Source organism: Crassostrea angulata, chromosome 1 (genome assembly GCF_025612915.1).
Source record: "Crassostrea angulata isolate pt1a10 chromosome 1, ASM2561291v2, whole genome shotgun sequence".
Taxonomy (NCBI): domain Eukaryota; kingdom Metazoa; phylum Mollusca; class Bivalvia; order Ostreida; family Ostreidae; genus Magallana; species Magallana angulata.
This window is the reverse complement of record NC_069111.1, coordinates 42,716,589-42,824,643: the sequence shown is the minus strand read 5'-3', so window position 1 is coordinate 42,824,643 and position 108,055 is coordinate 42,716,589. Positions and strand designations below refer to the sequence as shown.

The 108,055-nt window shown below is 33.9% G+C and overlaps 7 protein-coding genes across 14 annotated transcripts; 5 read left to right on the top strand and 2 right to left on the bottom strand.

Annotated features, from left to right (window-relative positions):
- Positions 1-3,352: 3,352 nt before the first annotated feature.
- LOC128183057 (potassium channel subfamily T member 2-like) lies at positions 3,353-40,353 on the top strand. Of its 4 annotated transcripts, XM_052851904.1 has the most exons (31): positions 3,353-3,809; positions 4,673-4,799; positions 5,028-5,198; positions 6,596-6,678; positions 7,505-7,601; positions 13,863-13,952; positions 17,761-17,869; positions 19,480-19,554; positions 20,669-20,755; positions 22,052-22,155; positions 23,184-23,370; positions 23,545-23,709; positions 24,059-24,195; positions 24,434-24,497; positions 24,725-24,833; positions 25,698-25,806; positions 26,397-26,546; positions 27,109-27,326; positions 29,649-29,919; positions 30,300-30,405; positions 30,577-30,749; positions 30,971-31,042; positions 31,249-31,383; positions 31,807-31,921; positions 32,209-32,313; positions 32,445-32,533; positions 32,821-32,956; positions 33,204-33,387; positions 34,147-34,173; positions 36,058-36,142; positions 38,274-40,353. In XM_052851904.1, the coding sequence occupies exons 3-31, from the start codon at positions 5,110-5,112 to the stop codon at positions 39,175-39,177; spliced, it is 4,275 nt and encodes a 1,424-aa protein (XP_052707864.1). In that variant the 5' UTR covers positions 3,353-3,809; positions 4,673-4,799; positions 5,028-5,109; the 3' UTR covers positions 39,178-40,353. The 4 variants fall into 4 exon arrangements, with proteins under 4 accessions (XP_052707864.1, XP_052707845.1, XP_052707853.1 ...); XM_052851885.1 differs by lacking the exon at positions 4,673-4,799; XM_052851893.1 differs by lacking the exon at positions 4,673-4,799 and having other exon boundaries at positions 3,353-3,813.
- A 2,168-nt stretch (positions 40,354-42,521) lies between these two features.
- Positions 42,522-44,301, top strand: LOC128190103 (beta-1,3-galactosyltransferase brn-like). Its single transcript, XM_052862014.1, has one exon. The coding sequence runs from the start codon at positions 42,697-42,699 to the stop codon at positions 43,714-43,716; it is 1,020 nt and encodes a 339-aa protein (XP_052717974.1). The 5' UTR covers positions 42,522-42,696; the 3' UTR covers positions 43,717-44,301.
- A 1,252-nt stretch (positions 44,302-45,553) lies between these two features.
- On the top strand, positions 45,554-49,405 carry LOC128190113 (centromere protein O-like). Its single transcript, XM_052862026.1, has 6 exons — positions 45,554-45,611; positions 45,723-45,865; positions 46,022-46,151; positions 47,487-47,755; positions 48,028-48,178; positions 48,659-49,405. The coding sequence occupies exons 1-6, from the start codon at positions 45,605-45,607 to the stop codon at positions 48,763-48,765; spliced, it is 807 nt and encodes a 268-aa protein (XP_052717986.1). The 5' UTR covers positions 45,554-45,604; the 3' UTR covers positions 48,766-49,405.
- Positions 49,406-49,478: 73 nt separating this feature from the next.
- LOC128190092 (sialin-like) lies at positions 49,479-55,769 on the top strand. Its single transcript, XM_052862006.1, has 11 exons — positions 49,479-49,788; positions 50,079-50,263; positions 50,702-50,932; positions 51,282-51,369; positions 52,214-52,309; positions 52,527-52,648; positions 53,016-53,165; positions 53,472-53,604; positions 53,885-54,040; positions 54,402-54,487; positions 55,026-55,769. The coding sequence occupies exons 1-11, from the start codon at positions 49,686-49,688 to the stop codon at positions 55,239-55,241; spliced, it is 1,566 nt and encodes a 521-aa protein (XP_052717966.1). The 5' UTR covers positions 49,479-49,685; the 3' UTR covers positions 55,242-55,769.
- Positions 55,770-57,109: 1,340 nt separating this feature from the next.
- On the bottom strand, positions 57,110-66,238 carry LOC128190640 (uncharacterized). Its single transcript, XM_052862760.1, has 4 exons — positions 66,013-66,238; positions 60,640-61,278; positions 60,350-60,559; positions 57,110-59,773 (listed from the first exon to the last, which is right to left on the bottom strand). The coding sequence occupies exons 1-4, from the start codon at positions 66,073-66,075 to the stop codon at positions 59,162-59,164; spliced, it is 1,524 nt and encodes a 507-aa protein (XP_052718720.1). The 5' UTR covers positions 66,076-66,238; the 3' UTR covers positions 57,110-59,161.
- A 2,706-nt stretch (positions 66,239-68,944) lies between these two features.
- Positions 68,945-81,466, top strand: LOC128191580 (uncharacterized). The gene is made up of 23 exons (XM_052863714.1): positions 68,945-69,045; positions 69,258-69,303; positions 70,606-70,698; positions 71,309-71,358; positions 71,839-71,926; positions 72,795-72,941; positions 73,446-73,593; positions 73,848-73,974; positions 74,193-74,445; positions 74,631-74,773; positions 75,048-75,217; positions 75,528-75,659; positions 75,928-76,077; positions 76,232-76,343; positions 76,712-76,900; positions 77,147-77,286; positions 77,577-77,795; positions 78,237-78,489; positions 78,718-78,881; positions 79,043-79,238; positions 79,626-79,787; positions 79,923-80,033; positions 80,151-81,466. Exons 2-23 carry the CDS (start codon positions 69,270-69,272, stop codon positions 80,265-80,267), a joined length of 3,198 nt encoding a protein of 1,065 aa, XP_052719674.1. The 5' UTR covers positions 68,945-69,045; positions 69,258-69,269; the 3' UTR covers positions 80,268-81,466.
- Positions 81,467-91,469: 10,003 nt separating this feature from the next.
- Positions 91,470-101,927, bottom strand: LOC128158699 (substance-K receptor-like). 5 transcript variants are annotated; one of them, XM_052821642.1, is made up of 3 exons: positions 101,745-101,927; positions 96,652-96,876; positions 91,470-93,530 (listed from the first exon to the last, which is right to left on the bottom strand). In XM_052821642.1, the coding sequence occupies exon 3, from the start codon at positions 93,527-93,529 to the stop codon at positions 92,480-92,482; it is 1,050 nt and encodes a 349-aa protein (XP_052677602.1). In that variant the 5' UTR covers position 93,530; positions 96,652-96,876; positions 101,745-101,927; the 3' UTR covers positions 91,470-92,479. The 5 variants fall into 5 exon arrangements, with proteins under 5 accessions (XP_052677602.1, XP_052677610.1, XP_052677630.1 ...); XM_052821650.1 differs by lacking the exon at positions 101,745-101,927 and adding an exon at positions 97,982-98,115; XM_052821670.1 differs by lacking the exons at positions 96,652-96,876; positions 101,745-101,927 and adding an exon at positions 96,364-96,558.
- Between the last annotated feature and the right edge of the window lie 6,128 nt (positions 101,928-108,055).

The window sequence follows — 108,055 nt, the reverse complement described above, 5'->3', positions numbered from 1 at the left end:
TGATGGATTTTGACAATGTCGTATATGAACTAGAAGGCTACGTTTAAGATCGTAGCAGCCAGTCTAGCCGCTAGGTCGTAGATAACTAGGTCCATTAAACGGACCGCTAGTTTAGCAGCTAGGTCTCTGATTTGAAGTTGAATATATCCAACGAAATAATAATTACATCAACATAATTTGTTAATTTCAAGCGGAAATATATACTTGTTAAAATTCATAATAACCGATAGAATGAGCAAAATATTGATAGATAAGAAAAATTTCATGTATGTTACGAATTGGTAACTAAGTTTGCCATCTTTGATGCTTAGCATTTAAAATATAAGCTACGAATATCAACGTAGCGGTTGGGATAGCTTACCGTTCAATAGTGTACCTGCTATTTGCATGTACTTATGGGTGTGTAGAATCAGGGACATGCATTACTATAAATGATGCTAGTTTCAAAAATGGAGCCTCATGTTTTTTTTTTATCAACGATTCTAAACACCCCCTCCCAAAATCCCCAAAATAAGAAATAAAAAAGAAATACATTGAAAAATACACAATCCCCAAACTTGAATGGCTGATGTTCCGTGAATTTATAGATGTGGCTTGCAAAATTTACTGTAATGAGCGAAAAATTCCACAACATATCAGGTACGTGCTTGTGATGCAATACAAATCATATCATAAATGTCCTAATAAAATGTAAAATGGTACTGTAACATTTTTTTACCATTTCATATTCATGTTATAAGCTAGAATTAAAAGGCAATATGATTATTGTATATATTTATTTATGATTTCAAATTGTACAAATTCATTAGAAAGAATATTTGCTTGTTTTTTTGTTGTTCAGTTTTAGTGTTTATTGTGAATATTGTTTATTTACATGGTTGTACAATCATCCCGTTGCCCCATGAGGCCCCTTAACTGGTCAATAGATTGATTGGAATTGTTGTTTAGGCGAGCCATGTGACCCACGAGCCTCTTGTTTTGTCTTAAGGATGCATGAATTTTCTCAAAAGACACGCCACCAGGTATGCAGGTATTTTACAAGACACCATGTTACTGGCTGCCACCGATATTTTTTTTTCTTAACTAACTGCGTCAGCATTAGCGCAAGAAATATACAATGTATGTACACTGCTGTTTGGAGGACGTCATTGTCGTATTTAGATCTGAATTGAATGAAATAATCTGGATCAATCTGGCGTACGTTTACGTAGGGTGGTCAATGTCTTAACGTCAAAAATGAAAATTACAACACATATTTTAAAATTAATCACATTACAATGACCCTGGTGAAATGGCGAATGGACGTGCAAATGACGTACTGAATCTGCTAGTGAAAAGGGGGGGGGGGATATCCATAACCTGCCGACGCTTTTTATTTTTTTTCTGCAATGATCACTGCCTTCATAGCCTAATGAACCAAAGAAAGCATTTCATTGTTTATAAGATGTCGGTATAAAAATAATTGTATAACACGTTTGCCAATTTTTACATTTTGATCTTCGCTGCAATCCTTATCAAACAACTAAGATGGCATTTTGTTGTTCTTTGAGAGAGCGAAAGATTCTGTTCTTTGTGTTTTGTCACTCAATCTTATAAAGCATATAATGTGAACTAGTCATTGGCTCTTCGGTTGATGTAATATGATTGGGTCCACATTTTTATTTATAGATGTACACTGGGTCGGGGTGGGTGGTTTGACCGGTGTCCTCACCAACCGCGTTCTCATCTAATTTTACCCCAAACGTATACTGTATTTACTGCCATTTATCGATAAGTATTTGGGTTGATTTCTGAGTTGATTTTCACAAATTCTAATGAAGGCGAGGTCAGAAATATACATGTATTGATATTAAGGTCAAAATTATTTTCAAGACAGTAACGGAACTTGTCATCCGTTTCTTATTCACGTATCTCACGTGCCCATTTCTGTAACGTGATGCTTACATAGAGTACGTGATGACTGATAAGTATGCTCAATCTGTTGCAGGAGGGAAGATTAAGTGCACGGTAATCTGTGAGAAACATGCATTGCATGTAATGTATAAACACGCGTTTCTCCTCCACCCCCGCTTGACAGGGGGTTAGGGTCATTAATATTATATATGAAAAAGTTGATATACTGCCAGAACTCAAACTAAATGGCGGTGCATCTATTTTTTACGAACGTGTACATATCATATGGTTCTAGATACTGTATATATATGAGATACTGTATGTGTATATATCTACATGAATATGACAGAGGGAGGAGGAGTTTGTGTTAAACTGATGATAAAAGGACTATGCATGACCATAAAGAAAATAATTTCTACGACTTCCTCCCAGCAAGGAAGGGGCAAAAATGAACCTCCACCCCCGCTGCAGAATGCCATAGTCCAGTTCGAGAGACTCTGTCTGTGATGGGAATTCTTGAACCCCCGATGACTTGGAATGGAAAAAGACTTTCTTTAAGTATGGATTATATGTATCATTGTGGTACCACGCGTCATATCTTGTGTCTATGCCAAGTTTGGTTGGTACTTGAGAAGGGGGGGGGGGTATATGTACGCGTGAATTATTAGTGGACAAGTTCAACTAAGGCCATGGATCTGACAAGCTATACACATGATTACACGTAAACCGCAAAAATAGATTAATTTCTAGTGTTGTCACGTAATCAAAACATTTTTTATCCTTTGTTTTTAATGAGCTGACAATAGTTAGTCCATTGTTCACATGTTATGATGTGATTTAATTATAAATAAAATACGCAGTACCATATGGCGTGTTGTCTTGTGTTGAAATCAGGTAAACGAACGCATCCCAACTATCTGTTAATTATCGATGTAACACATTTGACGTATACAGAAATGCTTCCATTCACTATAGTCTGTGTGGTTTTATCCATACATGTATTTAGGGTATGACTTCTGGTAGTAGTTGTAATTTTAAGAGCAATATATTACTAACATTTCCTTTCAATCTTAGGTAATGTATATCTATTTACACAATCTGTATTTTATACATTTAATTATTAATTAATAATGTGAGGTATAACATGTGAATGTGTTCAGATTATTAATTACCATTTTCATTCACCTTTTATTATTATACAAATTTAAAATCTATACATGAAATATCAAGACACATTTTAAAAATACACGTGGTAGCCGATTCATGTTTACATCCTGGTATTGAACATATTATATTATTAAAATGTTTAAATTTATCTAAGTTATCATTGTGTTTAGCATTGTGGGTTTTTTTTTTATCCAATATTCATCATCTACCGCTCAAATTAGCAACTTGCATGCCTAATACTGAGAGTTGATTTATAAGAATGAATTTAAAAACAACTCCTTCTTTGCACTCTGCTGTCATTGGTGAGTGCGCAGCGTTACAAAGCGGACGTATTCGCCATGTGTTAGCATCCTGCTGTGTCAAGCGAATGTGAAACGGGCTTTAGTTTTGTCAATAGCAGGTCCCAAGTCTGAGATATACACACAAAAGCCCGGTGCATTAGATCAACAGAAGCACGTGTGATTTAAAGGGAAAATTGGGGAAAAAATAAATCAAGGAAACCAAGTGACATAGGGTCCACGTTAAGCGATAGTTTTGTGCGATTTTTATCGAATTTTAGTTTCTGTTCGCTCCAATGACCAGAGGATAAAATAGCAGGCTGTCCGCAGGATTATTTGGTTATTATTTTAACGAGTTAAAACTGAAATCATCTGGTCGAATGGATTAGATTCATTTGAACTTATACACCAGAAGGCGGGATATATGTGTGTGTGGCTGTGGCCAGTTGTGATCGGATAAATCTGTGCATAGTAGGTATATATTTGTATATTCTAATACTTTATGCGCAGTCATGTATTGGTAATGGGTCGAGATGCAGAAGTCGTGGCTCGGAGATCAACGCCTATAGACTAAGTGTTAGACAGCGAACAAAGGACACCCGCTCCAATTGAAATGGTCCTTTGTATTCAATAGCTTCTTTAACTAAGCAGAACAGAAAGAGCTGTTTTATTGTTTACATTTGCTCAAAATCGTTTAAAAGCTGGCAAAAATTCAGTTAAAAAAAAAACAAAAAAAACTTAGAAAACATAAATTTTGATACGAATTTTTTTGGGTGTCAGCTGTTCAAAATAATTCAAATCCCAATTGTTACTTATGTAATTTTTAGAACCTTGACTTACGTAAATTAACCTGTCAAACTAACACACTTCCTGTATTTACATAGATGTATGTAATAGCGACACTCAGGGAATTAACATTTCATATACATATCTATATTGCGGCGGCCGCACGTGTAATTAAGTTAAAAATAGAATGACATGGGACTAACCCCAGTGTGTCAACATACAGCATGTGCATCAGAATAAATGTCTGATAATTATTTCATTTTTACATCAGAATTGTATTGTTTAAGTATTCTGGTTTGCAAATCATGACGAGTAAAACTGGATTTACTTTTGTTTTAAAAAAATATATTTATATATTTGTAGGCTTCATAACTGCCTTATCTTTCTCTTCTGAATGTTATCCTGCGTATTTTATACACCTGTATGAGTCTAATTTCAAGGTAAACACGATTACGCGGTTTTAATTATTTTTTTTCCCTTCTGCCCCGTCAAAACCTTCGCACACATTACATAACAATACCTCACATCTTGGAATGAAAACATTTCAGGTGAGTTTGGACCGTGGTGATTTATTTAAGAGACATTCATTAGAACAACAGCCAGACGTTCACCTGTCCCCACGGGCTCCGCAAAAGGTCGATGAGACAAATGACCAAAGATCGCCTCGACTGCCCAGTGATCATTGCAGTGCACATATTGTATCAATTCTTTTACACAATACTTGATTATGCATCGGACGATTTGCATACGGTGTACGTCGCTATATAGCAAGGTGTCCTCTCCTCTTAGGTGAAATAAATAAAATCGCGGCGAAGTTTTTTTTGGTCGTACCATGTGATATGTATTAATTTTCCAGGGAGCACAAGACATTTTTTATATAGTCAGCCGTTAATTTCGTTACAGTAAAGCATTTTAAGGCGTTTAGAAGGAGTTCGAACCATATTCCAGCGTTTGTGTATGCCCCCGGTATGAGAGAGGTGTCGACATGGTGTACGAACACACCGTGTGTGATGGGATAGATCTCAACTTCATCATCGAGGACAGCGATGAGGAAAATGAGGAAGAATGGCTGAGGTAAGGAGTAAATCTACGACATGTTATATTGTAATAACAAAAACCACAAGTATTAAATATACATATATGCATGAAATTCTGATGAAATGTATAACATTTTTTCAACTGGAATATGTTTATTTTGTTAATATTTAAAAAAAAAACCAACCACAATCGTAATCGTCTCTAACTTAAGACCATATAAAATTTTGAATAAAACAGTTTGTAGATTTTAGTGTCTCTTTATGTAAGATTAATCATTATAAAAACGCTAAAAGATAATGCACAATTATTCAGATCGACAATTAATTCATATCCGATAAAAAGCAAATGATATGTGCATTTTATATCTGAACAGCATATTTTGCGAAGAATACATAATTTCTGATTTGTAGTACTTAGTGTTTATTTTGTTATTCATCGTTTCAATAATTGCTGACATGTACCTTCATTAGCATAAGCCGAGCAATGTATTCACATAAATTCGCTGTCACTTTTTATTTCCTCCATCGCAAGGATTTATATTGCCCAATTATCAGAGATACTTATATAACTTTTTCTCGAAATAAATAGCATAATTCATTGTGATATAGTGTCTTAATTTCGTAATTCACAAATATGATTATACATTCTAGTTTTGCTTAATCAGCAAAGCATGATAAACCGATGAGTTTCCGCGAGCAATGTCCTGTCACATCCCAGGGGATCGACACGAAGTTTTTTTTAATAACTTTTTATATCTACCACCTCTATACAATAAAATACATTTTGTATTTTATAAAGGTGGTAGATATAAAAAGTTGAAAAACTTCGTGACTAGCCCCTGTGGTCGCAATCGAACACACCCTTAACTCTTCAGTCATAGGAGGTACGAATTGATACGCAAACACACAGTCACAATGACAATATGAATAATAACTTCTAGTCCTATTTTTGGGTGTCCAAATAGTAATCGTAGTTATAGAAGGTAGGGATTTCTGCGCGAAACAGAAGCTGCCCGTAGTTTTATGTTTTGGGCGTCAGAATTATGATTATTTATGTTCGCCTTTTTGAGTCATTTGACGATTCCAGTGTGTCCTGTGTTCAAGCAATGAATGTATAATTAAAACTGTACATACTAATTTTTTAACTGTTTACTTATATACTGCATTTTAAAAAACTTTTATATTTATTGTTTAACCTTTGGTTTGTTAGATTAGTTAGAGAGTGTCATGTACAGTAATAAGGTGTGTTCTTTATTTTCATTAGAATTAAGACTCATAACGTTAGAATGTATGTGTTGAAGAAGAGAGTGGACTACCTAGTGGGAATATAAAAATCACCATTGCAATTTGTTTAAGATTCTTTTCACAAAATGTACACATTGTTATTGCAGACTTCATTATTTAATAAATTTTTATTTTGCTAACTATTTTTAGGTCATCACCCATCAAATATTTTACAACAGAGTTGTCACTGAAAGGACGTCTAAAAAGGTTGCTGTTAAGAAAGCCTTCAACAAGTACGTCTTTGTTTCTATCAATAAAAACACGATTAATTGACTGGTTTTATTTCTGTCATTTCTTTATCATGTGTTCAAATACTTCGACATTAATTTACTTCATTTTTCTATGGAGGACTGACACTCTCTGAGATATAACACTATGTCTCATTTTTGTTTATCTTATTATTATTTTTTGATGAATAAAGCTTCTATTGATATTCTCCACCTGCATTAATTTAATGAAACATTGATTCATCATTGAAATATTATTTGTAATATAACATTCATTTTTTGTCAACATTATTATCATATATGTATCGATGCAGCAAAGTCAGGTTATATTTTATTTTTGTCTGTGTTTTTTATTCCTTTGGACTTATTATAATCTTTTGAATATATAAATTGATTAGAGAAATTTAGGACAGAGTATAGATTGAGGGTATAGAGTAGGTTTCACTCTGTTTAATTTTTTTTCAAACAAAAGTTGACTACATTTAAAAAAAAAATGGTGGTGTAAAGAAAAGTTCAAAGTTATAACCTGCAGTTCATAATTAAGTTGACACTTCAATGAAATGGACTGTGCTGTAACACCACAAATTGTGTATGATTGAAGATAAATCTTCCCTCTCCTTTTTTTCTTTGCTTAGCAAGATTTAAGTACATCACACAGTTCTCTAAGAAACTAATAGTTATTGTTTTTGTTAGCAAAATAAGCAAATTAAAAATAATTAAAAATTGTTGTTTAGACAGCAGTTTCAATTAGTTTTAAATGAAATTGTTGTTGGCTTCAAGTTTGGTAATGTCGTATATGAAGAAATGCGTTCAAATATGTTTTTGTTTGAAGGAATTCGACTAAGAATCTTTGACCTGATATGCAAGCTGTTATTATGCATCCTGTACATAGTTCGAGTCTCACTGGATCAACCCGCCAACTACCAATGGTATGTATTGAAGTTTGTCTGAGCTAGTGCTTACGAATAAAGTGTATATTTGTAAAGCAAGCAACGAAAAAAAGAATTTGGGTTACTTTTGCTAACTTTATTGACTTTTCAATCATCTGAAAATAGTTGCTAAAGCAGTGCATTGGGTTTTCATGATTTTAATGATAGAAGAAGTAAATATTGCAATTTTCCAAAGGTATGCATATATGTTTATATACTGATGAAAATCTAAGACTATAAGGCATATTAAACTGAATGATGAATCATTTTTTCAATCTAAATATGATGGAAGCATTGACTTTAACTTCAAATTTTTCCTTGTTTTTTATTTATTATAGCTGGGTTCTTTGGTCCTCTTTTCGTTTACTATTAACCTCACTCTGTAAATGCAGATATCATTTTACCCCATGTGAAACATTTCCCGTCTTTGAAGATATTCATACCTAGTACCATAAAGTTGCCATGATGTTTAATTTCTTGTTTGCGATTCATCTTTAAGACCTGCTGAATTGGATTTCAAAAGTTTTTTGCATAATTGTATTGCCCAATTTGATCATAAAATCTTCACTTTTTAAAATATCCAAGTTTCCTTGCCAAATCAAATGTTGGCAGAGTAAACAAATGTACATATATAGTTGCCCTTTTAAAGGGTTATTGTATGAGACTAAGAAGAAAATGTTGCAGGAGTAGAGTAGAAGTTATATGGTTATTGTTTTAAATTTAGATACCAAATGCATGTAATAAGAAATTGTCCTTGGCTTACTTAGACCCAACGCTCCTTCATATTGGTGTCAAGGTTGTCATCCTTTGTCTATTTCTCAGAAGTTTTTTCCTTTATCCTCTTTCCTATTTTCTATCTGCAAAGTCACTAAGTGGTTATTCTTTGTTTTCAGTCTCTCACTAGTTGATGGTCTTTACAGCGACAGGTGGTCTTATTATTCAGTGGTTTTCCCCTCTCCTTTGTCACTCAATTGTTCCCCTCCTCAAGAAATTCAGTTAGTGTCCTCTCTTTTAATACCAAGCAGTTGTCCTCTCTTCTGTCAGCAAGTGGTTTTCCTCTTACCTGTATCATCAAATGGTTGTCCTCACTCCTCTATCACCGAACGATTGTCCTCTCTCCTCTTTCACCAAATGGTTGTCCTCCTTTATCTCCAAGTAGTTATTCTTTGTCCTCTATTACCGAATTGTTGTCCTCTCTCTTCCACTACATGTACCAAATGGTTGTCCTCTCTCCTCTACCAACAAATGGTTTTCCTCTCTCCTCTATCACCAAATGGTTGCCCTCCTTTATCTCCAAGTGGTTATCCTCTCTCTTCTATCACCAGGTGGTTGTCCTCTCTCCTTTTTCACCAAATGGCTGTCCTCCTTCAGGTTGTCATCTCTTCTCTATCACCAAATGGTTGTCTTTTCTATCACCAGGTGGTTGTTCTCTCTCCTCTATCACCAAATGGTTGTCCTTACATCCAAGTAGTTATCCTATCTCCTTGATCACCAAATGGTTGTCCTACTTGTGGTTGTCCTCTCTTTTCTATCACAAAATGGTTTTCCTTTCTATCACCAAATGGTTGTCCTCTCTATCATTAAATGGTCGTCCTCTCTATCACCAGATGGTTGTCCTCTCTATCACCAGATGGTTGTCCTCTCTATCACCAGATGGTTGTCCTCTCTATCACCAAATGGTTGCCCTCTCTATCACCAGATGGTTGTCCTCTCTATCACCAGATGGTTGTCCTCTCTATCACCAGATGGTTGTCCTCTCTATCACCAGATGGTTGTCCTCTCTATCACCAGATGGTCGTCCTCTCTATCACCAGATGGTTGTCCTCTCTATCACCAGATGGTTGTCCTCTCTATCACCAGATGGTTGTCCTCTCTATCACCAGATGGTCGTCCTCTCTATCACCAGATGGTTGTCCTCTCTATCACCAGATGGTTGTCCTCTCTATCACCAGATGGTTGTCCTCTCTATCACCAGATGGTTGTCCTCTCTATCACCAGATGGTTGTCCTCTCTATCACCAGATGGTTGTCCTCTCTATCACCAGATGGTTGTCCTCTCTATCACCAGATGGTTGTCCTCTCTATCACCAAATGGTTGTCCTCTCTATCACCAGATGGTTGTCCTCTCTATCACCAGATGGTTGTCCTCTCTATCACCAGATGGTTGTCCTCTCTATCACCAGATGGTTGTCCTCTCTATCACCAAATGGTTGTCCTCTCTCCTCTGTCACTAAGTTGTTATCCTCTCTCCTTTATCACAAAGTGGTTGTCCTCTCTCCTTTATCACAAAGTGGTTGTCCTCTCTCCTTAATCACTCAATGATTTTTTATCCCCTGAAGTATTCAGTGGTTATCATCTAACCTCTATAATGCAGTGGTTTTATCTCCTTTGCTTGTAGTATTAATACTCTCCCCTCAGATGTTCAATTGATGTCCTTTCTCCACAGATGTCCAGTGGTTGTCATCTTTCCTCAGTTTGTCAGTGGTCCCCCCTCTCCTCCATCATTCAATGGCAATACTCTGTCCTCAGCTAGTCGGTGGTTGTCCTTTCTCCTCAGTTACTTATTTTTGTTTTTTTCTGCTCATTGATATACTGCCTATACTTTTCTGCAGTTTTTTTGTGAAAATATCAGTGCTTTGTCTTTTAAAGAAGTTTGCTGTTTCTAAATTACATGTATATTTTGAATATATCTTAGCTTATTAAGGAGGGGCTTAAACCTGTTAAGAGATTGTTTTCTTATTTGTCTTTGTTGGTCCTTGTTACAAGACATGTCCAACTTTCTTATTTTATTTAAAAAAGAATGAAATGTCAGAGGTTTTTATAGAATTCTCAAAAACCTGATTGCATGAGTAATGAGCTCATTGAAATCATGGTATGAGATTTTGAATATCATTTATTACATGCAACTGCCCAACTATTTAAAAATAGTTTTTGCATGGAGAATGGAAATCTGAGATCATATTTTGATTTGTATTGACTTTTCTTTTCCTGCAACAGTGTTGCATGCATACACAGTTCAATCTTTGGTCCATGCAGTATTTTTTATAAGCAAATCCATAAAGAGAGAGACATAATATTGGATATCAATGTACAGTAAATAATAATGCACTAAAGACAAGATATTGTGAAGAGAAGTATATTATGAACAGTTATGATAAATTTTGGATGATATTGAGACAATTGCAGAAGGAAGCAAAGCTACAATGTTTATAATTGTCATTGTGTCAGAATGTTCCAAATTCAAGTATTCATGGTCTGTTTCATTCTGTTATATTTTGAAGGGAATTAAAATCATCGGTATTTCTATAATTAATGTGCAACTGTTCAGTGTATATCTGTGCATTTCCTTTGGAAAAGCTCCAAAGCAATTAAAATATAAATCTGTAAGGAATTTTCTAGCTTGTTTTAATCAATATAATTTTAATTTTAATCTTTGTTGATATTTATATCATCTAAATAATGAAGTCAGAGATCTAGTTTTAATGGTCTTTAATGATATACACTCTTTCTAGAACCAAGATTTATTATGCAAAAACCCAAAATATTTTGAAAAACTTAAACATGGTTGTTTTTGTTTTCTATCATTTCAAATCCAACACATGCAGAAGAAAATTAAATATGATTTTAAGAAATTATTTCTTCATTTGATGTTTAGATCTGCTATTCTGCATAACAGTTCTTTGGTGCATCCATGCAGTGTTGCACCCCTGTTAGAGATTACAAAGTACATTAATATGCATGATTATAAATACATTAGAGGATATTGTGGTTATATTTGCACTTAAATCAAGTAATTTTCACTTCAAATTGCTAGGATTTTTTAAAGCATGCATAAAATGCCGTCTTATACATAAATCAATCCAAGATAATTATTGTTTTAAGGTTGAAGAATTCCTTGACCTGTATTGTTCTGATTTAATTGTTTTTATAACCAGAAATGCATGCAGACATATCTTGGCTAGCTGAGAAGATTTTTGCACAAAAACATTCAATTTGTATCATATATGACAAAATGTCAACTGTGCCAGCCAGAGAGCGTTATAAGAGACATGCAAATGAAAGTTTTACATAACACTTAATTGCATTTTTCTGAAGAAAAAAATTACCTTTTTTAGTGTACAAATCTTCTATTTTTTACATATATCATATACTTCTTAAGTCAACCATTTGTTGTTTTTGTTTCTTGAAATTTAAATTTTTCTGTACAATCAAACAAATATAAATACCCAACACTGAAAAATAAAATTACATCCTGCATGAATTTAACAATATTACCATTTAATATAAATTGTTCGAAAAAATTGTGATTTAACCATAAAAATATGATGTGAATATTACTGAATTATATTGTCTTGCATTTGCGTGTCTTCTGGCAGGTATGAACTAATTCATCATGTGCTCTGTTTAAATTATACAATTAGACTTGCTGCATTATTTACGCCTACATGGTTGAAATAAAAAAAGCCATAAATTAGAATCTTGCATAATTCACTTATTTGATACAAAGGAGTCATACCAGGTGCAATATATCACATGCAAGAAATCAACCATGTATAAACAAATTTAAACACAAGCGCTCAGCTTTAGATCAACTGAAATTATTTAAGAGCAAATCAGATTAAATGATCAGTAAAACTTTCTCTTTTTTCAGTTTCTTTCTCTCTTCTTCCTATCATTTCATTTTTTTTAGATCCCATATAATTCTCTCTCTTTCTCTCTCCCTCTCTCTCTCTCTCTCTCTCTAAAATATATATTAAATCAATAGTCTTATCAATATTGTGAAAAAGTAATGATAATCTGTTCTGTAATCATGCACACCAACTTAGAAATTGATGAAGTATTACCCAGACCACTGTGATCTACAAGTTTCACTTTTACACCAAGAATTAATAATGTGTTGGTATTATTAAAAACTAAAAAAGTGAAACTGAAATTAAAGAAATATCGTTTGAGTTTTATGGCCCTGGACCCAATGTATTAGTGTATTTAGATTAAAGAATTGACAAACTGCATGACGTCATTTGAGTCTCTATATACCAGTTTAAGTTACAATTTGCAATATTACAAATAAACATCATGATGCAGGCTTTAACAGCTAGGTGGCCTACTTGAATCCCTAATTCCATATTGTCATTGAATGGAAAGAGACTTGTAACATATGATGTATACAACTTTTTTTATTCTATCACCTATAAATCAAATGACGTGATTATCTTTAAGTGCACTTTTATCAATTGAAGCAGGAAATTGAAAATTGATGATAGACCATAAGCTTGTGTGGAAATGCTGAAATGGAATGCATTTTATCAAAATTAATCTCTGTACTTTGACAATTGACACAGGTAAAAGGAAAATGAAAATAAATTGAAAGCCTTTCGAAAGGGAAAACATCTGGTTCTGATTAAGAGTAAACGTAGGTAGTAAGATATGGTTTCTTGCCTTAATGTTTGTTCACTTCTCTCTAAACAGTAAAGTTTGTGTGTTTACAAACAGGAGTTGCTGATTTACGAGGAGAAAATATTCACTTTTGTCCTTTTAATCTTTTGTTCTGGTCACTTTATTTTTAATGTACAGGGAAATTACCATGCAGCGACATAAGTGGAAGAAATTATAGTCTGTATCAGTTTAGTTCTGTATGAAAGACGAGAAGGATTAGTATACAATGGCACTTGTGTTTCAATGGGCAGAGAGATATTTCATCCTAGGGCACTTTCTGTGGTGGTTATAATTGCATGCTATCCACTTTAGTTGGAAAATGCTAGATTTCTGTAAATTTGAAACATTTTGGTAATTGTCAAATTTCTTAATTATCATGTTTCTGTCATTTCCCATGCATATTGATTAATTGATGATCGATTGACATTTGATATTTCTTCACATCAAATTTATAAAACTTTTACACAGTATATTTGACTGATTTTTGTCCGAGCTTGGTTTATTCATTTTTCATTTACCAAGGGCATCTCAATAAAACTGATGCAGTTTTGAGCTTTTGAATTAGGAAAATGAAATAATAAAGAACAAATTTTAGCACTGCTAGTTATTATCTTGAAATTGTACCTGTAAAATAGTGTATGGGTAAAAAATTATTAGTATATGATTTATGTTGTGGATTTCCATCAAATTATTTTAGTTGTTATTGATATGTTTAAAGTACATTTTATCTACCTTTTGAATATTGCCATTAATTAAGCACCATGATATTTTCCTGATTTCATTGGCTTGAACTCAGCTGATGCAAGATTATTTTATCTTTACATAGCAATGGCCAACACTGCAGTACTGTCAACGAGAGTGCGATCCTCCCCAAAGACGATGGCAGTATGAAGTTCTCCTCCACTGCCATCAACTGGTTTGTACTGCACAGTTATTCAATGTCCTATTATATATAAGGAAAATAACTACCGGTACTAGTTTGTGCTGCAGTTATTCAATGTCCTATTATATATAAGGAAAATAACTACCAGTACTGGTTTGTACTGCAGTTATTCAATGTTCTATTATATATAAGAAAAATTACGACTGGTTTGTACTGTATTCTCTTTTGAGAAGTGGACAGGCATAGCCTATGCCTGTCCACTTCTCAAAAGAGAATAGTTTGTACTGCAGTTATTCAATGTCCTATTATATATTAGGAAAATAACTGCAGGTCAATTTTTTTGTACATATCTCTAAAAAAGAAGAGTAGGTCCTGTAATTTTAATTAAAAAAAAAAACCAGTCAAACCTTTTGAACCAACTGTACATTGCACAGGTATGATCTGGATAACTGTCAAAACATAAATACCGGTATATGAAAAGAAGGTCTGTACTATAATAGAGTCATGCGAAAAAACATTTCAGTTTATATTAATGGTTTCTTTTTCTTTTGTGATCAAAAATGTGATAGTTACATTTCTGATTAATGTTTATAGAAAGTACACAGATGAAGACTGATAAAAAGGAAACGAAATAAAAAGAAAACCCACTTACACACACAAAATAGGGCAAATTTTGACCTTGATGAAGGTTGAAATGTAATCTTCATATGATACCTTTTAAACGTACAATCATGAATAACACAACTTTACAAGTAATACTAGTTCAACTTCTGCTTCAAAGTTTTAAATGTAACTTGATTAATTGTTACTACTGGTAAATGTGAAACAATTTCAATCAAATTGAATGTTATTCTCTATTAATCAACACAGTGTCCTCTGTTAAAACATAACCATTTTGATAATACAATGTACTCTCCCTCCCTCCCTTTTAAATCATAGAAAAGTTTAATTGATAATCCAATGTCATCATTGCAAAGTGAAAGAAAATTTATGAAATTAACAAAAAATATGCAGAACAGATGTGCGTGGATTTACGTTTTAGCTATAATGTGTCTTCTGATCACAATGTTCTGTATTTTATAAATACTTTTCAAAACCTGTGTATGCATTTGTATGACAGAATATATGTCTCTATTTACTGTCGTGTCAAATTATCTTGACTGTATCATATTCTGTTCATATTTTACAAGACTCTATTAAACATAATGGGCTTACACTGTAAAAAAGATAGTTTATTGAAATGAAGAGGACACAGAAATTAAATTCTTCCCAACTAGGTTAAATGTAAACATCAAACATGAATGTAGAGCAAACATTACAGAGCCTTCTCTTAAAACGAGAGCAATTCATGTCTAGTCATTGTAATGAATGTTGTCCATTTGAATGGGAGAAGGTAAATGAAGGGACTGTCTGTAATGATTATGTGTAGTAAATCATATGTTTATCATGTGCATGGTCAGGCTTTAAAAATATAAATTTCAAGTGACAGCAATATAATTTTCCTTATGACTGTCAATGAAACATATATTCAAGGACCAGTGTAGAGTTTGACTCCCATTGTAGGCTTTTGTGAATTTGTAAGTGACTTGACTTGTAATTCTTATGTGAAATAGTTTTAACTTATAGTTACTTATAAACACATCTTTAGTTCCTCTGACATAAAATACAGCAGAATTCTCAAATAAACACATATCATTTTTGCTTATCGATAAAAACATAGAGACATGAGCTGATTAATCTGGTACAAGTATAATGCTCTAATCTCATTTGAAAACTTTATTTGAAATCTTGGGTACCATATTTGTCAAATCAAATACTGGGTACCATATCTGTCAAAATTCAATGTATTATCGGCATGATTTATGATTATAGTTAAAAAAAGTTGGTTTCTTCAATAGTTTCAGTAGAAATACCTGGTATGCATATCAGAACTGGTACCCATTTAATATATAACAAGTTTTATCAGATCAGAGTTCATGGAACAGGACCAGGAAAATGTTAGTAGGAATTATTCAAATTAAAGTGATTTTCAGAAGAATTCTTTACCATGCATGCTAAGCACTGGTGGTTATAGATATCAGTCTGACATTCCTGTCCCTTTGAAACTGTGATGACCCTTAGAACCTAAGGTTCTATTGATCCAGTTTTTAGCTCACCTGAACCCTGAACCGAAGGTTCAAGTGAGCTTTTCTAATCACTTACTGTCCATTGTTTGTCCATCTGTCTGTCCATCCATCTGGCTGTAAACTGGGCCAAATTTAACCAAACTTGATTCAAAGGATGGGAAGGGGATTCTAAAATGTCAAAATAAAGGGCAAGACCTTTTTTTAAAAGGGAGATACCCTTATTTGTGAAACTGTGAAAATATAGTGTTGTCTTAATAAAATCTTCGTTAGAACCACTTCCTCAGAAATGTTAATATTTTCACCTATTGGTAAGCTTCTATATATATTTATTGAAGATTCTAAATTGTTAAAATCATGACCCTTAGACTAATATTGGGGCCCCAACAGGGGTTCATATTTAACATATAGATATATAGAAAAATTGTTTGAAAATCATCCTACGCAGGGGTGTTAAGGAAGCATATGGGCAATATGCGGTCTTATTTTGACTGTTGTTAATACAGTATTCAAAATCGTAAAATTAAATAATTATTTTGAATAAGATCAAAAACTTAGTATCATCCTTTAAAATAGATGTCAGTGCAATAAAATTGGGTAGTACATCACTGCCACATTGGTGCATTATCACGTGACAACTATAAATAGCTTACGTATATTCCTTAACATATAATGAGAAAGAACAACACTACCCCGCGGTTTCCAAAATAAAATAAACATACCAAGTGAAGGCAAAACATCTCAGTTTAATCAAAACCGCTGTTAGAATCCTATGTTTATCCTTATTAAAAAGTTATTCATCCGGTTCTCGTAAAACCTTCCCAACTTTTATAAAGTTTGCACGGAAAACGGCACATTGCATTTAAACAACACACACCATGGGATTCTAGCAGCACTTTTCAATTTAAGCATTGATCAAACTAACGATACGTGTAAAATTTCAAGTTCAACATACACGGGGTAGTGTTGTTCTAGTTGGATTTTTATATCGTAAACAACGACAGAGGAAAGCCTGGCCGAGAAATAAAAGCATATTTACATACCTTTTAGCGAATGATGGATAAAACTAACATCTCCCCCAGTATTCTTATGTCCAATTCTCAATAAATCACACCACAATACTTTATTAGTGTTCTTAGATTAGCTATATTTTGAAAATGTTTACAATGCTTTCCGATCAAATTCACACGACATTCAACTTTTAGTCATGACGTCATCAATGTGTAAATCTACGTAATACAAACTAATTTCTGGCAAAAATTGTCTTTGTAGTATTTTTTATTTGTTTTTGGTCTACGTTTCGTTGCTTATATATTTGAATATGTACATAATAACTAAGATTTGTGATTTCACGGAATTACATGTAACTCAGATTCCATATGTTTCCTTAACACCCCCGCGTATCAAGAACTACACTGCTACGATTTGTGAGATTACTTTGCAAGCATTGTAAGATTTTGATAGTGTAGTTTCTAAATTGTCAAATTTGTGACCCCTGGATCAATACTGGAACCCTAAGAGGGGTTAAAATTTAACATAAAATTACCATATATAGGGAAATGTTGAAAAATCTACTTCTCAAGAACTACAATGCTACAATTTGTGAGATCACTGTTGCAAGGTCTTAATATATACATGACCTGTCAAAAGCAAATTTAAAAAACAAAAACCAAATTGTTCTATCATTTAAATATTATGATTGCTTTTTTCTTTACCAGGTATGTGATACTGTGGGTGGACCGCCCTATGCCTATGTGGATTTTGCAGTGCCTTCTATCTGTGATAACTCTCACCAAGGCTTGCCTTGACCTTCTCATTGTCTCCAAGGTTGGTACAAAACCATCTTAATCCTTTACATTTTTCATGGAGAAACCTTACATAAGCAATGCCTGCTTTCTAATCCACTTATATTCTGTAAATTCCCTATATTACGCGAGTACTTAACTCCGCGATCTGGCTATTTTGTATCAAATTGGCGAGAATATAAAATTGCAATGCGGAACATTTATCAATATTTCTTATAGTTCCCAACTCTCAGAAAATAAAGGCGAGATTTTAAAATCCGTGGTGGTAGCTTCTAGCAATTTTTACGCAAATATAATTACTCGCATCTAATTAGGAATTTACAGTATATATATTTACTTATGAAATATGTTCAAATCATAACCTTTATGATATTTGTATTACTTCATAGTAAGGCAACATTTCAATTCAGTCCCAGTTTTCACTTCTTTGACCTGTGCCACTGTATGTAATACACAGCTAGATTATACAATTTCCTTATTTGGTACCAGGTCCTGTGGATGACCTACAGTGATCAATCTGTCTGACACCTGGAGCATATTTTCTCTCCCCTTTGCCCAGTATGGCGCTTACTTTACCTGCAGAATGTTTCAGGCAAAGGATAGGCATTGACCTTTAACATATATTCTAGGTCATATTAGACTGACCCCCCTGAGAAAAGCTGTATATACAGGTTTATGATTGTGCCATCTAGTGAGTGTACTCCCTTTTGAACCATTGTTACCTCTTGTTCTGACAAATTTAGGAAACATTTCTTTGACACCAGCTAACATTGATCAATGCACTGTTAACATAATTCTTGAAACAATGTTTCTTATTGGATCATGCAAACTTTTATGACACCAACCAGCATGCATGGTTTCTAACCGTCAAACTCTGCCTATCTGGTCAAGGGTTTCTGTAGAGCAGAATGGATCAAAAACTCTTGCCTTGGGAAGATGGAAAGGGATTTGCTGTGACCTGGCCCCGGGGCCATAAAACTTAGACGAGCTCACTTTTGATCTTAGTCTCACTTTTCCACTGTAGGTTCTTTTTGTAAAAGTGAGACTTAGATCAAAAGTAAGCTCGTCTAAGTTGTATGGCCCTGGGGCCTGGAATCAAGTATCTTTGTCAATTGTGATAGTCATAGCAGGCTTCTGCATGAATCCCTTGTCTGAACCATTTTTTTTTCCCCTTGGCCCTTTCAGTCTATTACCACACACATGGAGTGCTTGCTAAAAAGGATGTGCAATGATTTTGAACTATATTTTTAGTTCTGACTCAGAGGTTATGTTCAAAGTAAAGTCAAAAAAGCATTTTTTCGTAATTTTCTGCTGTGATATTTAAATCTGTCTGACACCTGGAGCTTATTTCTCTCCCCTTTGCCCAAATTAATGGAGCCCTTTGAGGTTTTCACAATCTCAATGATGTCTAGTTTAGCCTAAGGTCAAAATATCTTTAGTTTCATATTCATTAAGCTATGAATATGTACATGCAAGTTTTTCAATAATTATGATTAATGTAATCCATTCTGTAGAACAGCATGCAACACATAAGATTGGTAATTTTATTACATAGTTAACAAAAATTTATGAAGGGAAGTTTTTTTGACGAAATATTATTTATATTCATTATTCTATTTGGTATGTTTATAGGGAACCCTCCTTGAGAAAGCCACACAAGACTGCTTTGTTCTAGAACTGATAGTGACCATTCCCTTTCTAGTCACGGTGAGTTGCCCCTCACTTATAATAACGTTGCATACAGTCCTTTTTTGAGATGTTTCCTTACAACGAAAGATCTTGTTCACCAGAACAGTAGAACTTGATTTTGTAAAGTTTTCTTATCAAAATTTATCACTAACACACAAAGAGTTTCAAAACGAAATATTGCACTGCACCATAAATAACTACTAAGTATAGTATTTTGTGAATGTAGGATATATTATTTAGTTATTACATAATTTGTTTAGAATCTTTATGGTTATAAATAATGCAGTTTAATTCCTATAAACAAAAATCCATTGGTTGACCTTTAGTCATGAATGAATGATGTAACATTTAAAGGATGTACCGTACATTTCTAAGAATTCCAATATCACTTAGCTTTTTCAACAAATTTATTTCGTTTCAGGGGGTAGCATATTGATTTTTGAATTGAATGTGCAAGTCATTTGTTTAATTTTGGGTGTGTTACTCAAGGTAAAATGTGAAGAGACAGGTAAACAATTTCGGTCACATGTACTGTAAGGCATATGAATGGTAAATATGTAGAGATCTTCTTCCAGTCACAAAATGGGATGCAAAAGGGCAGTGTAGTATGTATTATGAATTATAATTATTCATAACTCTCTCTCAAATTAAATAAAAATAAGATTTTTTTAATTTAGTGAGTCAGATCTTTAATAAGGTAAATGAAATAGATGTACCAGTGTTCAAAATGTGAATTAGTTATAACATTAATTTGATTATAAATATATACCTGTAAATATGTAAAAGCAAGCATTTCATGGTATGATCTAAGAGACATGAAGGAAGTATTATGAACTTTCCAGTCATTTTACTATTAAAGATAATTTATAAAGGTTCAAGAACGTGTCCAACTCAATTTTAGATTTGATTTAGGAGAACGACAAGTTTCATAAATAAAGAGGAAGTTTTCTTCACAAGTACATGTCACAGAGTTAACGAGATTTTGAAGATGTTCTCACATCTCTTGTAACTTCATTGAATGAAGTGTAACCTGTTGTCAGCCTAAAGGACCTTGAAAATTAATGCCATGCCTTGTATGACCTTTACAATGTATAGCAGGGTGTAATGGAGGTGTTTGCATGAACTCTTTCAGCTGTTCTACCCCCCTCTCCTGATGAACCTGTACGTGCCTGGCTTCCTCAATATCTGGCTGGTGAAGAAGTCTCTGGAGAAATTGTTTGTAAGTTTTGACAGGGCGGTGGGCCAAATTGGGTGAGGATGACAGCTGATGGGGGGATGACACCAGCGGAGGGGTGAGGATGGGGGTAAACTATATCATACATGACAGGCATAACAAAAACAGTGCCTATCATTTATCAGTGCACAGCTTTATTCTTGTCAGCAGGGGGTAGAAGTGCAAATTGGTGTTTGTAATGTAATATAAGGTCAATCATTATGGATTTATTTTTTTACTGGGGAAAGACCAGAGTAAGGATAATATAGTTTACCACCTATCTTTGGACAAAATTGTACAATTGTAATGTAGTCTGTTTAAGAGTACATGTATCAAATATAAAAGCTGAGAGCTGAGAAATCCTGTAATTTGGAATATTACACAAATTTTCACAGTGGGTGAATCCACTTGACATATCATTACGCTGGAACAAGCTGATTTATTCAGAATTTCTGTTGTTCTTTCTGATTCACACAGAAGCCTTTAATTGGATTAGAGATTTAGAGAGAGACAGGAAATCTGTCAGCTTTTGTTATTGAAGTACACAATGTCAGACAGACGTCCAGGGATTATAGACCTATCAAACTTTATCCTCTCATTTCACTAGCCGCTGTACAAATATCACCATATTGTACATAACTAGCTGTCATCAGCATTTATCCTATAGATGACTTGACATCTACATGAAAATTGAATTCATAAAATTGGTGTCAGTTCATTTCCCATTTTACAATGTCAGAGGATCTTTTTGTTGGTCAAATGTCAAGCCTGATCAACACATGTACATTAGGTACTATGTTAATACTACAGAGGTTGGGGAGATTCAATGTTCATATGTATAGACAAGTCTATTTTCTAATAAAAAAAATGAGGTGAATTGTATGTTATATTTATTTATTTAAATTTCATTGATGCTTGTGTACAGCATTTGCACTAAAGAGTTCATTGGATAAAATATATGATATCTACAGATAATGTATTCCATAACTGTGAGTCCATGCATATCAATTACAAAATGACAACAGATCAGGTTTATTTGTTTAAGGATATCAGCTACAGGATGACAGATTTATACCTATCTAGTAGTGCAAGCCTGGCATCAAAAAGGCTTCCTTCTTGATATGAAATGGTTTAAGATTACCTTCTGTACAAACACTTTTGTTATGAATATTCATCATTTTTGATACTGTTTATGTTTCGTGGAAAGATTATGTAAGATTTTATGGTATATAGCTAATTCAATGTCATGTCAATTATTGTATTGCAATTCTGATTTGATATTTCTATGATTTGCTATTTCAGAATGATTTGCATCTGACCAAGCAGAGATTCCAGACAATCTCCGTCACACTGTCACAGCAGTTATTTCTGCTGGTGGTTTCCATGGGCTGTCTCATATTTACTACGTAAGCGCGCTCTCTCTCTCTCTCTCTCTCTCTCTCTCCCTCTGATTGTCTTCATTAAATAGATAATAGATACTTTAGTATGTTTATGTTTGATATGAGACATTGTCATTCTCTCATGTTTTAAGAGTCATTCACATATTTAGTACTTCACAAAGAGTGGCACTACTTTACCACAGTAAACGATGACAAAGACCCCCCCCCCCCCCCCCCCCCCCCCAAATTCTCTACCCTGCTCTTAGGAAATCTCAGAAATGTTCATGCAGATATTGAATATCATTAGCATGGTTTTCTGAACAAAAAACATACAACTGAGTGACCTAAGGAGCTTTGAATGACCCTTATGAACATTGATTTATTATACAAGATATTGTTTAAATTATCCAAGACTTATGATCAGAAACATTTGCTTCTTTTGTGTCTTTTTCTGTCCTTTTTAATAATTTTTCTTCTTCAACTTACGAATTAAATGCTGTGAAGATTTCAAAATATATTGCCATGAAGGTCAAGGTCATAAATAAATAACTTAAAAGGTATTAGAATGACTGTTGTCAAATTCAAAAAAAATTCATGTAGGTCCTTAGATCACAACTCTGCAATATTGCCATTTTTGATGCACAATTTTGCAATGTTTGTCAACCATGCAGATTTTGTTTGACATTTTCTGACATGTTTTATCAGGTAAGATGATCTCTTAATGAGGGCCTTACCATCAATCCCTTAATCAATTTTCTAAGTGCCCATTGTCAATAAAATAGGAAGATAACCATTTGTAAGACAATTTACAGATCTTCAGGGATTTAAGAGAAATGTTATTGTCTGTGTGATGCTACATATAGTAGCTTCTGTAGCAATTAGTATCTGTATTGAATTTGATTTTGAAATGCACATTGAAATGCTTCTGTTATTAATTTTTTGCAAACTTTTGTAATCCTTCTTTATCATCAGCTGGTAACAGAAAGATTACATGTTCTTGCTACTATGCCCTCAAAGATCGTGTTTTTGAATTGTTTTGTATAATATTTTGACAGAATCTGTGGAATCCAGCACATCCAGAGAAGTAGTGCTACCGATCAGCTGACCATGTTTGAGTCGTTTTACTTTGTGATCGTCACATTCTCCACAGTTGGTTACGGCGACATCTCCCCTGACAACTGGCTTGGTCAGCTGTTTATGCTCACCATGATCTGTTTGGCCTTTGCCTTCATTCCCAGGCAGGTCAGTCATAAAATAAAAAAAACAAAAAACAGTGGGTTTTTTTAATCTCAAGCATGATACCCTTAGACTATGCAGGGTTTCAATTGATCAGGTGCAACTCTAGACTCCTTGAATTATTCAAGTTTTATGTTTGAGCTGCTTTATACAGCTGCAAGTGTTTTGCGTTGGTTTCAGGTGGAAGGAATTCATTCCACATGGAAGGAGAGGAAGAAGACAGGTGGTGAGTACAGCTCGCGCCACGCGGCGGGACACCGCCATGTGGTGGTTTGTACCAGCAATCTCAGCGCCGAGTACACCATGGACTTCCTCATCGAGTTCTACGCAAATAGGAAATTAGAGGTATTGGCTGCTAGAAAGCATTTTTGCTGTTATTTATTTTGTACTTAGTTCATATTAAACTTGATCTGCTTAATTTGCAAGCCATCTTGAAAAAGAAACTTTAAAATATTTTCGAAAGAAAATTTATTCAAGGATTTGTTATTAGAGTTACATATGTATAAAGTTTGTCAAAAAAAAATCTATATTTCTTGAAAATCTTGATGCTTAGCAAGATTAAAAATTTTTCCCCTCAAAATAAAACGTGATTGTCTTAATTATCTGAATAGCATCATAGTTATTCTACTAAATGAATGAGTTTATAAGTGACCCCCCCCCCTTCACTTCATTCTGTCTGGTTTTGTGTTGACAGGATCACATTGTGGTGCTGTTGAGTTCTGATGAGAAGGACACCAGTCTACAGATCATCCTGAAGGACCCAAAGTGGGCCCACCGTGTGATATACATGAGGGGCTCAGCGCTCAAGGACACCGACCTTCAGCGGTGCAGGTAATGTCAAGGTCATCAGAGCAAAGACAGATAAGATTCAGGGTTGTATGTAAAAGACCCTATGAAGTATAAGTATTGAAGAATTCTTCTCTTGTTAATTTACTGTCTTTTGTTTATGTACTTTGAAATGAGGTCTTCATATACAGTGTTTTTGAATGAATAGTGAAAGAGGGAATTTACAGTCCCTTTGAAAAAAATTATGAAAAGTTGAGTTTGTTTAACTGTACTTTTATTGTAGGTTGCAGGAAGCTGATGCTTGTTTTATTTTGGCTCCCAGTAAATGTCACAACAGGGATGAAGCTGTGAGTTGATTACATACATAGGCATTTATCATAAAATGGCATATCATTCATCACTATAATGTGAATTAGTTCATCAATATTTTCATCATCAAACATTTTTAACAATATATATGAAATGCAAAATATATGCTTCTATCATTCTGTATATGAACACTTTCATCTTCAACTTTTACATTTTGATCCACCCTCATACATGGTATGTTGTATACAAATGCTCTGTTTTTCAGGACCAACACACTATCCTGCGTTCCTGGGCTGTGAAGGACTTTGCTCCACAGTGTAGACAATACATTCAACTCTTTAAAACAGAGCACAAGCTTCATGTCAAGTTTGCTGGTTTGTGTTTTATCTCAATTTCTAGTTAGCTCACCAAGACAAAGTCCAGGGGTGTTTGGGAGGGGGAACTTATGCTATACCCTCTGTGTATTTTGGAAAAAAATTAAGACTATTATTAATATTTCTCAAGCAATTTATTACTGATATCATCACTTTACCTGCTTCAGACATGAACTGATCTTGGAAAATGAAGTAAGTTAAATTCATGCGCTGTTTGAGTTACCATTTTTACATGTAAACAAACTGTACCCCTTCACTTTACAGGGCTGGTGATGGTGTTTAAAAAAAATCCTCAGAGGCAAGCTAAATGATGATATCTGTAGTAAAACGAAGGAGAATTTTTTTTAGAATCAAATACCTGCATTTGAAAATCCTATTAATCAGTCTTAGAAAAATAAGGCAATTTTTTTAACCCCGTAAATTGAAACTTTTTAACACAAATGACATACAGAAATGAGCTCCCAGGTCGTCCATCTGAATATTTTCAGACCTGCAGCTACAGACTTGCATCTTATGATAAAGGTGGTCTCATTTAGATGATGCCCAATGTCTTGGTGAGCTCTGTAATCTTTGATTACCTATCTTTTTGAAGATATTACAACAAAAACTCTTTATGTTTTGTGATGTATGTTTGATAAATATTACAGTAACACTTTATAACAACTAATAAAGCTTAATTGCCTTTAGAAATTCAAGTAGCTGCTTTTATTTTTATTTTTGATAAAATACATTTCTTGATTTATTTGATTTATATCATTTCACCATTCTTTTCTTTTTATGATTTTACTGTCGGATTCCTTTGAGTTTATACTCACTGTGCATGTGTTGACAGCAGTTCTGTAGCAGTAGATTTGTGGTTTTCAGAGCATGTGGTTTGTGAGGATGAGTTTAAGTACGCCCTGTTAGCCAACAACTGTCTGTACCCTGGTCTTTCCACCTTGGTCACCCTACTCCTTCACACGACCAACAGGGAGTAAGTATCTCAGCTCTCACCCCGGCCTTGTGTCACATCCCAGGCTGTCTATTTGTTGTCAGTCCTTATTTATTTGTTGATGGAACTGAACAGTTTGTCAATCTTCGTTTACTTGTTGATGAAGCTGAACAGTATTTAGTACCTAAAAAAAATTTGGACCCCATGTGTATTTAGAAGCATTGATTTATAGTTTTATGTTGTATGGCCATGTCAAAATAAATGTATCAATTGCTGTTCAAAGTTTGTGCTGACAGTATCTCTGATTTTCAGAAGGCTTTAATCAACATTTTCAATATTTCTTGCTTATTTTTGTTCTTTTTTCTTTAAGCTTAACAGCACACATTTTCATGTATTTTGATTTTAAAAAAAGGAGACGTCTTAATTTTGTTTTGATTATATTACATTAAGCACCTTTTCATTTTTTAATTGTAGCACTTGTAATTTGTTAAGTTTAATTTAAGTGTTTTTTTTCTTCATAATTTTAACGAAATTTACTGATTGTTTGAACTAAAATATAACTTAGTGATATTTTATTGGCTGTACAGAATGATTTCTAGACTTGGTTATTTCAGTCTTTATTTTGTGTGTAGATTAGGTGAGGTGGGACTGGAGACCTGGCAGCATGTCTATGGCCGACACTCGGGGAATGAAGTGTACCACATACAGCTCTGTAAGAGTGTGTTCTTCCAGAAGTATGAGGGACAGAGTTTTACTAATGCATCAGCTGATGCCCATAAGCGGTTAGTATTACATTGGTATTCTGCTGTAGTAAAAATAATCATATTTAGTGTAGTATATGTTTATAGTAAGAATACATTATGAAGTGCTTACCTAAAAGAACTGTGCTGACCAATCAAAAATTTTACTTATAAGTGTACATATTTTTTTTAAAAGTTGCAGGATTTAATGATGACATAAGTAAATAATCTAAATTCTAAAGTATTTGGGTGTCAGAGATAAAAAAAATTTAATTAGCTTGCATTGTTTCTAAGTGAACGTAATGCACTACATTCCAAAACATGGTGATATTAATCACAAATCTGATAGGCTTAACATAAATTTCATTTACCATCTACTCTTGAAATATTGCATTTTTTTTGGGGGGGGGGGGGGGGGGGGGGGGGCAAATTACTAGGACGACCCCTGTTATATGGTTGCCAAATTATATTGATACTATGCTTAATTATGTAATTTAAGATACCGTACATACTTTAGAAAATAGTAATGTGTCAATGAAAAAATATAACTTAATTAAAAAACTTAATTGTAATATTTGTGCTGAAAATTTTCTTTAATAATTAGATTTGGAGTGTGTTTGATTGGTGTTCTTGATGTGACCAATGAGGAGCCTCGTCTTCAGTTGAACCCGGGGTCATCCTACAAACTGAAGACTTCCGATTATTGCTTCTACATTGGAGAATTCAAGGAAGAATTCTCTAAAGTGAAATATAACAATGTGATTCATGAAGAAACAATGTCTGTTGACAAAAGTTCAGCAGGCAATAATAGCCGGAGTCTAGGTAGGATTTCACTTTGTAAAATTTTTGTTAATTTTGTTCAGAAAACCTTAACCGACAGTAACTGTAGATTTCTTATTGTATACAGGTACTCAATCCTATGGTATACAAATACTCAATCCTATGTTATACAAGTACTCAATCCTATGGTATACAAGTCCGGTACTCAATCCTATGGTATACAAGTACTCAATCCTATGGTACACAAGTACTCAATCCTATGGTATACAAGTACTCAATCCTATGGTATACAAATACTCAATCCTATGGTATACAAGTACCGGTACTCAATCCTACTGTATACAAGTACTCAATCCTATGGTACACAAGTACTCAATCCTATGGTATACAAGTCAGAGTTGGGGTCAATTACTTTGAAAAGTAATTAATTACTTTCAAATACATTGACAATTTTATCAATTACTTGCAATTACAATTACATTGATTTTTTAAAATGTAATTAATTACTCTCAATTACTTTGATAAATGTAATTAATTACATTTCAAATATTTTATTAGTTTTATTTTTTTTAAATCTTGAGAACATATACATATATTAACAGCATTAAGATATACAGAGCTTTATGTACGGTTATGTTTTTAAAGGTTGTATAGTTAAGTTCAAATCAGATTTCTTGAAAATTTCTAGAAATTTTTTTTTTAACATTAAATTCATTAAGTACCATTGAGTTCATTTTTGGTTCTGAATAATATTTTCTCTATAGTGAATTAATTATTATTCACATATTAAAACTATGTTTATTCAGAAAGTACAACTTTTTGCACTAAAGCATATAATAATAATTGCTATAATTCACAAGAATGAGATATGTTGACTTAAGTCACTTAAGTCTAAAATCAATGGGGGTTCTTGGGTATTAGAGGAGTTCACACCTCCACAAAATTAGATCTTTACCTATTGCCCTGGGCAGTGTGTAATGCTGTAAAAACATATAAAACATTATGGGACAAATTACTTTCAATTACTTTGAAAAATGTAATTAATTACACTCAATTACAAATACTTTTTTCAATTACCCCATCCCTGATACAAGTACTCAATCCTATGGTATACAAGTACCGGTACTCAATCCTATGGTATACAAGTACTCAAGCCTATCGTACACAAGTACTCAATCCTATTGTATACAAGTACTCAATCCAATTGTATACAAGTACTCAATCCTATGGTATACAAGTACTCAATCCTATGGTATACAAGTACTCAATCCTATGGTACACAAGTACTCAATCCTATGGTATACAAGTACTCAATCCTATGGTATACAAGTACTCAACCCTACGGTATACAAGTACTCAATCCTATGGTATACAAGTACTCAATCCTGTGGTATACAAGTACTCAATCCTATTGTATACAAGTACTCAATCCTATTGTATACAAGTACTCAATCCTATGGTACACAAGTACTCAATCCTATTGTATACAAGTACTCAATCCTATGGTACACAAGTACTCAATCCTATGGTATACAAGTACTCAATCCTATGGTATACAAGTACTCAACCCTACGGTATACAAGTACTCAATCCTGTGGTATACAAGTACTCAATCCTATGGTACACAAGTACTCAATCCTATGGTATACAAGTACTCAATCCTGTGGTATACAAGTACTCAATCCTATTGTATACAAGCACTCAATCCTATGGTATACAAGTACTCAATCCTATGGTATACAAGTACTCAATCCTATGGTATACAAGTACTCAATCCTATGGTATACAGGTACTCAATCTTTGAGTACACAAGTACTCAATCCCATTGTATACAAGTACTCCATTCTGCAAAACCTCAATTTAATTTAGATTTGTATCAAATCACATGAAAATAAAATGGGAGACTTTATTATGATTTCATATAGTTATTGGTTCCTTCCTAACTGTTAAAAAAAACAGTCGAAAGATTTTGATATTCATAAAGAATGGTTTCTTTGATTTGATGTGGATACGTTGATATTTATCACATTTAATAAGAAATTTATTGTGTTACATGTATTGTGTGATTTGAAAGAGATACTCCGTTTAACACTGCCAGTTGCATCTATTAAGCTATTTTAGATTTAGAAATATCTAACAACACTCTAATGTTTTTCACATTTGTTTAAAACTAGGTTTTCCTTACTTATTTTTGAAGATGCTTGTACAGTAAAATAAGCTTATAATGAAGCGCTAGGGACGGGCGATTTTACCTTGTTAAATGAGTAATTCGTAATATTTGTCAATTTTAAAACGTGTAATTAAGTCACAGGAAATGAAAATCAGTTTGCTATATGTGTATATAAACATGTATATCTGTTGCAGAGCAAGTCTCCGAGGTCTTGGAGAAATGGATTAAACAAGAACTGGAATCAGACAACTATGGTGAAGAGAGCGTCTTCAATTCGACCATTACCAGCGAGTGGGGACAGGAAATCGCTCGACGAGTTCGTAGAAGGAGCGAAGGGGAAACTCGGAAACCGGAAGCATTAGCACAGGAGTCGACAGTGATAGAGGCCCAGGTCAACGCTAATGTAGGGAAGGAGAAGAAGGTGCCTAAAGTTCTACAGGTCCATCAGGACATGGGACAGGAGGAGTGAGTGCTTTATCAAGTTCAGTCAATGTAAAACAACTCTGTTAACAGGACATAATTCAGTTTGATTTCTATGGATGCACAGAAATCATACCGTTATTTATTTTGCCATAACCACAGTCAGGTTTAATTTTGAAAGAGTATTTTCTCTTTATGTTTTTTTTTTTTTAACTTTAAACAATTGTTATAGCTGAGCATCTTACAAGTACATGTTTATTGATAAAAGTATGGTGATTTTTTATTTTTTTCAGTGAGTTATTTTTTCTGTGTTTTTATTTATAAATAAATGTTTAATCGATTACTTGAAACAGGTGATAGTTGCCTGCAGAACTTTTTTCTAAATCTGTTTATATATTTCTACATTGTACTGGTTTTGCTTGTAGGATGATCACTGGGCCTCCTCCAGCTACCCTGTACTCTGGCAACAGAAGGACCCTATGTCATCTGATGGGGATCCCCCGACCCGCATGCTGCCTAAAATGGGGAGAGGTATGCTTCATGTGTCAAATACCACATGTAAAGCCTCAATATCAGGATGATTTGAGTTTTTGGAGAAAAATTGTATAAATTAGGCTTCATCAGCAAAACATACTTAAAAGAATATTATTTTGTATTGAACCTGCTATCAGAACTTGTGTAATTGTATGCATCCTCCTATAGAATTGCGAGCACTGTACATACAAGAATGCAAATGATGACCGCTGGCAGGGTCAGCTGATCATCCTCGCAGTGGAGCACGCTTGCTCTGGCATCCACAACTTCATTGTGCCCCTGAGGTCCCACTTCATCAGTAGGAACTCCCTCAGTCCTATCATCCTGCTCCTGGAGAACAGGTACAGAGGACCTTATGATTCCTTTCATTATGTTAAGGAATATTTGCAAAGGAAATATAAAACACATAAGGAATATCTGGAATAGATTCCTTTAATAAACTTTAAAACACATCTCACTCTTTTCTAGCGTTGGAGGTAATTTAGGTAGATGGTTTTTCCTATATTTCGTTTTAACTGATGATGAAATGATGTTGTATAACACTTGGTTTTCCCTTTGACAGCCCAGATGATATATTTCTCAGCTCCATCGGACACTTTCCTCTGGTTTACTGGATGATTGGAAAGATTTCAAGGTAAATTCATGATGGCCTGGTTTCTTATATAGTTACTACTACTGCATTTATTTTTTAATTAAATACATCAGTAGGAAAATTGTTTACGTGTACATTTTTCACCAATGCTGATTCATGTCCATTTTCTCTAAGCTAGCACTGCTTCATGTCCTGCTTAGTTTAACATTCATTGTTCGGGAAGATTTTAAGGATTTTCTTTCTTGCAGCATCGATGACCTACTTCTGGCGGGCATTAACAAGGTCAGTCACTTAGTGGTGGTGAATCACGACACAATGAGGGACAATATGGAGGAGACGATGGTCGATTCGGAGACTATTGTGGCCGTTCAGACTATAATCAAGTAAGTACTTTATGTATCGTACTACAAGTATTGTTATATCAGTATATGGATAGTTTAAATACAGTATACAGAGTATTATATTTGTGACAGTTTAAGTGAATCATCCTTAAAGTTTCAAAAACTTCATTAAAAGATACAAGTGTGGGGAGGTTATTTGATTTAGATTATGTTGTATGGTACGGAAAAATCTGTAAGGCTTTATTTTTGATTGTCTGTAATTGTATTTAGTATGTGTAAGTAATATGACAATTCGATTAGCTCAGATGAGTGGAATAACCCTTTAGCTTGATGGATGAATTGCTGTATATTTATGCTGGAAGATCCAAGTTCAAATCCCATCAGTGACAGTATCTGTCTGATACACAGATAATAGTTAATATCATACTTTCAACTACTGGTACATGTTTAATTCTATAAATGTAGGTTGTTTCCAAACACAAACATCATCACAGAGTTAAGCCAGGCCACCAGTATACGCTTCATGCAGTTCTGTGTTAACAGCTCTCACTATGCAAAGCAGGATTCAAAGTTACAAAAGGTAAGCATTCTAACTAAAGTCAAGCCCCTGTCTACACCATGCACTGATAGCATGAATAGACGTCTAACACTAGTCAGGTTGAAAAAGTCACTTGGCTATGATTGGACTCAGAAATTGTTTTTTGTCCATGTGATTTTGAAGTACTTTATAGTATTGAATATGCAAGAGAGATATATATTTACTTTGATTGAAGTATACTTACCTGGATGCAACTGAAAAAATTGATATATTTACATGTTTATTAGGTGTATACCTATTAATCTATTGTATGAATTTTATTGAATTAGGTTGTGAATGGGAAGATGAGTTCGGCTCTCTCCCACATTTTCCGCCAGCCATTTGCAGCGGGACAGGTTTTTAGTGCTAGCATGCTCAACAGTCTCCTCTATCAGGTGAGAGAATTGATGTTGAACTTGGTTTCAATCACAGCAGCTTCCGTGATTTCTGTGTTACCTTGGATGACCTAACAATTCAAAGTATATACATGTACTGCAACTATAAAACATGTTCTTGATTGTTACAGACATTTGTGAAGGGATACCTGATTACCCTTGTCAGGCTGCTGCTGGGCATTGATGCTGAGGAGAACTCAGGCCATCTCTCAAGTGTAAGGTTTTTAACATAGTCAGATGAAGTATTTAGGTGAACAGCTGAGATAAAAAAAATATAGCGTTTGACAATGATTTTTGTTCTTTTGTTGTGAATTTTATGATTTGTCAGTAAAATGTCTTCAAGATATATATTATTTTATCATGCTATAGATGTTGGGATTTGGTTGTATGAAATCATGACATATTTGATGTTATTTTAATATTGTGTTTTCTAGGATACTGCATTCTTTTTAGATATTTTGTTAAACTGCAAGCACTTTGAATAATATTCATTTATTTGTAGGTAAGAGTTCAACGTATGACCTACGCAAGATATAGCACATACGGAGAACTTTATACTGCCATGGCAACAACAACTGGGGAAATCCCAATTGCTATTTATAGAACAGAGGAGAATGCTGATTCTGTAACAGCTGCCCAGAATGTGAGTACTAGTATGCAATGCATATTCATTAATATTTCATGTGACCATAAGTTATAGAAACTAAATCTACATTCAGTAGATATGAAATTGAAAAAGGGCTATTAAAAGAGTCAATTTATTTTTATCTGTTGAAAATCTAAGTACATATTTTTGTTTACATGTGTATATAAAGATTATTTGCATCCTACCTCCCTTCTAAAGGTAAACTGTAATAATTTAAAAGACATCAGTGATTTATTTTGAGCAGAATGACACCAAGAACAATAATAACCATCAACCAGAAATAGACAACAGGAAGTTCTCCACCAAGATGAGTGGAGGGGGTCTCTTCTCCAAGGCGTCGAACTCAAAGCCTGAAAAAGAAACCGCTGATCTGGCTGCCCTAGTCAAAAATCGTCTCACCAATCTTGGCATGAAGGCGTCTGACTACGGTAAGGAGAGGGGCACTTGGTGGTTTGTATCTGACTTTGTAGTGATATATGTGTTGGTAGGTGATCAATGGTGCTTTGTTTGTGTTAATTCTAATGCTTTATTTTATTTTTGCATTAGGGAGGCTGGATGGTCAACAGATTAACCATAAGCTCTGCCTAAAATTTTAATATATGATTTGTTTATAGCTATAAACTATTATTTAGCAATGAAAAAAATCCATAAACCGGTAGTTTATAATTTGAATTTTGGTATTTTCCTATATTTTAGTGTAGAGCTCTTCTTATAAATTAAGGAGATTAATACAGTCTAAAAATGGTCACGACCATCGAGCCTTTTTAACCTCTTTTCCAGATAGATGAAACATGGAAAGATTGAGATTCCTCCTACCCCCCCCCCCTTTTTTTTTTTAATAAATTAATGTTTGCAAACATTAATTGATAAAAGAGGGATAACATTATGAAGATTCTTGAATGAGGGTTTAGACTCTAAAATAAAGCTTAAAATGTAAACATAAGACTCCATGATTTAGGTCTATGTATTAGATATGTACTCAGGCAACCATCAAGGCATGTAGGCCTCTTGTTTCATTTTGATAAATCATGTGCTTTAAATACAAAATTAACTTGATTATACTTGTATGACAATTGTAATACACAATGCTTTAATTAAGAAGACTAGGATTGAATTTGTGTTCCATTGATTGCTGTAAACAGAAACTCATTTTGATAATCATTATTGGCCATTTACATGTATTATAGATTTACTGAACTTCAAAGATACAGAAGGTAATGAGCTAGTTATAATTTTTTCCATTAACATGACTGCTTAAAGGTGTTTTATAGGCCATTGCACTGGGAAACAAAAGGAAATTCTCAAAATACCCCTGTGAAAAGAATGGTACAAAAAATGAAAATACATTGAAAGTTTTGATAAATGTAGCCTGTATATATGTACAGTGTATACATGTAGGTACTTTGATATAGCAGCCAAGTATTGAGTTCTTGCTGGTCTTTTGACCGTTAGCTCTGTCTAAAGCTTCTTCCTGCTTCACATATTTAACTGTTTGAATATGTCACATACTCAGATAATTAAACAGTTACAGATTAACAGAATTTCACACAGCAGTTTTCAAGATTATCATGATCTAAGATCCACTGTGTGGTGAATTTAATGATATTTTACCTAAAATGTATAAGATATATTTATGTGACTGTATGCACCAGGGTGTACATTTAAACTGAAGTTTGGATGGCTCATCGAAACATAATTGATGAATGCATGGTCATAATTTCTTGGGACTCTGAAATAGGACTTAGGATATTATTTGATATTCTTGCTGCAAACCATCTTGTGCAAATATTAAAAATTCATTCAAATTCCATGCTTTTGATTGAAAACTGCTTCTTTTATTATATTTCAGAGCACATTCACATGTATTTATTTATACTTTAGCTTAGAATCAGAATGGCTTGCTGGTACAGTGTACTATAACCCCCATCCTTCAAGGCTTTGTGTCATTTGTACCATCGGTGTCACATATCAATCATTTGATTGCAATTTTTTTGCAACTTAAGATATGCTGGATAGTGACACCAAATTAACCATCAGACCTGCTTTAAACTTCAATAAGTAACATGTTAATTTTGTCCATAAACTGTTTAGTAATAAACAAAAGAAGCTGACTAATCCTTTAATTTTATTCAGAGCTCTTCATCTTAAGGAGGTAGAAATAATCTAAAAATGTCTACAACCTTCACAACCTCCAGCCATCTGAAATGATTTTTTTTAGAATTGTGTGCAGTTAAATTGTTATTTGCAAATTTGTTGATGTATGGATTGCAAATTAATGTAGATGTGGACGTTGTAATAATTTTTTGGGAGTTGATTTTAATCAACTCTCCTATGCAGTTACTCAGACAAACCGAAAGTGAAACAGTGTTTGGACCTCGGCACAAATCATTGCTGCTGACAAGACTAAGTTCTTGAAAATAATCGATAAATTCAATGTAATGTATGCTAAAGCATTGTTTTTCAAGGAAACTTATTTATAAATACCTTGAAAATAGTCAGATTTTAAATGGTACGAACAATTTAAATATTTTTTGTAGTCGTATGTATTCCTACGCCAGAGTTCAATATAGTCTCGTTCAACTCGACGCTTGGCTGGCTTCGTAAATCCTTGTCGGAGATTTACGGTGTCAGCCGATGAGACTAGAGTTCATTGTTGCTTGGATCCATACAATTTTCGAGAAATATTTCTATTACTGATACATAGTTTGATTGAATTAATTTTATCTTTAAATATTATTTAACATAATTCATATGGGGGTTTCTCGACATTCTTGTCGAAAAAGTCAAAAAATCCATATTATAAAAATGTGCGTAATTCAAATTAGAAACTACATGTACTTGTCATGTAAAATAACATAAAATATCATTGATTTTAAAATAAATAAACATCGACAAAATCAACTCCCTTCAGTTCTTCAGTACTTTGATTTATTAATGATGACAATGAAAGAAGCACAAATGAATATTATTTGCACAAAAAAGTTTTATATGCATGTCGTAATTATAATTTAATTTTTTTTTGTAAAGCAATTAGCAAAGTTTGAGAATAATCAGAGACAAGCAGTCTTCTCTAATTTGATATGAATTTTTTTTTTCAGCGGATGCCGATTCATCAGCTGACACCATATCCTATGTTATCCTAAACCCAACTCCAATGAGAAAGCTTAGAGTGGGTGATATTGTGTAAGTTACAGTTGCTATTGATTTCTACTTATAGTTTAATGTTGATTAATCAATGCAATTGCTTTGAATTTACTAATTTCTTTGTTTTCTATTTATGAATTGTTTGATAAAAAGCTTGTATTGAAGAAAATTTTGTTCAGTCAAATACAGGTATTCAAAGTTGCATGGTCCCATTTTTTGGCTATTTCAGTATCAAATAATTTTCCATACAAACCAATTATCTTAAAAAGTTATAAACTTTTGCCTTATTACAGTAGCATGATTGGTCTCCTTTCAAAGTTAAAAATACTTTAAGTAAATAAGAATAATTTCTTTATGGGCATACCAAAAAAACCCAAACCAAAATACATCATGGGAATGTTTAGGAAAGGGAACTGTTTGGTTTTGTCCCCCGAATGTTTGGGTTTATTCAACATGTTATGCATATGTTGTAAACAAAACAAACATTAGAAATAATAGTGAACAAAATGTTAACAGCTTTATTTTTGATTTGCTGGAACATTACTCATATTAAGACGGTTAAAAGCTATGTTAAAGTTGTAATACAGTCATCCCTGCCCCGACATCAAGTTTCAAAGTGAGGCAAAATAACGCGATACGTAACATTTTTATGTCTTTTGTTGTGTAAAGTTAATTTGCAAGTCCTTTTTAGCTCACCTGGGCTGAAAGCTCAAGTGAGCTTTTCTGATCACATTTTGTCTGTGTCCGTCTGTAAACTTTTCACATTTTCAACATCTTCTCAAAAACCACTGGGCCAATTTGAACCAAACTTGGCACAAAGCATCCTTAGCCTAAGAGAATTCAAAATTGTGAAAATTAGGGACCAAACCCTTTTACAAGGGGAGATAATTAGAAATTAAGGAACATTTTTGAGAAATTTTCAAAAATCTTCTCAAGAACCATTTGGCCAGGAAAGCTGAAACTTGTGTGGAAGCATCCTCAGGTAGTGTAGATTCATAGTTGTGAAAATCATGACCCTTGGGGGGGGGGGGGGGGGGGTAGGGTGGGGCCACAATGGAAGGTCGATTTTTAACATAGGAATATATAGAGTAAATCTTTGAAAATCTTCTTCTCAAGAACCATTTGGCCAGTGAAAGCCAAAACTTATGTTAAGGCATCCACAGGTAGTGTAGATTCAAAGTTGTGAAAATCATGACTCCTGAGGGTAGGGCTGGGCCACAATGGGTGGGTCAATTTTTACATAGGAATATATAGAGTAAATCTTCAAAAATCTTCTCCCGAGAAACTAATAAGCCAGGGAAGCTGAAAGTTGTGTGGAAGTATTTTCAGGTAGTGTTTATTTAAGTTGTGAAAATCATTACCCCCAGGGGTAGAGTGGGGCCACAATTGGGGATCAAATTTCTACATAGGAATATATAGAGTACTGGTAAATCTTTAATAATCGTCTTCTCAGAAACTAATCAGCTAGGAAAGCTGAAACTTGTTTGGAAGCATCCTCAGGTAGTGTAGATTCAAAGTTGTAAAATTATGATTCCTGGGGGTAGAGTGGGGCCACAATGGGGGTGGAATTTTTACATAGGAATATTAAGAGTAGATCTTTAAAAATCCTCTTCTCAGAAACTAATCAGCCTGGTGATTATTTAACTTTTTTTAGACTTTGGCTTCTGGATTGGGTCTCACAAGGGGTTCAGTTTGATGTAGGTTTATATTCCATATATTAACAATTGTTTAGGATCTTTTTGAGAGCTGCAATGCTCAACATGTGATATTACTATAAAATCATCCTGTTAGAAAAAGGACTATTGATAATAAACATAAGAATATCCAGTGGAAAAAATGGATTTTTATTTATACAGGATCTACATGTATTATACTACATTGTCCAGATAGTTTGTATTATGACTCCATTAAGCTGATTTTATCATACCTATTGTTCCTCAGGTGAGCGATGTGGCCCATGGGCCTCTTGTTTCATTATTATATGGCTTAATTGACCAGGATTACTATAATGTCTATTATTATACACATACTTAGGATACCGGTAACCATTGATTAAAATTATACACAAAATTTGATATAGAATTGGACCAATCAGCTTTAAAATGTTGTAGAATTTAAAAACAGTTTCTCTGTTGACTTGAATAATAAAAAAACTCCAATTATATTACAGGTATGTTATTCAACCGAGCAGCATGGCTGCCATTCCAAGCAGTAAAACAAGATGGAATGTGGTGAGAAATGCATTTGCTGCAAAGGGTGCTGTTTTCAGGTCAATGAGTAACCCAGCCAGCTCTGGCCTAAACAATGGAAGCGCGTTAAATCGCCGGTCCAGTGGTTCTGGTGAACTCTTTGCCAGAGGAAGGGAGTCTGTCACTAACCCGAGAAGGAAACTCAGTAGCCATGCCAGATTATCAACTGTCAAAGACACGGAGAGACAGGACCCTCTGCCAACAGACGCAAACTCACGGAAGGAAAGCGAGTATGTGTTCCCAGTGAAGAGACTGAGTAGATCTTCTAGATTATCGACTACGAAAGAACCAGAGAAACAGGACTTACTCCAGACGGATATCTTTAACCCAGAGAAAGCCTCACCCCAAGACTCGGGCAAATATGAGTTTCCAGTAAGAAAACTTAGTAGTTCTGCTAGATTATCAACGGTAAAAGACACAGAGAAGGAGGGACTGCTGCAGACAGAAATTTTACCCCCAGAGCAAGGTTTATCTTCAAATTCTGGGAAAGAAAGTGAGTCTTATGTGTTCCCAGTAAAGAAATTGAGTAAATCTACTAGATTATCAGCTGTAAAAGACCCAGAGAAGCAGGACTTGCTGCAAACAGAAATTTTACCCCATGGGCAAAGCTTATCACAAGATTCTGGGAAAGGAAGTGAGTCTACATATGTATTTCCAGTAAAGAAACTGAGTAAATCTACGAAATTATCAGCTGTGAAGGACACAGAAAAACAAGAACTGTTGCAGACAGAAATTTTACCCCCTGAGCACGGTGTACTCCCTGACACTGATCCATTCGGGAGAAAAGTTTCTAGATTTACAGTACATAGTGCTTCTGATGCATGAACTTATTTGCTATGAATTAACTAGCATTTTGATTACTGTTTTATTAATTGTTTTGAATAAGAAAGGGGGGTAAGGTGTTAAAATTGGGGGGAAATGGAATGCATTCATTTGATTAAGATGGGTTTCAGAACATTCCTATTTAGAAGTTATGTATGTATAGTTACATACATCATATTGTTTACCCTTGGACGGTTTATTTGGTCTCATAGATGGTGAGGCAAAGTTAAGCGGTCTTTCAGACTGATCAACCCGATATATTTCTGTATTCAGTCAGTAACAAACTTAAAAAGTAATAGTACCTATCCTTGAATTCTGGAAGACTACGAGGTAGACTGATAAATGGACCAATCTATATAATGATCCCTATTATAAAGCATTCCCATATATATTCATGCATTGCTGCTCTAAGATGACATATATAAATTTTGATTGATATTTAGTATTCAGATAGCATATGCAGACTAAATTTATACCATATATTTGAAATGCTTCATTTGTTTTGTGTTTAATCAAGCATTAACTATAAGAATACACAAATGTAAACTTATGAACAAAGTGTATTATATTTTCATTTTTACCATACAGTTATTCAGACAAGCCACTTTGTTAATTTAATGTTTTTAATGTTTATATAGTTATGTTGTAATAGCCAAAACAAAGTTTTCTGCTCTGTTTTCTTTGTCCTATGTTCCCCAATGGTTTTTACTACATTCCCTTACTCTGCTCTATTCCCTTGGTATTCCTTACCTCACAGATGTTTCCTTCAATGTGATTTACTTTGTCAAATACCACCTATTTTTTGATATTTTTGAAGTTATTTTAATCATGAAGATATGGCACATGTACTCATTTCGACTGTATTGTCAGAATAAGCTTTTTTTAATACCAGATCTCTTCTTTTGTGCATGTATATTGACTGCGTATTTACTTACAGCAAAACTCAGTCATAGCAAAGAATTGGAACTATGAAAAGTTCCTTACAAAAGACCTAATTTATTTTTTTTTATCCATTTCTTGGTATGTTTTTTGTTGGCTTTTTTCTATAAACTTGTAATTGAACATTGTTGACATATCTTCGATGAAGAATGATTATTTATAGCATGTCTCTGCAGACCCCATTAATATTCACATCTTTATTACTGTTTATCAGTTTTACTGTTGAGGGTTTATTGAGCTGCTGAACCAATCAAGACCCCGTTCCATTAGAACTTGATCTGTGACTCAGGTTTTTATTTGTATTGACTCTACAGTGTGCCAAAGATTCACTGCATCTGAGATTATTCAAGGGCCATTTATTATAAAAACAGATTTACAGAAACTCTCGTGCATCTATAATTTTTTTTTACTTTTGAATGTTGTTGCCATAATTCAAGATAAGTATGCCCATTATTGTCTCATCAATATTTGATATATTATTTTTACCCGTATAGTGTTTAATCAGAGATTGTCATATTCATTATTATGAGAGGGTTTTTGTACACTCATTAGTACATTTGTATTAGTCTTTCATTTGGTCTTCCTAAATGTAAATATAAACATGTTGATTATAACAAGTATACAGCGAAAAAATGAAGACTTAAGTTTCTTCATTGACTACGAAAGTGCATTTTTGATTATTTTGTAGAATATTTAGACATTCATTGTTTTGCACATGAAATTTGACTTGAAACTTCAGTGTTATTTTGACTTGAACATTATGTCTACTACTCTTGACTGTGATGCTGACTTGAACATTATGTCTACTTCTCTTGAGTGTTATTCTGACTTGAACATTATTTCTTCTGCTCTTGAGTGTTATTCTGACTTGAAAATTATGTCTACTACTCTTGAGTGTTACTCTGACTTGAACATTATTTCTTCTGCTCTTGAGTGTTATTCTGACTTGAACATTTTGTCTACTGCTCTTGAGTGTTATTCTGACTTGAACATTACTATTAACTATGTGAATTCAATATGCAAGTTAACGTTTCACCAGTTTAATCTTTTAATATTGACATGTAACTGAAATTCTGACCTGTAGCTAAATGTTGTAAAGACTCTTAACTTGCAGAAGTTCTTTTCAGCTAATATGTTCAAGAAAATTATGTAGATAAATCTGTTAGCTGATTCATTAGTATTTCACATGCACTTTTTTTTTTTTTTTTTTTGTTCTTTTAATTAGTTTATGGGTTTTGTAGATGTAGACTGCAAAAATTTAGGAGGATGTGGTATTTATTGGTAAAGGACTAAGTCTTATATGTTGGTGCACTTTTGGTTTCTGTTATGTAGTACATGTACACTAGTATAAGTACATGTAGAGTAGGGTTATAGGTTGTAGCATTAAGTCATTCTCCACATTCACATCAAGAATCTCACTGATATCATCTCCCAAAAACATTCCAACTTTATGGTGTTCAGAATATTAACTTGCCATATCGCTGTTATTTTTTCAGGCTGATGTCTTAGATATCTAGATACTTATTTCGTTAAAGTGTTAAAGTAATTGTTTCTCAGAATTTATTTCTTTTGGGTCATTGCCTTTTTTCCTATTGTCTATGTGTTACATCTTTGTGCTTAAACATCTGCATTGCAGAGTTAATGCATATAATGTCTACTATCCATTTGTATTGTTTGTCAAGGGGCTGATCGGGGATTACCATGTTTGTGCTAGAATAAAATGGTGCTTAGCTTAGGAATTTTTGTGTAGATTAAATCAACAATATTTTATTATAAAATGATGTTCTCTGTTTTGTTTTTGCTATGGAATTTACCAAAACAATGTATACTATGTATTCATTTACATGTTGAGGGCAGATTCTGCTGTATGATTTATACTACAGTTGTTAAACTATTAAAATGAGTCTGCAATCTCGGTATTTGTTGTTGTCTTTTGTATGTGTATATGCAACACATTTACATTGCCTTTAGAGATGGTAGTAGGTTAGTAAAAAATGCTTCAACTGTTTTGAAATCTGTTATCACTTTTCCTAGAAATCTAGCAAACAATTCTAGTGCGTTGGGTACTATGGGTTGTCAGGGTGAGCAAGAAAGCCTCCACTAAGATTGTCTCCAACCCGTAGAAATCGATTTTAAACATTTCTATTGGGGCAACATACCGGTAACTAACTGGATACAAAAGTATTGTAAATACTAAAAAGCTATTCCATTGATCCTTCAGAAGGGGTGCATTGTACTCAGGTGACCATTAAGGTCCATGTGCATCATGCTTGAGACCCTTGCATGCGACTAGTTGAACCAGTGAAGAGAAATAACAACAGAAGAAGCAATATATACGTAATGCTAGAGGTGACTGTATTGTTTCGTTAAATGATTTTAAGTCTTTTAAATGACACTATTTAAGCTTGCTGGGGTGTTAATGATTCTAAATACAGATATCTTTATCAGTTTTTAATCAACGATAATAAATCGGGACGATGATGCGTAATCTGAATTTAAACCGATGATCAAATATGCTTAAAGGTTTTGGTTTCTTGTTTTAGAAGTAAAATTTAATATTCAGTTTTTCAGTGGAACTGTGATATGAGACGGGTGTTAAGGTGTGTTTATCCTCTGTGTGTGTTTCTGGTAGCTTTCCTAACCACCTATATATACCTACACCTTTCAACAAATGGATTACAAAGACCTAAGCCAAGGTACATGGTTCCTACCAAGGATCCAGTCGAGCTGGATTTGGCTATGGACGCTGAAGTCGATATCGAGGAAATAGATATCCCCTCATATGATATGGATATAACCTTGATGAAAGCTGTCGATAAACTCGTTAGACGAGAATCGACGGATCTCAAACCAGTCAACTTGAAGAAATTCCGTTACATGTTGACACCTGGTCATAAGTGCGATTTCCACGAAAGAACGACTAACTTTTCCCGCGTTTTAGTGTTGGTGAAGTCTGCTCCGGATCACCAGCGTCTGAGGCGTTGGCTGCGGCTGCTGATAAATGATACCATCGGAATCCTCTCAAACAACGTAAAAATGTTCTTTCTGTTGGGATATTCTCGAGAGTTGAACAATGATATTCGTTCCGAGAGCGAGAAATACGATGACATCATTCAGAAGAATTTCATAGACTCTTACAGAAATCTCACGTACAAAACCCAGATGGCTTACGAGTGGGCTTCAATGTATTGCTCTTCTGCAGATTTCGTGCTCTTTCAAGATGACGATTTTTTTGCCAACATAAAGAATGTGGTTGAATTTCTCTCCGAACAGCTTACACCAGAAGAACTATTCACGGGACACGTTGTGGAAGCTGGGTCCACCGTTATAAGGGATAGGGCCAGCAAATGGTTCGTGTCCAACATTGCTTTTTCCAATAACATGTTCCCGGCCTATTTTCCTGGAGGGAGTTATATTGCTAGTTCGCAGATAGTAGAGAGACTGTCCTTCGCCTTTCTCTTTGTGCCGGTTATTCCAGTGGATGACGTCTACGTAGGACTAGTGTCGTCAAAGTTAGGCATCACGATGAAACATTCGCATCGGTTTTATTTTTCGGACTGTCAAAACTGGAGTCATTGTTTGGCATGCAAGGCGTTTTTGTGAGCGACAAAAGTCATAATGCTATAAGACGACGTTTTCAAATATAAGTTTTACAAACATTGATTGATACATGATTCAGAGATTTCCTGTCAAAAAATCAATTTTGATATATGAAATATGTGTCGTTGTTAGGGAATAAAAGTAAAAAAAAACCGGGTTCTTTGATAGAGGATTACAACTTTTGCTTCTTAATCTTGGGGGGGGGGGGGGGGGTAGGATAACTCTTGTCATGAACTTCTTCTGCCGTCCTCGACGAACATGTTCTTTACATTAAAAAAAACTCACGCCAAGCGTAATATAATACAGTTTCCAGCCAAGTTTTTCAACTGTAAAACTGTCTAGATGTGTCTTGGTAGTTTATCATCCTTTGGTATGGTATGAGGTCATCTATACATTTAAAGTTGTATCCTATTCTGACATCATATCATCTTTTTGTCATCGATTCCAGCTTGCAGTCGGTCGTCTTCCAGATAGGATAACATTAGAAATAATTTGTGAGAGATCTCCTTACGGCAATGTAGACTTTTCTTGAATATGACTGATATTTTCATCTTTATATTTTAGAAATAAATCTATTTATGCATAATTTTTAATGTATCATATTCAATTTGTTTCGTACTGAGAGGTCTGGAGCATGTACTAAGGTATCTTTTAACGACTTTATATTATTTCTGATACCGTCTGTGCCCACATGGACCAAGCCCGTTTTAACATTTATTTCAATGTAACCATAAATAAAGAAATGTGGTTACATTGAAATAAATGTTAAAACGGGCTTGGCCCCTGTGTCTGTGCCCAAATGGAATTACAAGTATTATTGGCTTGTCAAATCAAGAAACTGATGTTTAAGTTATGAGCCATTCCAATGTACTAATTGTTGAAAATCATGAATTAAATTAGTTTAAAAACATTAAAGGTGTGATAAATTAGTTCATACAAAATCTCCTCTAATCGAAACCCTGCCTGTTATAGTTTAAAACTATCTTGAAATGTAGTGTATATTTCACCGACAAATTAAGCGACTTGAAAATGAAACACGTGGCATTAATGATATTATCTTTTAACAATTTTCAATTCTCTTTTACCAGTGAACAATTGGCAATAGACAATTGTTCACTTATACAAATAAAAATTGTTAATCAATAAAGGGTAATACCAACAATGGAATATGCGCTAACAAAAAGATATGCGTTGAGGTTGAATTTATTTTTCTCAATTAATGGATTTACAAAACGACACGGCAGTGAAAAATGCAAACATACCCATGTACACCCCCATTCACTTATTTATTCATATGAATATACATGTGAATTTTTATGCGCTTTATAATTACAACTGGTACGAAAATTTTGATGTAAAATTATCATATAAATACTTGTGAATAAGAATCAGAGAAAATTAGAAACAAAAGTATTCAGCATAACAGAGAAAAGAATTAAGGCATAATTGTTTGTTTTGAAATAAAAACTATCCAAATATTTAATACATGTAGGTGACATTTTACAGATGTTATAACATTGTTGTTTATTTTTCTTGTTCTATGGCGGTTTGAGACACCTGGGCGAAAACGTATCAAAAATAAAATATGTAAATCATTAAATTTTCAACTGATACAATATTTGACCATAAAAGCAATTTTTTATGACTAATTCAGTTGAAACATTTATTTTCAAATCACTAAAACTCGCACATTACGCTTTCTATAATTGACATAAAATGATTTTTTGAAAAATCCCATTATAGCCTATTTTATCGAATTTTTTGTTAATTGGAGTAGTGCAAAATTATGAAGGTGTCTGTGACACGAACGCTCTAACATTACGAATGTGTTAATGTACAAGTTAATATTACGAAAAGGCGCGAAACACAAATCATCTAATACAAGATCAAGATGACAGGTTTGACGTTTCATTACAAAATAATGATTATTTATTCATCGAGTAAAATGATATTGTGTTCAATTTCAAATATGTGCACATTAACTGTTGTCAATGAAATTAATGTTTCAGATTGCTTTGAATTTCTCGAGAAACTTGCAGTTGAAAAGGAGAATCGCGAGGGAAACAGAAACGACCTGTTTCAAAAATGGATTCAACTGAAGTCGGTCAGAGATAAACTCTTGACAAAACTTGATCACCTAGACAGAACAGAGGTAGAATTTTAATATAATTAGAGTGATGCCTTCTGTTAATTTTGTGAATTGTTATTTTGGCATTGTCATATTGTAATATATGAAATAAATTTATCTTGCATCATGTATAAAATGCATATAGATTCCTTAGAATGTGTTTCTGTCGTAAAAATACAGAATGACTTGGACAAAGAGATAGAAACAGAGCTAAAGGATCAGGGAATTGAATCCCAAGGTGTGCATAATCAAGAGATTCGGGAGAGACATCAGTATTTACAAGACCTTCTCAGTGTATACAGAATCACTGGTAAGAATCATCTTACTATATGGTGTTCCGATGGGGTCTTTTCGATGTTCGCACTTTGCCTTTAGGGCAAAGATGTGAGAGTGCGCAAGAGCAAAAGTGCAAAGATGCGATGCCTATGGCGAAGTTGTTAAAGTGAAGGAGTGATACTACTTACCGTCTTTCGCCGTTTTTGGAGCTCTCTATCATTTAAAGATAATTTTAGCTGTATAAAATGACATATGAGACAGAAGATGAACTTTTGGGAATTTATTTTCAACAGCCTGTACAGATCCAGAATTTTTTCTGGGGGGGGGGGGGGGGGGGTCTGAGAGATTGTCGTATTTGCCTTGGTTGGGAAGGTTGAATGTTTGAACCACAGTATTGATTTAAGGTAAACGGACAGCTGGTAAGTGACAGGAGTCTGGAAGTGCATGAATGTGCATGAAACGTATATAATGATAAGGGGCATAGCCAGCACTGGTAAACATATATGTCACATATAACAGTAAAATATTAATAAACATTCACAGTTTAGCATGATGGTCTATAGTTCATATGTATCAATAACATAAAAAAAATTATTCGGTAAACCTCAAGGGAGTACGGTGCCAGCATCAGGTTCTATGAAATCAATTGATACTTGCTGAACGCAATCATCTTCACTGTTGCATCTTTGCACTTTCGCGCCTTCTCAACTTTGCACTATTTCATCTTAAATGGCTTAGGTGCGAAGGTCTTAGTGGCCCCATCAGAACACCATATCTTACAGAGAACATATACATCTGATCTGCACTACTCAAAACCCTTTAAAATATTGTTACTCTAATTCCTCTTGCAAATATATTGACATCAGTTGCTAGCAAAAATGTTGGCATACCATCTTTTATCTGATTACCGTAGTTCAAGAAAGAGAGCATGTTGATTTCTTGTTAAATGTATGGAAGAGAAAAATGAAATTATGCTTGGATGCTAATCATTTCATCTGTGGTAAATATATCATTGAATTAGATATGTATGATATTCAAAGAAGTTAGACATGCATAGCAACTTGCTATTAGCAAGATACATGTGGTTTCCATACTTATGTAGACAATATTGAATTGTGCAAGTATATGTATTACAATCAAAATGAATGTGCATGTTTATCAGTAGTCCTACAACAATAGTTCATCCCCATTCTCCCCATGTCCTCCATATTTCATTCATGCATAAAAAACAAGTTTGCACAAGTGCCATTTTTGAATACATGTTGTTGAAATTCGAATATGAAATTGTAATTTTTTTTCTATAATTACCGGTATGTATTTCTTACAATGAACTACAAATCTACACAGTATTGTGGCACTCTTCTTTCAGGTACACATGTATGTCATGAGGATAAACATCAGTTCACAGTGTGTTTGGATGCTGCATACTATGATACTGTTGTGGACTCTTATCTGATAGAGTTCAAAGCCAGAGAGAATAGTTACATCATAAACCGACACTCTCTACCAGAATTTATTCCTACACTTCAGCTGGAAAAAGAACACCTACCCCATGGAGATTTATCTACATTTCTGTCTGTCATAAAAAACTACTTACAGGATTTTGTTTTCAAAAAAGAGGAGGTAGAGAAAGTTAAGGTAAGATTGTGGAGGAATTTTCCAAATGATATTCAGATTATTTATTTTAGGAGTAACCAGTAAATCAGGAAGACCTTATGTATGGTGACACAAAATGCATCAGTAAATGAACAAGAAATGTTAAAATAAAATACAAATATTAGGTAATATACACATGTACAATAATGAATACATGTATCACTGAATGCATTTATCTTATTTTTTTCATATTCAGGTATCATCTTTTTATTTACCTTCTACATGTTCTACAGATTGTTGAATTGTTCTTTTAGAAATTTGCAACTGAAAATGGTTTATCTTGTTCTGCGCAATACACATCAAGCTACGATTTTGTTGAAGTTGAATTGGAAGATCCTAATCAAGTGTACAGAATAAAACTAGTGTATGGATTAATGAATGTGCTACCAGAAAAAGTCCAAATAGGTAGGTGAATTATTACAACAAATATTACATGGTTTAAGGCTCCTCCATACCCTGGCACTTTTCATGACAGTACTAGCACATCACAATATGAAGATTTAGTTGCATGAGGAAATTTTTTAATACATTTATTTGACAAAATTGTTTGTCTGACTATGTAATGCATCCAATCTGGCACTGCTCCGCAGATCTTGAGCTCAAATGCAATAAGGACTTTTTGTTTTAATTAATTGTATTGCACAAAATGAATATGTCGAAAATTATGTGGGTTTTATTTTCTCCTCCTAAAAATGTTCTTTTTTTTCAGTCACTTTCAAATCTTACACATGCTAGAATACCATACTCTTTTTAAAAATGTGTATGCCGGTAAGCATGTGCTTGTTAGAGATACTATCTTCAAAGGTATGGAGGATCCTAAAACTGAGTTTCTGCAGTAATGAGTTTGATCATTTGAAGATATATCTATATTTTTTTATGAATTAGAGGAAGATTCAGAGACACAGCAGGACATCAAGCAGTGGAAGAGTGTACTTTTGTCAAAACCACTTTATGATTCATTTTCACAGATTGTGAAAGATATACTGGATTAATTATAGTCTGTCCCAAGATATTTCTGCTGCACATTTGGTTGATTTTTAATAGAAATACACATACCTGTGAAAGAAGTGCAACGGAAATTGATGAAAGGAAAAATTCCAAGATAACTTCATTCACAGATTATCATTTTCCCTCGTAAAAATTCACAGGATTGAAAACAGTTTTCTAACAGAGATTCATTATGGGGAATGTTGACATCTTTTCTCCATTCAGAAGTCACTCGGAATACCTCGCACAATTTTTCAAAGTTATCATTCAGGCTTCATTATGGCTGATGCAATGCAAAATCCCCGTAGACTTTCTGTTTTTAGACGTGTATTGAAACCTGACAAGCTAGAGGGGGCATTTCAAAAGGGAAATCTTGGGATTTTTTCATACTACTGAATGAACATCGTCTGAATCAAGAGGTATTTATAGATATCGATTAATTTAATATGCAGCAAAAATATTTTTGGACAGACTTTAAAAGGAATTCTATATTGTTAATGGATTAAACAAAAGTGATAAACTTTGGTTTTAAAAAAATTATTATGTAATTAACGTGTATTAAATCTTTAATTCTACTTATTGTGTACAAAATTATTTAATAGTTACTGCTATTTGAAGACTTTAGAATAAATATGAAAAAATGGAGTTATCTTTCTTTATTGTAGTCTTCTTACATTTAAGGTAAAATGTTTGCTATCAGCTGATTTTGATAACAACAAATGTTTACACACACTGATACAGAAGATGATAGCCTACATCTTGTCAATAATGGGAACATCCACAGGGTTTATTAGTTTATTTGATCAGATAACCTTGTGACATGTAGGTACTGATGTACTCTTTACCAATGGAGGCTGATCCTAGTGTACAATTTTAAGATTTTTGACATATTCCTTATAAAGAGGGATACAAGTAAGGGAAAAAAATGAGTTTTGAATCTAGTTCTGAAGATCCTATGGATTACCTGAAGACTAAAGATTCAGAGAAAGAGCCATTGCTGGGAGGAAAAGTGGCAGAAGCTCCAGCTGGTATGTGCATGTTTATTGATATCTCATTACAATCTCTGGATGCAGGTTGATTGAATCAGACTGCACTTATATCTTAGTACATGTAGTACTGTGATTATATCTAAGTACATGTAATAGACTAATGGTATTGTGATTTGTAGAAGACAGACAGAAGCATAGGTACTTATAGTGCAATTTAGTCTGCACATTGTGATATTCATTTAGAATAACAATTACCCAGAGTCAGCATCTTAAGTACGGTTAAGTTCCCACATGATACCGTTATATGTGTTTAAGTGTTGTTACTTCAGGTTTTGGAAGCCGCCATGTTCTTGCATTTTTGGCATTTCTGGGATTTTTCAATGTGTATTGTTTACGTGTGAACCTTAGTGTGGCCTTGGTTGCTATGGTGAATTCTACAAATAATGATCCATCATCTGTAAATTCTACTGAGTGTAAGGAAGACATACCAGCCAACACAACATCAACTAATACTGTAAGTATTCTGTAATTTGTAAATCTTTCTTATTCTTTCTAGTGTTTAGTTAACAACTTACTGAGTTAATGAATTGATTTGAAGAAATTGTAGCTCTTAAACTAGATGATCTATCAAGTTGAAATACATACCAGTATGTCAGATGTAATCTGTAAGGTAATTTTTTTGGTATATTTAATAACTTACATCTGCATTACAAATAGGTGTAATTTAAAATGGTAAACATGCATGCTCTTTAGTGTATGTCTTTGACATAATCTTTGAAAGTATTCAGGAAATATTGATTTTAGTGCTAGTTGGAGAAAATACCAATGCTTTGGAAAAATTTTAGTTAGTGCAATTTACACAGTATATAAATATTTGTAAAAATGTCCATAAGTTTTTGTATTACACTGCATATATAGGACATGAGCAGATTATATATTGTTCCATTTACAGGGTGAATTCAACTGGGACTCTAATACCCAGGGTCTTGTTTTGGGGGCATTTTTCTACGGCTACATAATCACCCAGATCCCCGGGGGCTGGCTGGCCGAGGTGTTTGGAGGGAAGAAGCTGTTTGGTTTTGGGGTTCTTTGTACAGCAATCCTCACCCTCCTGACCCCCCTAGCAGCGCGATGGAACCTGTATGTGTTCGTAGCTCTCAGAGTCATTGAGGGAATAGGAGAGGTAATAGAAACTCTTTGTTAAATTAGACTGGAAGGTATTTATTGCCTTGATCATCATGTTTTAAACAATGGGACATTGATTTACAATTGTAGACTTACACTTAACACATGATAAAATCATAACATTTTACATTAATTATGTGTACTAAGTAATGAAATACTGCACTAGATGTAGATCTGCTGTACATTAATACACGTACAGCAGACTTAATTGATTGATCATTCTATTAGTATCTTTGACCTCTTATTGCATCAAAGCAGCTTTTATATGTAAAATAATAGAAGTATTAATCATACAAGAGCATCTTGCATTAGTCCATGCTTGTATAGACAGTATTTGCATTATTTAGGGTGTGACTTTTCCCGCCATGAACGCTATGTGGGGGAAGTGGGCCCCACTCTGGGAGAGAAGTAAACTGTTGAGCTTTACTTATTCTGGTGAGTAAAGAATCAAAAATAACCAGTGTTATTGTGCACTTGGTTTGAAGTTTTACCTTAATGTCAGCATGTTTTTTTTCCTTTATTTTGTGACAATTACTAAAAATGTATGGTAGTGTACCGGTAATAAAGGTATTAAATGTTATCCTCTAGTGACAAAATGCATGTACAATTGTTAAACTGTAAGAATTGTCAGTAGTCACAATAAAATTCTTAAGTTGTTTAAGTGTAGGTGTAAGTAGGGGATATTACTTAATTTTTATGCCAGCTAGTTGGAAATTTTATTAACGGTATTTTTCAAGACAATGATTAAGGCAGTATACTTATATCTCAGTGTAACTTAAATGGCGTATTTGGTGTATTTTTTAGACAGGTTTATGGTTTGACAGGTAAAGGCCTTTATGATTTGACTGTCTGCTTTAACTTGTCTGTACAATCTAGATGCATGCATATGGTTTTTTTTGCATGACATCATTTCATAAAAAATTTATTTGTTAGGCTTAAATTTTTTGTATCCCAAAATCTATATTCAGAACGTGGTGCAAGTATTTGAATATTGCCAAAAAAAAAATAAAGAATAAAAATTCAAATACTTTTTTTTAAAAATATGTTATAACTGACATAATTTTTACATTTTTATATGAATTATAATATGGAAATACATGTATTTGCATGAATTAGATCATTACAAAAACCTCCCAGATATAAAGTAGTTGTTCAGACTTTTATAGAATACTTTCTCATCCTATTTACCAAATTGCTTTGAGTTTTTTATTTTCTGCAGGAAGAATTAAATCTTTGAATGTCTTTACTTGTAGTTAATAATAAATTCATTCTGTTACAGGTGCTCAGTTAGGGACTGTCTTCTCTATGCCAATCTCTGGGATTTTGTGTAAATCAGATTTCTTAGGGGGTTGGCCATCCGTGTTTTATTTGTTTGGTAGGTAATTTATAATTCATATATTGATACTTTGATTATGCACATATATATGTATGTCCTTTTCCTTATGTGTAGTTTTGTAGAAATGTAAGGTACCAGTAGATGATATTTGACAAGTAAATCCAATGTTGTTGTAATTTGCCTGAACTTCATGTCAGTGGATTGTTATCTGTATTTCATCATCACTAAATATAAGTTTGGCTCTCTGTTTCATCAGGTGCCATTGGTTGTGTGTGGTTTGTTGTCTGGATGCTGGTTGTTCACGACACGCCCGCCCAACATCCCCGGATATCCCAGGAAGAGAAGGATTACATAGAGACCTCCGTCGGAACCAGACAAGTAAGGCAACACCACTACACGATTGTTTTACACTATTTAGTTGCTTCTTGCATCTGAAACAGCTTCTGATGAGCAGACAAATTCTATCACAAATATGAAGCCATTATAGTAAGTCATCTGTTCACCTATTATCTCTGTAATTGAACTAAATCTACAGAGATATCCTTAAATTTTACATTTTTAGTTTTACAACTTCAACTGTAATTACTTTGATTTATGCATTGCATGCCTTGTATGAATTACTGCAGGGTTATCAAAACTAAATACATTTTACCAGGTAATTGAAAATTAGAATAAAATAAATTTTTTGATATAAAAACTAGACTCAATTTCCAAAAGATTGAGCTACATTTATTTTGTTTTTCAGAAACTAAAGACACCTTGGCTTTCTATTTGGACCTCCCCAGCAGTATTTGCGATCTGTGCCGCCCATTTTGCCAACAACTGGGGTTTCTACACTATGTTGACCTGCTTACCAACCTACATGAAGAAGATTCTTCATTTCGATGTACAGCAGGTCAGCATTTTTTCACAATTCAAGCATAAATGACATTTAAATGATTACAAAATGTGATAATATATACATAGTATATATACATGTTATATGTATTGGTATGAAATGTTTTACATCATTAAGACAGCCATTAAGTCATGAGTCAGAAGGTGTTTGCTATCAATTGTTCTAATTTTGTACAATATCATTAATTTGTTTTTAGATTCAGAGATCCTCATGTACTACTACAGATCCACATTTTCTGGTACAGATCAATAGAATATAGCACAGTGTTTCTGCATCACAGATTTGCCTTTGTTTTTTCTTTAGGATGGATTTCTATCAGCATTGCCTTATTTAGTGTGTTGGATGTGTCAGACAATCTCTGGACAGCTCGCAGACTACATTCGGAAAAATCAGTACCTAACCACTGCAAACACCAGGAAAGTGGTCAACTCCTGTGGTGTGTATACATTGTACTATGTTTTCTAGAGAAAATCTACGGATTTGATATTAATGCGAAATCCTATTAATTGCATTCAAACCCAATCTAATTAAAATGGGATGTGAAACGCTAACAGATTCAGAACATCTGATTTTAATTGGATTGATTCGAAGCACACTGTGATTGTTGTTTTCCATTGAGTTTTGGTGGTTGCTTAAACTATAATTGATCAAGTAGCAAAAAAGTTTTTGTATTAATAAGAAAATTTGGTGTAAAGTATAATTTCTGTTTGATCTAGGTTTGCTGTTACCGGCCATTCTTTTGTGTTGTGTTCAGTTTGCGGGATGTAACCATGCTGCAGTGGTTGCCATAGTAACATTTGCGGTGGGTTTGGGTGGATTCTGTATGGGAGGATTCAACTGTAACCATATTGACATAGCTTCCAATTTCTCAGGTTTGTTGGGCCCAGGGATTTATCTCCTAACATTGTATAATGAATTAATTTACATGTTTTTTCTGTATACAGGGATATTTTCCTCCCGTGTATAGGTTTTCGCCCCTTTACACATGAAAATAGTTTTGTCCTGTCTTGAATTTGCGCAGACACAGTTGTGTTGAAAGAGAGTAATTTTAGACAATGGAAGAAGCCCAGTCTTAAATTCACCCACTGACAACGAGGGCAAAAGGGGCAAAAATTAAATGGGGACGAATATTTCCCTGTATACAGTATTTATTATTTCAACAGGAGCAATTTCAATGGGGCTGTGCCATAGAAACTAAGAAGAAATTTTGATGGCCTTATTTTTGTTATGTAGGGACTCTGATGGGAATAACCAACATGTTCGCCACAATCCCGGGATTCCTGGGACCCGCCGTGGTGGGATGGCTGACCAGTCACGAGGTACCGCCAACTTTCATCAAGTCTAGTATAGAATAAGTTGGTATTATCATAAGAAAGATAAAAACATTTCATTAAAGAAATGGTTAGATTTTTGTCTTTTATAAGGACCCTCTCTTTTCTGCACATTATTGTTTATATGTAAATTAGTAATCCTTAATTTGAAGTAAAGCAGGAAAGCTACAACCCACAGTGTATATCATACTTCATTAAATCGAATTTGTCTTTGAAGGTTATTTACTGGTTTTTAATGGCATGCTGCCCATGTTGAAACTGGGCTAGATAAACTCAAAAAGCACATTTTTATTTCATTACAAGTATTTCTCAAAGTTTTCACATTAAATAGTGTAAAAGGATTTCAAAAATAGAACTTTTGTATTATAGATATGCAGTTCAATGTAGCTTTTTCAGGCAGTAGATTTGTTGTTTACACTTTGATATGCTGAAAACCAGTATAATAAATTTTAAACAACAATCTGTTCATGTGAAATCTTCCCTATCATAAACATTTGTCTTGAGGATGCTGTATTATATTTTTCAGGATACACGGGCTAAATGGCAGATTGTGTTTTACATCTCGGCAGCAATCTATGTGACAGGGTGTATACTTTTCAATGTGTTCGCGCGAGGAGAAGAGCAGGAGTGGAACATTCCAGAGGTGTCTGTGTTAGTGTACAAAGGGAATAAAATCAATGAACGAGACCGCTCCGAGAGTAGTCAGAACAGTATATCGTCCAGAATCCAGTCCGCGCAGTGATATCAGCTAATGACTCAGCCAAGACTTTTCTAGACCTTGGTAATATGGAGCACCAATGATAAACATGACCACCATTTACATGTAACAACAAATGTGAAGCTCCATGTACACTGATTGGTTTGAGTTTTCATGCTGCTCAGGGAACAAACATTGCCAAGAAAATATCTATCTTTTAAAATCAGAATGTTTTTATATTTTATAAAACATGTTTGGGAAATAAAATTCAAAAATAGGAAAGAGAGAGAAAGATATAAAATACAAGTATTTATTTTGAACATTATTATACAAAATTTTATGATCTTATTGTATATCCTTAGTTAAGTGATTTGCATTTTGCCTCTTGTTGGGTCCTGAATGAACGTATGTTTATCAACACTTTTGTTGTGATAACTCAAATTGCATTTCTTGTGTTCCACATTGTACACAGATTTTTTTGATCAGACCTCTATGGAGGTTGGGAGTTTGATCAGTGTGCATATTTGTTATATCCATATCCAGTAATAAATACTTAAAAACTTTATGAATACATGGTTGTTAGTTCATCTCTGAATGCTTACAATCAAATTGTCACCAAATTTAGTTCCTACTTTGTTCTTCTCAATCTTCAACAATGATTTATACCTTTCTTACTGAAACTGCCAGATTTTATACGCCCAGCAAAACAGTTTTATGAGTAAAAAGAAATTACTTAGGAATATACTAAGTAAACTATATCATGAAAAGTCATTTGGACAAGTGATTAGGGAAAATTGATAGTTTTAGAGTTTAAGATATTGTTTTTAAGCTGGCTGACAGTACATGTACCTTCAGTTTAATTCAGATGTTAAATGCATATATTTTTAAAAATCTAAATCGTTAAAAGATTAATATTGTTTATTCCAGACATATTGCAAATCTTTTTTGTATTTGTACAATAGCAAGACTTACCTAATAAATCGGATTTTTTTTTTTGGGGGGGGGGTATTTTGTATTTTATTAAGTTTCTGCCACTCACGGACCTTTGACTTTGCAAACACTTTATCCACAACTTTTAAAACTCGCTGAAGCTACGAAAAAGGGTTTTTGGTATCAACCCAAGCACAAATTCTAAAGTACATGTATTTATTTGACGTTTATATTTTATTGTACCCTTAATCGCTCTTTTTGTACATCGGTCTTTTGTACATATTTTAAAAAAAAGGTATATAAGCAATCACATCTTTGAATGATCTTTTTCTGGCAATTAATTGTTCTAAAACAATCGGATAATAGCCGATATGGAGCTTCTTTTTTGTGAATAAGCATACATGGTAAAACGTCCAAAGAATGAAATCAATAATACCTGAGTTGAAAAAGACAAAAAGAAGGAAGTTATAGAATATGAAACACAAAAAGAAGGAAGTTCAAAGACGGAATATTGAATGATTGAATTCTCACAAAAACCAATGAATGACCGAGTAATATTAAAAGCACAAGTAAAACCGGGCTTCAAAATAAATGAATGAATACCAAAAATAGTCGGGGTTTCCATCTTTAGAAAAAAGTATAAATAGGTGTATGATCTTATATAGTTTAATTTGTTTATTTCTACATTCAACATGTCTGAAGTCTTCATTAAATCGCTCCTTCGAAATATACAATTGTCGCATCGCACTTTGAAAAATTTTCAAAGTGCGTTAAATTTGGGACCAAATCAACCCACTTTGAAAAAAAAAAAATTCAAACGCGTAATTTTTCATGGTGCGTTTTGACAGTGGTCATTTATAAATATCGTTTTGTGTCATTTGATTCGAAATTTTTTTCATCCTATATAACCAAACCCTCTACCCACATCCTAGTGGATTGCAAAATGAATTTCACAAATAAATTCTCAAGAAAAGATTGAAATCCATGGTTTTAATATTTTAATCATGCATGTCATATAAATCTATATAGAATAAATATGAAAATGTAAATTTAATGTAATACACTAAGGCAACATTTGCAAAAATCAAAACCCTGTCATCAATATACAGTCACACCATTAACAATACAAAATACCACATTATTATTTATAGTTTCAAATAATAACAGTCAAAAATATTTTTGGGTTTTAAGACCAGAAAATTTTCGTATTATTAATTCCTGTTTACAGTTATTACAATTTATTCATCAAATACACATAAGTAATGTAAAAATTATCTACAAGTAGATGATCATCTTGGGTGTTGAAAAAGGATTTATGTCAATATTAAACTGCTTTCGTGAAGGTTAACATTTGGTCCTAATATGGAAAATAACCATCTATATATAGTACGTATTTAATCAAGAAGTGTCACAGAGTAAAACAAGGCTCTCAACTCCAAAGTGTTTGGTAGGTATTATTATTTGTAGATAAAAATAAAGACTGTGATCACATTCGTTGAACAGACCTCAAAATTATCTGTAAACAAAATAATTTCCTTATTATACCATAAATAATTTGAGTAGCCTTGAACACGAATCGTCTCGAAATTTTGTTAATAAACAAGAGCAAGAAAAGGAAGAGATTTATAGTCTATAAAGTAGAGATAAGTACACGTACTTGAACACTAGTATTCTAAGGAAATGACTCATATACAACTGGCGAACATTGAATAAACGTAAAAAAGACAACCAATCATTATGCAAAATGAATACATTTTACGCTAATTATAAACATAGATATCACCGGGGATTTCATAGTCATTAGTAATTACATGTAGGGTCTGTGAAAAAGACGGACTTAGACTAAGTTAGAGAACAGACTTAGCATTCGAACCAGGGATCTAGAGATCTCTAGTTAGGTTCTGCATTACCAAAGATATTTACCAGTATTTGAATCGGTGGTTACTGACCAAAAAATAGCCAAGAAATACTATAAAAAAACGACTTGACCGTAATGATTCCCACATAATATTCAAAGAATAGACTTAAATATATTTATATAATTTTCTGCAATTGCACAATAAGATAATATATTATTGACTGTTATACTTAATTGTTTTCATTTTGTATTGTTATGCAAAACACAGCTTGGGCCCCACATTACGTCATTTGCCTCATTAGTGAAATGTATTTGACTAAACGTTACAAAATCGAATCGTAGTGTTGTCGTAGACATAGACACTGGAAATGCAAATACAGTTTATTTTAGTTAATGAAGACTTTGAAACAAAAATACAGCACATTTTTTTCGGAACTAATCGACTGTTAGTCTGGGTGTTACCAGTGTTAACAGAATTTCAAAATAATTCAGAAAGGAATACAAAAAATGAAGAGAATAAACTAAAGTTCATGCATGTCTAGCAATTTCTCTCACTGTCTTATAAATCCATACACTATGATTACGATAAACAGTTATACACAAGTAAAGCTATGAACCACTGAGTGTTTTATGGAGTGATTAATATTGTGACTAGATTAATGTTTACACGTATAAATCTTATAACGTCGGGTACAGAAAAGACAACTTTGAATTATTCCAGAATAAGTAGTAAAAAAGGACAACCCTGATTGGTCAGCAACTGTTCAACAATTTCATGCAGGTGTCATACTATGCCAACGTCAGGTGAGACGCGTTGTTTTGAAAGTTTATCTTAAATATGTAAGGAAATCTTATCAAATTCCAGGTATACATATAGCACGTGCCGCGATTCAAATAACTCTTCCTCCTTGTATGCACTCTACATTCCCTGTGTTTTCTTATCTAAACTTTCATGAAATTTATTCACTGGCCTATTGATTTTCTATTTCAATAAATAAACCATATAGCCACTTTAATCTGAAGTTTTTTTTTAAAAAAAAAACCCACTTTAATCTGTGCTTAATTCAGCTAAAGACGAGGAGGTGTTCTGATTTGGAAACAGATCTCGACTCGGATTTGGTCTCCATGCAATCTTTGAAAACACTTTGCATTCTAATTTTGAATGTCGATTAAAACACTAATAATTTACATATTCTTCCTCTGGGCCCACAGCTAAGTTTTGATATATTTGTAGGTCGCTCTCACTCTGTTGAATTTGTTGGGCACCAGGGGTGTAGTTTGCATAGGGATTTTCACTACTAAATGTTGGATTTTCTGCCCCCTTTTGGCTTATCGCTTTTTTCTTTGGTTTTTTACTTTTTTTCTTTGGTTGAGTTTCTGCCTGAGGCTGTAGTGTACTGGGGTCCATGGCGGTGTATTCTTCGGTTGGCATATCGTCGTTAAGGTTAACGGGCATGTCTACACCTTCGTAATTTTCCTGCGGGAAGTCCGGATGACCAGATCCCACATCTTCGTACGTCTCCGTCGGTAAATCCGCCTGAGAAGAGGGAGAGTTCACATCCTCGTATGCTTCCAATGGTTCCGTCACCGCTGGAGGTTCCGTTTTTCTCCTAGTCTTAGCATCTAATTGCTTGTGCCCCTTTTTCGATCTGAACTTTTGTGAAAGTTTGTTGAATGGTCCTTTCTTTTTCTTATGGACCCCCTTGCTGTGTAAGTCAATGGTCGATTGATTTTCATACGTTTCCTGGGGCTCTTCGTCGTCATTGGCGTTGCTTTGGTTTCCTTTCTTCTACAAAACATGAATTACTTCATTTATATATATATATATATATATATATATATATATATATATATATATATATATATATATATATATATATATATATATATATATATATATATATATATATAATCCAAAATGAGTGAAAGGTGATATCACACAGTATAAATAATCAAAAAAGAAAAAGAAAATGAACAGTTCTAAAGTTATCTATCTATCTATCTATCTATCTATCTATCTATCTATCTATCTATCTATCTATCTATCTATCTATCTAAAGTTGTCAGTACGGAAACCCTAGAGGGAATTTGACTATCTGTAAATCAAATTTTATTTACGACGCCTTTATTCGCGATTACCAGAGATAAACTTTTGGCGCTGACTAGTTTTTGCGACGAAGATGTTATCATGAAAATAATAAACCAAAGACATTAGAGGACTGGTTCTCCGCGAGAATTATTATAGCGACAACGAGACTCTCGCGATCTTTCCGAAAGTTTCTCGATTCGAATAATTGTCGGTTTACAGTACTCAATAATGAAAAAAGGACATTTCATTAAGGAGGTAACAAAGATGACTTCTAACCTTTTTCCCCGTTGGATCTCTTGCGTAGCGGCCGATCTTGTCCTGTTCCTGCTGAGCACGCCTAGCAAGGTCTCTATGGTCCAATGTGGCGGTGTTCTCGTACGGCCCGGGCCCTCTGCCGCCGGTGACTATTGATTCCTCAACACTTTTTAACTCGTTTGCACTTGGAAGCTGGAAGTCAGGGTAATCGTAATTCTTTCTTTTCCTGAGCTACAAGCAACGAAACATTCGATGAAATATGATTTACACCCGATGCTTATGGCGACATGAAATATTGTTATTTTCCTTACCTCCAACAACCGACTTATGGGGCGATTTTGACCTTGTTGACCATTTCCTTGTCTACGGCAACATAAACAGACCACAACAACCAGAAGTCCGAGGACTACCAGTCCGCCAACAACACTTCCAATGATTATGTATATTTTGTCATCGACTGATGGTTCCGGGGTAGACGTTGGTACCGGTATGACCACGCAAATGGTAATATTTCCATTATCTTTTGACCGTGTTCCATTGGGACAGCAGTCACCAGTAGAGTTCCTTCCATATGTGCATTCTAAGCACGTGTCCATTGTACAGTTCTTGCACAGTTCGTCACACCGTTGGCATGTTTGATTCTGATCTTCATAAGACCCTCCCGGACACGCCGATACACAGAGAGTGAATTGTCCCCCGTCCTCCCCAGTGGGTGGTGTTGTGTAAGTGGTGGAGGTCTCCGACTCCGATAAAGTGGTCCCCACGGCAGACGTTGCCTCAGTGGAGGTTGTGGACATAATACATCTTCTATCATTGGTATAAGGTGTTTTAAGGTCTAAGGCCGAACAATTTGTTTTCGAATCACACAATAAGCAACATTCCGTGATGTTCTCAGTTTGTCCACTGCTGCAGCAAGGTACGTTCCCTTGGCCATAGACAGTACCCTGAAACTGAAAATCAAAAATATTTAAACAAGAGTTATATAATTATCAGTACGTTAAAAGCATATTGTAGGAATAGTGCAACAAGCCTTAATTAAGTTGAATTATGTTTTGAAATCTTCTGATTCGCAGAGAGTAGGGATTTAAACATTTTATAATTTTGGTGAATGTTTAAGCAGTGTTTATTTTGATGTGCGATAATGTGCACGTGGATTGTTATAAAGCTTCTTTCGCTTTTAAAATGCGCTTTTGAATATGCCAGCTTTGTTCGGTTCTTAAAAAATATGAACATGTCTGTGTTTGGAATGATTAAAGGAAAAATGTAGAAAGATTAATTGGTTGTAATAAAACAGTTACAACAAAAAATGATATGTTTGTCTGTCTAAAATAATAGTTTTCACCTGTTGTAAACAGGATTTACCTAGCTGTGTCTTGATTTAAGTTAAAATGTGAATCAATTAAATTCAATCTTATTACACAATGAACATCGAATTACACTTTTGTAAGTTGATAATATAATAATAAAAACATTGCCGGCGGTAAGTATGTGCGGATTTATTTTAGGGGACCCCCCTCCTACACGATTCCTCACGGCTCTAGAGCTTATCTAAATAATTCAATATAGTGCACCCGGTATTTCGTCATATAGCTGCGTTGCTTGGAAATATACTGATGGCTACTTTTTGCAATAAAATTATGGATTATGTGTATTTATTCTTAGTGTTAGCACAAGGCAATAACTAAATAAGTAATAATTTTTGTCACGAAAGATCCGTGGACTGCATGCCGAGGCCCCCAATAGTTACATAATGGGTGCGTTCAGAGTATTTCCAGTGGTACCAATACCAGTTTGCCAATGGTGACAATTTGTGCCATTGGTGCCATTGGACCCATATATACTCTGAACGAGTTTTGGGGTACAGATAGTAGGAAATTTACCAATGTTAACAATGGTACCTTTGGTGTACCGTTGTTAACACTGGCTGATTATTTAGCGGAAAATGTCAAACCAAGATGCAATATTTTTGCCTCGTTGATCATTTTGCACCAAAAGGATACATTCAAAATTATAATTTGTGTACAATAAAGAATTTTTTTCGTACAGATTTTTCTTCTCCCGTAAAACGTGTGTATATCTTTGGAAAAACATGGCTAGAGCGAGTCATAACGATGCGATTACTTTAATACCATAATATAGACACCCGTTGATTTTGATACCGTTTGTCCAGGGACACATTTGAAAGTCAATGCTATGGTTAATACCGACAACAATCTAAATGGCCCCACCCCTAATGTTGAAAAGGAACTATTGGTGTTTTGTGGAAACTACGTTTGAGAACTTTCGATGCATGGCTGAACGGTTTTAGAACATCTTCAAAAGGAAGTTTTTTATAGAGTATTTTCTCCTCCTTAAAAAATATTAAGGCCAAATAGATAGCCTTCATCACAATTAAGCAAATAACTGGAGAAAACTTTCAATTTCAAAATGTTTTGGTGCTTTAGATGGCAGTCATATTCAAACCAATATCCCCCATACACCTGCAACATGCCTACATATACGGAAAGAATTTTTTTTTCAGTTGTATTTTTGGAATGTTACAATGCTTTAAGGAATTGTTCAGCTACAACAAGGTTTAAGGTGGAAAAGCTGTGAAATTACTCTGTTGCCTTCAGTGCATACAAAATATCCGCCATTTTTGTGACGTCATAAAAATAAGTTACCATCGCTAACAGAGCTCTAGATCGTCTGCAGAAATGTCTACCTATGGTAAATTTTATCGGCAAACATTGGTACCGTTGGTATACCAATGGTAAAAAAAAATTGCCAGTGGTAACTTTTGTCTGCCAACGGCAGTACTCTGAACGCACCCAATGACCCTCTGATTGATGTTATAACCCCTTCTCCCATGTGCCCTCTCAAAATGCTAATATTTTTTAACATGCGTTTTAAACTTCAACTATATCTAATTTACTGATAGTTATACTGGTAACCAATTTGCAAATATATGTCTAATATTTACAAATCTACTAATAATATTTCCCCTGTCTACTCGAATAATTAAGATGCCATATGAATGGACCCAACAGGCCTGTGATAGGCAGTGCAGTTGGATTAGTCTACGAAATATTGCTCATTGAAAATGTGTGCGTGTTTCATAGAAATGAAGTATAAAGATGTACGTCAACGAATACCTCAGTCATGGGGTGTTTGTATAGATATAGATATGAAATTATCAGCGTGGTTTTGGCGACCTCTTTGGGTATTCATTTGATAAAACACTCTAAGCTACATGTAAGTGTCACAACACGAAAAAGAAATACTGGGAAACATGGGGGATTTTATTGATCGAAGATGGACTTTGACACTCATAAAAAAAAACTCAAGGAAATCTAGCATTAATTATGACCCGGCAAACACTTGAAAAAAAAGAAATTTTTCGCGCTGTCAAAAGATATAGGTAATAAACTCATAAAACCCACAGGACATAGAATTAAGATGAAATCAATGTCATACATTTTTTGTACATGTTCACCGGTCATCCGTGACGACATAAAATAATCTTACTAACTGTGACTGTTAAATGGAAAGTCCCCTAACTTTCCATAAATGTACACTTAATTTTAACCATTAACCCACACTTAAGAAAGCAAGTAAAGAACTGTCCTATTTCACGAAAACGACCATCAATTATCAGTGTGATGTGTCAAACTGTGTCATAGGTTTGCCTGGTATTTCCCATCCTAACTGTGTCATCTAATGAGGATCACGGCGAGAGAAAAACAACACGTTGCTCATCCTACAGAGTGAATACAGTATATAGCTATAGCTATAGGTCGCACAAAGAAGGGAGCGTACAAGTCACTTCATATGACCACCAATGTCATTACATGTGCAGTATTACATGCAAATTGTCAATTGTAAAATAAAATCCTTTTTATACTCCATCAGTGGATAGCGACACTTATAGTACTTAACGTTCAAAATGGCGCGAAGGGGGAGGGTTCTAATCTACACATAAATGAAATGCAAAAGTATTGAATCAACCTTATCAATATGGTCTGCAATAGTTTGTTGAGCTGTGACAGAAAGCTTTTGGTCATTTTGTCTTTCACTAACTTACAATTTTTAATTGTCAATGAGTCCATGACTAGTTAATTAGTCATAGACTCATTGACAATTAAAAACTGTTAATTAGTAAAAGACAATTTTATGACAATGTCGGGGCCTTAGATACTGCATTTGCAAAATAATCAGAGATGCTCGTCAGGTAGAAAATATGTTCATAAACAGATTTTGCGAATTGTTTTCAAACTGTGAATAATTTTAACCAGTACTGATTGTGTTTGTATGGCTGCAAGAAACTATTATAGTAATACAACGAAGCCAAGTTGCTCGCACTGTCCTGCATAAATGTCATGTATCTCCATTACCATCGATGTTATAGTCAGGGTAAAATAAATAACGCCAGAGTAAACATACCTCAGAACATTTATGAGAAATATTTTGAAGTTACCCATATACAGGTACCAGAAAGACATTTTTCTGTTGTTGGGAATTAAACAAACAGCTTGTAGACCCGGTTCCATGGATTATAAAAAATTGTTTTCACTTTCATAATTATATAAGTTTTATTAATTTCACTTCCTTGAAGTCCCCCCCCCTCCTGAGTATCATATAACATCATAAGAAGATTTATTGAGTATCTTGTTACATGTGCAGTTGTAAAGAAAACTCAATGTTTAGGCAGAAAGGCTGTATCGGGTTGTGTGAAAGAGACGTGTTTCAAGGTTCCTTGTTCGAGCCCAAATGATGCAGCAAGTTGAACAGTACAATTAATCGTAAATTGACACACTGGTCATGTGATTGTTTGTCATTATACTTCTAGGCGGTATCTATCAGTCTATATCATATTTTAAACAATATTTATGTAAAAGAGTTCTCTTATCTTCCGTTATAAAAATTGATGTTGAAAGATCATTTGTATGTGCATATTCATACATTAAACAGATAAATATATGTCATGTTTTTGTACAAAACTTGGATATTGGGCATGTATATATATATTCACAGATTTAACAGGATTCTCAAAAACCAAGCGCCATGTCCGAGAAAAAGACCAGACTTAGACACAACACAGGCAACCAATTCACATACATAGACATCGTTCAGTCATCCATGGGTTTACACATGCATGGGGATCAGACACAAAGGAATTTCACCCTTTTAAAACACAGAAAAATATCCTCCTTGAAACCTTTTACGGAAATGACAAATAAACTCGGAACAAAACGGACAGTTTGCCAGATTTTTTTCTGTAAAGTTTATAAAAGTTACTGTTTTTGAACTTTTATCACAATTCTACGCATCCGAATAACTCGCCAACTTATCATTGTATAAAACAAGATCGGACTTCTCCTTAAGTACTGAGGGACATGTTGCTTTGATATTGCTTTCACAAGCTTCGGTTAAAAATAACCAACCCCATCCCCCAAACAAAAGGCGAGTGTTAAAAATCCAAGGCATGAAATTCTGTAGCTACCTTATATACGAGGTAGTCTGTCCTCCATGAGGTTCATTTTGTATAACTTTTCCTAACTCTATAACCCTTATATTTATATATGTTTACCTCTGACCAATTAATATGTATATTATAATGTTATTATTGTCCTCATGTACCATATATTTGAAACGATTTTGAGCGAATAAATGAACTGAACTGAACTTAGTCAGTGACCTCTTACCTGTGTGACAGTCACAACCGTTACAATAATCACAAAGTTGATGAATTTCCCGCTGGTTTCCATGGTGTTTCTGATGCTGGTACAGGTTACACAGACTGTGGCAGTATCATCTCTGTCGTCCCTTAATCACATCATATCAAGTACCTGTGTTTTGTAGTTATCCAACCAGGAAGTGGAAAACCTCTTCACGAGAAGATTATTTTGTTTGGGGGCCAGTCAGCGGGGATCTACTGCTCTATTTAAATATCACGTACATTAAATGTGTCTGATAAAATAGCCAGCAAGCATAGCAAGCTACTGGCTTTTTATTATTTTATTTCCCTTGGCTTTTTTTATCCATTGTTCATACTTTTTTAGGGCCACCTTTGAACTAAGATAATATTTCGGTGGATCGCTAGTTTGACCGCCTTACATGTGTTGCCTGTAGATCTATGTGTAGTCAGATGGGGTTTTTTTGTAAAAGGGATCACATGTGGATTTACATGTACTTTAATAAATACTGGATTATGGATTGTTTTATAGATGCATATACTGCGTGCATTTTGAGGATGTAATGACTTTTTAACAAAATATCTACTGTAATGAAAAGAATTTAATATTTCTTGAGATCAAAATTAATGATAAAATTGTTTTCACAAATATAATGTTTAAAGTAAACGTACGTGCTATGTAAATCTGATTCGCTTAGTATTGTTGCCAGCTGCAAAAAATATTTTGCGTATATACTATTTTATTTTTTCTACAATCTTTATTAAAACTATAGTAAAAAAACCACTTTCTAGTACATCTGTTTATTTAAAAACAGTATTAAATGTAATATATTTCGTACAAGTTGACAAGTACATATGGCCACTGGTAACAAATGATAAATGATAGACCGTGTATATCATCTTGCATTATGACCAATGTACTATGAACACATTGAATTTATTTGGCGTAAAACGAAAAAGTAGAGTCCATTTGGGATCTACGTGTAAAGGGAAAACAACCAATTGCACACAATATAGTATTGAGCACATTGGGATCTAATGAAAAATGAGCACCCATGAGGGTACATGTATAGAGAAACGAGCCTCTGGCGTATATTGTAGTTAAGTACCAAAAACTGGGATCTAGACAAACGAACTAATGTCCAACATTGTAATAAAGTATCACCAATTAGAATTTAAACAAACGAACTAATATGGTAAAGACCTAGTAAGTTGTCAGAACTTGTGTTCGAACCATTTGTATATGTATCTGATATATATGTATACAATAAAATATGATCAAATCAAAACAACTGATTGCATATCCAATTGTAACTAAATCTCACCCATTGGGATCCTATTTGAGTGAGTAACACCCATTGGGATCTAGACAAACGAACCACTGGCATACTTTGTAATTAGATATCATTCATTGGGATCTAGACAAACGAACCTATTGCATATAGTGTAATAAAGTTGGCACCAATGGAGTTCGGACAAACGAACCACTGGCGTACATTGTAATTATGTACATGTATCATCCATTGGGATCTAGACAAGAAACTAATGGCGTACTGCAGTACAGTGTAATAAAGTTAGCACCAATGGAGTTCAGACAAACGAACTACTGGCGTACATTATAATTATGTATCATCCATTGGGATCTAGACAAGCGAACTAATGGCGTACAATGTAATAAATTATCGCCTATTGCATGGGATCTGAACAAACGACTTATAATGTAATGAAGTATCTTCAACAGGGATCCAATTACACACAAGGATCAAGACAATGAAGCTGTTGGGTACATGTATTTTTCGTTAATAATTCAAATAGATGTGTCCAATACGAGATTTTAGCCAATGGTATTAATAAGTTACATACGCAAAATTCCGTAATAAGTAAAAAGTTGGGAGGATATAGGAGCAAGAAAGGATAAATATTAACAAACAAACCAATGGCGTATCGCGTATATATGATACATGTAGTAAAACACACTGCAATTTAGACAAACGAATGTAAAGATTGCACAAGTTAATCTCTCAATGAAGTTGACTTACACATCTTACAGTACGTTTCTTTTAGTTTGACGTAAGATCTACGTTTTATTGTTCCTTGTCGTGCTCTCCATCAGATAGGCCTCTGGTACTGTAAAATATGAGACGGAGGATCAAAGAAAAATTTAAACAGTCGCGGACTAAAATAATAAAATCAATTCTATTTTATTTTTTGTAGAACCCCCCCCCCCCCCGAAAATACATGTATATGGAATTTGGTTCTTGATCGTGCAGACGCGGACTGTTTGTTTAATCTGGCATTTTCGCTACCTTCCAGTGGCAGATACATGTATTTATAAACGCCTAAAATTAGTAAAACCATGCTTCTTTTGGCAAAGAATAGGATCAATTACTTGTAAATCTTAATGATTAATAATTTGGAAACTCATGGGATTTTTTTAATATTAGACTGATTTCAACTATGTATTTTTGAAGAAAACCTGTGGGTTCAATGATGTTACATATAGGAATATTATTTTAGTTTCGCTTCCCGTGGGTTCAGTGTGACCAATCAATCACCTTTGAGGAAATTTTGACTTTTTTGAACTGTGTTTATATTGAACTTGAATTTTTTTAAAAAGTGATTAATTTATATACAACTGTTCCTAAAAAATAAAATGAAATGTTTCTTACATTTGTGTAAGGTAGAGGCTTTTGATGAGATTACTGCATGTATTAAATCTACAACCCCCACCCCCACCCCCACAAATTGCAAACATAAATCGTTTGGACACCTTCCCTGAATCCGCGCACGCAAAAATTAAATGACTCGTCAGATAAGAAAAACTGTATAGTTGCATTAGATAAATCATTGTAAATATTGGGATCTTTTGTAAAAAATGTAATTAAACGCAGCTATTTTGTAAAGTCGGAGGCGCTTATCCCCAAATTGTGTGCTTGACTGAACACGTATCGGGAGTAACCTCCCGTAGATATGACGTCACGGAACTTCCAATTTGTTTACAAATGGCGGCCGATTGACGATCGACAGGTGCGATCGCGAAAAGGTGAGACATTACTTGAAATTGCCAAAACGCTATAGACAAATTAATATGTGATATAATAATTTCTTCGTCTGCATTATTTACTATGTTTATCAATAATACAACGAACGTTAGCATGCGTATTGTGTCCATTTTAAACGGGATGTAAGGACTGACAAAATAGTGATCCATAAAGTAAATAATTTTCGAAATTTTTATTTGTGTTTTTTTTACAGATAAATACCATAATGGCAGAGAGACCCAAGGCATCTAACAAGAAAGGTACGAATAACGTTTTACTTACTTTTTTGGAATGATGAAGAAATAAAGTTTATAGGTTTTTAAAATTATATAATGAAATCAAATGTGTCCATTTACACATTTGTACTTATGATAGATATTCACGGTGTGGTATTCATTGTAAATAATATTTCAAGGAATTGAATTTAATTTGAGTATTTTAAATAAAGTAGCTAAAATATCATTTTATTTTTATTGATTGAAACAAAATCATCTCTTAAATGATTGATCAAAGTAATTCGCAAAAGAATAGGAAGAATGACTACAAATACAATGTAGAATCAAACTTTGGACCTACTGTTTCAAAAACCAAACACTCAGCTGACTGAATTAAAGGGTTGACCCACTAGCTAGTTCTATTAGAAGCATGGCATTACTAAGCCTATATGTTATACACTCTATCATAAATTAATTTTCAATGAAATATGCCTGTCAGATCAATCAAACTTTGATCCTATATCAACTTAAAGCTAACCTAACATCAGTAACATGGAAGGGCACCTTACAAGAATTAGTGGGGCAATCCGGCTTTAGTGGTCTTAGCTTGCCAAGTTGGTGTTTGATCAGAGCCATCAACCCATCACATTTTCTCCATTTTTATTACATGTATAACTTTTGGTGCCTTTGGCAAAAGCTTGAAACTAACAGGTTGAAGTATTGATGAGCATGAATTGCTGATCTTTAGGTACTAAGATCCTTAAAGGGGAGGAAGGTGGATGTCAGAAGAGTTTGTTCACTAGTATCAAATAAATGAAATTCCCTGGCATCAGAAACTGTTACTGTTAATGTGGTCGATAATGTGTTAGCTTTATGGCATTTCTACTGGTACATGTACTTGACTACTTGTATTATTTCTATACATCGTTAGTTTAATCTTTAGCCCTATCATTAGAATGCTAGATGTTTAATCAGGGGGACTCAGGTACAAACCTCACCAAAAGCAATATTGATGGAACTGTTTTGTTGAAGTCATGCATGCAAATGAATAGAGTTTAGTCCATCTTTTTACCCCTAGTTTTACTAGCTTTAAAGACCCATTTCATGACCGACTTAAGTTAGGCATTAACACTTTCTTTTTTTTTTGGCTATATTTACTGAAAATTTTTATTATCCCTGTCTTGACTCATTGAGTTATTCCCCCTTCCAGTAACTTTAAAACCCTTCAAATTATCTTTTGTAACAATATATGTATTTTTTGGTCCTTGGTTAAATTGATAATATAGCTTTTGCAAAATATTTAAATTTATTCATTTAAAAAAAAATCAATTTCTGTTTTAATTACAGAAAAGAAACACAGGAAACAAACTCCTGTTGTTGATGAGGAAGATGTAAATGAAGCAGTTAAAACACAGGACACCAAAACCAGCTCCCAAACAGGTAAAGGTAGTTTTGACTCTCACACAGGTTAAAGTAAATTGACAATCAACTCTTAGGACTCTTACTTATGGATTGGTAGGAGATACTTCTACACCCAGGCAGATCTAGTGTAGAAAAGTTTGAATTTACCCCCTCTTAGCACAGTGATTTGCACACCATTACTTAAAAAAGATAAGTCTGACTTTTGTACCTGTTTAAGTAAAGATTAGTCACCTAAACAACAATCTATAACGATACAGGTAAGTTTTGACATCTGTACATGTACAGATAGAGGTAGATATGCTGCAGGTTTTGGTTGGACTGGTTTTTTATTGTTTATTTCACAGGTGCATGTCAGTGTCATAATTTTTTTCTATGGTTGTAATTTTATCTTAGGTGCAAAGTGTAAGTACTTCAATATGCACAACAGTTTGCAACACATGGCCACTCTTTGAATACAATTGAGAAAAAGCACTAAATCAATACAGATTTTTTTTTTTTACAGAGTTTTACTCTGTAATGAAGTTGGCATTGTCCACTCTTATAAAAGATTCATTAAATCTAGAAAGAAATTGATTTGTCTGTAAAAATCCAATACAATGAATTGAATGATGGAATTTGTTTTCTGTAGAGATTGTGAAGAATGAAGATGAAACAACAACTAAAACTTCCACTGTTGAGGTAAGGTTAAAAAATGGCCTGCCTGGTGATTAATGATTTAGTAAGACATATAGCTGTTTGTAGACCTTTTATTTTAATTTTATTATGAAAATATTGAATACCTATGTAATGTTAAACTGCCTACATTGCAGTTGCTTTTAACATTAAGCATAAAAATCAGCTAGCTGATTTATATAGCAAGCTGAAAGAATCTATTTTAAGTCCCAGGGTAGTTATATTGATAACAAATTAACCATCAGATTTAACTTAAACTTTTACATAATTGATAATTTTGGCCATAAACTAACATATGTGGAGTAAAAATCCAAATATTTCTGCTGTAAAATTTAAGCATTTTCCTATATTTTTATACAGAGCTATTCTTTATAAAGAGGTAAATGTAGCCTGAAAACTGGCACGACTATCCAGCCATCTTAAGTATTTGCATGATATTTTATGGTCATTGAGTTGTATATCTAAAACCAACGTTTTCTCTTACAGACAACAGTGACAACAAAGGAGACAGTTGAGGTTACGACCCTCGACCCAAAGGACTATGACCTTACAGAGGAAGAGGAGATCCAATATGGTGGGTACTTAAAGTATTCTGTGTCAGGGATGCATGGTCTGAGAAAAAATATTTGAATTTTGTTTTTATTTGTATTCCATTGCATGCTAAACTTATATAAGTCTTATGTTGGAATATTTATAGCTTTTAAAAAAGTATGATTTATACAAAATAAAAAAAAAAACCATGGATATACTTTGCATGTGCATGGTTTTATTCTGTATAAGTAAAAATGCATTAATTTTGTATAGCAATTTTATGTTGTGTTTGTCATTACTGATGATGTTTTATATACACCATCTTTCTATTGCCAAGTCACAAGTGTTTAATGATAAAATCAGATTGTACGTAAAACCAGGTCACCTGATTTTCAGATGAAAGAGACCAGTCAGTTGGTTGTATGTTGTGTTTTATTTTGAGTACAATGAAAAGATTCACCCCACCACAATTTCATATTTCATCACTGGTTTGTGTGTTACATGTAAAAGCCACCAGAACAGATTTAGTATTGTTTATCCTTTAGAGTATTGAAGATCACCTACGACATGACTGTGTATAGACACACACATGCACAGAGAGAGAGAGAGAGAGAGAGAGAGAGAGAGAGAGAGAGAGAGAGAGAGAGAGAGAGAGAGAGAGTTATGGATTGACACACAGAGAGATTGTTTTTTACTATTTTATTAATTTAGAGAATATGAATTATATTACATGCTATATGTGATTAAATTAATAATTATTTGTATCAGGTCTTTTGAATTAATCAAGTTTCATAATATGTGAAGTGCATTGATGTATCTGTGGTTGTTTTACTCAGTGCCCCTGCCTTGAGGTGAGACCCTCCCTAACTGTATGCATGTATTGATGTATCTATAAATTGTTGTTTACTCAGTGCCCCCGCCCCGAGATGACACCCTTCCCGACTTGTATCGCCTCATGGACAGTTTGGAGGAGGGGGAGACAGACCTGGTGGCAAAGAGAGACCCCCCGGCTCTGTTTACCAGGGAGGAGCATGTCCCAAAATATGAGAAAATCTCAGGTAACTTATCACTTACATGATCATTAATATAGATAAACTTAAACTTTACTGTATACAGGGTTATTTTTTCGCCCTTCTACACTTGCAAACGTTTTTTGCCATGTCTTGAAATCACCCAAACAAAGTTATGTTAAAACAGATAAAATTAAGGTATTGGACAACAAGAATTACAGGGGTGAAAATAAAATGGGGACAAATATTTCCTTGTATACAGTAGCTTAGTAAGATAAATAATATACATGTATCTACAATATTTATAAATACAATACATTCACAAGTCCCCTTAATCGTCTAGTTATAATAGTCTTAATTATTTTACCAAAATGTAGGTATAAATTTCTAATTTTCAGTAAATATCTCTAATCACTAAATATGTAACAACAAATATTTGAAATCGCTAGCCTGTATAACATATTTTTCTAGCAATGTATGTTTGAAGATTTTAAGAATACATGTACAGAAGACGTAGTACAATAAATCTCTGTCATTCATTTCTTTAAATAGAGCTTAAGCTGGCGATGGAGAAGGAAGAATACCCTGCATATCTCAACGAGTTTGAGGAGGGAGTGAAGGACGATGTAGTCATGCTCGGCCAGATCTCGCTGGAAGAGGTTCAGGAGGAGGAGAAAAGGCTCAGAGACGAGCACATCCAGTGAGTTATCTCATTTTGATTTTGAGATTAAATTTTTTTAAAATATGAAACTTCTAGATAAAAGTCTTATTCAGTTTTCATTGGTTTAATGCATTTGACAAATACTGATTTTCTATAAAGCTATGGACTGAAAATTGTTAGGTGTCAAAGAAATAAGCATGTAGTCTTCACAGATCAAAAGTATCCTAGTATGTAAGTGATATTTTCCAGTTGCAATTTCAGTTATTCACATTTATTCATTTTGTATTGATTAGGTATTTGGATCAGGAGGCTGAAAGGAAGCGTAAATTACAAGAGGAGGTTCTACGAAGGGAGGAAGAGGCGAAACGAAGAATGGCTAAAGTTACCAAGGAGAGCAGGACAGACATTGCCAAGAGAGAGGTCAGGGGTCAAGAAACTTAATAAAGTCACCCATACATGCCAAGTTTTGAAAATCTTCATAGGGAATTTTTTGCCTATTATGTTTTTATATGTCACAATATTACTTATGGTTATTAATATTTAGGAAAAGGAGATATGTAGAATTAGATTAAAAAAATTATTAAAACACAAGACCTTTTGTTAAATAAATGATGTGTGCCTCTATTGTTGGTTTATAGGAGATCCTGAGACAGAGAGAGAAGCTGTTAATGGACCGCCTCCATCGTGCGTACAGGCGAGCTGAGAGTCAGCTGATCAGCGTACTCGAGCGGAGGAAGGGCGAGGTCCAGACGTTCTATGGTGACCTGATGCTGGCTGATGGTGTGTATGGAGGAAGTCAGAGTCGCAGGTGGAAGGTCGACTGGAACAAGACTCCACAGCCAATCCAGGTCAAGCTGATGAGTCTTAGAGGGGTCAGGGACAAACTCCCAGGTCAGGGTCATTTTCATTATTGTGTCAGTCTGTGATACAATGTAGTTTCATTGATTGCTTTTATCTCTTTACTATGAAAGACTCTGTTTAAGTAATGGATGTTGTGTGATCCTTATAAATGACCACTGGTATAGCAATTTGGCAAAGGAAAATTTTTTTCTTTGAACAATGCTTTTTGACATTAGGTGGAAGATATGTCTTGATGGTATCACTTTACAACCGGCTTGGAGGTCACAACATGAGATGGTCAAAGTTGAAAGGTCAAACCTGGGGCGCAGCCACATTACCAATAAACCATGATGGCCGATACTACAATGTGGAAATGAAGGTCAGTTTTGTTTAGTTTTATAGCAAAATGAGGTGCTCTTGAGACTTTCTGTCTGTATCATTTTTCCTTAATAAAGAGTTCTCTCATGATACATGGTAATATTCTGAAAAAACCTCAAATTCTTTATTTGCCCCTGTATTTACTTTTCCACTGTTTCTACTTCTTAAATGATACTTTCTTAAGGTAAATTAACAATTGAAATTACTTTATTGGGTCATTGAATAAAGTATGACAATTTAAAGAGATTTTACTGATTTTGATTATTGTTATTTAGATGGACCAGAGTGTGTTTACCGTCCTGCCAGCTAAAGCTTCTCTCAGACCCGGAATGATCCTGATGTTTGAGTTGTTTCTCCTGAGGGGTGCTGTTGTGGCCACTGACCGAGTAGTGGGGTGGGGCTGCTTCCCCATCTGTGATGGACAGTTCGACATCATCGAGGGAAAGTAGGTGTCCCCATGCTTCTCACTTTTCTCCACTGTCAGCAGTTCTAACGTATCTTTTAAAAATTAAATCTGAACAATTATTTAAATATTCCTTGCAAAAACCCTTTATAGTTAAATATTGTTATTAATTTACTTTAATAATTTTTCCAGAAAAGTTAACTTTCTTGTAAGAAAAAAATCAAAATTTACACAATATCTGAACTATTACTTGCAAGTGTATGTACTCTTTGTTGTTAGATATATGTATGTTCATGGTAAACCATTCAAACATCGAGAAGCAGGATTGATGACCTCTGTTTGTTATTGTCAGGTACAAATGTCCAATCATGCGTGGAGAGATGGACCCCATCCTGGACAAACACGAGAAGTTTGAGGAACTGATGGCCTCAGATATGGATCATTGGCTCTGCAACATGTACTTTGAAATTGTAAAACTCCCCCGGTATGTAGCTTGTATTGGACTATTGATTTGTACACATCTGTTTTACAGTACCGGGTATGTTGTACAGTAATAATATTTAAGAAAAAAGACACCATTATTTATAGAAATTAATTTTTCTGTAAAAAAAGAGATAATGGAATTCTTGAACTTGGTGTATTAAAAAAAAGTGATTATATATGCCTTCAGTATATTTATAAGCGACTGGGTATATTTTGGTTAGGAAGGATGTAGAATTGGACCCTTAATATTTGACCTCTCTATTTGACAGACACCTTGCCAGTCAGAAGGAGTACGAGGTGGAGCTAGAGTTCTCCTCCTCAATCACGGGATTCCCCAGCCGTGTCAACCCGGGGGAGGAGTACCGTGACGGGGAGGAACCCATCCCAGGGTCACTGTCCTCAATCAGCTCAAACCCCAGGTACAGAGGGGAGAGAGAGAGAGAGAGAGAGAGAGAGAGAGAGAGAGAGAGAGAGAGAGAGAGAGAGAGAGAGAGAGAGAGAGAGATTTGACAGTTGTTTATGTAGAGTTATTGAAAAGATTCCAAAATATTTGATGGAAAAATATTTTTATAGTCCATCCCAAGTCAGTTTAAACAGCCCAACTGAGACAGACTTTGATGGAAACAAGTCTGATGCCACGGCAACCAAGGTCAAACTGAATGAGAGATTGGGATTAGATGACAAGGTAAGAAATTTGAAGTATGCATCACAACTACATGTTCTACAATTAATCTATAATTTTTTTTCAAGGGAATGTATATTCACTTGTTGCCATATCTTTATGCTTTCAAAAGTACATGTACTTTTAAGCTTCATATACATGCCACCATTTGTAATTATCTAATATTTGAATAAAAGCCAAAGTGACTTGATTCTATCAATTGCTTCATGTATTGAAATGTAAATAAAATGGATAAACGTAATCTACTATTGATATTTTATATTACATTTAGTGTAATATCTTTTTATCACTTTCAAATAGTCAAGAATTCATATGAAATAAACAAAGTTTGCCTTCATGTTATTAAATCAACAATTTTTTTTGAATTTCAGAGGCCCTCTACTGCTGCCACCACTTTTGGATCCCGGATAATCCACAAAGACAGAAAGATGGACCTGGATTCTGACTCAGAGGATGAAAATGCTGAAAGAGAGGCTCTGGCTGACCTCAATGACCTGAAGGCCATTCGTAAAGAGGAGGATTTCAAACCAGTAGAGGGGATGCCGGGAATGTACTACAAGGTAAGGTTGGGATACAACTATGTACAATTTACTGGCATTATTAAAATAAATAACCAATTATTTCCACTTCTTAGAAATCAACATGTTTCCTCTCCCTCAGTTCTTCTATGCTGGAATGTGTATTATTTATCATTAATTGTGTGTGAATTATTTGCAATACTGATGGTTGAAAGAAATTCCCTTGTAATTTGTTATCAAGTTACTGTAGTTATAGGGAGTTGTTTATTTCTTGTTTTAACACCGCAGAGATACCTGAACAACCCAGTGGAGGTCTACCACAACAAGCTGTACTCCATGCTACCACACACCCACATCCTGCAACCACCAGCAAACCGCAAGAAGCTGACGCATGTGGAGGAACTAGAGCAGCACTCCTTCACTGTGCAGTAAGTTTGTTCTGAGGGCTACTCTAACAAATCATGGTTCATATAATAACTCAATGATCGCTTGGTTGATTTAGGATTTTACAGTCTAGAAATTTTTTTAAAAAAATGTTAAGTAAGGTGTCATTAGCTAATGTAATGTGTTGCATACACATATCTTGATTTGTACTACACTGGTTACATTTATCAGTAAGGTTTTTATGAAAATTAGAGTGCCACCTAAAAATATTTTTTCTAGTACTTCTTTCTCTGCATGTACATGTACACTGTTACTGACTTTCTGGTTTACACAGACCTCCTTTTGCGGAGAAAGGTCGGTACTCCAGTGGAACCAACAAGAAGCTGCAGTATGTGGGGCGCCAGTTTATGGCTGAACTGGGATTGTCGGAGTGGAGGAGCAGGGAATTCTGGGGAATGTTGTTGATGTTTATCATTGTTTTCTTTATCCGGATGTACAACCATTACATTGGTCAGTGGATGTTCCTCAACGCAATCGGCATTCCCGTCAACAAGTGAGTGAGGCAGTTTGTATATCATCAAATTGAAATTTCTTCTTTTTTCTGTATCTCTATACTAAGCCTTCTTATTAGAAGGAGAACGATATAGTCCAAAAATGACAACAGCCATCCAGCCCTCTTTACACTGGAGGAAAGATTAAATGTTTAAACCTTTTTAAAAGTTTGTCTTTTGTAAACCTTTTGATTTTCATTATGAATTAACAGCCTTTGCAAGATTTTCCAAAAGTTGTTAATTTATTTTTATTTATCAACAATTTAAGTATTTTCCAAGAGCAACGAAGAAAGACTAAAAATATCCTGCTGATATTTTGGTGAATACACCAGCAAAAAAAACATTAACAGCTGACACATTATCATACACACACACATCATTGTCTGTTATCCCTGTAACACTTTCGCTCTCCATCTTTAACACTTTCTTCTCTCCATCCACAGGTTTAACTTCCTGCCGTACACTGTGGAGCTGAATTACCAGAGCACACTGATGGCCACGCGGGAGGAGATAGGCGTGGTGTGGCTGGGACCGCTGACGAACATCGTGGTGTTCTCTCTACTGGTCGTGTTCTGCTGGGTCTGCCAGAAGCTGTTTGGACTCTTCCCAGACATTGGATGTAAATTCATTGTGGCTTACGGATTGTTCACATTCCTGGATCCTATCCTCATCCTCATTGTTGACATGAGTCTCAAGGTATGAAAAGGATGTGAAAATATACAAATGTTCATTCAATATGCTCATTAAAAAAAATATTCATTCTCTGATACTAGTATAAAATTCACAACTTTACTATTAAAAATCACAACAAATACCTGAATTAAGTATGACATTCCTGATCAGTCCACTTTCATGAATTATTCTCCTGGTTGCTTCTGCGCGGTTTGACTCCCTAATTTTATCTTTTGATTTTCCCTGTGACAGAGATATGAGGACACGTCCATCTACCCCCAGGCTGATGTGGTCAAGCTGTACTACCACTTCCTGAGACTGGAGGGCTCAGGTCTGGCTGGGATCTTCATTGTGGCCTTCCTCTATGTCTTCACCATGTTTATGTCCGCCTCCATACTCTACATGTACTTCCTCAGGTATTTATAAGTGTATTTATATTTTTTCTTAAAGTAAGACAATATAGATGTAACATACATCTAGAATTTTTATATATAATCCTACTCAGTCACAAATGTATGTCAATCCCTCTGTCTTCAAACCCGAAATGTAAATTTTTATAAATTATACAATATGACAGGCTACATAACAATGGTCGAATGCTGGATGTGTATTGGCGTCTCCACGGTGATGAGGATAACTTCTTCCTGCCCTATGACCTTGAAGTATCTAATCAGGAGCTGAATTACATAGTGAAGAAATCGGAGAAATGGAGAGGCGAGGAAGGAGAGAGGAGAAAGTCTGCAGTCTATGACTATATATGGGAGGAGGAAGATGTAAGAAAATCTGCTGCATTTAAATAAATATCACAAACCAATATAAAGTGTGGCTTCAATAATTAACCATGAGGCTTCAACTTCTAGATGAATTTTTAAGTGAAATATCAAATTATTGCAGAATATTCCTACATATTATTAAAAATGCTTTTTTCTTTTGATAATTTAGTTGAAAATGCAGGTGTTTGAATAAAAGAGGCTCCCTTGTATTAGAATATTATTCATTCCTATGAATTCAATTGTTATTGAAAAAATCCTATATACATGTAAGCAATGGTTCATATAAAACAATGGTTCATATAAAACAATTGATTAGCTACATTTAATTTAAGGCCTGATGTATTACAATCAGGAGCAAAAAGTACTGATGCAGGTTGACTGTTTTAGGTGGAGGAGAGCATTTGGGACGAGAGTGGGGTGGAACACAAGGAGACAGTGAAGGGGAGGAAGGAGATCACCACCCACGTCTCAATCCACACCATTCATTTGGACGGACTCCGCGAACTCTACCGCCACTTTCTGCGGCTTCCTGATGGAGCCATTGTCGAGGTTTGTGGCATGTGGTTGTCTTTAAGAAATGTTACTTAAATTTGCATTTTAACCCACAAACCCTTTGTTTTTTAATGTGACATTTTTTCCTCATATATAATGTATTTTATTTAAATTTCTTAATGCACAATTCAGGTGTTTGGAGATATCTCTATCCCAGGAATGGACAAGGACATGAAGAATGCCCTTGAGAGAGGTGCCCGAGGGGTAGAGAACCTGATGGGATCCCAGGCCAGTTTCCATGGGGTCAGTCAGCAAAAACATATTAAAAAGTTCAATTATTCTTAAATCTTATCCTCCCTAAATTTCATATCAAAGATAATACAGTGTAATGTCATGTTCATCTCGTTAATATACCCCTAGGTGCGAGGGAGGAGAAGTGCCCACACCCAATCCGGATTCACAGCGGATGACTTCCCACCCCCTGCTTCACCTGCCCCAAGCAGTAGTGATGACTCCCTCCCCAAGAAAAAGAAGTAAATATCCAACATGGAGGGTCCATTCAAGTCCAGAGATTGTGTCTAAACTTGATTCCAGTATTGTTGCAAAGACAATAATTGAGATTTATTAAAATTATCTTCCCCAATGCAAGCACAATTTTGTTTGCTATAACCCCCCCCCCCCCCCCCCCAAAAGGAATTTTTTGTTTTTGTCTCCCCAAAGTTATCTGTTTTGGAGAAACTCAATTTCTAGAAATTCTGTACAGTTTGGACCAACTTATTTTTGTGTTGATTATTTACTTATGCAATATTTAGTGTGCTGAGTAGGACTTGAGCAATTTTTTGTAGACAATTATGGCTTTTTTGAGTTCCGTCCATATTTGTTATTTTCTAGATGTGATTTTTTTTCTACTTTGATTTTTAAAGGCTAGATGCAATAAAGATGTGATATGTATGGTGTACCGTCCAAAAGCTTATTTCTGTATAATTTTTCTTTTTTATCACCAGAGGATGTATATTTGTATACAGAATTACCTTATTCAATATGTTAATATTTAAAAAAATTTCTTTATTGAATTGCATATCTAATTGATTTACAAATTTATATGGCTATAATGAGCCGTTAGAAGATGGCGTAGGTGATATATTTATTTTAATATATGACTAAGCGCAGAAAGCTGATGTATATTAACCTCTATTGAATATGCATATGGAATTACCTTTTTATTCTCATAATTATATTTTTGATTTTTATACTAAAATTTTTTTCTTACTATTATTTATAATTATGTAAGCAATTCTTGTACAAATCAATTTACATATTGATGCTGTTGACTCAAATGTATATTTATAATTAATATAGTTAATTTTATATTTCATCATTAGATCTTCAAATATATAATTAAATACAACTAAACCTTTTCTAAAAATATATATCATTTGTACCTGTTTTGAATCCAATATACTCCAACCAAATTTTGATAAATTGATTAACTCTGTATTTACTGTAAATCTATTTTGTCATAGTGATTTATTTATACTGTCTGTATTTAGCCCTGATTTAATAATAAGCCTGTGATAATTCTGTTAACTTTGGCTGCTGGCAGTCTCAATATAACTCCGTCCATTCTGTTAACTTGTTATCTCCCTTTGTTACCAAGCACAGTTTATATATGTAATCCTATGTATACATTTAAGAAATTATTATATTATTATCATATAATAAATAAGATAACCAAATGTTAAATGTTCATTTTATAAACTATGAACGTGGTAAAATGTTGCCTGGGAACTCTTCACTGCAACTGAAACTTTTATGCCTCCAATATTTCGTGGGAGGATTAGGGCTATAAAGATGTAACCAACTGTGAACATACAATATATGGCTATATGCATTGTCATCTTTGCATACAAAAGATCTATACCAAAGGGAATTGTATACACAAGGCAAAAAAAAAACCCAGCATGCGTAAAAAGTTTTTTGAAAAGTGAAATAGGTACTTTCTAATAAGTTACTTGTTTATCCTAATATCGCAATTTATTAAGTACACATATAGTACTAATGTCTATAGTACATGTACTACCTGTACGCACACCACTTCATGTACAAGTATCCAACAGACTACCAATCCTGGTCTACACACACGCATCCTTTTATCAGACCTAGAAATACGTGATGCTTTTAAGTAGAATTCTTAAGGTCATTTATAGGGTTAACAGTCAACTGACGTCTCTTAAATTGCCTTCAATTAATAAGATAGGGAAGCCGAGGTGTCAAAACATTTTTCTTATTATTGTAGATCTATTTTGTTTTAAGAAAGTTCAGAGCATCACATATTTTAAGCATTTCTGTCAGTTTCCTTTCCCTAAAAAAGTGACATTTTTATTAAGTGTACAAAAAGTTAAAACTATATATTTAAAGTTTCACAGTTATAAGTAGTGAAGATTGCTGTCTAATTGGTAATTTTGCCACCCAAATTGATCTCCTGCATAAAAAAGCATTTTAGAGAAATTGCATGCACTTGTCTCCTCAATGCTCTTTTTTAAAAGTATGCGAGCGTAAAAAAATATTGAGTTGAAAAAAAAATCGGCCAGACATATGTTGAATTCAGTCAGAAGAGCGCTCTCTTCTTTTATTTTGTCGAAACATTGAACAGAAAGGAAAATTAAACTGTAAATGTAATCGACCGTATTTATGTTTATACATATCAACCGATGAGTAAAGTCTGTTCTTCAAGTTTTAATTGCTGATGGAGACCAGATCACGTAATCCCTTCCAGAAGTTTTTTTCCGTGTTTTTAACGTGTTTTCCAGGCATACATACACAAACCGATAGATAAATTTGGGTCGCCATTCTCACTCACGTGTTAGCACTCTTCTAGTACGGATGGAAATCACCGAATTAATTGTGCATGTTCTACTATAGGCAAATATGGCTCGTTACTAGCTTTTACTTAGTATATCATTTCCTTACAACACAATCACAACGGATTCTCAACAAAATAATTGCTCTTCTTCTTCATCTAAATTTTTTTAAACATTAATATTTACATCTACCAAGCATAATTTCCTCTATTTCTTACGGAAACTTATAGTTAATTCATCGAAATCTACAGCGGCTGAAAGTGACAGGACTGAAATGGACACGCCCTGTTAATCGATTGGTCTGAACCTGCAGCGACCTTAGTAAATCCCGGACTGCACGATATAATCATGACGATGTCAGACTCAAAGTCTCACAGGAGACGATTTGGCTGTTTTAGCTAATTTTAAAACAGTAATTTAGTGAATTTTACTAACTTTTCCTGGTCATTTTATTAATTAGTTAAAGAAAGATGTTAATATAAACAATAAAATGCTTTCTTTGATGATTCATGCGGGTTATGAAGGCAGCGATCATCACATGAAAAATTTACATAACCTGCAATGTCGCTACCTTCATATCCCGAATGAATCACCAAAGAAAGCATTTTATTGGTTAAAGAAACACAATTTAATGTTGCAATATTTTTTTTTAGTTTTCGTCTCTTGGAATGAATATAAACGTGCTTTTTAATCTACACTGTAGTATACGTTTTGTCAGAATACAAAGATATTCAGACCTTTATTTAAGAACTGACTGACATTTAAATTGACACCATACAAAAAGTAAACTGGAAAGATCGCTTAAAATTTCAGCTTAGATGATTTAACACTTTTTGAATAATAAAAACTAAATTTAAAGCTGCAGCAAAAAGGTCTGAAACAAGCAGGGAATAAAATTATGTAACGAGTTTCAACAAAATGCGTTTTTTACCTCTTGGCATAAACATGACTGCATTCATTGATAAATCAAATCATAAAAACCGAAACTCTTGAAATCCTGACTATCAGCCTCATACAGATTTCCTCCACTCGTTTCCGTAGGATGCCCGTTGTTGAATCATAAACTCTTTAACTCGAGCTCGATACAACCAAAAGTTTAGCAACCAATTTGAAAAATTGTGACAAAACATGTATTTCCACATTCGTTCAATGTTGAATTGTGAAATATTCATCTTTATAATCATGATTATACTCATTAAACATTTTCTGTCGAAGACAAATAAGCTCAAGTTTTGCAATCAAAATTATCTTATTTTGGTCAAAAGTATCAAGTGAGTATCATGGCCTCGTTCCCACATCTTGAACCTTTTTTATATTTTAGCAAAAGAACAATTAAAAGAGGTGGACACACAATGACCGCTGATGACGGATCCACGTCTCTGGGAGTTTTCCTACAAAAACGACATACACTTTAAAAGTCAGATTCGCCATTATTTTAAAGTGGGTTAAATGATTATATGATATTGCAAAATTGGCAAGTTTTCTTTCTTTAAAAAAAACCCCCTCCAAATCTTTCGTGACTTCAGATCGTCTTTCGCAGATACAGGGAAAGTAAAATCGACGTCATTTGAATGTTTCTCTACGGGAAGATTTTCCTTGGAATAAAAGAGATGAAATGGACGTGCGGGCTCGCCGACGCGCTAAATACAGTTAGCCAAAGTAAATATGTTTAAAAACAAATCTATAGTCTCGAAAATTAAATCAATTAATTTCAAAGTCGTTTTGCTAAAAATATTTAATTCGACTTGGGTTTGACAAATTCACCATGCAACGAACACTTTTAATGCAAGGGTTTCTCTTATATGTATTTTTAATACATCACTATTTTTAACTCACATCGCGGGCCATTTGTAATATCTGGTCTTAAAAGTTCTATATGTTTCTGTAGGCCCTGGCACGACAGAGAGGCACTCGATGATCAATAAACCCGGGAAAATGACTGAATTGCTGATTGTAATAAAAGAACTTAATATATTGGAATACATTTCGATTGAATATTCTTCAATCTTTAATTGGATGTGAGATTATTCTGCATTAAAATACTAGTATGAATTTTCGCCTAATAACCCTCTACTGTATAGAAAATCGACAATGTTCGGTCCATGGTAAACTATCTTACTTCATGATTTGTTTTATTTCCTATGTTCGTACAATCACACAAAGTTTCTTTCAGGAATAATTAAGCTAGGAGAATCATTTTCAACAAGTTTTATTTATATTTGGACAATAGCGGGCATACACTTGATCGAAACTCGAAAGTCTGAAGTTGTCCGACGCACAATAAACTCAACATTACCATAATTGTTTCATTTAAGTGTGACTTCCAATCGAGTTCTAGTCCTTCAGATCGATATGTTTCACATTTTAAAAATTTTACTTCTGAACATGAAAATCAGTATGGCTTCTTTTTATATCTTTGTGAATAACCAAAATAATCTTTCAACAATGATTAATTTATTCCCAAAGAGACACTCTTGTCTCCAGGACAGCCCCAGAAAGCCTATCCAGGGCTCTTAATACTTCCAACGTGCAAATCATGCTTCTTTTCAATTTAATGGATCTCATTAATGGTTAATAATAATTATAATTTAAGAATAATGATGAATATTAAGGTCTGTATGTTTTGATCATATGTTTACGAACTTTTAAAAACATGAATGTTCTCAAACAAAAAAATTCACAATGTGAAGGTGCAAAAACGAAGACATACTTATTCGTCATTTACAATAGTGACTATATTTTTTTAATAGCATATTCATATCGATGTTTATTCAATTTGACGAAGCAAGATCAAACCAATTGTAAGACAAAACATGCATTCTATGCCAATCAGCTATCATCTTCTTTGTAGCTCATGTTTCGTCTGACCAAGTAATTATAATTCTTCGGTAATTGGCCCATAGTACATGCATGTACGTCACGACCGTTGATTTTAAACATTCTTCCCAGTCATTCAAAACTACTAGATTTCTTATTAAACGCGAGGAAATAATATCCGCGTAAAATCGCGAGAAGCCCGTCTCGTTGAACCGCAGAATTAACTACTCTTCAGTATATATAAGGTGTGGGACAGATGAAACCTTTTCTACCGATTCAATACTTGTATATTTGCAATAGCTGTATATAGATTAGAAACGAAAATCTTTTTACCAAAAAAAAAAATGGAATAAATTCTTATAATCAATTTGATCATTGAGCAGAAAGAGATCTAGAATATAAATAAAGCACGTACTCAAATAATCTAGAAAACTATTAAGCTAAACAGTGTTCTGTGTGATGTCCTTATGTAAGCATAAAAGGCACTGTAGACCTTTAAAAGAATTAATTTATGACAGGGAAATACTCCCAAGCTTCGCCCCTTTCGCCCACGTTATCAGCGGGCGGATTTAAGACTGGGCGACTTCCAATGTCTCAAAATATCACAACTGTATCTGGGCGAATTCAAGACGGGGCGAAACTCTTTGTATGTATAAAAGGGCGAAAATTACACGGGCGAAAATAACCCTGTATACAATATATCATTATGCAAATAACTATAAAACAGGTATTCGGATGAAAATGAAGTCCGCAATGAAACCAAACCTTAAAACTTTACTAAATTATTTAAAAACAATTGTTAAACAAGTTCTACAAATGATATATTATTAACTTTCTTTGGGGGGGGGGTGTTAGCGCGAGGGGGTTATAGAATGTATAAACACAACGAATAAACAGTGCGGTCGTCCTTGGATGGCACTGTTGAGTCAGACATACAAAAGTTCAGTATTCAGAAAGACGGGCTTCCCTTTTTCGACGAAAAAAAACTTACATAAAATTATTTCTTTGTTCATTTCAAAGATCTTTTTGTGAAGACATGTGTAGGTAAAATTACTGCTAAAAGACACTCCACGTCAACAAAATAGAAAGTTGGATCAAGGTTTCAATTCTTTTCCAAAGTTTTTACATGATAAAACCATAGCGCATACAGACATGTATAATTTATGATGAATTCACAGATGAAGAATGTAAACACAATATTGAGTTTCTTGCCTTGAAAACGAACTGTCTCCACATGGGACGCTCGTAAATTGCAAAACATAAAAATACCTCAAAAGAACAGGTGTGTTGTCCGTGAAATAATAAGCTGCCAGGTAAACGAGGCGGACTGACTGACTGGCCAAGTGAGGGGTGATTTATAGGTGGTGCCTGGTCATTTCTTGCATGTTATTAATTGAAGATCTGTAACACCCGGTCTGAAAAAATTCGGATGGACGATCTGGGAGCTACAGTGGCAGAAGGATAAAACGTACGCTCAACTAGGACCCCAGGTCACCTGCTCATTTACAACTGAAGTGCATTGCAACCACAAAGTGAAAGTAGAATAACATGTACCACTGCTTAGCCTTTAGAAATGTAATACAACAAACAAAGAATGTATCCCCCCCCCCCCATAGTAAAAAAACTGCAATTTACGGCGCACAAAAAACTGCGCTAGCTTTGGACTGATTAATCTTATTTCCGAACACATTCTATACAAATACTCGATTCCAAAAAAATTCCTCAGACATTTTACCACAGATATGAACACTTTTTTTGATATCAGGAAATCATTTTTTGATATCACAAATTCGAATTCTCGATATCAAAATGAATATCTGATATCACAAAATAGATTTTTTGATAACAAGAATTAAAGTTGATATCAAAAATCGAAATCTTGATATCAAAAATCATTTTTTGATATCAAAAATCGAATTCTCGATATCAGAAAATAATTTTTTGATATCAAAAAATCATTTGTATTTTCTGATATCAGAAAATAAGACCCACATAAAATTACTATCAACTTAATGAATGTTCCCTGTGATGCAACTTTCGTAATTTGTAAAAAATTGTTTTTCAAACCTGTAGATGCATGTTAAGAATAATAATGTATGCCTAATTCTAAGCCCGATTTCATTTTGGCAAGGGTATACACATATACAATGATTAGCACTGCTTTCTTTGCGATTCCCTGTGAATATTGAATGGAATTCCTTAAAACATGGTGGCGTCGCATAATAAAAAGGAATTATACTGGCGTACAGTTAACGCTTTCCAACATAAGACCAAAATTATCAAAAACACTTAATAATTTTTTACATTAAATAAATATTCAAATAAAAAACAACAAATATTAAAATGCAAATCGGGCTCTGTAGTTCAGCAATTTAATTCTGGGTCAAGGGAGTATTCACGTGAAATTTACTCGCCATTTTATTTGAATTTTTGATATCAGAAAATATAAGTCTTGATATCAAAAAATCAGTTTGAATTTTTGATATCAAAAAATCATTTTCTGATATCATAAAATCGATTTTCTGATATCAGAAAATGATTTTTTGACATCAAAAAATGGATCGTATTTTCTGATAACAAGAATTCGAATTCTTCATATCAAAAAATAATTTTCTGATATTAGAAATTCGAATTCTTGATATCAAAAAATCATTTTCTGATATCAGAAAATACCTCAAAAATATTAAAACGGCGCCCCATAAATTTAGCATACTTCAATTTCCGAAGTCGGTTAGCGTGTTTCAGAGAAAGTTTGAGGCAAGTAAAGTACTGATATCAGTAGTAAATTGAATCAAGAATTTAATGATACTAATTTTTTCCACAGAATTTGTGTGAAAATAAGGTTTATCAGTCCAAAACTAGCGCAAATTTTTGTGCGCTGTAAATTTCAGATTTTTATTATGAGAGGCACTATATATAGCTCCCAGGTCGTCCATCCGAATTTTTTCCAGACCGGGAGCTACAGACCTGCAGCTAGCATGTTATAAATTTAATTGAAATCAATGAAATAATGAAAGGACTACATGTATATATCATATGGGCCTAAAATGGCCCCCTGAAATGAACATCACCATTTTACTGTAATTCTTTGTTTTCTTTGTATATATATGTGATGTATTTACATTATGTTCATTTTGATTAAAGTGCCAACAATTTAGAAACATGATATCATAAAGACAACCTTTGACCGCCGTTTTTGCATTTTAAGCATAAAACAGCTTGTTTTCAAGCAGTTTTTCTTTCAGAAAACAGAGCGCATGCTTAATGTAACTAGCCAAGACAAATAACTGACAAAAATTTTTTCCTTATTCAAGCATGTGCTCCATATTTCCAATTCGTAAAAAGATAAAAAAAAAGAAGTCAATTTTCGACTGATTTTGATTGAGTTATAGAAATAGCATCACTTCTGACGTCATGTACTGCAAGTGAGTGCAGATAAATCAAATAAATAGGTGAGAAATATATTTTATATCAACTCTTCTAAAATATAACATAACATTTTATTGTTCCGAAACACTTTAAAAAAATGACGAATAATGGGGGCCAAATTCAACTCATATCATATATATATAGTTCTTTATTTTTAACTTCATTGACTCTGAGTTCTGTGTTTTTTCGTTAACAAAAACGTAATGGATTGAATATTATATATATAGAACCATTTTAACAAGACCTTGGACTTTCATCAGGATGTAACGATCTATTTCTTGCGTCAAAACAAGTTAAAAAAATTGCTGTCCTTTAAAAAAGGACTACAATACGTGGACCATTTGCATGTGTTTTCAACGAAAACGTGAAAGCCTTAAGATTATTAGAGATTCCACCGACTCTAGCCCTCTGCTTTTAACCACTAAATTTGTACGTTGTATTGAGTATACATGTATGTATAGCCCTGACTTTTCATCTCAGAATATAAAGGATGCATGCTTCTAAAATAATTATGATCTATCTATGAATGAAGGATGCATGTATAGTATCAGGCACTTGGTGAATTCTACTATTTGCGCACACATTACGATTCGCTATGCAGTGACAGCTTTGTGTAAATTAAAAATTTCATATTGATAATTTGATGTTTTTTTCTTGAGATTTTAACTTTTTTACAGTGACATATTTATTCAATCATACTTAAATGCTTAAAAAATTTAATCGGGAAGTTAAGTTACATGTGTATTCGGAAAACAACAAAACATTGCAAATTATGCTATTTGATGCATGTTGTAGTTTCGGCATATCATTAACTTATTTCATAACACTGATAATTCATATCACATGCCAATCATTTAAAAGGAATACTTTGTTTCTGTACTGTTTACCGACAACTTTACATTGAACTTATGACACGGAATCCCGATCCCGATTCAGATAACGTGTGCTAGCCTGGTTCCCTGAGCTACCCATTACGCACAGGAACCAGACTAGCTCATGCGCAGGCTGAATTTTCCCCATAGCATCCGGTTTAACCTCGCTTATATATTTTCTGCGTGGACCTCAGGGTCCACGCAATGACGCTGGTTTCAAGCGAAATATGCACCGATTGCGTTGTCTTCGCTCAAAAGCCAGACAAATCCTGTTGATTTCAAAGAGCCATGGCTGAGTGGCCTACGGTGAAATAGACAGGCCTACGTCACATTGCCGTTTGACTCAACTACCCAAAGTCCAAGCTCTTGTTAAAATGGTTCTAAAACATTCCGGAAGAATATTATATTTGTGCTCGGAATGAACACAGTAACTATATTCTGTCTTTACTACATGTAATAAAGGGGCATGGTCAGGATTTTGGTCAAAAATAATTTTTTTCGAATTTAATGTTTACAATGCTTCAGTAAGGCATTTTTAATAGGCAACTAAAATTTGAGTGTCATTTAATGAGATATAAGCGAGTTACAGAGCTTACAATTTTTCACTATGTAAACAAAACGTTTGTTTACATTTTGAATGTTGAAGTGAGAATTCAAATTTTAGACCCAAAATGAATGTATTAATCGTTAGGAACTGTTTATTTATGCTTAAAACGAATAATAAAGTAGACAAACTAACTTGAAAAAGATTTTTACGGGTATATTCAACCTATGTACACAAAAACAGGGCACAAGCCTTGTTTACATGACGAAGAATTGTGAGCCCTGTATCTTGCTTTTAAAACTCAACGACTGGCACCAAAACTTTATTTGATCATTAGAAAAACATTCCTAAAGCATTGCAAATAATAAAAACAGAAAAATAAAATTTGACCAAAATCGTGACCATGCCCCTTTAACATATAAAGTGTGCGTGCTGCTATTGAATACATTGATTTGCGTTATATGATGAATAATACAGTTAGTTTATTCTAACTGTTAAAAAAATCATTACAATATTGATATACGACAACAATACTTCACTATAAAATATGAATTATGAGAATCCAATTTGTAATTAGGCTGAAAAAAACCCCGATCGAAAGTCATCTGATAGATATTTGATTGTATCTCTGCTACCAATGGTTGTTGGACCAAAGCTCTCTGTGGCGGCTTTCTAGATTTACTTGTCATTTGATACGGTAACCTCTGAATTCAATACACCTCCAAAAGCCGCGTACTGTTTTTTGATGCAGGACTGTCATTTTACACAATCTGTTAATTGAATCAAACATCAGATGTATCCGAACCAGGAATATAGAAATAATGGCGGTTCCTGCCACCTAAAACGCTATAAAAAAAGGATTACATTTGTTTGAATAGCAAGTAAAAACCAAACAAATATGTCAACAACTATCACCAAATGATTGGCTTGAATTTGTTTGTAAATGGCTATACGATACCCTTGAATGTACTTTCATACTGTGCAGGTTATAGAATCAGAGTACATTTATTCATCTTCAACGCAGTTTCGAGTCTTTTAAAATACATGCAGTTTGCATTACAATGCAATCGCTCAGATTTACGCGCTATACGAAAACGACACCAACGGTTCTGAAGACAAAGTGGTCCGTACCGCGAGTATTTGGAACTCCACAACCTTCTGGCAATAGATAGGACACAGTCTCACCTAGATATGGGACAGTGTCAGAGGAATCAAATCTCTTTGTTCTTTGTTTTATTATTGCTTTAATCTGCATACATGCATGTAAAATAAAATATCAAGATCAACAAATAAAAAAAATAATGTATTGCTACGTGTTCAAGGAATACTTTGAAACCAGTCACACTTTAAAACAAATTCTCAAAAAAAAAAAAACAGTTCATAAACATTTCTTTAAGATTTTATAAATATGACCTATTATTGGAATAAGTTTTTCAAACTGTAAGTCACACAAGATTAATGTAACAACATAAACCTTATACATTGGAACTTAACAATGTACCCGTGTCATAATTTATAAGTTCATATCGTACATCACCTCATCATTCTCTTTGAGAATGATTATACATCTAGTTCTGTAGCACTCATAGACAACATGTGAGGAAGTTTTCTGAACAATTGCATTTTACATCTTAAATGAAAACCATTGTTAATCAAAACTGCCGGAGTTTTTAGCAAAGCAATAAAACATACAGAAAAAAGTGCAATATTGCAAACGATCTATTTTGATCTGTACGTTTTCACTTAACACATGTTATCTGATCTAACATTTATTAACCTTTTGATTTATGAATTACAATTGATTATTGTTTTCCCCAAAACCTGAATACATGGCACTAAAATGACTAAAAAGAAGAACTGCATTTAACCAGTACATCGTCTATATACCATCTGATATGCTTGTAAAACTCACACGGTGGAATCAAATTAAAAAAAAAAAATGTACATTATCACTGATCATAATACATTTTGTAACTGGACAAGGATTTCATAACCGGTGTAAAATACAACAAAATAAAAGCCAACATAGACAATTATTGTGGGCTGTAAACAATCGGACACTACAGATAGTAGGATAATTGATAAAGAACCCACAGCTTACTGACTTAGTCAGTATTAGAAAGAATACACATAGCACAGAACGAGAATATTTACATCTTACTGCTGTTTGGATTCAAAATAAAATTTAAACACAATACTATATACACACCGTTATAAAAAAACACCTTATCGTCGGTATATGTGCCTAACTGCTGAACGGAACTTTTTGTCTCTGATTCCATAAATGAATGGATTAACCATGGAGTTCACGAAATACGACCAGATGAACGTGTAGTATACCTGCGACTCTGTCAGAGAGAGGCTACAGTCAAACCCCTTTATGACGAAGATCATCACCGCCAACAGATGATGCGGCAAAGCACTGAGGATGTAAGCGACAGTTACCAGACACAGGGTGATGGTCGACCTCCGTGCACCAGAACCGGAAGTGTTTTTTACCTCGTCCAAAGTCCGCGCAGATTGGCGCCGAATAGTTGCTTGAAATTCAAAGTGGGTATGAATATGTCGTCCGATTTTGATATACACAAATACCATTGTAGTCGAGACAGCCAAGAAGTAAAGCCCCAGTAACGCATTATAATATATCTGATATTTCGTTTTCTCGAATCTTTCTTCCGTAAAACAGCGGACACCATGCAACCCCGGGATACCGGTTTGGATTTCTCTCATTCCGTAGAGGAAAGGCGCTGGCCAAGACAACACGAAAGCCACCACAATGTTCATGAAACATAGAAGTTTTGCCTGTGTGTTTGTTAGTTGGTTCTTCATAGGGCTGCATATTGCTTTGTACCTGTCCACAGCAATGGAGATCAAGGAGGAAGTCGAAGCTATTGCAGCAAAGTAATTAGTGAAACGAAATATTTTGCAATAAATTTCAGATGGAAAAGTTACAGGGAAAAACAAGTAGGAGACCACCATAGGAGCTACAACAGCGCACTGGAAAACGTCCAGCATTGCCAGCCATATCACGTACACCCGGTAGTTGGATTTCCCGAACTGGCGCAGGTAGACCCATAAAACGTGCGTGTTTCCAATCAGTCCTATAAAACTGAGTGTACACAGGAGACCGATGCCCCCGTAGTTTCGTCGCACTAGTTGTGCGTTGACTTCCTCTATCGTTACATTATCGAAACTTCCAAGAGCATCTTTTAACCATACGTGGCATGTTTCATTGGGAGCAACAGTGGTAAAATCCTGGTATTCTGTAGTGTTCATCCTTAAAAAGAAAAAAAAAAGATCATTTTGATTAATTTAATTATGATTAAATCGATGCCATACTTATTTAGATCAACAATTTAGTCCTACTTAATCAAAGTTATGTTAATCGAACAGCACTGCGTATCCCTTTATCATACATGCACAATGTATAACGTATCATATTATGAATTGAAAAATCTTTAAAGTGATGTTGAAATTTAGCATTTAAATTACTGACACCTTCTCTAATATCGGTATATGCCGTTGACTGAAAACGAAATATAAGACTGTCAAATCCTTTTTCTTGGTTTTGTATAGCAACACAATCAAAGAAATATCAAATTTCACACATGCTCGTTTGACTTGTATTTTATATTTGAATTGTAAATGAGAGAATAAAATGTGCTTAAGTCGAAAATGTTATGTAACCAACCTCAAAATTCCGATATGTAAAAACCCTCAATAGAATACAAAACCCCCTAAATATTCCAACAGTTTCACCGAAAAGGTTCCAACAGCTCAAACTAAAGAAAACTAAATACCGATAGCAAGCAAAATACTTCAGCAGGATGGTTCTATCAACAGGCTATGTATCTATGAAATTGCCAAATGTATATGCAATCAATTTCAAAGAACATGTTGCACTCTAATTACGTCATAGCAATTAACTCATTAACCATCACGCAAGAAGTGATCTTCCTGTAAGGAAGCAAAGACATTACCGTTTTTCTTTTGGATGTTCAAAAACTGGAGGCGCCTTACGGTAAGTAAACTGTGCGAGACACGAGATGTGGTCCGCTGGTGGAAATAATTTTAGGCAGACACAGGACACGCGACACACAGCAGTGGTTAATTGAAGGGACGCTTTTTAGTCACTTAAAACGGAGAGTGAACAATATCAAAATTGGAAAAAAAGTTCCGGCACAATCAGGGGATGATAATGATCTTGTCCTGCTTTATGGTGGACAGCCTGCGTAACGCGCTTACTCTGTTCCTAATGCACCTCACTCAAAGGAAAACAAAATCAATCAATTACTGATTGATCAATTCTCTAACATGTCCAGCGGTATAGTTTTTGGTAGTTTACAATGACACTTTTTATCAAATTACAACGGAAGTATTGATTGGTGAATGCATTCTAAATATTTGTCTTTGTATCTTCTTATCAGATCGAAGTTTTTATTTGCTGAATTGACATACACTGATCGAAATTTATTGAATAAACTACAAGCTATTTTATCAGTAACCTTCATTTGTCAAGCTTAAGGCCAACATCAAATGCCTAAAATGGTCTAACAAAAGTATATGTACGTTTTACTGTAACATTTCGAAAGATGAAATCAATTGCAATCTCTGCGTAGATTTATTTTATTTCCAATTTAAATACAACCCAAACGGTCCGATTGCTATTTTTGATTCCAACATCAATCCCATTTATTTGTATTAATTTGTGGTAATGTGAGGTTATGATTAAGATTTACGGCTCTCGTAATGGAAATATTGGCAGTTTGGGCACTTCATTACTAAACCGTCAACAAAACGATAAAACAGAAATTTAGTTCCAAATTAATCATAAAAGAAGAATATTGACCCATTAAGTGAACTCAAACAATAATGTTTATCTTTTGAATTCCAACAATTTCGTTAAAATTGGACTATTTAAAGACAGTTCGTTTCAAGAAAATGATTTATTTTTCTCTTGGCGGTTTTTTAACGCGCGATTCGATGTTCAGTGTTTGTTATCTTCTAATGAATCATAAAAACCATTACTCTCTTCTAAAATTACTTGTTGCTAGTTGTGATCATTTTTTAATTCAATTTGGTTATCGGCGCAATAATGTTGTTTATAAAAACCGTATATTAATCTGTTGTTTGTGTGTAATGCGAAAAGAATATTACTTATCATAAAATTACTTTTTTGTAGAAAATCATAAATAAATTATTATAGATAGTTATCATTACACATATTACATATGTACATCCCTATTTAAAGAAACATTAAAAAAATATAATTTAACTGTTTCATAGACAGATTAGCAGTTTAAATTTTTAATTAATCATTAGCTGATTATATCAGATAAGATTATGCTGATTAAGAAATGTACTAAGTCTTGTATAATACAATGATAATTCAGTTTTCAAAATATGGACTTTAAATATTATTTTCTTGTAAAAATATTCGATGGGCTAAAATAAACAATCAAACAAATGGAACCTAATTTTAAAAAATAAATTTCACTAAAAATGTGAGTAAAATATGAAAAATAGAACTTGTCGGGTAAAAACATGTCTAGCTGGTAATCATATATAAGCTATTACACACCCAAGACATGAAAATACTCCGACTTTATAACAAGTACATGGGTTAATCTCTTGTGAAAATAAGTCACTTCGTGTTGAAAGAATTAATTAACTATTGGACTGCAAAAGATAGCGTAAACAACAGCAGTGGGCACTTAAGCTAATTGTAAAGAAGATTTAATGTCTAAACGCGCGGCGATTAGGATTATAAGCACAGATAAGCTCCACCCACCCCTGAAAAAATTGGACAAAACGTTTTGTTCGCTAAAATTACTCATCTATCAAAAACATAATGCCTTATTAATGACACACTTACAACCAAAATCCTGAATATCATATTTCTGTTCTCAAATAATCACCGAAGCATTGTTTCTTTATTGCGTAATCAATGTTCCACAATGATATAAGCAGTCTTCGCCTGACGGCTTTACCTGAGACCCAGTATTGCACACATTTGTGACCTTATGTTGATTTTATTGACCCGCCCACATAGTTTTAATTGTCCTAAATTTATCTCGTTTTTGCCATCTTGACCCAGGTATTTATCTAACCTATATATGAACATTAGGGGTTTTATATGTTGGGATTTCTTGTAAGTTTTTAACACCCTTGGCAATTTGCTTAAGGTAGAAATTGAAACAGCCATGTGGTTTCCATCAACAAAGTTTTCAATACATTCTTATATCACTGTTAATTTAACACTATATATATACATGTGACATAGAAAACTTTTAGCTGTTATTTTTCTTTTATAGTACTAAATCAGAATTACAATGTTCCTCTCCGACCAAGTTTGCGAGTGAGCTTGGAATTATTATGTATATATTGAAATGTCTTACCTTTTTCTTCCTAAATATGGAACTCCAAAATCAGGCCGGTGTCATGATGGATTCCCTTGGGATCTCTGTTTAACGTAAACAACCAGGGTGTGAAGAAACGCCAGGAACTGCCAAAAGTCACAAACTAAAGTATGTAAACATGTCTGTCACAGAAGGTCCTGCACGCCCATTGCACTGTTTAAATGCAAGAGCGAGGTATCTCGTACACGGCACGTGACGATTTAGCTGCAAAATAAAGAATCAACTCGGCGTGACCATCACCGAAACATTGATTGTATAGAATACAAGGTATATATCTCTTTTTGTGAATGTTTTGTTCACAGGAGTCTTGTTGAGTCATCACGGAATTAAAAATTGAACTACGTCTGTTTGAGCTATACTCTATAACAATGTAATTCATTAATTAAAGGGCGCCAGTATTTTAAAATTAATTTATTCATGACTTCTTTGCTAAATGCGGAAGTAAGCAACACCTTGCTTACACGCATGCATTTTTAATCACCAATGCTGGAAAAAAGTATGTTTAAACAAGCTTTCGATTACAGCAATTAACAGATAAATTTTCTGATAAAGCAAGTATTATATCCAAAATATGCAAATATTAAATTTGGACAAAGTTTTGCGCGAATTTAGTTTCACATAACAAGACACTGAAAAAAAAAAATCGACATTTGGTATCATGACCCACCCACGGACCAAGCGTCCAATCTCGAATTTACAACTTCCTGTTTGGTTCAAGCAAAGATTCGATGTAACATGTAATTTTGCTGTCGAATCTTAAGAAAAGAACTAACGCTGTAAGGAGCATCATTATAATCAGTCTCGCAAAATCCCAGGCATCGAAACATCATTTGATAAATTCTGTCGAGATAAACACATCGTAAGACATTATCGTTTAACTGTTTTTCATTTCTGAAATTAAATTTCGTTTCGTGAATGAATGATCAATTTAAGACTGGATTTAGAACAAAGATTAAGACACGAAAGATCGATTAACCGAATCTGATGAACACTTGAAAACCGTTATCACTGAATCTAAAACCGTTTAATTCTAAATTCTTGTCATTTAGCAGGACCGACTTTTCTTCCTCAGAGATTTGAATAACGCATAAAATCCCTATTAATGGAATCCTTTATTTGATCTTATTGACTTTAGAACAGCAACATTTCGCAGTCTGTAGACAAATAATGTACGGTTGAGAAACCCTGATGTGCCATTTTGGGGAACTAATTGTTAGAAGTATACTTTTACGTTTTTCGTATTAAAGCTGAAGTAAGCAACACCAATAAATCTCCAAAAATGAAAAGAAATGATCGATTTTTTTCTTACCTAATTGGACCGCTGTCAAACGAGATTAAAGCGTTTTGTTTTAAAGGAAAAACATTAACAGGCAAATGGACGATCAAGGTGCACTAATGTAAGTGCTTCCGGTTGAAAATGAAAAGAAATATGACAGTCATCTACATACGTAGAAGTGCATGTATTACGTCGACGGTGTAAGGTCACTTATCGCATTAAGGTTAACATAAAGTATCACGTGTATATAAGTTTTAATTGGATTTACACCAACTAACATTTATTACACATGAATTTGCATACCTATATCTACCAATATTTAGAAATTTCCACATTTCAGAAACAAAATTGCAGCTTCTTTTTTAGATTAAATAGATGATTTGGGATTTAAGAATCTCGAGAAGGATCAATTTTAAATTGTTTGGCTCTGGATACTAGTAAGTATACACCCAAAGTTGCTGCAATCAAGCTCCGTATAAAACAGTTGTTGTAGAAGGTAATCTATTCCCAACAGAATACAGAAAGTTGTTCACAAAGCTAATGAAATCGACTTTGGCCCTTGGTCACATAGAATATCAATTTTTATACAAAAGATTCGCCCATACAATATATGGAGTTTCCGATTGAGATTTTATCTCCCAAAATATCCGATTCGAGGTTATCTTTCGGGACATGGCCTGTTGGTCATAACCTCAACATTCTAAAAAGAACGGACATCAATTTAATAAATTAAATGAAAAAAGCAGCTAGCGTGCATATTCAAACGTCATCCCATTATTAGTAAATGAGCCCTGTTTTTCTAAACTTGTTGCATGTGTGCTTTCCATTGCCTTTAGTTTGATTTCCATCGTCTTCCATAAAACAGATTATTCATACAGAACTATATTTTGCATGTGTTGTTCTAAATGGTGCACACATAAGACACCAGCGTCCAGAAACGCTTCCATAAGCAACATAAGTAGACAGTGTCCGTTCCTTTTCTTGTAAACCTACACCCGTCTCTGTAAATCTAAAAGATAATGATCAATCTCTGCAGTGTTATGCAATGAAAACAAAGTGTAAAGGAATGTTAAAGACCTTGTTGTGTTCAAAAGATTTAAAGATTTTATTTCGGGAAGACCCTATTTCACTTAGTTTGTATGTCGACAAAGAATTAGGTGACGAGGAATTAATTTTAACTATACCCTAGCTTGAACATGTTAAGGAAGCGTTTGAATCGGTTAACGGGGACGAAGTACCCGAGCTAGCAAGTCTTCGACGTTTTGTGCATAGTCAAAATGCGAGACACCTCGTTCCAGTTTGTGAGGTTTAGATATGCGCAACAGGTATTTCCACAGCCTGTATTACTGAATCTGAGAACTGTCACTTGTTTACATTTTTATTTGCAATAAACATAAATAAACTCTATTTTTGCACGTACAGAACTGTTACTCTCCCTTCTGGAAACCAATATCCCACAGGGATGCTAGTTTGCATCTGTGTCTCTCTCTGTTTCTTTCCCAGAATAATGACTTCAGTAACAGATGGACGTGTATTAGAGAAACTATGTCACAAATTTTGCGATGAAATTTGATTACATTCGTCTTTAAAACTTCCCATTTTGTCAGAATTAAATTAAGATATATGGTGACTATTCAATCGACAGCGCGACATATGGACAGAAATCCAATAATAATCAATTTTTAAGTGTCTATGTCCGAAAAGACACGTTATCCAAATTACACAACCTTTTCGTACTACAACATGTATAATTTTGTAAAAGCCATTTAAGTCACAGTTAAGATATTTAGACAATCACCCACCATTAAAATCGCAGTGAAGACATTTAATCACCTACCTAGTAAGGAGGGAAGCACAAGAGATTCCGCATTATTTGATAGGGGCTAAGGAAGACATTGAGATGAAATAGGAGAACGAAAGAAAGAGATTAAAAGATAACTATACAATAAAAGAGTCAATTTTATGAAAAAATTTGAGAATATGTGCAAGGTAATCTACTGTCTGACGAAACACATCACATGTAACTCTGTGGTTAAGCTCTCTCTGGATCGTTAACTATTGTGTTATATACAAAACTCCAATAGTATATTATTACACAGTCAACACCGATTCTTGTTTAAATTTTAGTTTTACTATGTGCTTATGCGTATGTCTGTGAGAGAGAGAGAGAGAGAGAGAGAGAGAGAGAGAGAGAGAGAGAGAGAGAGAGAGATCTTGTTATTTTAAATAAAGAAATACTATCGTAGCTAGCGCAACTATCTGGTAGAAGAATATCCATTAGATATTAGATTAACTAAGCTTATATCTTTTGGAAACATATCAGAAATTGAAGAGTTCTAACAATTTTATAATTCTGAAGGTTAATATTATCACTTGAAAATTCAAATTCATACCAGAATGTTATGAATCCAATTTTCAATCTTTAGGTATGAAGCTTTTCGTTTAATGTTTAATGCTTTAGTTCATACCTCTCCAACGATTCAAGTGTGATGTTTTTTGATTTCAAAGAAATTTTAATGATGCATAACAATCTTTATTTTTGTAACGCAGGGAGCCGAGTCGATAATGTACCCACTGGCAACGATCTGCGGTCACTCGCTAGACTCTTGTACAAACATTGCTGACCTCTATAGTAAACTCTTTTACCTATCCAGACAACCTACAAAATACATGTACATCACACCCTAGACAACCAATAACAAAGGGACCCGTGCATTTGAACTTGTGTCTGAGTGTATTCTTTTAGTTTGGTTAAGTGTTCTGTCTAATTTAAAGACTATCATATAGTCAACTTAAAATCCGGCTAGATGAAGAACCTTTAGATCAGTTCAATTGTGTTCCACAAAAACTCTGCCCACTTCCATGCACACTAAATGTAAACAAAGTTGAACTTTGTATAGCAAAAACTTTTCAAAAATTGATTTTGCATCCCATTATTTTGCACATTTTCATTTTATCACTCATTTATCACTACATTAAATTCCTTTCAGTGAATTTATATATCTGATATCATCGTATTTCGTGAAACATTTTCGAGATCAGAAAAACCCCAAAGGAGAGCAGGAATCCCTTATCTCTTAGGCAGAGGCGGGAAGTATATATAAGCCCTTTTGTGATACAGAAGATTTATTTATGTTGACGACGTCACCTGCTTATAATCTTGATTTTATCCACAAAGATGAAATCTTTAAAAGATACACCTGTTTAAAATTTCGCCTTGCATTGTACAATGTTTGTTGGCGGATATATATTTTTTTTAGCAAAATGAAATTCTGATTTAAAAAAAATTGAAGAATATTAATACAATTTATTGAATCCAAGTTGATTTAAAAATCTCACAAACACAAAATATAATACTTAGGATGAATCTTTAAGCATGTGAAATTTTCAGTTACGTAAAAACTTTTAAATAAGTATATCGTACATTTTAAAGCTGAATTCATCATTTCATGTTGTAGTGCCAACAATTCATGAGATATTAAAAAATGTGTCAAAAGTGCTAGATGTTAAGAAAACTAAAATTACCAATCTTGTAAAATTAATATTATGCATTATGTAAGTAAATTTCACTTTCAATTAAACTAATTTGAAAAAAAAATGAAATAACGACATAGCCTAGTTAATTATTTCTTTAAAATATTAACCAGTGTACAAGTACCTGTCATTTAAGAGATAAAAAATTCACACATGATTCCCATGTCGTATATTATGTGTATGAGAATAAGGAACATTTGAGAGAGAGAGAGAGAGAGAGAGAGAGAGAGAGAGAGAGAGAGAGAGAGAGAGATGGTCTTACCACAACTTGTCCTTACGATATAAATCTGGGAGAATCATAGAAGAAACGGGAACGATTTCCTCCAAAACAATCAAACAGCAATCGAAGACGGCCCGAATCCTTTATATCAAGCCCTATTTAAATATTGGCTCGGCTAATGAGGGGCACAATGTGTTCGGATACGATAAATGTATTTTCTTAACAGACGATTACAGCATGTTCTGATAAAACTTAGCTATCTACTTAAAATCACCGACTGGCAACAAATCTCAAGGCAAAACAAATAAAAGCTATTGCACTCTCTGCAGTTAAAACTTAAAAAATGATAAAACTGATGGGAATCATATGTCTATCCCACGTGCTTTGCTTGGAAATTAGTTTATAATTAAAGGAATGAATGCACAAAGGTGGCGTGCTAGTTTTTGCATGTCCAGCATAAGGAGAGTAAGTAGGGTGTCTTGCACACGAGGCTCGTAGATAGACGGACGAGGGTATTCCCTAATGGCTCTAAACAAGTAGTGAATCAATTCTCCACGTAGCGCTAATGATAACTATGTTATTTAGATAAACTCGGCGTAATCATCGACGTAAAATATGCTACCATGATAATCTGTGTTGGGGGAGTCGTGGTAAATGCTAATTTGATGTGATGTGATATTGACATATTACGGGATTTTTTGTATTTTCCTTTTTTAAAGAAGAACCGGACTGTACGTCATTATCAAGATGGATCGCTGCACCAAAGCTTATATTATAGATCATTTCATTTTTTTGTGTTCAAATACAAATATACCCTTATTTATGCAATATTTTGCATATAGCTTTAAAAATACTAACACATTTTTTATATTTTAATAAATAATTTTTTAAAAATGTAGTCTGAACAGTTATTACAATTTTTTTTAACAATAATGAGAAAAATTCATATCAAATAATACTGAGAGCCTAAATATGTTTTTAAACCACGGAATTATAGATCAAATCCAAAAAATGAATTTTTTTTAATATGATAAAACACACGTCATTTATTCAGTGTTTTTATATTAGAGTTGCCGTTATTTTTGTTGTTTACAATATTGATAACTTTCCTCAAAACTTCAATTGAAGTTGATATTATTCATTGATATTTATGGGTTTTTTTTAAAACTACAAGCTCACAATAAAAAGCTCCCAATTTTTTGTTTTGCCGAGAAGAAACACCAGTGCTGTCATGCATTATTTATCTTTCGTCTTGTCATTTAAAACCAGTGTTACAAAGACCTGCGCTCTTCCTCATCTTATTTTATAAAGCAAAACTTTATCTAGTTATTTTTGAAATTAACAAACGTCTGTGGCCAGCCCCTGCACCTACTTTGTAAATTATGAATATAATTGCCTTAATTCCTTCACTATTATTACATCATTTTTTCAAACACTTATTTGAAAATATCGAGAAAAAACGAAAATCTTTAACAATATGGACAATGATTTTACGGCGTTATTAACAAAAAATCTCATGTTCTTGTTCGATTCAAGATGATTAACTCTCATATCATGCAACAATACATTACCTTGACAATGTATGCTTCAAAACTTTTATTACAAAACTTTAAAAAAAAATCTACATTACAACTTTGTTGACATTTTGCCCTAGTAGTTTGGAAGTTTGATTGGTAAGTGGCAATGTGAATTAAAAGCCATTTGTATAACCAGACTTTGAATTTTAGAAATAATTGACTGACTGAGTTCTGTTGGCTGACCTGCAACGTTCATTATAATAAACATTTCAACAATCCAGTGACGTAAAAAAAACCCCTGAAATTGGGGAGTTGGGGGTGGTGTTGGTTAGACTTATCATAAATCTTGAAAAGCAAAAAAATGATAAATAAAAAAATTAAGAAAGCAATAGTTATGTCTAACAAAAAAAAAAAAGGTGGGAGGCTTTGCCCCCCCCCCCCCCCCCCCGGTTCCGACGTCTTTGCATTTTAATAACTTGAAACAAGAACAATTTCGAATAATTCGTGAAATGCAATTGTTGTGAATGGGATATTAATTGTTCATGAATCCAAGGGAACTTCAAAATGGCTACAATGAGCAAGCAAGAGTGTCTCTTGACGTCAGCGAAGCTGAAAGGTATTCACGCAATATAATCCCAAGGTCACTACCAATTACAATCAATACGTAAATATATGTACATTTTCTGCCTTTCCGACTCATTGTTACAAATGTTTACACTGACAGGATGAGAAGGGACTAGTTAACTAGTGGAATCCTGCAGTAGACTGAATGTATCCTTCATAATATTGAAAAAAGTTACATGAATATTAATGGCATAAAGTTGTGTTATATATGCTTCAAAAATCAATTTTTAATCAAACAACACTAATTAATCGTCTTAACATACATTATGCATCGACAGCATGCCAAGCCGGATATTGTAGAGAAGTATGTAAACATCCTCAATTTATGTCGCAGAATTCGACATTTGTATACGAATCAATACGCAAATGTACGACTTGGGTCTAAAAATAAATATAATTGTCTCAAAGTATCATTTTCGCATCAAATATAAGGGAAAAAAAAAATACAAATTTTATTCTATTTAAAGCAATATGAGCTGTAATTCTTAGAATTTTATTTTGCTGCAAAAGCCTGCTGGTATGATAAGTTTGCTTGTAACTTAAACTTTCATGATAAATAAGATTTGAATAAATCATTTATTTTTGTCAGAAGAAAGATTTCTCTTCTAAGGAATATATAGCAGTTCAATTTTTGTACAGGACGACAATAATTCAATTTTGCTTCAATCAAGGCTTTTTAACGGCTTTTCCACAAAAATAACAGAAATTAATAAACCATGATATTTTTGGTCATTTCAGTAGAAAATAACATTTTTGTGAAAAAAAATTTCAGCATGAAAATTGCAGCTTTAAAGCTTTAAAAGTAGAAAAATATACACGACATTTTTCTTAATAAAGGTAGAGGTCCACTTAGCTAAGTTCATCATCACATCTTATTTTCCGTTTATAAAACAGTGACGCTAGCCTGTATGTCTCACATAATGAAACTTAAATTTGACTTAAAAATAATTGGAATTATTTTATTGTGTACTGGATTGTTACACGACCTGCTTTCATGTCATTTGGGGCATTTCGAATCAACCCGTGTTTCGCTTTTATCGGAATTTGAAGTATATACAGTACGAAAAATTGATATACCACATATAAATAGTCATTAGTTAAACAGAATTTGATTGGCTCATATTGTAGTGAATTTTATCATCGGATTCGGGATTACATAAATAATCACATTAAAATTTAGTCAGGTTCCCGAGACCCCTCTGTTTTTATTATATGCTTCAACAACATAACTTTTCAAGAATGAAATAAAGAAATCTGTATCATGATCATAGTGATTTTCAACATCTACATTTACAGTTTTCCTTGAAAGTTTTATTCTAGCGGCGTTAAGGGTCCATTTCGCAAATCAATCGGGTGAAAATAAGACTTTAAACATCAAGGTCAAAAAGTTCATTCCTGTATGCCACATTTCAAATGAAATGGGATACAGGAGGTCAAATCTCTGCCGGGGTGTAGCTCCTCCAGTCCGAAGTCCTTTATCACCAGAAAATCTTTCACGTGTGAGTTGGTCTCCATCAATGTGAACATTCGGAACATCCTGTTCAGCAGCAGTGAAAATTTCTGATAGGGTTGACTCATAGCTGTCTAAAATATCAACTTCTTCTGCATACTTTTGTTCATTCAAGGGAAGTGTTGGGAGTGGAACAAACAAGTTTTTCTGCTGTAGTGTGTCTCTGTACTCCCCTTTTATGATGTCTTTTGCATTTCCATGTAAGAATTGTAAATGGGGGCAAAGTTCCTTGGCAATTCCGCTTATATGAACACCATAATCACTTTTCAGGATTTTTTCATCTTTCTGTTGGATGAAAAGCTTCCATAGGAAGATCTTTTGCTTGACCTTGAGCTGGTTATTAAGCTCTGAAAATGGGTTACTTTGTGCAATAATAGCAGATGCAAACCAGTTGAGCATGTTACTATGGGGGTCAGGACGCTGACGTTTTACACCCACATGTATATTGATATTGTCTCCAATAAGTCTTATTTTTCCACCATCCCGTACAAAGTCAACAATCTCATCATGATTATGTTTTCCAAATTCATCTATTCTGCTAGCGCCTGTGTATGATGTTGTAACTCCCATTATTTGTAACCTGTCAAACACCTGTAAAATAATTCAGCAAGAATTTTTATAACTGGAATATTGATGGAGGAAACAAAATTTCAGTAAACTTTTCAGATGGCAATAAAAAAATCAATTGTTCGACATTTATGAGTTTGCAAATATCGGCTTGTTTTCTCTCTAGATTAATAAGTTTAAATAAATGTTAAACAAAGCTGAGAAAATAAAAGGAAAACACTGCAAATGTATAAGGTAAATGCCTACCCACTTTGATCAAATTCAAATTCATGTTTAATAGGAGTAAATCCAAGATATGCAACATCAAACAGATTTAAACTTGAATAACATTACATTAAAAAGGCCATGTAAATGAAATATGCAGTAATTACAATACCCCTAAATACATGGCCCTTTTCTTAAATAAATCCAACTGACAAACTGAAAGAAAATATAAAATAAAACAAAATAACTGCTAAAGCACAGAAATCTTAATTTAAAAAACAGTATTTTGTATTACCTTTTGATGAACGTTCATCAATCAATGTGGAAGATATAACTTTCTGCATTCTGGACAATTCATATCATTAAGATGCTGTATATCAGTGTAAGTTTGGGTACCAAGCTTAAAAAGAAATTTTCATTGGAGCTGCTGATGATTTTGTTTGCTGAAACTGAAACATTCAACATATGATTCTTCAGCAAAGGTTGATATGTTGACATTTCTGTTAGGACGCCTGCAAAATCAAAGTCTTTCAAGTCAGTATACTTGCTGCCATAAAGGTAACTCTCCTTTGATCTCACACATCTTGATGAAGCTCCAACACTGGATTCTGATAATATAGCAGGTATCAAGCTAGTCATTATCGTTTGATGTTGTAGAAGAAGATTGACAAATATATCAACTGACGTGTTTGGTACAGTCAAAACATTCAAAAGTTTATTATTTCTTTCTGTGTCTGGAATTATGTTTTCATTCCTAACATAAGATCGTTTTAAAAACTTCACAATTTGTTGAACTGATGCATCATTGAAAACACATTACTCGCCCGTTCTCAATATTAAGGCACAATAGCTTCTTTCATTTTGAGAAAAAAAAACACTGAAAGAATATACATTTATTATAAGATTTAATTAAAATAAAGTATTTGAAGATTTTGTGCCATGTTTTTATCAAATATTGATATTAAAATTCTCGGGAATAAATTGAAAAGAGTGTATTTTTCTTCTTCAAAATAACGTAGAGGAAATGTACGTTACTACTACTGTAATCATCAAAAGAATTCTACAGGTAAGACAATTATATATTCAGGTACAATTTAAGACTTTTGTTGTGTTAACAAATCATACATACAACTAAATCAACAAAACATTCTTTGCACATATGAAAACTACCATCTAGTTTTTTTTATTTATTAAACAATGTGTAATTTTGTGATCTAAGTTAATTAAAAAATTGTTTAAAATGCTTCTTATTTTTCTTATCGCCAATTTGTTTGGTGATGAAGTTTGAATTATTTTGTTTTGAATGGATATTGCAACTAAATATGAACATGTATCATTTAAATTTTTTTGACAATCATAATTATTCGTTGCATATGTTTATGGACAATTTCAATATGTTATATAATTGTAACGTACATTTCATAATCTATCATAGTTGGAATAAATCAATAAATTTCGGCTTTTTCATGTCCATTTTTTTCTAATTTGCAATGTTTTGAAGTATAAAATTGCTTTGTAAGTCATAGCAGGCATTTAAGATATAATTTGAACAGATTGCATTTGGTAACGCACATTTCAAAATAGTAGTTATGAATAAAAAAAATATCAATAAATCAACAATTAGATTTGAAATTGGTGCGGTGTTTAATAGGAATAGTAACAAAAAATTTTAATACAAAGTATTCATAAACTTAAGCCAGTGTCACGTCACAATATTTAAATTTAACTCAGAAAGACACCAAACTTCTCTTTGTCTTGCTGTTGCAGTTCAAACGTTCTCCCGCTTCTCCCTATCGGCATAGGTTTAGCAAACAACGAACAAGACTTCCTTGGAGGGGATCCAAAGAATGTCTTTCTTCTTTAGCAAGTGCATTTTTTTTGTTTCCATAAATGAAATTTCAAATTCATTGTCATCCTTATCGGTGACCTTC

What these genes read in the sequence shown, in the direction of transcription:
- LOC128183057 (XM_052851885.1), top strand. Translation starts at nt 5,110, where the DNA reads ATGGTGTACGAACACACCGTGTGTGATGGGATAGATCTCAACTTCATC. An exon ending in TCCTCCACTGCCATCAACTG is followed by an intron (nt 13,953 to 17,760) that starts GTTTGTACTGCA and finishes TTTCTTTACCAG; the next exon opens with GTATGTGATACTGTGGGTGG. An exon ending in CAATAATAGCCGGAGTCTAG is followed by an intron (nt 27,327 to 29,648) that starts GTAGGATTTCAC and finishes TATCTGTTGCAG; the next exon opens with AGCAAGTCTCCGAGGTCTTG.
- LOC128190103 (XM_052862014.1), top strand. Translation starts at nt 42,697, where the DNA reads ATGAGACGGGTGTTAAGGTGTGTTTATCCTCTGTGTGTGTTTCTGGTA.
- LOC128190113 (XM_052862026.1), top strand. An exon ending in AGGAGGTAGAGAAAGTTAAG is followed by an intron (nt 47,756 to 48,027) that starts GTAAGATTGTGG and finishes TTGTTCTTTTAG; the next exon opens with AAATTTGCAACTGAAAATGG. An exon ending in ACCAGAAAAAGTCCAAATAG is followed by an intron (nt 48,179 to 48,658) that starts GTAGGTGAATTA and finishes TTTATGAATTAG; the next exon opens with AGGAAGATTCAGAGACACAG.
- LOC128190092 (XM_052862006.1), top strand. Translation starts at nt 49,686, where the DNA reads ATGAGTTTTGAATCTAGTTCTGAAGATCCTATGGATTACCTGAAGACT. An exon ending in TTCATTTCGATGTACAGCAG is followed by an intron (nt 53,166 to 53,471) that starts GTCAGCATTTTT and finishes TTTTTTCTTTAG; the next exon opens with GATGGATTTCTATCAGCATT. An exon ending in GATGGCTGACCAGTCACGAG is followed by an intron (nt 54,488 to 55,025) that starts GTACCGCCAACT and finishes TATATTTTTCAG; the next exon opens with GATACACGGGCTAAATGGCA.
- LOC128190640 (XM_052862760.1), bottom strand. Translation starts at nt 66,075, where the DNA reads ATGGAAACCAGCGGGAAATTCATCAACTTTGTGATTATTGTAACGGTT. An exon ending in CGGTTGTGACTGTCACACAG is followed by an intron (nt 61,279 to 66,012) that starts GTAAGAGGTCAC and finishes TTTGATTTTCAG; the next exon opens with TTTCAGGGTACTGTCTATGG. An exon ending in CCATAAGTCGGTTGTTGGAG is followed by an intron (nt 60,560 to 60,639) that starts GTAAGGAAAATA and finishes CGTTGCTTGTAG; the next exon opens with CTCAGGAAAAGAAAGAATTA.
- LOC128191580 (XM_052863714.1), top strand. Translation starts at nt 69,270, where the DNA reads ATGGCAGAGAGACCCAAGGCATCTAACAAGAAAG. An exon ending in CAGACATTGCCAAGAGAGAG is followed by an intron (nt 73,975 to 74,192) that starts GTCAGGGGTCAA and finishes GTTGGTTTATAG; the next exon opens with GAGATCCTGAGACAGAGAGA. An exon ending in ATATATGGGAGGAGGAAGAT is followed by an intron (nt 79,239 to 79,625) that starts GTAAGAAAATCT and finishes TGACTGTTTTAG; the next exon opens with GTGGAGGAGAGCATTTGGGA.
- LOC128158699 (XM_052821670.1), bottom strand. Translation starts at nt 96,458, where the DNA reads ATGGCTGTTTCAATTTCTACCTTAAGCAAATTGCCAAGGGTGTTAAAA. An exon ending in CCCCTAATGTTCATATATAG is followed by an intron (nt 93,531 to 96,363) that starts GTTAGATAAATA and finishes TTTCTTTTTAAG; the next exon opens with GATGAACACTACAGAATACC.